The sequence below is a fragment of the Arvicola amphibius genome, chromosome 4 (assembly GCF_903992535.2).
Source record: "Arvicola amphibius chromosome 4, mArvAmp1.2, whole genome shotgun sequence".
Taxonomy (NCBI): domain Eukaryota; kingdom Metazoa; phylum Chordata; class Mammalia; order Rodentia; family Cricetidae; genus Arvicola; species Arvicola amphibius.
Window position 1 is genome coordinate 18,269,467 of NC_052050.1, and position 139,936 is coordinate 18,409,402.

Genomic DNA, 139,936 nt, shown 5'->3' on the forward strand with positions numbered 1-139,936 from the left:
CAGTCTCCACGAACCCCCTCTGTGAAGTAGTCCCTGTCATCCCCAACACCTAGGCTGTATGCCCTACTGTCCAGCCCTCACTCTCTCTGAGGCTGAGCCCTGTAAGCTCACAGGCCAGCCAGAGGCTCTGGTAGGAAACTAGAAAGTGGAAGACAAGGAAAATCTAGGCTTTCTGTCCATCCTGAGTGGGAGCTGTGGAAGAGGGTATGTCTGCCATGTGGTTCTAGCTCTTTCCCAAGGACCCGGCAGCTGACTGCCCTGCCCTGTCTTGCCTTCCCACCAGGGGGCAGGAGTGGATTCCTGGTCACCATCGTCTTCTGTCTGCCTTTGCCATTCTTCCATCTCCTGTGTAACTTATTCCTCCACGAAATACTGTTTGAGTAGAATGGGTCTGCTTGCCTGGCTGGGTCCTGCCTGGTACAGTAGGCTCCATCCCTCCATCATCATCCACCCAATACCCAGGATGACTCAAGTCCTCATCTGAAGTGACTTAGATCAGGGACCAGTCTAGAGGCTCAGTGCCCATTTCCCAGGCTGACCCATGGGTGCTCAGCACACCACACTGTGTGACAGGAATTAGACGAGGACATTGAACAGGAGCTGAGTTAGTGTGTGATCACAGAGAGAAGTGGAAGAGGGCAGAAATCATATTGCAAGGAGAACATACAAATGGAAGATACTGGAAAACAGCGTACAGGAAAGCCAGGGTGGGAAGGTGCTGTTTGGTGTTGGCTGATTATTTTTAGGCCAGGAGCTTGATCGCATTCGTGGGATGAGAGGAGGAGGCTAAAGGAGCAAGCTGTTTTATGCAGGAGATGCTGGGCCTTGGCTGTGGGAAAATATGACCTGAGTGGCCTCACATGAGCATTAAAGCCACCAGAAGGGTCAGAGATGGTATGGATTGTTTTTTGGAGACAGGATCTCACGGAGTCCAGGCTGGCCCGGAACTCCCTACATAGCCAAGGACGACCTTGAACTTGTGATCTTCTTGTCTCTATTTTCTGAGTGCTAGGGTCGCAGGCCATGCCGTCATTCCTGGTTTCTATGGTGCTGGTGCTGAGGGCTGAGCCCAGGGCTTCACGTCTGCCAGGCAAACATTCTAACAGTCAAGCCACACCTTCAGGGGTTGTGGACACTGGAGGGAGGGAGGAGAGTTAGAAGGGGAAAACCAATCAGGAACTGAGAAAATACCAGTCAAGCCAGGGATCCCTTTGATGGGATCAGGGAGGGGGGTCTCAGGCAGGTATGTCCAGGCCAGCTTTTGGTAAGGTTATCTTTGTCCAGTGCCCATCAGAGACCCCCATTTATACAGCCTTGGACAAGACTCAAACCTCTTCTCCCTCTCATCTTAACGCTTCTCTTCCCCACCAGTTCTGTAGTTTATGGCGTGTGTCCCTCCATCGCCCCAGGATGTGATAAAATGGGCCAGCAGGCAGAGGTCAGCAGCAGCAGGTGGCAGTGTGCCGGGAAACATGGAACAACTAGTTTGGATTGAGGGTGTGCTCAGGTTTATGCTATCTTTCAATTTCTGTGGTGTAAACAGTCCCACTGTAAGCTACCAACATGAGGTCACAGTAGGGAGAAGAGGGACTGTAGCTATGTATCTGTTTCTTCCACTGCTTTCCCATCCCCCACCTAGATGTCTGAACTGACGGCAAAGAATGGGGTGGGTCTAGACTAGGGACCAGCAATAACATTATGGCTGCAGTGCAGGCAAGTCCCTAGTGGGAGGAAGAATGCCTTCTCCTCCAGGAATGTCTGTCCCTAGGCCTAGGTCCTCTCTCAAGTCATCCTCACACCAGCCCTCACCTGAACTCGCGTTCACAGGAATGTGTGCCCAAGACCCACGGAAACAGGTGATTTGCCCAGCACCTTCTCACTAGACATGTCTCATATTGTAAATGTGCTAAGGCCAGAAGACAGTTTCCCTTCTCCAAGGCAAACAGGAAAGGAAAATGACCCAAAGACAGTACTGCCTCACCACTACATCGATTCCACAGAACTGATGGGGGTACTTGCTCCTCGAATGCCAAAGTCTCTGGGGAGTCCTGCCTGCAGAGGGTGTGCTGGACTGTGTTGTTTGGATCCTGGGTCTGCTTGTGCAGCAAAGTGACCAGGGGCAAGCCACTTCTTTCCAGACTTCAGTTTGTTCAGCCACGGGATGAGGACAGCAATAACACGACAGGGATTCTCAAGTAGGGACAACTGCAACATCCAGAGCCCTTTCTATTGTCACAGGAGGTGTGGGAGGGGAGCGTGTTTTCCTAACCCAGCAGACTGTCAGGAATGCTCTTAAACATCCTGCAACGACAAGGTGACAGGGCTGCCTGATGGGTGACAGTGAATTGGCCAATACAAAATGTCAAGACTGAGATTATCCGTTGAGGTTTTGCACACCACACACTTAGTGTCCGGTTCACATTCTTTGGTCTGTGGGTTGACTGAAGACAGAGTCTTACGTAGCCCAGGCTGGCCTCAGACACGCTCTGTAGGTGAAGATGGCACTGAACTCCTAATCCTCCTGCCTCCAATCTCAAGTGCTGGAGTTACAGCCATACGCCACTATACACCTAGCTGGAGTTACAGCCATACGCCACTATGCACCTAGCTGGAGTTACAGCCATACACCACTATGCACCTAGCTGGCTTGTGTCCTTAATTTCTTAAAAGCCAGAGGCTGAACAAATGAGAGCCAGGCGTAATGACACGCACATGTAAAAATGCTATGATGCAATCCGTTCCTTTGCATGCTAACTTTAAGAATTACTTTTTAAAAAGAGAAACGTAAACAAACATAAAACAGAGGCGCTGGGACTAGTAGCACATGCTTGTAATCTCAGTCCTAGGGAGGTGTAAGCGTGAGAAGAGTACACACGCCTGTAGTCTCGGTACTGGGGAGGAGAAAGCATGAAGGCTGAGGCCGGCTGGGACTAAATACTGAGTTATCAGCCACAGAGGCCTTACCTAGGGGAAAAGAAAGAAAAAGGACCGGGAATGGAGCTTCATGGTAGAGTACTTGCCTAGGGTATGCAAGGCCCTGGGTTTGGACCCAAACAGATCCATTGTGCTCTCAGTCTGGCATAGTCTTACCCTCGTGTTTCCAAACCTGAACTAGATGGATGTGAAACCCCATGTACTGAGAACCCAGCACTGCCCCAGGTGTGAGTCGCCCTGTAAATGTCAATTATTTTATTTAAAGCCGAGCTGAAGCTGCACAAGTGACTCAGGGCTAGAACCCTGCCCAGGCCACCATCACTTATTAGACCAGGAGGAAGTCCCTTCTGCCCCAAGTATCTCCTAGGGTGCTGGCTATTTCAAGCGAGATTCAGAGACACCCCAGGGGCCACTGGGAGAGGGGAGAGGGGCATTTGCATCTCGCCTCACACACAGGGGGAAAGCAGCTGCAGTGGAGATGCCCTGCTTTTCCCTAGTGCTCTCCTTGCTAGGCTTGTTCTCTCCTGCGCTAGGTGACCTCCTGCTCCGAGTCAAGGGTTTACTTCTCACCACAGGATTAAAGACCCAATCACCTCCATGGAATAGGCGACGCATGGACGGGAACCAGGACCACAGAGGGGTCGAGAAGAACTAGTAAAGCCCAGAAACACTGGCCGTCCTAAGGAGGGAAGGGTGAGAGGGAGATGGCAAAAGTTAGCCAGCCCTGCAGGGAGCGACTGCAGAATCTGGGCCCGCTGCCCACATCTTTCCTGAGAAGTGCTTTGCCCAGAGGCAAGCAGGTGGTGGGAGGGAAAAGACAGACACCCAAGACCCGATACCAACCTGTACATCTGCCCAGCTCTGCCTCTCTTCTGAGTCACTGAAATGCCAAACCCAGGGATGGCAGGAGCTTCTCAGAAGCCCCCCGCCCCCGTCCAGCCGTTTTCTTGCCTTACCATCTCTCTCAGCCGCTCCCTGGCAGAGCCCCGGTATGTCCCAGAGACTATCTTGACTCTGAAGTATAGGCTTTGTGGAAGTCACAGCCGGACATGTTTCTAGGAGCCACACTTGCCATGGTTGAGAATAAGACAGGCTAGGGCTATGAGCAACTGCAGGCCTTGCTCTAATGTATTTTTGGCCAGGGCGGGGGTGGGGGTGGGGGCTCTTGGGTTGTAGACTGTTTGTTTTTGTTTTCAAACCGAAGTCTGGCTATGCAGCCCAGACTGGCCTCAAACCTGCCATCCTCCTGCCTCAGTCTCCGGAATGCAGGCCAGATTGTGGGATTTCCACAAAGTCTAAATGAATGGCCTTTCCAGTGTCCAACAACAGATGTCTGCTTGTACACATCTCCAGAAAGCAGCGAGGTCTGCAAAGTGGTCACAAGCAGACAGTGGCCTGGCCCTGGCTCAAACCTTTCCAGACAAGAGATTCGTTTTTTCCCCAAGGCAGTCTTGGATGGGGCTGCCCACTCCCACCAACAGCCAGTCCCTACATCTGCAGTTAGAACTCCTAGCAGAGACCCTACGGCTGCAACACATCTTTCACTCTAGACACTCAAAAAAAAAAAGTGATTCCTTATTACCGCTAAGTAGAAGCTTGCTGTACAGTAGAAAGTTCATTAGTGAAGCTAGAAAAGAAAAAAAAAATCCATACATTCCCTACACTTTCTCTCGCCCCCATCAAAAGGGCACTGTAGACACCGTTTCAAACACCAGGTCTTTCTGGCTTTGCAGTCTAGGTTGGATCCTGTGCGCAGCATTCACACCACACAGCTTCCCCTGGGGTGGAAAGAGATTGAACCGCACATCTGCACGCTCCTGTGTTTCAACACTAGGCCTTTGGCCCCCCCGCGCTTCTTGAAGGCAGGCATGGTAACTTCATCGTCAGACACCTTACAGCACCAGACACACACTAAGGGTTTCATAAATGTCTTTCTAGCTCCACCAGGATCCCAGGAAGCAAGCACACCGTTAAAGATGAATTCAAGACCTTGGAGGGAGAGCGCCCTGCCATCTCCAAGGTAACCAAAGCCGAAGCCGGGAATGCCCACGCATGCGTACAGTCGCCCTTCCTTCCCGTAACCTCAAAAAGAATGCAACCCGTAAAAAGATTTGCCAGAAGCCGAGAGCGCATGTGTGTTCCACCAACACCCAGGCCTCCTCCGCCTACTGCCCGCCCGTCCACCCAGCCGTCGCCTCTAGAAACCCTGGCCGGAAACAGTGTCCATACTGGGAAAGACCGCGCTGGCCAATCGCTGCTAGGGAGTGGGTTGCAGACCGGCGGGGAGGAGACGCCTTATTGGCTTACATGTGGGTGTGGGCGGGATCAAGGGTCGCGGTACGGCCAAAGAAAGGAGGCGGGAAGCTCGCAAAGTCGCAGCCACGGGGAGAGGCGTGGCCCGGGGCGGGGCTAGATTGGGGGCGTGGCCTGGGAGGGGCGGCTGGGCCCCCGAGCGATCGCTGGTCGGCGAAGCGCCACACTCGCTTGGTTGAGGAGAACGGCGCTCAGCCGGTAGGTGACTGGGCATAGCCCCGAGACCTAAAGCGGGGCGCTGAGGGCTTGAGCGGGCGGGGACGGGACGCTTCTCAGGCCGGGGCCGGGTTGCGGCCTTGCTCTCCGCGAGGGCTGGCTCGGATGGGTGGCCGGGTGTCTGCGGTCTAACCAGCTCGCACGCGCCGCGCCACCAGCGCCACGCTCGCAACGCTGTGCTCGCCCGGAGCTTCCAGGCCGCGCACCCACGGGTCACACGCTCACCCGGATCGCGCGCGGGGACTGCCTTCCTCCCCTTCCCCAACATTCGTGCCATCGAGTTCAGCCGCCCCACTACCAGACCCTGCTCCTAGGTGCCCCTTGAGAGAAGGAGATCGCTCCGCCCTAGCCGTGAAATGCTCTGTCTTTCCCTGTGAAGTGCATGGGGTCACTTGTGCTGGGAGAAGGAGCCGAGAGTGCCCTGGGTACTCAGCGGGGCACTGCTAGTCGCCCACAGTATCGCTCCTCTTCGATGATCCTGACCCATCCGTGTGATTCTGTGTTCTACTCGGGACTTTTGGTGTCTGTTTATATGTACTAGTCCCATCTTGGAAGCTCACCGTAGCTCTGGCAGCTTGCAGCCACCTGTCACCAAGTAAAAAGAAACATTTGTCGGAGGCAGAGATTCCCACCTGCTTAGGAGCCTCTTCCGTGTTTATTAACTTCAGAAAAAGTCTCTCCCTCCCCCCGTGCTCATTAAAAAAAAAAAAAAGGGTTTTTTTCCCCTTAAGTTGGGATTAAAAGATGGCTGTCAGCACCAAAGGATGGATAGTGGTGTCTATGGGTTGTAAAGGAGAGGATGAGTGAAGAAAGGTTTCAAAAATCAGTGTATTAATAACAGGGGTTTTGTTGTTGTTGTTGTTGTTAATTGGAGACAATGAACACTAGTGACTTGATTAACGTCTCTAAAAGCGAAGGAAACTAAGTGATGAGCATGGCACCAAGACAAGTGAACTTTGGAACACTGGCACTGTGGCTAGAAACAGTCTTTCTGAAAGATTGGGGATCCTGACATCAGCCATGCAGGGGTTTGCTGAGTGACTTTCCCCTTACAGTGGTAGGTGTGGTAAGACGGATGGAGTAGTATCCAGTTAAGTGGAGTACCTGAACCAGGTGTGGGTGGTGAAGGCGCATATACCTTGTCTGAGGCCTCAAAGCCATGACTGAGGGTGAGTTCTCAGGTCTCTGAATTCAGACTGCATATGGTAACTAGATAGATGAAGAAGGGGGAGATCTGAGGTAATATTTTTTTCTCTTAACATGAAAGGTTGCTGTGAAGGTTGTTGTCTTGCTTATGATGTATGTGGATTTTCTCTTATATCTGAAGTGATGTCAAAGGCAATTCCTTTGGAACGATGCCAGCTTTCTGAGTTTTTTTTAAATGCCTTTAAGACATCTTGAAAACTAGGCATAATGGCACACATCTGTAATCCCATCACTTGGGAGACTAAGGCAGGAGGATTATTGTGACTTGGGAGGCAGTGAGAGCTTCATAGCAAGATCTTGTCTCAGAACACCGGAAAGAAAAAAAAGAAGACATCCTGATTTATTTGGAAGAGTGTGGTGAATTTCTCAGAAGATCTCATAATAATAGTTAATGTCTGACTTTAGAAATAAGTACCCAACTGTACGTATCCAAAAATATATCCCAGCAGTCTGTGCAATTAAACAGTACCAAGTGGTCATTTTCTAATTGTTCCTGGGTAGAAGGAGCTGTTCTGAGGTGGGGTTTTGTTGGTTTGTTTGTTTGTTGCCTCTGGTAACTGTTAGAGTTTGTGTGATTGGCACCACAGAGACCCTGGCAAATGAACCCTCGTCCATTAAACAAAAACGTCTGGTTTTGTCGTTCAGCCTCGGCAGATAGAGGTTTGGTTCCTCATTTTGGTTCTCCTGACGAACACTGATTCCTTTGTGATCAGCTTAGAGTGTTTGTTTGAGAGAGGACAGGACTCACCCCGACTGGCCCCTACCCCCACCCCGGGCGACTGTTAGGAGGGTTTTCTGTGAGGGAGAGGGTTCATCATTAGCTAGGGGCTGGAAGGAGACTGGAGGGGTGTACCGTAGATAAAAACATAAATCCGGGTTTGTTGGTTTAGGCCATTTTGCCCCTCTTTGGAGTTTTATGTTGTCCTCTTGGCCTCTGAAGTCCCTTTTAGGTTCCCTCTCTCTCTATAAGATAGAGAGAGATGAGAGAGCAGAGAGAGAGAGAGGAGAAGAGAGACTAGAGTATCTCTATATAGCTAGTACTCTCACTCTCTCTCTCTCCTCTCTCTGTCTCTGTCTCTCTCTCTCTGTCTCTCTCTCTCTGTCTCTCTCTCTCTCTCTCTCTCTCTCTCTCTCTCTCTCTCTCTCTCTCTCTCTCAGTGGACAGAACATGGACTTCTCCGAACAGCTGTTTCTGCCCTGGGAAGAGCTCACAGGTTCATCCTGGGTGGCTTGACAGATGTTTTTTTCTGGGAAGAGAGAAGGAATCCGAACCAAATTCAGTCCCAGGGAAAGGTCAGCTTGCTTCCCATACAGGCGCAGACATTTCCACCGATGGCTCCCATCATCTCAATGCTTTTTTTTTTTTCCTGGCAAAAGGTTAAAATGCAACTAAAATTCTGCTTTCATGATTAATAAGTCACTACCGCAGTTGTGTGTGATGCTTCCTGTTTGCCCCATTTTAGTATTTCAGTTAAACTGGAGGCATCTGGGCACTCTGGGCACTTTTGGTGGCACCAGCCTGAAGTGGGTGTGGAGCGGGGCGGTTTGGAGAGTGGATTTGAGGAGCTATAAGGATAAGTCAGCCCTCTGCACACCAGGATCCCGAATAAGGGAAAGGAATGGAGTCGAGTGTCTTCACGGGTCGGGTGAGGGTAGGGTGAGCATTTCAAGCGTGAGCATCCGGGTAGAGTGAGCACTTCAAGTGTGAGCACCCTGCATTCACTTGGGGGCGCCGACTGCAGGACTGACAGCTGTGGGGCAGAGAGGGAAGACTGGGTGGAAGGCAGGCAGCATAGGCAGTTCTGTGCAGGGCATTGAGGTGGGGGCCTGCGTTCTGAGCTTCTCTAAACGGCCTGAGTGACAGGACTAAGGATGTTTTCCTCCAAAGCCTGTGCGTTCTTTTATTCATGCTTAAATTGAGGCTCCCTTCGCCTCTTCTCTTGCTGTCATAGAGTCTTTCATCTTGAACTCCCTAGTAGAAATCCTTTGGAATTGTGTGCATAGGGAATAATTTGGTAGACAGCCTATATATATATTTACAGTATAGGGTAAAGATCTTTAAAATGAGTACTAAGTAAAACAGACACTAATCCTCAGGATTTGGTGTTGTGGCTAGAATCTAAACTGACTTTTCTTGACATACACTTCATCCTTTTAGGATACTCACTTGTATAAATGAGTGATAAGTCACCCTCCTCAGAAAGTCAGTTTTGAACGTAATTAAACCAGGGCTTCAGCCATCATAACGGTTCTTAATTGTTATCGCTATTTACTGACTGTTGATACTGGTCATTATGAAAACTGTACCTATGCTCGTTTTCCAGACATAGAAACTTAGGAAGAAGGCGCAAGCAGTCTGCGCAGTGGGAGAGCATGTCATAGTGCCACCACATCTGTGTAGCAGTTTATGTTGTCAGACAGACCTGAGTCAGGGCCTGGCCTGCCTCTGTCTGTCTATCTGTCTGTCTGTGTACCCTCGAGCGAATGGCTTCACTTCTGTGAGCATGGAGTGCCTCATCTCAGATGGGATCAGAAATGTTCATAGGCTTTGAGCATACAAGAGGAGCGTATGCTGGGCTGAGCACAATGGCTGTCACTGCTGTTGGTCGTTGTCGTGGTCGCTGTGACAGTAGTCGTAGCAGCTGACTGCTAACCTGTGACGAGATCTAACTTCTCTAAGCTGATATGAAGGAAAATGGGGTGTCTGACAGGTCAGTAGTTGTTTTCAGCTAGCCTGGATGGCTTAGCTGTCAAGTTTTCCCACACATTATTGTATATAATCATTGTGTGTGCACACATGTGTATCACAGCACACGTGTGGAGATCAGAGGACAGTATGCAGGAATCACTTCTCTCCTTCCTCCATGTGGCTCCAGAGAGCAAACTCAGGTCTTCAGGCTGGGCTGCAGCGCACTCACTCACTGAGGCATCTCACTAGCCGCTGGCACCCCAGGCTTACTGTACATCCTGCCCTAACTGTACTTCAGAGAAGCCCAAAAAGACTTAGGATCTGTCTGGTCAGAGTTCAAAGTCCAATATAGGGTTACCTGCATGCCTCTCAGGACGCTGGTCCAAACAGAACTGGGCCTGTCCTGGAGCTCCCCGATGTCCTCCCTGTGGTTAAGTGGGTCTCAGCATTAACTTGGGGTGAGAAAGACAGCACTCATAGAATATAAACCACTGTGGGCTTGTTCTTTGGGAGACAAGGAGGCAACATTTGTTTTTGGGGGAGTATGGTTTCCATCAGCACATGGCACCCACCTCTTCTCCCTTAAAACTGTCTGATCTCTATAACCAGGTCTGGGGGCCTTGGAGCTAGAGTCAAGAATGTGCAGGTTTAACTACAGGGAAACCCTGTCTCGAAAAACCAAAGGAAAAAAAAAAGAAAAAAGAATGTGCAGGTTTTGCTTCAGATACCACAGGGTTTTGGGGGGGTAGAGGATTAAGTTCCTTTCTCCCTTTTAATACAAAACAAAAATACTGGCTCCCACCCCACTGACATTCTCTCTAAACTGCATTTGTTTTCTCTTGGGGAAGCTGTCTTGATAGGCGAAGAGTCATTTCTAAAGCGAATCTAGTTTTTAGAAAAAATAAATCACCGGATGTCAAGCCTCGTGAGGAGCTTGCTCAGATGAAAATGAAAGCTGCAGGCCCGGGGTGGCACTTGCCTTCAAGGTTGGAGGTGAAGACAGAGCAAGCATCTGAACCTGCTCAGTCACTGGCCAGCCCCACAGCCTGCATGTGATAGGTGCCTTAGTTTTTCAAGCAGCTTTTTTTTAGGTGAGGGGAGTACTTTCTCTGGAAGGTGAGTCACTTGTGCAGGGGTGTAGGTAACAGGCCTTTTGTTCCCCCTGCCCCTGTTGCAGAGGAAGTCCTGAGCAGGCCTTGTTGAAAAGCCCTCTGCCAAAGATCACCTTCATTCCTGCCCAAGGGCTAGGAGCAGGGAGCGGGAAGCCGGTGGGAGGCTCCTAAAGCTTGCTGACTGACAGCCATGTCCTGGTGGGTCATATGGGCAGGGCACAGAGCCCAGGTCAGCAGTGTCTCCACTCCTGAGCCCAGCCACCTTGAGGGTGGAAAATGGCTCACGTCCAGTGACAGTTCAGCGTGGCAGCAGGAGTGGAGCTTCGGCCCTGGGGAGCTGGGAAATCCCTTGGCAGAGAGTTAGAGAGATACAAATTGTACTTGGAGATGAGATATTTGGGGAGAGCCCTTTTCACCTCTGCCTTCCTTCCAGTCACCTGAGTTGGAGGCTCACGAGAGCTGCAGTGCTTGGGAAGGAAGGCCTGTTGCTCCCTGGGCTTCAGGAAGCTTTGGGTTAGGTAAGCTGATCACCTTAGTCTCCATATACCAGGTCAGTGTGTGGGCCCTGCAAGAAACAGTGGGGGAAGGCCTGAACCATCCTCCCCTCCCATTTTCCAGTGGTCACAGCTTCTGCTGACTCTCATTCCAGAGAGCCATCCATGATCAGAGGGTCTTCAGTGTGTCCTCGACTAGTGCACCCAGTGTTAGTCCGCGTGTCCAGGACCATCCACAAGATGGACTTGACAGTCCAGGGCCTCGGTAACTGATAATCCCTTGCAAGTGTCCCTGTCACAGAGTCCTCCTGAGTTCAGAACTCAGCACCTACCTAAAAAGCCAGATGCACCATTGTGTCCCTGTGATCCCAGTGTTAAGGCTCGAGAGTAAAGACAGGAGGATCCAGGGGCCTCCTGGGAGCTCATGCCAGCCAGGCTAGCCAATCAGTAAGCTCCAGTTTCAGTGAGAGAGGAAAAAAAAAAAGTGGAGAGCCATTGAGGAAAGCCCTGACATGACAGTCACTCTCTGGTGTCCACACATACATACACACATGGGTACACATGGGGGTAGGGGCAGATGTGCATTAGTATTTGTACCCACCTCTGCAAAAGGTTGGCTGAGGCCATCCAGCTACTTGGAGGCAGAGCTTTAGCTCTTTGCACTGTGTCTTGTTGCCGCTGGACCCAGGAGCTACCCCAGCGTAGGACTTGAATTTTGTGAAACAGCTCCCGGTTCCCCACAGGAGCGCCGCCACTCTCAGGCTCCCTGCAAGCTCTTGGGGCCTGGGAAGGATGGGACCTGTGTGGCTTCTGCTCTGCTTCTAAGAAAAAGTAAACAGAAAGCTCTCTGACTCTCTCCACTACCATTAGGTTTGTGTGGTCGAAAGGAGGCCGGGGTTGTTAAGAAAATAAAGTCTAGGCAGGGTTGCCCGGAAGTCTCAAAGGTTGTCTCCACCTTTAAGATACTTTCATATGTCCCCAAGCAGTGTCTTACCTAAACATGGCCTTGAGTGACGACTGATTGATGGTGAGATTCCAAAACACTGGACACTAAGGAGCATTTGTGCCTTTCTGCTCCAAATATGTGGCATGTTGCCCACAGCATACAGGTGGCCAGAAGAGCCTGAGTAGCCGGTGTCACTCCAGCCGGACCTGTCTGGCTTCTCTCCATGAGAGGCCTCTGAGGGCAAAGCATGATGTCATAGCTGGGTAATGGCCCATTGTATGTGCAAAGAGCTGTTCTGGCTGATCCTTCTGGTGACCCTGGCCTTCCCCTTTACTGACTAGACTCTTCCAGTTGGTATTAGGAATAGCTGGGAGGCTTAGAAGGAAAGAGGAGTTTAGCTAACCCCAAATGAGGGGGTGATTGCCAGTTAAGACAATACCAGGAGTGTTCTGCCTGGGGGAGTGAATGTGGGGAACAGCTCCCCGAGCCCATAAGTCGCACCTGTTATGTTCTGTGGTTTGAGTGGCAGGAATAGCTTTGTAGACAGAAATGTAAGAGAGGGGTCTGTGCACCATCCATCCCTGTGTAGGGTGCATGTGCAGGTCAGCCCAGATGGATACTGTTTGGATCGCAGGGCCAGAAGGCTCATCTTCTCAATCAGAAATAAATGGGTCACCAGGTCAGTATTTAGGGAAGAGGTTAAGAGAAGAGGTTCAGCATCTAACTTGCAGGTTTTCCTACAGGGATCAATCAGAATACAGTCATCACCATGCTCCACTTCTGCAGCCACCCCAGGCGCCATGCCTTTGAGCTTACCTTGAGCTTATATGAGTGTGAACACACATATACCAACCCAGGCAGGCTCTCGGAGTCTATGGCCCTCATCTATTTTGTCATTTTTTTTAAATTTTACTTACGTGTGTGTCTGTATGAATAGATGAGGGATGGGGTATGTGTGCCACAGTGCACACACGGAGGTCAGAGGACAACCCTGTGAAGTTGGTTCTGTCCTGCTCCCTTGTTACCTGGATTCTAGGATCAAACTCAGGCCACAGATTTGTGTGACACGTGCCTTTACCTGCTGAACCATCATGCTGGCCCTTTTTGCTTCCTTTTTTGTTTTATAGACAAGGTCTCACTATGCACTCCCGGCGAGCCCATAATTCACTGTATAGACCAGGCTGGCCTTGACTTTGCAGCCACCCTCCTGCCTCTGCCTCTGCCTCTGTCTCTTGGATGCTGGGATTACGGGCATGTGCTGCCACGCCTGTGTCCTTCCACTCGAATGATGTTTGTAAAGAGTGCTAACTGCCAAGCTCAATTAGGTAGAACACATCCATGTCCCACTGATGATGGTCCAGCTTACAGTTTCCTGACCTTATGATGCAGAAGCAATTGGTATCCACTAGAAAATCCTCCAGATTTTTAACTTGATTTCTTTCTGGGCTGGCGTTAAGTAATACAATGCCATGGTGCGGCTGTGCACTGGCTATGGGTCATAGCTCCCTGTCAGCCTCACTGTCATGAGGGAACGTAGCCAATACTGCAAAGTGCTGTGTTGTTCATCTGTGGTGATCAGTAAGCTATGGCATTAGGCACAACCCACGCATTTTACTCGACAGTGTTTGCATCGGATGATGGCTTTGTTGGATCATACAGCATTGAGCATCTGTTGTTAAAAGCAAGTGGAACCAGGGCACTTCCGCCAAAGAACTCACCATAGAGGGAAAGTGGATGCCCAAGGAGACGTGCTGCAGCTTGAGTCAGTGTTGACTGTCCCACAGAGAGCTCCCCTATAGGAGGAGCCCACCCTCCTCAGTCTGCCGGTGTCTAATCTCTCTCCTCCTAGAACACTTTCCTGCTTCTCACCTTGGAAGAGAAGCTTTCTCGCACTCTGGAGTCTTCAGTATACATGTTCAAATGTGATGGCCCTGGTTGTGCAAAGGTGCTCCAACATACTTAAGCTCAGGAGCACACAGTGCTTGGTGCCATGTAGGTCCAAATCATGTGCAGACGGCTCAAGGCCTGGCCCATGTCAAGCCTTCTGATGACCAGGGTCAGTATGCCAAGAAGGTCTGTCAGGGACATGAGCAAGGAAAGCTCTTGTTTGGCTTAATCACCATCATATCTCCACTGGCCAGTCCAGCACTCGGAAAATGGTATCTATCCACTGGGTAGAGTAGATATTTGTCATCAAATGGAAGTGCAGGGTGCAGATCTATACTCCTGTTAGGCCCTGTTGGTCTGAGGAAGAGGAAGAGCCATAGGCTTTCCCCAGTTTCCCTCCCTTTGCCGAAGAACCTCTTGAGAACCTACCTGTCATCTCCCACATCACCCACCACAGGAGAGAGCAAAGACGTGACCCATTAGTGTAAGTGGACATGTCAGATGCATCCCTGGCACCGCTGTCTCCAGCTGATCACCCAGAATAGGTTGTCAAAGATTATGTAGGACAGCATCTAAAACTAGGTCATGGTCAGGGCTCCACAGAACAGACCATGTGTCTCCTTCAACACACCCCCATCCCCCTACATTGGAAGTCTTCTGCAGAAAGCCACGTTGTTTGGGTTTCTTGTTTATTCTGAAGTTCCTCAAATCAGTTCCTCAATTTCAGAACCAGCCACCAGTGACTACAATGAACTCGAAGCCTCCTCCCTTACAGAGACACTGAACCTGGCTTCTTTTATCCACTAAAGCCTGAAACCAGCCCCACCTGTAAAAAAAAAATCATATATATAAACCCAGAAAGGAGGCTAATGGTTATATTTCAGCAGGATTGGCTATGCCTAAGGGACAGCTCCTTGCTATAAATCAGTCCAAAAGGGAGAGAGAGAGAGAGAGAGAGAGAGAGAGAGAGAGGGGTTTCATAGTTTACAACAGAATTGTTACTTATAATGATGACTTCAAGACTTGGCAAGAGCCTGAAATGCATTTAGATTTATCAGAAAAACGGGTTTGACACAGTGTGGTGACTCACACTTGTAATCCCAACACTCAGGACGTTGAGATGGGAAGATTGTGAGTTCAAGGCCAGCCTGGGCTACATACCAAGACCTCATTTCAAAAAAAGCAAAAGAGAACAAGAAAAAGAGGGAGAGACTGTGGGGTGACTTAGGCAGTGGGGTAACACTGTAATCTTTGGGAACTGTTGAATGGTGTATATTTCGATCCCCATTTCACGAGAAATCCTAGTTAAAGGACATGTCCTCATATGCATATTTAAAGGACACTTAAAATGCTTTTACATAACATATATAAAACGTTCTTACTGTTTATTGTATAAAGTGAAGTTCCTGCATTACTAATTCCATAATGGCCTCTTTGGCCCAGAGGTGCCCTCTCTGGCATCTTTTCTATTTGGTGTTGGCTGTTTGTTTGTTCGTTTATTTGTTTGTTTTGATGTGTGTGTGCGTGCATGTGTTTGCACTCATTTTGTGTGTGTGTGTGTGTGTGTGTGTGTGTGTTTTGAGACAGGGTTTCTCTGTGTAGCCTTGACCATCCTGGAACTCACTCTGTAGATCAGGTTGGCCTTGAACTCAGAGATCCACCTGCTTCTGCCCCCCAAGTGCTGGGATTAACATGTGCCATCACCTTTTGGCTAGTGTTGACTTTCTTAGTGCAGAGTTTTTGCAAGTTCCATGTAAAATGGCATTGTAATGCTTTTTTTAAGGCTTATTAAGTGCCCAGTGCCAGGGGTCTAGAGACAAAGTATTGGCCATGTGATGGCGTGGATGCTGGTACTTAAGGCTTTGCTATAAAACAAACAAACCAGTGACCTGGAATCAAGAAGCCCAGAACTAGACTTTATCAAAGAAGTAGCCAATTTGGACTCGGTTATAGACTCATTCCAGGATGAGATTCTCATCCCTTGACCAAGGAACAAAGGCCTGCCACAATTCCACCTTAGAGTTTCTGCTCTCTGCTCCTTTTCTATAAGATAGGCTGTCTGTTCATGATTGGCCATTGAGATGCTTCCTCCCAGGTCAATCCCTGGGTGTGTCACTAACAGATCTGTGGATTGTAGCAGCTTCTGTATTTCAGCCCCACCTTTGAAAGCTCGGATCATTGGGTAAGAGATGCGGTGCCATGGCTGAGTGGACTTCAGCATACAGTCCTTGATGTATATCCTACTGCTGCCCTTTCCCTGCAATGTGACATCAAACAAATGACCTCCAGACCCTCAATTTCGTCCTCTATATAAAGGGCATTGTGTGGCCAGGCATGGTGGCTCATACGTGTAACCCTAGCTCTCAAGAAGCAGAGGCGGAAGAATTGCAAGCTCCAGGCCAACTAGGATACATAGCCAGACCTATCTCAAATAAATATGAAAATAATAAAAATGAAGGATATAATATTAATGTCTTGTATACAGAGTTGTAAGGATTTAAGAAATAATGCATGTGGCGCACGCCTTTAATCCCAGCACTCGGGAGGCAGAGGCAGGCAGATCTCTGCGTTCGAGGCCAGCCTGGTCTACAAGAGCTAGTTCCAGGACAGGCTCTAGAAACTACAGGGAAACCCTGTCTCGAAAAACCAAAAAAAAAAGAAAGAAATAATGCATACACCACACAATACATGACGATCAGTAATAGCTGCCAGTATGAATTTCTGTGTACATGAATCAGAGCGTAATTACATATATGCAGATGACAACAGATGTTGAAAATACCCAAAGATACGGCAAGACAACTAATCCCAGCCCTTTTACTGAGGTCGTCATGTGTCACTAGGTCATTCCTCAGTCCATTCCGTGCTGAGACCTTGCCAGGGGAGACAGAGGCCAGACGGGTTGCAGAGGGCTCTTTGGGGCCATCCTCAGATGTGGTCCTTTATTGATTGATGGGTCTGCCCCTGTGTTCTGCATTCTCTTTTTCCGCCTCCCTTAAGTATCTGTTTGAGATGTTCTGCTGACATTAGTGCTGCTGAGCACAGGCAAAGCCCTTTGGGACAGTGTGCATTTCTAGTCAGGGAGAAGACTTCATCTCATCACATGTTTCATCCATCCTTCTGCAAGCCCCACTCGTGGGATACCAGTCACATGCCAGGCCCTGAATTGTATAAACTAAGCATTGTTCCTTGCAATCAGTCATCCATTAAAACCATGTCTGTGTTGGGCTGGAGAGATGGCTCAGTGGTTAAGAGCATTGCCTGCTCTTCCAAAGGTCCTGAGTTCAATTCCCAGCAACCACATGGTGGCTCACAACCATCTGTAATGGGGTCTGGTGCCCTCTTCTGGCCTGCAAGCAGACACACAAACAGAATATTGTATACATAATAAATAAATAAATAAATAAATAAATAAATAAATAAATAAAGTGGATTAAATTATTTAAAAAAAAAAACATGTCTGTGGTTTGAGAATGTCTCTTTCGCAGGCGAGATACCAGGTCTCTGCTTGAATGCCTTGCCCCTGCCTACAGCTCAAAATGTGAAAGGCCTGTGATTCGCACTCGGCTCTTCCATCCTTGTCTTTGTGTGAATGGCCCTTCTCCAACATTAATTAGTAAGTCATGTGTTGGAATAAATGACTGCCAAAGGCCTTTCTGAATCTAAGATCAATTTAGGACTCATTTATGATTTAAATAAATATAGAATAAATGGCACATAATCCATCTATCCATTTTCTCCCCGGCTGGCTTAGAAATTTCTTGAGGATAAGGGTAATACCTTAAGCAAATAACTAGGATGCGTGAAAACTACCTGTTTCCCTGACACCCTGAACCGGGAGAAAAAGAATGAGCCCACTAACAGAGGGTCATCCAGAAATTCCAGTCCCAGGAATGTGCCACTCAGATATTTCCCAGCTGTACAAAAGAAAATGTGAACAAGGATGGGCTTTTGTGGTACTATTTCTAAGTGAGAATCTGGAAACAGAATTCATCCATAGAAGAGTAGATGGATCGCCTGTAATACTGCAGAAGTCCCGTGTGTGTGTGTGTGTGTGTGTGTGTGTGTGTGTGTGTGTGTGTGTGTGTGTGTGGTATGTGATGGCTATCTCTTTCTTACTTCCTGAGTCACAACTATTAAAACTCACAGTCCCCAGGGAGACTATAAAGAGAGAGAAATAAAAACCAAAACTCAGAGCGAGGCGCTCTCCTCTCCAGCCTTGTTTCTTTGAGTGGCCAGCGGTTTGGTTTGCACCTTTGTGTCTGCATGTTTGGGGTCATCTTAAGTTTACCAGGTACCACTCCCAAACATGCAGACATGCCATGCCTCTGCAATTCTTGTCCCCTACCAAGAGATCCTTTTTGCTTATCGCTTGTCTTCATTATGAAAGTGATATACTGCAGAGGACATCAGTGAGGAATATGAGAGGGATGGGTAAAGACCATCCTCCGAAGGATGCAGAAGAGTGGGGAAGACTTGAACTTCCTATGGTATCTCTCTCTCTCTCTCTCTCTCTCTCTCTCTCTGCCTGTCTCTCTCTCTCTCTCTGTGTGTCTGTCTGTCTGTCTGTGTTTAATCACTTGAAATTGCTGTCTATAAAAATAGAATAACTCACTGAAGAAAATATGAGAAAATTATATAAAAATATTTTAAAATACTAAGACATTAATAAGTCTGACAAAAAGAGAACCTTTTTTTGTCTGCTGGTGTCTGGATTTTTTGTTTGTTTTTGTTTTAAGACAGAGTCTCTATGTCTATGTTTTTATAGATGTTGACCTACTATAGAAGGGACCGGAGAGATGGCTCAGCAGTTAAAAGCACTGGCTACTCTTACAGAGGACCTGGGTTTGGTTCCCAGCACCCACATGGTGACTCGCAATTGTCTGTACTGCCAATTCCAGGGGATCCAACAACCTTTGCAGGCATTTGCGAGTGCCAGGCATGCACAAGAAGGTGAACAGACATACATGCAGACAAAACACCCATACACATAAAGTTAAAAAAGAAAAAAAAAGACAACCACACAAGATAAGTACTATTCAGGGCCAGAGTTTGCATAGACTTCTATATACCTTTTCTTTAACGTTGTCTCCAGTGATATTTGTTCGTATTGTTAATTTTTATAAACATTTTAGTGGATGTGCTGTGATTTAATAATTCCCCATAATCAATTTCATTCTGGGTTTTTGTTGCTATGGAAACACTGAACATCGTCAGTTGTGCATCTCTTTCTGTATTTCTAGTTGTTTCCTATCAAGATTGCATTTCTGTGTGATAGCTGCATAAAAGTGGCTGCCGTCTTTTCTAACACGTTACTGTCCCTGGTACTTTGAGCTGTGTTATTGCATGGATAAGTAAAAGTGAATGAGGGTGTGTTTAAAGGTCAAAGCGAAGAGGAAAGAGACTGGGGTGCTGCGGCTTCCTGGAAGGGGAAGGCCTCAGCTTAATCTGTACAGGACAAGCAGGAAGTGTCAGGTGGCCCACACAGCAAGGCCCACTGGGAGACCTGTAGAGCTCAGTAGCTAGAAGGTTGGGGAGAGACGGCAGCCAGAGCCACACCCTGTGTTTAGGGAAACAGTGGTCAGATAGATTATAGACCACAGGCTGGGGCCTGGACCCATAAGCACTGCAGAGCCGGCCGATGTCTTTCAGCCTGAGGTTGTCTAAAGGACGTGATGTTTTATGATGAGCTCAGCCCAGCGGGGATGGGCCGAGGTCAGGGAGAGGGTGGAAGTGGCTAAGACCTACACTAATAGAATAGATAGGGGTGGTTGCCCTTAGCATCCTGAGGGCCTTTAAGGGCGTTGGTGTTTCCTCGGGCCCCGAGCCAGCCAGGGCTGCCAAACATGTGGTGGGGACTGGAGGACTATAATAAGCTTTATCCACAAGTTTTCTTAGCCTTGCCATTGTCTTTGTGGAATTGGCAGTAAGACTGAGTAGTTGTGTGCATGTGAGATTTCTTTTTTATATTATCGATCTGTAAAATGTTAATGATTAATGAACCTTCACATTTCATATCTTCATTAATGGGAAATGCACAAAAGAAATCTCCCTCCAGAGAGCAGGCTTCAGGCTGGCCAAGGGGGAAGGGGGGGGGTCAAGATCCTTCCAGTTCATTGACGCTCAGAAGTGCCCAAGTACAGTACTTGGCGTGCCGCCTCCCCCTAGCTCGTGGCCACCTGCTCCCATATCCTTTGGGAAAGAATTCAGCAAACCTTTCCAGAGCCCTGTAACTTTTACCAACAATAGTTGCCCAGCAGCTACTGTCTGCTCCCTGCCCCCAGGGTCCTCCTCCTATATCTCTACCCCCACGAATGTGAGGGAATGGGGGGTTATAGCCTCACTCTCCTGGGAATCAGGTCCTGGGGTAGAGGAGGAGCAGCTTCATTTTCATGATCCCTTCCCGACCTTACCAACTGCAGCTGTGGCTTCAGCTTACCCACCAGCTCCTTAAAGCGGTAGTGATGTCTGCAGAGAGACCCCACCTCTGGATTACATCTTCCTGGGCCCTCCTCACTTGGAGTACCGTGTGTGTGTGTGTGTGTGTGTGTGTGTGTGTGTGTGTGTGTGTTTGTGTGTGTGCTTGTCTATGAGGATGCCTGAGTTCTGGTATTGTTCCTCAAGAGTCACCCACACCTATTACTTTTTATTGTATTTTTATTTCCTTAGGCCACAGAGTGGGTGTGATGGTCAGAGGGCAACTCGGAGCCAATTCTCTCCTACTGTCTGGCTCAGTGGCAAGCAGCCCCACCTACTGAGCCGGCTCTCCAGCCCCACCTTAGTGTTTGAGTCTCTCGCTGTGACCTGAGGCTCATACTCAAGTCCTCCGGCACACGGCTGCAAGCGGTTCACCAGCTGGCACCTCCCTAGCCCTTCGCTGGTGTCTTCCCTCCCTTGAGCAGTTCTTGTTCACCCATAGGAAGCCTCTCCTGCTGCAGGTCCTGCTGCAGCGGCTCCGGGTTTCCCTGTGTGCCCGCCCCACTGCATGGCCTCTGTGTCTGTGTCCTAAACCTCCTCTGCTTTACATCCTTCTCTGACCGCTTGTCTGTTACCCCAGTGTACTATGAACCCCTTCAACAACTGTGCCGTTTTCCTCCTTGTCATCCTAGCACCCAGGCCAGGGTACCCAGCAGACCCACTCTGCGTGCCCAGGGCCTTCACAGCACTACAGGAGGACAGGACCTACAGACAGAGACCTTATTCATCAAAAGCCTCCAGTCACTGGCTCTAAGACTCTTCAGTGGGGTCTGTGAGAGACGGTTGTGCCTATGCGCTCTGAGCTCTATATCTGATATGAGAACCACATGATTTGGGTTTTTTTTTTGTTTATTTGGTTGGTTGGTTTTGGTTTGGGGGTTTGTTTTGTTTGGGAGGCTGGTGTTTTTTGTTTTGTTTTGGAGACAGGGTTTCTCTGTAGCTTTGGAGTCTGTCCTGGAACTAGCTCTTGTAGACCAGGCTGGCCTCAAACTCACAGAGATCCGCCTGCGTCTGCCTCCTGAGTGCTGGGATTAAAGGCGTGTACCACCAAGCCCAACTCACATGGTTTAGATTAGCATCTGTTTTCCAAATCTTTTCAGTTCTTCTATAAGATGGTGTCTTGTTTCTTTTGTTAGCATCTCCCTGTGGGTTTTTTTTTCATACATGTATACAATAATAATCTTCTTTAAAATCCTCTGAGCTGAGTGTGGCCTCTTGGCCTCCTGTGTAGACCCAGCACTGAAGAGGTTTAAACAAGATTATATGTTTTTAAAATATTTGTGTGTATTAAAATTAATGATAGATTAACATTTTTATTTCTGCTACTTTAACTTGCATTATTTATATTTTAGTACCCTGGCTTCTTTTTTCTCCATTCCCTTGTTTCCTGTTACAGTGGCAAAGTTTTCTATCTTCTTTACCCTTTGGGTTTGGAAGCTCTGGTGGTATCTCTGTTCTGTTCTGCTTGTTTGTTTGTTTGTTTGTTTGTTTGTTTGTTTGGAGACAGAGTTCCTATGTGTTAGAGCCCTGGCTCTCCTGGAACTTGCTCTGTAGACCAGACTGGCCTAGAACTCAGAGATTCACCAGCCTCCACCGCTCAAGTGCTGGGATTAAAGGTGTGCATCACCACTGCCCCACAGGTATCTCTGTTCTTATGGAAGTTATTCTTAAACTTTAATGTGCATACATAATTGTAATTTTGATGAAATTTATACATTTTCACAAGTAAAATTTCCCCCAAAATACCAGGTTTTATTTTTCTTCCATTTTAGATTTAATATTTTACTTTATATGTTTGAGTGTTTTGCCTTTGTCTGTCTTTGGACGACATATGTGCCTAGTGCCCTCGGAGGTGGGAGGAGTTCAGATCCCTGAACTGAAGTTACAGATGGTTGTAACCACTTTGTGGCTGCTGAGCTGAGTTCAGGCCCTCTGGAAGAGTGGTCAGTGCTCTTAATCACTGAGCATCTCTCCAGCCCCTTGACTGATTTTTTTCAACACACAATTGTTCATTGAGTTGACCAACACATTGCATCGGTTCCTGTGCCTACTGCTACTTCTTACATTCCGTGCCCCTCTTCCATACATCTCTTCTTTCCAAAGCATGCCCTTCAGTGGCTCTTTAAGTAAATATAGTAGTATGTTACCTGCAATTCTTGTTTATGTGCATACATGTTGTGTGTAGATTTTTAAACAAATGACCTATTAAAACTCATCAACTTGGGGCTAGAGAGATGGCTCAGCGGTTAAGAGCATTGCCTGCTCTTCCAAAGGTCCTGAGTTCAATTCCCGGCAACCACTTGGTGGCTCACAACCGTCTGTAATTAGGTCTGGTGCCCTCTTCTGGCCTGCAGGCATACACACAGACAGAATATTGTATACATAATAGATAGATAGATAGATAGATAGATAGATAGATAGATAGATAGATAGATATTTTTAAAAAACTCATCAACTTAAAAATTATAACACCTGGCAGCATGTGGCAGAGCCCTTGGCTTGGAAGCCTGACTTGCTGATTCAGCACTTAGTGACAGACCAGACACCTTCTCCCCCCCAATTCTTCATTCTTGTGTTTTTTGCCTACAGGGGCTGAGCGTACCCCAAATACAAAATAGAAATTGTACTAGCCTTGTAGCCGGTTAATGCCTCTCAGTTCCTGGATTTAACAAGAGCTGATGATCCCTGAGCGCCAGGGAAGTGGGCCACTTCCTGGATAATTGTTTGAGTTCTAAGTCCATGTCAGGTTCTCTAGTTGTCGCTGACTTACCTCAGCCTTAGTTTCCTCATGTGTCAAGTGGGAATAAGAACATCAGCCTTGTAACTGTGAGGTGCATGAACAATGCAGAACGATCACCCAGCATGGTGACCACACTCAGACCCGTGTGAGCCGTGTCAGCTGCTGCATCTCCTTAGCTGAGTGGACACTTGCTGAATAAATGCAGGAGGCCACCGTAACTGGCTTCTCCTGAGGAGAAAAAGATAGGGCAGATCTGGGTAAGTGCCCCACAGAGAGAGGAGCATGGTAAGGAAGGAGGAGAAGCAGACTTGCCCATGGCTGCCCAACTGCTTTGAGCAAAGGGACCATTCTGGCTGGCTAGGTGCCAGGGCAGGCACAGGGAGGCAAACTGGGCAGAAAGGGGAACCAGAATGAAGCAGGTGTGGGGACCTAGGGCACAACTGGTCAAATAGCTGTTTGCAAGGGCAGCTCCCTCCCAGGCACTTGCCCTGGGCGCTCCACAAGCCCTCCTTCTTGTTAGGGTGACGCCTTCTTGGTGTGGCCTGCCAGCTAGGCCAACTACAGGCAGAAAAGAGGAAGCATTAGGGCAGCACTGGTGTCAACCAATGTCTTATTAAGGAAGTTGGGCCACTCCACTTCTGCTGCTTATCCCTCTGGGCATTCAGAAAAGAACACATTCTTACTCCTAGATGAAATTGAGAGAGATTTGCTCGGATCCTTCTGTGAACGTTGTCGGGATGGCCACAACGGTTTTGATTTCCCTCTGGTGAAGTGAATATGGAATTCCTTAGGTGAGACTGTGGACACCTCGTTTATGTGACGTGGAGGCACAGACGTGTCGGTGACTCAGTGGTCACAGCCTAGTAAAGGGCAAAGGGGCGAACATGCACTTGGCATCTCCTGTTGGCCAGACTAGCCGTGGCAGTTCGTGTTCTCTCCCTCTGTCTACTCCGAAGATTCCTGAAAGTCAGGACTCTGACTTCCTGAGAGAAGTCCGAGAAACCGTTCGAGGTCAGTGCACAGGCTTCAGGCGCAGGGACCAAGTCCAGCACACCTTTAGCTGTGCAATCTAGGCATGCGGGAAACTTCTCACTTCCACTGCTGAAAGGAAGGTTAAAGAATGCTAGGTGCTTAGCAAATATTAGCCGCTATTGTTCTGAATTGGAGTCGGCCAGCCCTCCTGACCAGCCTGTTCTGAGAATTAGGAGGAACCTGAGGCCATTGGTGCCAAGTCTCTTCTTAGTGACCTGGGGTTCTACAGAGGTCCTCAGCGGAGGGGAAGAAGGCTGAGTGGGTGGGCCTCTTGCCACCACCATCAGCCTGGGCAGCTGTTTCTGATATGAATGCTTCTAGCTCTTATATGGTGATGAGGTGTGATTTCATTTGACAAAAATGGCCCTAATGCCTTTTTTTTTTTTTTTTTTTTTTTTTTTGGTTTTTCGAGACAGGGTTTCCCTGTAGTTTCTAGAGCCTGTCCTGGATCTAGCTCTTGTAGACCAGGCTGGCCTCGAACTCAGAGATCCGCCTGCCTCTGCCTCCCGAGTGCTGGGATTAAAGGCATGCACCACCACCGCCCGGCCTTTTTTTTTTTTTTTTTAAATAAAGCTAGAAGCCATAACTTCTGTTTCCCAGCCTGGTGTTCTCAGGGTAAATATACTTGCTAAAAGAGGGAAGTGAAATATGATACATTTTAGAAAGGCTATTTACTCTGAAGGCCAACATTTAAAATACTACTATTGTACCCTTTAATGAGTCAAAGACTCATTTGGCCTAAGTCTTATTTCCCTCCCAGAATCCTGGAAACAGATGTGTTTTCCGGCTGAGCTCTGCAGCAGGAGAACCAGTGCACCTGTATTTACAGCTTCTATCATTGTAATTAACTGTAAACAAACACATCTTCCTGGTGGCTGTCTAGATCAGTATGGAGAGGGGTCAAATGGCAGACCTCGTACCCAAAGGCTTATCAGGAGTAGAGAATCAAGGAGACAAGAGAGATGGCTTCGTGATTAAGGCACAGGCTGCTCCTCTGGAGAAGGCAGGTCTAATGCCCAGCACTCAGATGGTGGCTCACAACCGTCTGTAACTCTAGTTCCAGGGACCCGATGCTCTCTTCAGGCCTCCACAGGTACCAGGTGACGCAGTGATGCAGAGACGTGCGTGGAGGCAAGACATCCCTACATATAAAAATAACAGTACAGGTTCTGGGTAGGAGAGACGGTGGCTCAGCAGTGGAGGGCATGGGTTAGGGTCTCCGCTGCCATGTCAGGTGGCACACAGCCACCTCTGACCCCAGCTTCAGCTGATCTGACTGCCCTTCAGACTCTCCTAGCTCCCCCACGTGCATGAAGATAAAGTCAGTTCATTTCTTTTTAAAGGTTCAGACTCTAGCCAGTCATGGTTTGTGCCTGATGACTGCTCAGGAAGCTAAGACAGGAGGACTGCCAATTTCAAGACCCTTGACAGTCTTAAAATAAAAGGATCTCTTTTCTTCTGTTTATATTGTGTGTGTGTGTGTGTGTGTGTGTGTGTGTGTGTGTGTGTGTGTGTGTGTTATGGCGCACAAGTTGAGGTCAGAGGACAACTTGTGGAAGTCGTTTCTCTTTTCTCTACTCTGTGGGTTCCAGGAATCAAACTCAAGTTCTCAGGCGTGGCAGTCCCCAAAAACTGTCTTCTAACAAAGGCCTGGGAGCATCATGTACCTCAGTGACAGAGCACTTGTCTGGCGTGTGCGAGGCCGATTTCGGAGACCAGCACTGCAAGGAAAGCATTTTCTGGGCCCTATGCCACTGGCTCCTCAGCCGATCTAGGATGTGTGCATTTTAAGAAGTCATCTGGCACAGCTCCAGACTTTCTGGTTGGAAACTCCTGCACTGGAGAACTCTATAGAGGGGAGGCCAAAGGCAGAATCAGGCATGCAACCCTAGCCCTGGAAGACAAGAACAACCTCCTGGGCCGTGGTATACCCTTAGGCAAGTGCCATGACCCTGTCCCTGGAAAAATGCAAACTGTGTCTTGCTTCTGTGCCTCCCAGACATCCTTGAGCCCAAACCTAGAAGTGCTCTTACAGACAGAGGCTAGGGTTGATCTGGTAGCACCCTAGCCACTTCTGCCCCTAGATTCCTGCAGCGTGATCGAGGCATGGCAAGAGGAGATCAGGTTGGGTGTATGCACTGGACCTGAAAGAGTGCTGGGTGAACCCTGCCTTTTCTCTGTGCGGGCCCTGGGTGGGACTCTTGCCTTTGCTGTCATCCTTGACTTCCATACAGTGAAGCTAGCAGGCAGCTACATGCATGGAGGCTGAGGTGGAGCTGAGGAGGGGGTTGGGTTGAGAGATGAAGTAGAGCCTTGACCTCATTTAGCCCCCATTTAGGCCAAGGGGTGGGGGTAGGGGTTAGGTGAGCCAGCACCGAAAGCCTAGGGCTGGGAAGAACACCTAGCTACAGTCCTGACATTGATACTGATCTGCATGTTATGGACCAGCCCCACATAGAGGTGGGGGAGGAGAGAGGAAGCAGGCCTGTCCATATTTGTGGGAGAGCTGCCATCAGGCCAGCGAACCTGGAGGCTGTCAGTGAGGGGCTGAGTCATGGTCATGTGGCCCAGGACAGCCAACTGCAGGAGAAGCTCCGCTGCTGTTGCCTTAAACTGTCTGCCGCTGGGAGGGTGGGGGTCAGCCTGTGCTCCCTGTGCCATTCTCAGGGCCAGCTGCCATCTGCTGGGTCAGCTTCTCAATGGCCTCCTTGTCATTCTGCCTGCTAGGCTGGGGATGAGTCACTGGAGAGTACACGGGAGGCCACAACCTCAACTTCTCCCCAGGGAGAGCAGCCTGGCGTTTGCCGTGTGTGCTTGGGGGTGGGGGTGACAGGGCCCCTGGCCTGTTGCCCAGCTACATGAAAGAAAGGTACTGATTGGCTGAGAGCCCCACAGCCTCTGAGAGTGCGAGCTCAAGGTGAGCTTTCAACACCAGGTAGAGGCGGGCTTTCTGAGCAAAGTGCAGCTCAGGGCCCACCCTCTTCCTCGTTCACTGGCCCAGCTCTTCATGGCGCATGCTTGGGACCATCCTGTCTGAAGGTCTGCAAATGTGCCTTCGGCCCTTTGGGTCCCAGTCAGCATGAGTCATCCTGATTTGTGTCTTGTTGTTCTCTGTACTAAGATGCAGCCATGTACAGGGTCCCCCGACTCTTAGGAGCCCTGCGACCACAGAGGACCTTGAGTTTCCCTTCATGTTTGCCTGTGACTTGGGAAACCCGAGGCGCTTACATCCAGCCTGAGGAGCCTGGGGTCCACAGCCTGCCCCCTCTTTGCCACACAAGGGCTGACTTCCTAAACAGAGATCCCCTTGGGTAGGCTTCAGGTTTTCACAAGAAAGTAAGGAGATTGAAACAACCCTGAGAGCCCATTAAGCATACGTCTATTTCTCTTAGATAAGGAGAGTTTCCTAGTTGATTTTTAAATTGCATTTTCCCTGATAAAAAGGCCAAAAAAGGTGGGCTTCATTGTAGGCTTTAAGTCAGTTTTCAGAAGGCCGAGGGATTTGGGGAGGGATATAGGGAAAAAAGTTACAGTACCAGCCTATCTGGAGGTTTTTGCCCAGTTGGAATTCAGAACTCCTCATAGACGTCTTAAAGTGACCAAGTGGTAGATTATCCATTCTAGCCTCCAGAACCAGGCATCCCTGCTGGAGGCTGGAGCTGTTCTGGGTTCAGGGCTAGCCTGCTTTCAAGAGGTAGAGATGCAAGAACAAATGAACAGAACCCAGCCCACCTCCAGGTAGGGCCAACAAGGCTTCCATAGCCAGTGGAACGGAAGGAGGTGAGTGAGGCGGGTCCTGGGAAGAAGCTTGGGCCTGGTATTTCTCAGCTCCCCACTATCTCTCTAACTTCCAGGTGTGACTGGGCAGAAGGCCAAGGGTCTTAGACAGTTGACTTCATTTGGTCTGCACGTCTGCTCTAAGAGCAACTAAGTATGAGCTCAATTTAATGGCGTTATAGCCGGGAAGACCACATCTGTGAGTAACAGCGTTAAGATCAACCTGCCAGCCCAGAACAATTATTAAAGACCTGCCCACGTGTGGTACCTTCTCAGGCTTTGTCTGAAGCAAATCACACCCCGTTCTTTAATAAGTCTCTGTCTCTGGACCAGAGAGATAGCTTAGTATAGTTTAGGGCAGTTGCTGCTCTTCCAGAGGAACAAGGTTTGAATTCCAGCACCCACGTAGTGGCTTCACAACTGTCTGTAAATCCAGTTCCAGGGTATCAGACACCCTTTCTGGCCCCAGGCCACCATACATGTGGTACACATACATCATGCAGGCAAAACACCCACACACATAATTTTGTTTTTTAAGTCCTGTCTTGGCTGAGGTACGTGTAGTGCAGTGATTGAACACACATCTGGCATGCTGAATGTCCTGGGCTCAATCCCCAGCATCACACAAAAACATTCCTGCCTTTAAAAAAGTATTCCAGGGGGCTGGAGAGATGGCTCAGAGCTTAAGAGCACTGACTGCTCTTCCAGAGGTCCTGAGTTCAATTTCCAGCAACCATATAGTGGCTCACAGCCATCTGTAATGGTGCCCTCTTCTGGCCAGCAAGCATAGACAGACAAAGCACTATATACATAATAAATAATAAATCTTTAAAAAAAAGTATTCCAATATTAACTGGGCATGATGGTGCATGCCTTTAATTCCAGTTGGAGGCAGAGGCAGGCAGATCTCTGAGTTCAAGGCCATTCTGGTCTCCAAAGTGAGTTCCCTGACAGCCAGGGCTACACAGAGAAACTGGTCTCAGGAAAAAAGAAAAACAATTATTCTCGTGTTGATGAGCTCAGCCAGCCACTGTTTCTCTCTTAATCACTCTGATGTCTGTGCTGTGGGCATGGGTTGATAGCAGCCCGCTGCTGCCCTCTGTTCAGCTTCCTTGGGAAGGCTCAGGGTAATCCACTTGGTACCCAGAGAGTGGTAGTCTTTCATGCTGTGTGCCCAGATACCGGTTAGTATTAAGGTTTCTAGTATAAATACTACTCTTACCATTACCTAAGGGAAAAATGCTTAGAAGTTTTCTGCAAATGCCACTTTTCAGGACCTTCTAGAGAGTCACAAAGAGTTGCATCATTGGGAAGGAGCCAAGTGTTGAGCCCCATTTTTAGGCTGAATAGTAGACTTTGTAACGTTTATGCACACACATATAAAGCCATGCATTCCATGACAGTGTTTTGACCACAATGGGACTGAGCGTACCTCTGACTCCATAAGACTTTGTCACCCCTGATGATGTCATAATGTGCCCTGTGATATTCACACAATGCTAAAATCTGAAGACACATTTCCCAAAGTGTATTCCCATCATTAAATGGCATGTCACTGTACATTGATGCCTGCTATGAGCAAAACCAAACCTTGATTTTTCTCCATTGGAAAAAAGCCATTCTAATGCCCTCTGAGAAGGCATGGTGTCCCTGGGGTCTGTGAGGTGATGGTTATAGAGGATGAGATTTATCGCCCTGTCCTGAGGAAACAGAGTTTTCCGAACAACACGAAGCGATTTAGTCATTGTAGTGACAAGAAAAGTCTGGTTCTAATTCCAGGTCATAGCTGTCTGCAGAGGAAAGGTGGAATCTTCTTTAAAACATGTTTTTATTTGCTCTTTGATGATTTTTTTACATGTGTATAATGTATTTTGGTAGTATTCACCCATTACCCTCTTTTTAAAAAATTATTTTTAGGCCAATGGTAGTGGTGGTGGTGCACACCTTTAATCCCAGCCCTCAGGAGGCAGAAGCAGGCAGATCTCTGTGAGCTCAAGGCCAACCTGGTCTACAGAGCAAGATCCAGGACAGACAGGGCTACACAGAGAAACCCTGTCTCAAAAAAACCAAAAAATAGTATAGCAATAATAGTAATAATAATTTAAAATTTAAAATTACTTATTTTTGAGTATTGTATGTTAAACCTTTATGTATATGTGTGTGTGTAGCACGTGTGTGCAGTGCCCATGAAGGCCAGAAGAGAGCACGATCCCGGGAACTGTAGTTACAAATGTTTATGAGCTGCCATGTGAGTGCTCCAACTGCTGAGCCGTCTGTTTAGCCCACCCCATTGTCTTATCTCTCTCGCATTTCCCCTCCCACTCGTGTCGTGTGTGTGTGTGTGTGTGTGTGTGTGTGTGCGCGCGCGTGTGTGCGCGCGCACTGCATTGAGATTAACTAGGATCATTTGCATGAGCATAGGTGTGGGGTTATTTATTGGACCATGGACAATTTATCAGTGGCTACACCCTGAAGAGAATGACCCCATCCCTCTGAAGGCCCAGCAGAGGAATCCATTCACAATGCAGTGCCAGTAGACCAGGGGTCCCAAAATGAAATGCTCACGAATATTGTGAGCTTGGATTCCTTACTTCTTGGGGTGTTCAGAGAATGAGTACACTTGGCCTAAAGAGCCAAGAACCTTCCAGTGTGCCCCCACCACCACACACATACACAGATGTGTTTCCCCTCCAATCTGTGCCTAACCACTCCATGGGGGCTGGGATCTGGAGTGACCTGGTCTGTGTTTGGCCCCCTTAGGTGAGCACGAGCCTGGGAGATGGCAGTGATGGAAGCAGCCTGCCCAGGCACTCCTGGCTCAGCGGTTGAACAGAAGGAACTCGTCAAAGCCAAGGAGAAGACACAGTCACTGGGGAAGAAGCCAAGCTGCATCTACAAGCTTGAGGCTGTGGAGAAGAGCCCCGTGTTCTGTGGGAAGTGGGAGATCCTGAACGATGTGATTACCAAAGGCACAGCCAAGGAAGGTTCCGAGGGCAGCCCACCCGCCATCTCCATCATCGCCCAGGCTGAATGTAAGGATCCGGGGCTGCTCTGAGCACGGTGGCGCGTGAATGGATGGGCTGCAGATGGGTGGCTGGCATGAGAGGTGACCTCAGAGTCCCCATGGAAGAGCGAGGTCATAACGGCCACGCTGTAAGAGTCTCACCAGACACATTTGGAGGTCTAGCCCGGGGTATCTAAGTAGGGGCTGTAAGAGGGAAGGGTGAATCGTGGGGACTTGGCAAATAGAGTCTGTGCCGTTGTGACCCGAGCAGGGACGCAACCAAGAGGCAGAAATGTTTAAGGGCTCTGCAGGCTCATCAAGCTGGCCCTTAGCCTTTTGTGCTGGCATCCGGAGGGGCCCAGACAGGAAAAGCCAAGACTCCTAGGAAACCCCTCTGGCCTACATCAATGCCTTCAACCAGAGATGGCTCCACCCACCCTGACCTCTGCCCCCAAATCAGCACCCTGCTCTTGGGCCTGCTGGGCCAGTCTCTGGGCAGCCAGCCTCAGCAGTTGAGGCCAAAGTCTGACCCCTTCCACTTCTACTCCTGTTGGAATCAAGAACTCCTCGTGGGGGGGGGGTCTGGGAAACTCCCCACTGTCCTCAGCACCACCTTCCAGCCCAAGAGGTATCCTGGGCTAGAACCTGGAGAGCGAGATAGCCCATGCGTGGTGGCATTCCTCTCCATGTATCCACCCTCTGCTTCACCTCCCCAAGCCCTCCACTTGACTTTTGAGAAGAAATGAGAAAATGGACATGAAATGAGTGTACACATAAACACACGTGTAAACATAAATACTTGCCAGCTTGTTTATCAGCTGTGCACTGTGGTGTGTGGAATGTTCTAGGAAGCTTCACTGTTAGTGAGGCCAGCAGTCTCCCTATGATCCCATTTTACAGACAGTCTCCTCTTGACTAGTCAGCTGGGGACAGGGTGACCCCCAGTGAGAGATAGGGTGGTGGCCGGAGGTGAGCCACTAGGGCCTGTCTAGAAGGCTCGCCCCTAACTGCTAAACTTGTCTTTGTTTTCTTCTCCCTGCTAATCTGCCCCCTTTTCCTTGACTTAAAGGTGAGAACAGCCAGGAGTTCAGCCCCACCTTTTCGGAGCGCATTTTCATCGCAGGGTCACAGCGGTACAGGTGAGAAAGCAAGCTGCTGGAGCCAGGAGGGAGGGGTCTGACACCAGGCCACCTGCCAGCTGCCTGCCCAAGCCACTCTCACCAGCCTCTGGCTCCCGGCTTCAGCACCTGGGCTCTGCTCCTGGCAGCCGCCCAGCTTTCCTGGCCCAACTACTCTCAGCCAAGTCAGCCTGGCGGAAGCTGCCTCTGGCTCCCGTCAACTTGACATTTTATTTTTGTTCTCCTCCAAGTCCTTGATACACCCCTGCTTTCCCATCAGCAGGGAGGATGCCGGGAACAGCGGCTTTCAATGGTGACTAGCCATGAGCACGGGCCAGAGGGAACACACTCGCCATTCTATAGGTCTTATCTGGCCCTGGCCCTGGATGGGAGCTAGGCCAGGCTCGTCTGTGTCTAGGCTCCCCATTCTCCAAAGATACAGTCTGCCCCAGACGTAGGCCCTTCTTTCCACCAGGACTTAGAGCATTAGCGTTTGGAAACCACTAATGATGGAAAGGGGTCAGGGTGGGAGGCTACTGTCCTCCGTAGGGCTTAGGCATTTCTTTATATTGCCTTAGACACCTTTTGGCCCAAAGAGCAGGGTTTCTGATGAATCCTCTTCTTTTGGCTGCCTAGAGGCTTACAGGCTCCTGTCACTCCAGGGGCCGATTGTGGGGGTAAAGTGATGCAGAGGGGCTGTGGCTGAGACTGTAGCCAGTGCCCCCTGCCCCACTGTTTCACAGCAGCCCTTCTAAACCCTTTCCTCAAACCAGTTCCTTTAACACCTGAAGGGGTAGGAGCCCGGCAGATCCTCGGTGGCTGCACCAGCCAAAAAGGGCGTCCATTTGGCAGCTCCTCGTGTCCCGTGGCAACTAGATATCTCCAAGGACAAAGGGTAGAGATGACAGAAACAAAACCACTCAGATCTGTCAGAGCAAAGGTGCCTGCCCCAAGAATGGCCCTCTCTGGGCCAGTTCACCCATGGAGCAGCCAAAGAGCTGGCACCCAGAGAAGGGCTGAGGGTCCGCCCCAGCGCACAGCAATAAGCTCATGGAGCAGCCTGCTGAGGGGCCAGGTGTTAAGGCTTATAAACTGTTCTCATTTAAACCCTGTCTCCACCCCATGAGGCAGGAACTACTGTGCTCATTTCCTAAGGGAAAAAAACGTGGTATTTCTGGGGCTTAGGAACGTGCTCACACTATGTAAGGACAGAGCTGCCACATCATGGCATTTTGGTCAATAGCGGGCCACGTACATGAGAGTGGTCGCACAGGCCCATAGCACGTCGTAATAAACAGCCGTCCAAGCTTGTGCTGGCATCCGTGAGCCTCACACATACTCACCTAACACCGCGTTCCTCACATGCGTCCCCTGTCATGTCATTAAGCATGCATGACTGGAATGACGGAGCTGGGGTTTGCACTCAGAGTCTCTCTGACTCCACAGACAGTTCCTCAACTGTCCCTCTTCTCGCTTTCCTGCGCTCAAAATGTGGATCTGCCCCCTTTCTAACAGCCAGTCTGAGAGCCTTGACCAAATCCCCAACAATGTGGCCCACGCAACTGAAGGCAAAATGGCCCGTGTGTGCCGGAAGGGAAAGCGTCGCAGCAAAGCCCGGAAAAAACGTAAGAAGAGGCGGTCAAAGTCACAGGTCCAGGCAGGAGTGGCCTTAGCCAAGCCCCTGCCCCGAACTCCTGAGCAAGAGAGCTGTACCATCCCTGTGCAGGTGAGACCCTCCGCCATTGTCCTGGTCCCTGCTTTGGGTGTTTGGACTGGGACTTGTGACCCCTGTATTTTTTCTGCAGGAAGATGAGTCTCCACTAGGCACCCTCTATGCCAGAAATGTCTCCCAGTTCACCAAGCCTCTGAAGGAAGCAGACCTCGGGCACCTGTGCTGTAAGAAGCAGGGTGAAGGCCTGCGACCCGTGCTGCCCCGACCTGAGCTCCACAAACTGATCAGCCCCTTGCAATGTCTAAACCACGTGTGGAAACTTCACCACCCACAGTCCGTAGGCCCCCCACCCCATTCCACTCACCCTTTCCCCTACAACAGACTGCCCCATCCTTTCCCATTTCACCCTCTGGAGCCCTGGAGACCCTATCCGCTGGAATCCCTTTTCCTGGACAAACTAGCCGGTGTAAGTGGCCGGCAGCCTCTGCCCGGCCCACACCTAAGCAAACTGGCCTATGGAGACAGTCAGAAGCCCCTGCCCGGCCCACACCTGGAGTCCAGCTACCCAGCTCGAGGTGCCCAAGAAAAGGTTCCTGTGGAGGAGTACCTGGTCCATGCACTACAAGGCAGTGTGAGCTCAGGCCAGGCCAACAGCCTGGCCAGCCTGGCTAAGACATGGTCATCAGGGAGCTCCAAGCCTCAGAGGCTCAGCCCTGAAACTGAGGACAACGAGGGTGTCCTGCTTACTGAGGTAACTAACCCCCTAAACTCCCATACACAGACCCCCAATAGTCACCTTTCTGACGATAGGGGTGCAGGGTGGAGCTAGCAGTGGAGGCAAAGTGTGCTGTAAGCCAGCAGGCCCTGAGGAAGGGTTCCTTCCTACAAGAGTCACTCATGCCCATGGTAATAAATCAATTTGCTCACTGGAGATTGAATCAGGATTCTGTTACCATGACAAAATGCTAAAACAGTCAACTTCAAAGGTTCATTTGGGCTGAGAGTTTCAGAGGTTTTGGGCTCAGTACATTATGGCTGAGCCCCTGATGGAGATGACTTACTGACATCATCACAACCCAGAAGCCGAGAAAGATGAAGGGTGTGGATCCCGACATTTGAAGGGTGTACCCCCAATGGCCTAACTTCCTCCCATTAGGCCACACCTCTTAAAGGTGCCACCCAACCAAAAGCCACAGAGTGATCTCAGCTTTACCGTATGCATGCAGTCCTAAAGCCATCCACCCACAGCCTCACTTCCCACAGCCTTTCTAGGTGACTCTCTTCAGTCCTTCTGGGTAGTTTTCCTGTTGCTGAATTGTGTGTGTTGGATGAAAACATCCTGGCGAACAGAAGGATGCCACCCGCTCTCTCCCCGTTCCCTCTCTTTCCCTTTAGTTCTCTGTCAAGTAACTTTGCAACTTGAAGCATCTTGTTCAACTTGCTGGGTTTTTTCTAGTCACTTTTAACATTGTCCTTGGCTCATTTCTCTTTCCCCTTCTAGTTACTGAGTTACATTGATCCATTATCAAGGCAATTCTGCTTTTCATCCCAGGGCTCATCGCCCCCACCCCCGGGCAGCCTGTGAAGCTTTAGAACCTTTGCCTTCTAACTCCTCTCTCAACCCCTTTGGTCTGTCTTCCACACAACCCCCCCAGAGCTGGTAGGATCTCTGGGTGTTGCTATTCAGCACCGGTAGCTCTAGTGAGGGATGCTAGCAGGAGAGCCTTCCTCACTGTCCTGGCCATTGGAACTGACCCCCTCCTTTTCAACCCTAGAAACTCAAACCAGTGGATTATGAGTACCGAGAAGAGGTCCACTGGGTGACACACCAGCCCCGTTTGGGCAGAGGCTCCTTTGGTGAGGTTCACAGAATGAAGGACAAGCAGACCGGCTTCCAGTGTGCTGTCAAAAAGGTATGCCAAGTTGATACACTGATGGGCTCACACCCGAACTTCCAGCACTTGGGAGGCTGAGGCAAGGGGATAGCCATGAATTCTAGGCCAGCCTGGACTATGGTATGAGACCCTGCCTAAAATTTTTCTAAAACATACATAGTTAAGTAGAATGCCAGAGAGCTGGAAGGGAAACCCCCGGGGGCTGCCGCATTTGGTCTCAGCAATATTGTCAACAACAGTCGTGGGGTGTCCAGTGCTCTGCCTTGATGGTTGGGTCAGCTGGAGTTGGAAGAGAGCAGTCTGTCACATGACCTGGCCTGCTCACTGCCCGTGGTATGCATATCTGTGAGAGGCAGTGCAGGAGCACGCAGCTTGGGTCTGGATACAGCCCTGGCCGCTGAAGACGCCAGGGCCTGTAGGGGCAAGTCCAGACCTGGAAGATTCTCCAAGTCCAGACAGTGTGTGCTGAACAAAACCCTCATGCCACATAGTGGGGCCTGGCGCAGGTGGTGAGAGTGGTGACCTCCACCTGCTAGGTGTCTCCTGCGAGGAGGCTAGACACTGGACACACCTGCCTCCCGTGGCCAAGTCCTAAGGGACTGGCAGGCCAGCATGTGGAAACGCGCTGGACTGGTGACAAAATCAGGGTACAAATCAGAATGCGTCACAGACTGTAGCTTTGGAGAGAGGAAGGAAAGGAGAATCCTGTCCTAAGGGCAGCAGAAAGCTCAAGTCGCCTCCCGTGTGGCTTGCCCGGGAGCCCTGGAGCTAGGCTTCCCCCACCATGTCGCATTGTCCCAGCTGCGGGTCCACAGAGCTCAGTAGTGTCAGCTCTGCTCCCTCGGCGTCTGGCCTCAACCTGTGCTTTGGAGGTCCCTGCTCTTTTGGAAGCCTGCCTGTCCCTAACCAAAAAGACTAAGAACCTGAATTTATGTGGATCATTTTGGGGAATATCGGTTGAGGGATTTTGTTGTTCTGTGGGGAGTTGACCACTAGGCGAAATAACTGGCTTTATATCAGACACCCTGATTACCCAAGAGAAAAGAGACCAAGAAATCAGACCACCGAGATCCAGCATATTCTGGGTGTCATGCAGAATGAGCCCTGCCACTTCCGTTAAGGCTGCACTTAGCTATGGGGGTGTCTCCAGCTGGAATGTGAATAAACTGACTTCCTGGGTTTATACTTGGGCCAGGCTGTGGCAGGTGTCGAACCTGAACTTAGAGTAGTGGAAGAAGAATCTGTGGTTTTACCTCACATTTCATACAGACTGTGGAGTGATCAAGTGCCATCCTCACCCCTCAGCACAAGCACACACTGAAGTCTTGCCAGCATGGGCTATCTTCCACTTGGATGCCAGGGCCACGTGCCTAACCTCTTTAGCTACAGGTCCCCTCCCCAGTCTACCAGAGAAGGTTCAGCTGTCCCTTCCAAGGGGCAGTGGGAGGTGGGGGAGAGTGGGAAGTGTCCTGGAGATGGGTGCCCAGCGCTGGGAGCTTAGTCACCAGCTTCTCAGCTGTCCCTCTGCTGAGGTCCTCAGTCCCAGGCAACAAGGTAAACAACCTTAATACATTCCTCTTGTCCTGTGTCCAGGGCAGCTGTCAAAGCTCCAGGCAGAAGGCCTGGAATTCCCAGGGCTCTAGCTGTCCACAGTCAGAGCTCCTACCTCCTTCATCCAGCTCGCGGTGGGGCAAACAGCCCATCCTTTCTCTCAAAGGAGAGGCTTAGGGCTTGCAGTTTGTCCTGTACAGTGTTCAGCTCTAAGACCACATGAGGGCTAAGTCCCCTGAGCCGGGAAATATAGATCATCTTGGGGCATTTGCCTAGCAAGTATGAGGCCCTGAGTTCAAATTCCGATACTACATACACAAAAAGTTCCCAGAGTTCCCTGGCAAAGACATGGTGAGTAGGGACAGGAGACATGGTCTGGGAATCAGAGATCAGGCCCATGTCCCTTTAGTGCTCCTGGGAAGGATCCTGGACATGAGAGATTACATAATACCAGCAGCCCCTTGGTCTTCCTTCTAGAACATCCATGAGCTTGGGTCATATGCCTGTTGGCCACAGGTCTAGCCCTTAATGTGAAATTTTGTTTTGTTTTTAATCTTTTATGGTTTTTTAATTAATCATTTTATGACCTATTTCTGTGTGTGTTTGAGGGCACGCATGTCATGGGGTAGATGGGGAAGTCAGAGAACAACCTGGCATAGTCAGTTCTCTCCTTCGACCGTGTAGACTGAACTTGGGGCTGGCAGGAAGCAAGCACCTTACCTGCGGAGCCATCTTTCCCCCTTTCATCTTTAACTGAGAACAAGTGCGGCCTCTCCACAAATGAAGTGACACCAAGCAAAGTTTTTCCCCACTCCTGTCCTCAAACGTGCCACCTGTCATTGTCTTTTTAGACTCTATGTAGAAATTTGGCTGTTTCTTTTATGAAAATGAGATCCAGTCCTAGAGGTTACACACCTCCCCCCGCATCGAATACACCCTAGGCAGGATCTCCTTGTTCACATAGAACGGTCAGGCTTTTTAAGCAACCAATATATAAGTTCTCCCTGCCAGAGGATGGGCTTACAGGATCCTTAAATCCTTGGGACTTGATCCAGAATGTATTAGCAGCATGGGCACAGTTTGATGGCAAAGGGACTGTGTCACTCAGCAGATTCTCAGAGGACAATTGCCATCTGCCCTCAACAGGGCGAGGAGCTGTTTGTCTTAAGACATCTGGCCCAAGCACAGGATTCTGGAAGCCTCCCTTTGGCTCCGTCACCCAGCTGGAGTAGTGCGGCACTGACCAAGCCAACCCAGCTGTCACGGAGCACCTGCTCTGTGCCAGATGCTGTGCAGAGACTAGGGACAGAGCTGTGGACCCAAAGGAACTGGGGTGTTTTGAAGCTTTATGTGTGAGTGTGCTCCAGCGTGTGTGTGTGTGTGTGTGTGTGTGTGTGTGTGTGTGTGTGTGTAGGTTAGAAGACAACTTCTGAGGGTCAGTGCTCTCCTTTCAGTTTAAGGCAGCATGCGCTGTATGAAGGGTGTGTATGTGTGTGGTATTGGTGTGTATATATGTGTGTGTATGTGGTATGGGGGGATGTATGTATTGTGTGTGTATGTATGTGGTATGGGGGGATGTATGTATTGTGTGTGTGTATGTATATGTGGTGTTTGTGTGTGTGTGTGGTGTGTGTATGGGGAGATGTATGTATTGTGTGTGTATGTATATGTGGTGTGTGTGTGTGGTGTGTGTATGTGGTGTGTATATTGTGTGTGTATGTGGTGTAGGGGGATGTATGTATTGTGGTATGTGTATGTATGTGTGTGGGGTGTGGGGAGGTGTTGGTGTGTATATATGTGTGTATGTGGCGTGTATATTGTGTGTGTAAGTGGTGTGGGAGGATGTATGTATTGTGGTATGTGTATGTATGTGTGTGTGCTGTGGTATGCGTGTTGTCAGTATTGAATCAGGGTCTCACACTTGCTAGCCAAGTGCATTCCGGTGAGCTCTGTTCCCAGCCTCCCCAGCTTCCAGCCACTCTCCCTTCACACTGCAAATGCTGGGATCATAGGTGTGCAATGCCACCTTGGCTTTCTGTGTGGCTTCAGAGATCAGATCCAGATCCTCAGGCTTGCTCTGCTGGCACTGTCACCTGCTGAGCCATCTTCCTGGCCAAAGCTAGACTTTGTAGCAAACCCAGGCTTTTGCATGGTGTGCTGTTGAAGCAGCGTCAGCCGTGAGCCCTTGTCTAGGAGCGGTGATCAAAGGGGGCTGTCCGGAAGAGGAAATGGGACTCCTGGTTTCTTAGGCATCTTTGGGTCCCATCCTGAGTTTATATAAACTTTCCCATAGTTTATATTCCTGAGATCTTCAGAACCATGGAGTTCCTTGCACCCCCTTTTTATTGACAGAAAAACAGATTTAGTTTGCTAAAGAAAATGAGTTTCAAGGAGGAAAAAGCCACCAGGTATGGCCTGGGGACTGAAGTGGAGGGAAGGATGTTTGCACTTGGCAGTACATGAGTGCTGTCTGCAGGCCTCCCTGGAGATGCTGCTTCTGAATATATGTAAATATGGCCAGGTGTCAAGGCTGAGCCTGGAAAATTCTTCCAGCGATCAGAGCTGGCAGCTCTAGGGTCAGGCCTTCCATCCACAGTCTTGATTGTGGTACTCTGTTCTCAGTGACTGAGCTCTGTGCTGACGTCAGATTCCCCATCAGTGACCCCTCAGAAACTGTGGAATAAAAACACTTAGTGCTGAGCAGTGCCTGGCGTAGGTTAGTGGACCTTAAATGTTAGTTCCCACTCACAGCCCAGCACTGTCTTTGAGCGGGAGGACGCTGAAGAGTGAAGAGCTGCTTTCTGTGGTTTCTGGCCATGAGGGTAAGAGGCCTTCCCCACCGGACTTTATGGGATGCCTGGCGCTTTTACCTTGCTTCTTCAGGCTCACCCAGACTGTAAAATCACTTTTTTTCTTTTTTTGAGATTTCCTGTCCCACCAGCTTTGGTCTGTGTTGGGAATGATTCAGCATTGCTGGGATGCCAGAGCAATGGTTCTTAACCTGTGGTTCACGGCCCTTTGCGGGCTTGAATGACCCTTGCACAGGGGTCACCTAAGACCATCTGAGTATCAGATATTTACATTGTAATTCATAACAGTAGCAAAATTAGTTATTAGGTAGCAATGAAAAGAATTCTATGGTTGGGGATCAGCATAACATGAGGAGCTGTACTAAGGGGAGTCAGCATTAGGAAGGTTGAGAACCACTGCTCTAGAGAGTGAGTTAGGATCGCTCACCAGCCTGCTTCAGCAACCTTGGCCTCTTAGTGAGATCTTCATGGTACCCAGGCCTCTTCTTCAGTCCTATTCTTGGAGGTACATGAGATGTGACATGTGCCACTTTCTGGTGTTTATTTGGTGTGTTTACATTTATTAAATGGTCAGGTATATCCTAAAACTTATGATCCATTGAAAAACAAGTTATATAAGTTGGAAAAATTTTGTGGGTGTTTTTGGGGGGGGCTGTCAAGACTCAGTACCCAAGTTGACTTAAACCTTAACTACATAGGTGAGATTGGCCTCAAGCTTGTGAGGCTTCCTCTGAGTTACCGTTGGTGCAGTGAGTGGGCCTTCCTGAGCACTCTACAGTTTCTCAAACATCAGAATCAGAGTGGACAGTCCACCTTCATTTCCTTTCCTGCCTTCTATCGTCTCCTAAAGTTCTTTAGGTCACAAGCGCCAAAGGCCTCGCTTTGTGAGGATTTAACAGTGGTCGGTGTGGGACCTGAGCCATCTCAAACAAGGAGCCCCACAGGCACTGAATGTTCCCATTTCCTCTGATGCAGAATCCTGTGGTACCTTCCTAGGCTCTCTGGGGAGCCCTAGGAAGCTTCACATTTTAGGAGTGATTAGCAGAGGGACATTGCAATTGGAAATCATAGGTGAATCGGTTTCAGTCAAGTTCATCAGCCTGTTAGAGGAAACACAGATCAAAAGTCAAAGTTCATGTGGGGTGAATAATAATATACTTTAAGTACCAGAAGAGAGACATTTTCCATTGATAGGCAGAAGTCCAAAAAAACCCACATGGGCAGAGCTCCTGTTTGCCCTGTCAGCAAATCTGGAAACATAAGTTGGGCCAGACTGTCTGTTACTGCTGTCGCCCCCTGGCGGTGCCGTTGCAGAGGCCCCATAGCAGTCAGCAAGTTCAGGATAGGACTTTGTCAGCTCTTTGAGTTGGCCAGAGGAAGTGGGAAGCCAGCTCTGCCCGAGTGTCCTTGTCACCAAGCATGGACAATCAGAGTGGGCAACCCCCATCTCTCTGGATCCTCACACTACCCTGGAGCAGGCAGCCCTGTCCCCACCTTTTTATGAATGGCCTAAACAGAATCTAAGCACGAGCACACACACATAAAATTACCATTTAAAAAAAAATTACTACAAGGGATGCCGAGGATCCAGTGTGGTGGTTCTCAACCTTCCTAACGCTGCAACCCTCTAATACAGTTCTTCATGTTGTGCTGACCCCCAACCATAAAATCATTTTCATTGCTACTTCATAATTGTAATTTTGCTACTGTTATGAATATATAAATATCTGTTATGCAGATGGTCTTAGGAGACCCCTGTGAAAGGGTCACTCAGCCCCAAGGGGTCACAACCCACAGCTTGAGAACCACTGACCTAGCAGTTCCTCACAGAATTGAGCGTGGTGCCATGTCCTTATTATCCTAGTACTTGGTATACTGAGACAGGAGTGCAAGTTCAAGCCAACCTAGGATGCATAATGAGGCCCTGTCAGGACCAGAGGGTGGGGTGTGAGGATTAACCTCATGGCCTAGAGATTTTCCAGACCATTGATCTTGGGGGAATGAATGTGTTTGTCAGATTGAGGGTGAATGGCATTCCAGGAGCCTGGAAGAAGTGTGACTCTTTTTGATAGTAGGCACTGTGGAACTGGAGTCTCACACCAGGGGGTTAGACTTTGGCACACAGCTTGGACCCTGAGGGCCTGGCAGGCCTCCGTGGTCCCGCTGGGCCTGGACATTACTTCCGGGAGTACTACCAGCAGGATGTAGACTCCAGCCTGACCCCCTCACCCTGACTCCAAGTCCTCCGGGTTCTCTCAGGTTCGGCTTGAGGTGTTTCGGGCAGAGGAGCTGATGGCCTGTGCTGGACTGACATCACCCAGAATTGTGCCTCTCTATGGAGCTGTGAGAGAAGGCCCTTGGGTCAACATCTTCATGGAGCTGCTAGAAGGTAAGGAGACCGCTCCTATTTTTTTTTTCCTCTCAAAATTCAAGGCCAAGAGTTAACCCCAACTTTGCCCGTGGTCTCTAGTCAGTCCACATGTACCTCCTAGCCCTGTGACATCCTCTTCTCCCATATCACCTGCCCTTCGCTCTTGCTCTTGGCTTGCACGGAAGCCTGAGAAAGCCCCACATGAAGACTGGCTGTTTATTTCCTAGGTGGCTCGTTAGGCCAGCTCATAAAGCAGAAGGGCTGTCTGCCAGAAGACCGAGCACTATACTACTTGGGCCAGGCCCTGGAAGGGCTGGAATACCTCCATATACGAAGGATCCTGCATGGCGATGTCAAAGGTAAGGCCTTAGTCACCAAGGTCCTGGTCCCAACAGGCTCTTCCTCATGCCTTTCTGTCTTGATTTCCTCCAAGCTAAGGGCCTGAGTCAGCTGGCAGGGCTGTGCGTAGTGGGGAGGGAATGACGTCCTCCGGGCCCTCAGTCTGGCACTGTAGTCTCCATGGCTGTTCACAGAAAATGGAAGACTAAATTCCTGCCTCCTGATGACCTCAGGGGGAGGGCAAGGTGCCAAAGAGACCACTCTCTGGAAGAGTGGTGGTGCCTGTTGCAGTAGGTCCACTCCATGACCACCTCACCCCACCCCCTGCTTTCTGTGACTAACTAGACTAATGGGAAGCAGCAGCTGCCATGGAGGTCTGGCCAGACAGCTGCCTGACAAGAGGCCAGGTCAAGCCAGGCCAGGGCGGGCCGGGGCCTGGAGCCTGAAGTGACTCACCTGTCCCCTTCTTCCCTTTCGCTGGGTGCTGCCTGCAGCTGACAACGTGCTCCTGTCCAGTGACGGGAGCCGAGCTGCCCTCTGCGACTTTGGCCATGCCTTGTGCCTACAACCTGACGGCCTCGGAAAGTCCTTGCTCACGGGTAAGGCCCCGTTCTCTACCTCATGATTTCAATAGCCAGTGGCCACCACTCAATATTAGTCTTATACCCCTGTGCTTTCCCTGTGGGGATAAACGCTGTGACCACGTTATGTCCGTACATAGAATTCACCCCACAATGACCCTCAGTTATTACAGGGTTCTGGTTGTGCATAAATACAGTAATAGATATCAGATGTTCTTGATTGTGTGACCTTACATAGCAAGGCCCAAAAGGCCAAAGACCCTGCGTAGGTCCAGGCTTTGTGGTCCTGGCTGGCCTAGAACTCATGTAGTCTGCATGTGTCTGTCAGCGATATAATTTCTTCCTTCTGGCTCTGTAAAACTGCACTGTGCATATCACTACATATCTGTCCATCCATCAGTTGACAGGTATGTAGGCTGGTCCCATGTCTTGGCTAGTTCTGAATATTGTGAACAGTTCGGTACCTCACACCCCGCTGGCTCTCTAGCTGTAAAAACAATCCCTGCCCATTGGAAAATACTCGCTATAACAGAAAAAAAGGAAGCATTCCTACCTATTCCTCTTCCCCAAAGAGAAAATCATAATTTATACAATTCCATAAGTTTTTTTCATGCCTCCTTAAAACCATTTTAATTCAATTCTGTAACCTGTTTTCTCCACTTAAAAGTATTGAATATAAGGTTCATTTTTTTAAAAAAAAAAATCTGCTTTTTTGGTTTTTTAATGTGTGTGTATGCAAATGTATATGCAGGTGTCCTTGAAGGCCAGAAGAGGGCATCGGCTCCCCTGGAGCTGGAATTCTAGGCGTTGTGAGCCTCCTGATGTGGGTGCTGGGAACAGAACTTGGTCCTTTGGAAGAGCAACCAGAGCTCTTTGCTGAGCCGTCTCTCTAGCCCCCAAATGGTTCTATTTTGACCAAAGGGAAAATAAGCTATTAGAAGTCTGAGCGTCCCTCTCCAGAACTACTCTGAAGCTGCAGCTCTGGGGTGTCTCTCAGACTCCAGCACACTGGCAGTATGTCTGGAGGAGGCCTATAGCCCACAGCATTGTCATACACAGCCTTGGGCCCATCTCCAAGACTGCCAACACACTGTATGTTGGAAACATTCTTAGATTTTCTTTAAAAAAAAGAAAACCAGAATGCTTCTGCCCTCTTGTTTTGGATAAGGACACTCAAAGCCTGTGTCCAGCACAGACAGTGTAATGCTAAAGGCTGTGTGGGCGAGTCTGTTGGTCTAAACTAAGCATATCCCTTAAAACAACTAGCAGTTCTTTTGATATTTCATTGCAAAAATAATATCCTTTCTCCTGTTATTTTTTTAAGAATATTGAACAAAAATGTCTACTTTAAAGCACCAGTATACAAACACTGTTAGGCCAAGCGGTGGTGGTGCACGCCTTTAACCCCAGAACTCAGGAGGCAGAGGCAGGCAGAGCTTGAAGTTCAAAGTCAGCCTGCTGTACAAAATGAGTTCCATGACTACATAGTGAGATCCTATCTAAAATATAAATAATAATAATAATAACAATGTTAGTCAAGCCTGTAATCCCAGCTACTTGGGAGGCTGAGACAGGAGAATTGCAAGTTCAAGTCCAGTTTTAGCAACTTAGTGAGATCCCATCACAAAATAGCGAAGACGGGCTATTGCTCAGTGGTAAAATGCTTGCCAGACATGCATAAGGCCCTAGACTCAATATCAAAAATTGGAAGGAGCCAGGCAGTGGTGGTGCACGCCTTTAATCCCAGCACTCGGGAGGCAGAGACAGGCAGATCTCTGTGAGTTCAAGGCCAGCCTGGTGTACAAGAGCTAGTTCCAGGACAGGCTCCAAAGCTACAGAGAAACCCTGTCTAAAAAAAAAATTGGAAGGAAAAAAAATGTTGACATCCACTTAATTATATATGTTGACTGTTATTTGCCTGTTTAATAATCATATACTTTTGTGCATATGAATTTCCTGGGTTTCATATAGAGCGGGTTGGAGTTTTGTTTATTTACCATGTAATTATATGGAAACAATGCAGCCAAGGTAAACATAAGTGGCTCGTGCCTATAATCCTAACACTTGGGAGGCTGAAGTAGAAGGATTCCTGTGAGTTCAAAACTAGCCTGGATATAGACTGAGATTTTGTTTCAAAAAAAAAAATAGCCAGGCATAGTGGGGCTTTAATCCCAGAACTTGGGAGGCAGAGGCAGGTGGATCTCTGTGAGTTCAAGGCCAGCCTGGTCTACATAGTTCCAGGACTACATAGAGACACCCTGCTTCTAAACAAACAAACAAAACAGCAAAACCATGATTCAGTGAGCTGGCTCAGCAGGTAAAGACTTACTGCAAGTTTGGTGACCTGAGTTTGGTCCCCAGAGCCTAAGTAAAGATGAAGAGAACCAACTCCACAGAGTTATTCTCTGACCTCCACAGGTATGTCATGGCTCATATGCGTGTGCACACATCCACACAGTAAGAATGTAATTACTTTTAACTTAAAGTACGTCACCTGGGGTAACCCAGGAATTAAGTAGTGAGGGCACTGCATTCATAGGTAACAATTCTGTCTCTGGCGCTGCTTTCTCAGGGGACTACATTCCTGGCACAGAGACACACATGGCCCCAGAAGTGGTGATGGGGAAGCCCTGCGACGCCAAGGTGGACATCTGGAGCAGCTGTTGCATGATGCTGCACATGCTCAATGGCCGCCACCCCTGGACTCAGTACTTCCGAGGCCCGCTCTGTCTCAAGGTCAGTGATGGTCCCAGAGCAGCTGTGGGCCCAGGCCGCAGGCTTGTGAGGTTTGTTCTTCCATGGCAGGAGTCTTCTGCCTGACCGCTGGGCTACTTCACCAGCTTCCTTTAGACTAGGCCTGGGAGACATGGTGTCTTGTTGCCAGACTCTGTCCTGCCCTATTTGGATCCATATTTCCCTTTTTAAAGAGACTCTCCCCACTAACTGTGCCTCAGCCCTCCCCCTTCTTGGAGTAGATCCCCAGACTAGCATAGAATTGCGGAGAGTAGCAAACAAGGCTGCTAGCCGGAATAGGGAAACAGGTCTTGATGTTGTGTTTTGGTCTCTAGATTGCCAGCGAGCCTCCACCTCTGAGAGAGATTCCACCCTCCTGTGCACCCCTCACAGCCCAGGCCATCGAAGAGGGGCTGAAGAAAGAGCCTGTCCACCGAGCGTCTGCCGTGGAGCTTCGGGGGAAGGTGGGCCAGGCATTACAGCAAGGTAAGAGCCTTGTTGGCTTTGGCTGACAGCAAGCCATGGGCAGAGAGGAGGTCAGAGCTGGAGATAGTCAAAACTGAGAGCCTCGGTTTCCCATCTTCCCTCCAGTGCTGGGAAGATTGAGGCAGTAACTTAGGGCTGATGCAAGACTTGAGAGATGGAGGAGGCGGGCCTATGACATGGACTCAGAGTGCAAATTAAAACCACACCCATAGTCACTCAACTATAAAGGACCAGAAAGTTGATAGCACCGAGTGCTGGGGGCTGTGGGGCAGCAGGACTCCTGGGCACTGGAGGGCATAGACAGGAGGCTCCAGCCATGCTGGAGGGAACCTGTCAGCACTCAGGCAGACCTTCGTACACCCGGGACCCAACCCCTCCACTCCTGGTGTGCTGCAGCCCTGTTGTTAGAGGGAGTCGAGCGTGATTAAGAGTCCCTCACGGGAGAGTGGAGAGGCGGGTGACTGGGGAATGGGACATGGCCCAGCACTTGCAATCACTCAGTACTCACAGAGTATCAGGAGAGCTCTGAAAGCTGCAGGCAGTGAGTGCTAAGTGAAGAGAACCCCTAAGAGGAGGCCTGGCACACAAGAGCGCTATTGCAAGTTAAAAATCAATAACGAAAGCAACACACATTTTAAACTGGGAGTGACGACTCATGCCAGGAATCCTAGCACCTAGGAAGCAGAGGCAAAAAGGATTGCTGGACTTCGAGACCTGAGATATAGAGTGAGACGTTGTTTAAAAAAAAATCGCACACGCACACAATAAAAATAAATAAAAAGGACTGCTAAATGTGACAGCACACACCTTTGTTCCCAGCACAGCCTGGGCTACTGAGGAAGGCCCTGTCTCAAATGGGGGGGTCAAGTATGGAACATAATAGAATGTAGTCCAGCAGATGGGAAGGAGACCAGCAGTAGTTGAAGGAATAAATGGTGGGACTGGAAAGATGGCTCCACAGTTAAGTGTACATACTGCTCTTCCAGAAGACCTGAGTTCAGTTCCCAGTACCTGTGTCCAGTGGCTGACAACCACCTGTGGCTGCAACTGATGCCCTCTTCTGGCCTTTTGTGGGCACTGCACACATATAACCAACACATACATGCACACATAGTTTAATTCTTTTTCGTTGATGGGCCATCCTTGCCTGGGCTGGTGTCTGCATGCTTGCATGTTTCCCGCTCACCTTGGGTGCCTTCTCTCTTACAGTGGGAGGTCTGAAAAGCCCTTGGAAAGGGGAATATAAGGAACCAAGACCTCCACCTCCAGACCAAGCCACCTGTCACCAGAGCCTACACACGCCACCGAGGGAGAGCCCACCAGCCAAGGCCAGCACAGACGGGGCCTCTGAGCCTCTGCCTCCAGAACCACCAGAACAGAGCAGAGCTCCAGCCCTGAACCTCAGCAAGGAGGAGACTGGCACATGGGAACCCTTGCCTCTGTCCTCCCTGGACCCAGCCCCTGCCAAAGGGCCCAGCTTCCCAGACCGGAGGGCAACCTTCCCAGAGCTGGAGCTGCAACAGCTGGAGATGGGTAATGACACTTGGCTGTGGCTGTGCACGGGTGTGCTCACACAGAAACACATGCACGCGCGCACACGTGCACACATACACACACACACACACAAAACAGTTGTAGATGGGTAATGACACTTGGCTGTGGCTGTGCATGGGTGTGCTCGTGCGGGAACACACACACAACAGCTGGAGACAGGTAATGGCACTTGGCTGTGGCTGTGCATGGGTGTGCTCGTGCGGGAACACACACACAACAGCTGGAGACAGGTAATGGCACTTGGCTGTGGCTGTGCATGGGTGTGCTCACGTGGGAACACACACGTGCACGTGCATGCGCACGCACACACACACACACAGGATTTTTGTTGTTGTTGTTCCCAGCCTCTTCTTTCTTCCACCCCATTCCTGGCAGGCCAGCTCCTGCAGGTTGTGCAGGAGGAACCCTGGGAACCTAGCGACTTCTCCACCCCTCAAGGCCGTCTTCCTCTTTTCCCCCCTGCAGAACTGTTTCTCAACAGCCTGTCGCAGCCCTTCTCTCTGGAGGAGCAGGAACAGATTCTCTCTTGCCTCAGCATCGACAGCCTCTCGCTGTCGGAAGAGAGTGAAAAGGTGAGCTACTCAGCAGCTGGGCCTAGGCTCGTGAGGGGCGCGGTGAGGTCACAGACTGAGACAGTATGCCTTCAGCACACCTAGGAGTCAGGAAAGGCTTTACATAAGAGGAAAGTGGGGAGGGTAGCTTTGGTACTACACAGAAATGCACCTTCCCCATCTGCCTAGGACAGGCAGGTCCTGACCTAGGAGAGGCCCAGGACCTCGTGTCCCAACCAAGGGCAGAGCCAGTTCCCTGCGCGCAGGACTGAGTGTGTGCCTGCTCTTCTTGTGTTCAGAACCCGTCAAAGGCCTCTCAGAGCTCACGTGACACCCTCAGTTCCGGCGTGCATTCATGGAACAGTCAGGCAGAGGCAGGAAGTTCCAGCTGCAACATGGTGCTGGCCCGGGGGCGGCCCACGGACACCCCAAGCTACTTCAACGGTATGGTCTGCTTATCCCCTCTTGCCAGCCCCCTCCTGCCAAAGACCAGGGAGGAGTGGAGAGAGAGCTCACTGGCCTCTCTCCATCACAGAGGGATCAGGAAGGAGGGGTCTGCCGCCCAGAACCTCACATCTTTGGGTTTAGACCAAATGCCCCAACCGCTCACAAGGCTTTCCAGACAAGGAGTGGAGAACAGTTGTACCCCCTCTGGCTACCAGTAGAGCTGCAGAAGGCTGACAATATGGGGAGGAAAGTGACCAGAAGCTGAGTGGGAAGGAAGGAGCATACCAGGAGCGTTTGATCAGGAAGTCAGCAGTGAGGGGTCATCTCCTAAGACCTGAAGTTAGACAGTGAGAAGACACACAAATGCCCATTCTCAAGCTTGGTTACACAGCTAGGTTAGAGGTGCGCCTTGTCAGTTCATAGGTACCAGCCCTCCTCAGGGTCCCTCTGACTCACGTCAGGCCCCATAGCCATAGCAAAGGCACTTGAGCTCGGAGACCCTTTACGTTGCCTACCGTCTAATTTAAGAGTGTGGAGAATGGAAGCATGACAAACTCGCTTCCTGTCTGGACTAAAATTGGGATGGTATGACTCAAAGGAGCTAATGCTCAAAATTCATCAGAGATGGCATAGTGTAAGCTTTAGGGGTGGCAGTATTTAAATAAAACGTTCACTGAGTCAAGATGGGTAGCCCAATTTGTCTCTTACAGCTCTAGATTTTTCTCTCTCTTTATTAGAAACAACAACAAAAAAAAAAAAAAACAAGTCTGTTGAGTCTTGACTTTTCTGGAATTGGCATGTTAGTTAAAAATATTTGCTGGGCATGGTGATAGCACACACCTTTAATCCCAGCACTCAGAAGGAAGAGGCAGGTGGATTCTGTGAATTAGAGGCCAGCCTGGTCTACAAAGTGAGGTCCAGGAAGGACAGCCAGGACTGTTACACAAAGAAACTGTCTCAAAGAAGAAAAATAAATAAACATAAAATTATTTAATTGTGCCCGAAGTTTTCAGAAGGGACTCACAGGGGCTTGGAGGATACTCAGTGGTAGGGTGGCTGCCTGACGTCCTTGACACTCTGCCAGAGAAGCATCAGGGATTGGGGTCTTTTAACTCATCTGTACCCCTTTCCTCAGAGGGTTTAAAATGGATTCCAGGAAACTAAAATTGCACACAGTTCATTATATTATTTATCCATTTTAACAGAAAAATGTGGAGTAGTCAGGAGTATATTAACTGAAAAGGACTTTGAAATGACAAAGTCACTTGCCACCCCTCATCAAATAGAGAGTTTTACCGAGAGGTTCAGTTAATGCCACTGTTAGGAAGACTAACCCCTCATGGTTTTTGCTGTCGCTGAGGACTGAACCCAGGGCTTTTGTGCGTGCTGGCCAACTGCTCCACCACTGAGTAGACCCCACCCTGGCTGTGTTAAAAGAGGAAGTTAGTCTATGCTAATTGGGTTTGTAGAAGACTTTAAAATGGCCACATGTTATCACATCTGCCTCAGTTGACTGAACTCTAAAAACAAAAAACAAAAAATGAGGAGGAAGAAAATAGCTGGGCAGTGGTGGCACAGGCCTTAACCCCAAGCAGAGGCAGGCGGAGCTCTGTGAGTTCGAGGCCAGCCTGGTCTACAGAGCGAGTTCCAGGACAGCCAGAGCTACACAGAGAAACCCTATCTTGAAAAACTAAACAAAAGGGAGGGTCTAGATGTAGGAATTATGGAGAGTAAACAGACAGACAGACATGGTGATAAACCAAAAACTTAGAGGGAGGGGACCCTTGTCTTCAGTGCCTTTTTGCTGTCCATCCAGAGGATAGCATTACTTACCCCTGGAAGCTGACCTCAGCTTCTTAGCAAGGTGCAGGCCAAACTCCAGGCGTTGCTGGCTGGGAAAAGCTGTGTATTATTAGGGCCCCTTAACCTAAATTTCCCCTCTGCTGCTTCAACCCAGCTGGACTGTTTCACTCTATGAAAACAGAGTTGTGCCTCCAGAGAGGTTGCCCCTGCCCGTCCCAGGTCCCTGCTCTCTGGGTGACCAGCCACTGCTCTGCCCTCACTGTCAGCCTTGCCTTCTAGGTGTCAAGGTTCAAATACAGTCTTTCAATGGCGAACACCTGCACATCCGAGAATTCCACCGGGTCAAGGTGGGAGACATTGCAACTGGTATCAGCAGCCAGGTACGGATACAAGTCACACTTAGGGACGGAGTTCTCCAGGAGGAAGCCTTTCAAATAAATAGAAATGGCACCCTGGAAGATAGTGGCCCATACCTTAGCTGTCCTCCAGGTCCCAGGGCAAGACAGGCAGGGGCTGTTGAGGGTTTCTGAGCCTACACTTGGGCTAGGAAGGACTCTTCAAGTCCTCCACAGTGAAGGACAGGCAGTGTCTGGCCAGTGAAGGACAGGCCACCTGTCTGGCTGCAGGTGCCAAGCATGTCTAGGACCATCCATTTTCCCACTGCTTTGCTCTCCCCACAGATCCCAGCCACAGCCTTCAGCTTGGTGACCAAAGATGGACAGCCTGTTCACTATGACATGGAGGTGCCTGACTCAGGCATCGACTTGCAGTGCACCCTGGCCCCTGACAGCAGCTTTGCCTGGAGCTGGAGGGTCAAGCACGGCCAGCTGGAGAATCAGCCATAGCCCTGTCTTCCACCACCAGCTCCGTTCTGCCCACAGCAGGCTTCCTTTCAATCTCAGTACTCACTTCTCTGAGATGATGGTTGAGTCTGCTCAGGGAGATCTGCCAGCCCCTGGGTTAGCTGTGAGACCAGGGCTTGCAGCAGCAACGGGAGCAGGTAAAGCGCCTCCCAGGATTTGCCTCCTGAGTGCTGCTGGCCTCTGGCAGGAGAAACCCTTCACTCATGAGGAGACAAGGAGGAAGACGGGTCTCATCCCCCAGGAAGAGAGCCAGTGCTCTCTGTGATGCTCCAAAGGAGACCCTCACGGATCAGTCAGCAGCTGCCAGCAGTTGGGGTGCAGCTTCTAGCCTGCTCAGGAAGAACAAGTGCCTAGGAAGGTGGAAGATCTGGGCTCCCGCCTGCCTCATGTAGGGCAAGGCCGCAGATGTACCTGCCCAGGGGCTCGTGGAGCTTTCTAGCCCTTGTCTGGCCTCCCTGGCCATTCACTAGTGTGAGACAGAGCAGGCAGGAAGGATGCTAGCACCTTGGTAGAATGTACCACACCTTCGGGTTATTGCAGCCTAGGTCCTGTGTTGAGCTCCTTGTTAACCAAGGACCATAGAAGGTATCAAATAGAAGCGAGTCTCAGGCCTCGGGTTTGTGGCTGCTGGACACCACTCCTCCTCGGAGCATCAAGCCTCACTGAGGCCTGCCCTTTGGCTAGCTGGCGCCCTAGACCCTCATCTGTGGAACTGAAGGATGGCGTGAGACCTGACAGGAATGGTCTTCAAATGACAGATGCTAAAGAAAGCCACAGATGCAGGACTTGCCATCCGCCAAGGCACATAGATAATACCCGGCACGCCAGCTTCATGGTGACAAGACACTGTCAGCAGCACTTTGCACTCTGATGACCTCAAAGCACTTTTCTGGCTGCCTTCCAGCAGAGCAGTGGCTCTGCATGGGCACAGCAGGCCAGGGGATGGGGAAGGGACTGTCTTGCCCCATCATCCACACAGGCTTGACTGCCTCAAGCCTCCTTCAGATTTAAGATGAGCATCCTAGCCCCATTGCCCTAGCCAGGCTTTTCCTGATCACCTGGTCAAGCTTGGACTCATGTAGCATTAAGTTAACTGTGAATCATTGTGGGGAGGGGCACAGAGACCCCCCTCCTCTGGAGAAGCTCATCCCCCCACCCCCAGCCAGCCAAGATAGATTCAGTCCAGCAATTCGCAAGGCGCTCAGCTGCTCCTGGCTTCAGCCCGTGAAGAACTGCAGCCATGGTGCTGCATTTGGGGTGTGCCTGAGTTCTGTAAAGCAATAAAATTTGGGGTGATGATTGTTTGTAGGCTGTGGTATCTCTTTTGCCTGTCTGCTTGCTGTACTCCATAATCCTGACAGCTGTTGGGGTAAATTCCATCAAGTCTCCCCATTGTTGGAAGCAAGGACTGGCATCAGCCCTTGAGGTGGTCTGCTCTGCCTACCATTCCCTGGGCTGCTCTGCCTACCATTCCCTAGGCTGCCCCATCTCTCACAGCCAAACTGGACAGAGGGGAGGGAACCTCTAAAAGGCCAGGCAGCACATCAGCACCAGAGGGGAGGGGCTTGCATGCCCCAGCACTACCTCCCACGTCTCCTGTCCCTGAGGCCTGACAGCCAGAGGACTTACCTGGTATCAGTTTGAGCATTGGCATGGGATGGTGAGGACTTTCCCAGCATGAGATCCTCGGTCATGGAGCAGTGTCTGATCTGACTCCGGTCCCTAGAAAGAGCTGACCTGCCGGTGTACACCTGTAATCCAGCCTGGGCTACAGGAAGAATTGGAGGCCAGCCTGGGCTACAGGAAGAATTGGAGGCCAGCCTGGGCTACAGGAAGAATTGGAGGCCAGCCTGGGCTACATTGGACTTTGTCTCAAGATGAAAACAGTTTTCTTAATAGATTTGAGACATGGTCTCACTGTGTAGCTCTGACTGTCCTGGAACTCACTGTGTGGACCAGGCTGACCTCAAACTCACAGAGATACCCCTGCTTCCACCTCCCCAGTGCTGGGATTAAGTAAAGGTTTATGTTACTGTGTCTAGGTAGGGGGAAAAAAAGGAAAAAAAAGCTAGCTGAAGTGATTCTAGGTAAATAGGCTTAAGAGCAAACCTGACAATCTGAATTTGATCCCCAGGAATTGCATGGTGGAAGATGACAACCAATTCCCAAAAGTTGTCCTCTGACCTCCACACATTGGCCATGGTATGCAAGTGTTCACACACACAAATAATAAATGTAATGATAAAAAAAAATTGTAAGATCACCCTGGAAAGCATCACATGGATGTGTGTGCTGCACATACCTACAGTTTAGATAGAGATTCGGCTGTCCTTGGAGGAATCCCAGACCCTCAAAAATACAGAGGCTTTGTGGCCAGCTGATGTTCCAAGCCTTGTCCTTACTCAGGTGTGCTGTCCACATACCTGGTCTGCTTCGGAGTGGCCAGCTGCCCCAGGTTTGAATCTCGGTGCCCTGGCTGTTCCACCTCCAAACCTTTAAAGATCCTCGGCTGCTCCCACCCATATCCTTGGCATGAATCTTCAAGTTTCCTGCCTGTCAGATCCCTGGCCAAACGTCACAGAAGCCGCAGCATCACAGGCGCCAGCGCCCCCATCATCTCCAGCGCCTCTCCACCTGGCTAACCAAAGCGCGCACTGGAGGCGGAGGGGCAGCAGCCACCAGCCCGCTCCCCGCCTCCCGGACAGAGCCTCCGTCAGCATGGGGGTGACAGGTGGGAACAGGCGGCCGAGTGGTGGGCGGCGCCAGAAATGGCGGGGGTGGAGGTGGAGAAAGGGAAACCGAGTAAAGCCGCAGAGTTGGCGGGGAGTGGAAAGGAAAGCTGACCCCAGCCAAGCCCCTCTGGGTGCCTTTGATTACTGCTGCAGCCCCGCGCTGTGCAGAAAAAATGGGGGCTGGATCGGTCCGGGGTCTTAATGAATTTTGTCAAACGGGATCACATTCGCAGGTACAAATGCACACATTTGGCAAAAGCTAAGGGTTGGGAATTTAAGACCTTTGCAAAGGCGGTCGCCGAATCCACCTTGCATGAGGCACTTCGGAGGACCAGAGAGACCCAAAGCGAGTAATGCCGCCACCCGCAGAGGGCCGGGGCGAGTCCGCAGGAACCACGTGCTCCGAACGGTGGGCCTGGAGCTACCGGAAGAGCAGTGAGGTCTAGAAAGCCTCTCAAGAATTGTTGAGGTCTTACGTCATCGCAGTGGGAAGCCGAGAGCTCTGACGAGTGCGGGTACGTGCTGTTTTAAAGACTGAGATTTAGGGTCTCTTCCAGGAAAAACATGGTCACAAGCTTAAAAGCACTGTGGCGTAGAGACAACGCCTTGTCCATCTCTATCCTCAGCCCCCAATACAGTGGCCAACAACTGAGATTCAGCCCTTCCTTATCAGCTTTATCAAAGAAATAAATACCCCTGACTCAAGAGCACTGGAGAATTTATTCGCTGATTTAAAAAAAAAAAATTAAAAAGTCAGTGGTCCCCAGGCATGTCTCAGAGCAGCTGCAGGCCTACCATTTTAACTTTTCTCAACCACAAAAATTCTAGGTAAAAAATTAATCAGAATTTTAAAGTCAACCATTATTAGTAACTCTGCTGCCTGTATGAGTTTCTTCCTCTTAAAAATTGCTGAGGTTTCCCTTTTAAAAGTTTGTGAGCCAGGAGGTGGTGGTGCATGCCTTTAATCCCAGGGAGACAGAGACAGGAAAGTTCTCTGTGAGTTCAAGGCCAGCCTGGGCGTGGTCTACAGAGTGAGTTCCAGGATAGCCAAGGCTACAAAGAGAAACCCTGTCTCAAAACAACAACAACAATAATGATAATAATAATAAAGTATTTGTGGGACAGGGAGCTAGTATGGTAGTGTATCTGTGGGACATAGAGCTAGCTTGGTGGTGTATCTGTGGGGCACGGAGCTAGCTTGGTGTGTATCTGTGGGGCACAGAGCTGACATGGTGATGTTTCTGTGGGACATAGAGCTAGCATGGTGGTGTATCTGTGGGACAGGAAGCTAGCATGGTGTTGTATCTATGGGACATGGAGCTAGCTGGGTGGTGTATCTGTGGGACAGGGAGCTAGCTTGGTGGTGTATCTGTGGACAAAGAGCTAGCGTGATGTTGTATTTGTGGGACAGGGAGCTAGCTGGTTAAAGCACCCACTGTGCAAGTATGAGGTCCAGGGTTCAGATACCTGGAACCCACATAAGTGCCAAGTGGGTGAGAGGTTCAGCCTGTAATCCCAGCCTCCAAAGGTGGAGACAGGAGATGTCCAAAGCAAAGCTGGCCAACTAATCACATCTGTGAGCTCTGAGTTCACAGAGTGACCTTGCCTCTATGAATGAGGTGGGAGAGCACCGAGGATGATTCCTAAAGTCAGCCTCCAGCTTCCACATGCCCAGCACCCACACACATGCAAACATGCATACACAACACCCACCCACACATAAACATGCACACACCAAGCTCCATCTTCCACAAGGACAGCACCCACACATGCGGAAACATGCATACACACACAAACATGCTCAAACACACACACAAACATGTTCATACCAAGCTCCAGATTTCACAAACACAGCACTCACACGTGCAAACATGCATACATACAGACACATATAAACACATGCAAAGATGCATACACAACACCCACACATACAAAAACACGCATATACACACATGTGTGCAAACATGCAAACACATGCTCACACACATAAACATGCACACGCCAACCTACAGCTTCCACATGCACAGCACCCATGCACACACGTGTGCACATGCATACACATATGCACACACAAATGAAAAATGAATTTGTGAATCAGTTGTACCTGATGTAAGTATTGGACACAGCAAGGATCACTTCGAGGCTGGATCTGCCCAATATTCATAAGACTTTTCCAAACCAGTGGGACCCTTCATTGAAGGGGAATTTTTAACTTTTTTCTTCTCCAACTTCTTTGTTCTCTCTGGGCCTCCCTTCTCGATTTCATAAACAGATCTGGGTGGAGAAGATAGCTGTCAGTATCTTGCAAGCATGAGGATGTGGGTTCAATCCCCAGAACCCATGGAAAACAGACATGGTGGTAGTGCCTATAACCTCAATGCTGAGAAGGCAGACAGGAGGATCCTTGAGACCCCTGGATGGCCTTATAGCCAGTGAGAGAGCCTGTCCCAAACAGCAATATAGACGGCTCCAGAGGAAGGACACATGCACACATGCATGCACACGCATGCACACATTTGAAAAGAAGCAGACTCCGTATTGATTCTCTTCTCTCATTATAGCTTGGTATTTGGAGTTTGCTTTCTGGAAATACTATTGTTTTCCAGTGCTATTTCCCAGAAAATTTTCTCCTTCAATTCTTTTTAATAGCATCCTGTTATTTTTTTATATGATACATGTTTAGTGTTGTCCTTGAATCTCTGAAAATGATCAGCTTCTCTTCTAAGTACTCTTATGTTTCTCAGATTATCTTTGGTGTCCTGGGATTGCCTTTTCATCTGCTTATTGACAGATTTGTTAAATATTTGGTAGCCCTAGGTTGCCCCTATTCAAGAATGAAACCATTTAAGAAGCTCACTGGGACCCCTTCAACTGTAGGTTTTACTGCCTGGCCATTGTCACAGTCACACCTGTGGGAATTTCAGCATCTTCTGATGCCTTACCCTTAAACCCTGGGCTCCCTTCCTTCATCCCTCCAATCTCTAAAATGCTGAGAGAAAGAGAGAGAGAGAGAGAGAGAGAGATTATGTATGCAACTTTCTGTCTCCAAGTATGCCTGCATGCCAGAAGAGACCTCATTATGAGATGACTCTGAGCCATCATGTGGTTGCTGGGAATTGAACTCAGGACAGTTCAGTTCCAGTTCGATTCAGAGCCAGGGCTCTTAACCTTTGAACCGTCTCTCCAGCCCCCTGAACTGCCCTTTCTTGTGATCTTTGATTTTCCTCCTCAGTTTCTGCATGCATTCCATCAGGTCGCATTTCTAGTCCTCTGCCTGCCACACTCTAGAAGCAAAAAGAACTCTCTGGTGTGCTGTTCATGGGCTCAGTTAACCATTACAAGTTCATATTCATATTCTCCCTCTCTCTCTCAAACATGGAGTCTCCCAAGTGCCCATCAGATGCTGTCCCTCGGAGCAGTATCTCAGCCCTCTCTCATCTTCTCGTTTCTTACGTGCCGTTCTGAGTACCCAGTCATGAGGAGGAAACAACATTATACTGTTTGGGATTCTCTCTAACTGACATATTGGCATATTATCACCACCTGAAGGCAGACTTGTGATAAGTTAAAGATGCATAGTCTAAGTCTTAAAGCAATCAAACTAACAAGACAGAGTCATAGCTTTGAAAATACAATAGAATCATACAGATACGTAATCTAAGGGGGACATTTAAAAAAGCAGAGTGACACATGGAAAACAACAAACAATCCGTTCAGACACAAAAGGCAGATGTCACATAGCTTCCGTATGTATGTATGTATGTATGTATGTATGTATGTATGTATGTATGTATGTATTTAATTTATTTTTGATTTTTCAAGTCAGCATTCCTCTGTGAAACCTGGCTATCCTGGAACTAGCTCTTGTAGATCAGGCTGGCCTCGAACTCACTAAGACCCGCCTGCCTCTGCCTCCCAATTTCTGGGATTAAAGGCATGCGCCACCATCGCCCAGCTCACATAACTCCCTTCTAAAGCAAGTGCTTAGCAGGGACAAGAGTTTAACCTGGGTTCAGTCCCCCCCCACACACACACACATGCACACGCACACACACGCACGCACGCACGCACACACACACACACACGCACAAAGTCACTTCTAAACAGAAAAAGATTACCTAAGTAGACAGAAAATGTGATATTTGGTCTGGAGATACAGCTGTATTGAGGGAGAGCTTGCTGGAATGCACACTCTGGACTAAATCCACAGTATCAGGGAAAAAGAGAAGAAAAACGCAAGACTCAACTAAACGCTGCCTTCTTAAAGTTCACTTTAAACAGAAAAATACAGAGCTTCAAAGTGAAGCGATAGCTCACGCTAAGGCTAATCCCCAGTAGCACGAAAGTGAGACTAAAGCCGAAAAGCTGTATCAGTGTCAAAACAGGTTTCAAACCAAAGAATAGCAGAGATAAAGGAGATCATTCACAGTGATAAAGAGGTTCCTTACCAAGAGTTAGGAAAAGCAGTCAGTAAAGGTGCTTGACACCAAGCCTGACAACCTGAGTTCAATCCCTGGGACCACAAACCAGAAGAAAAGTGACTCTTGTGAATGCCCTATGACTTCTATATGTGCCCAAGCACATGGGCATACACACACGCACATAAACACACACAGCATAGTAATCAACAAATGTTAATTCTCTAATTATAAAAGGAAATACTATTTATTCATTTATGTAGTTATTTATTTTGGTTTTTTGAGACAGGCTTTTTCTGTGTAGCTTTTTTTTGGAGCCTGTACTTGACCTCCCTCTGTAGACCAGGCTGGCTTTGCCTCTCAACTGCTGGGATTAAAGACCTGTGCACCACCACCTCCCAGCAGGAAATATTTTTTTTAGAGGCTAGGGAAAGTAAAGCCAGGCATGGTTGTGTATATCCACAATCCCTGCAGTCACAAGGCAGAGACGGGAGGACTGCAAGTTTGAGGACAGCCTGGGCAACATGGTAATTTCCAGGCTAGCCTAAGCTACATAGAAAGACCGTGTCTCGAGAAACTATACTACTAGGGGATGGAGTGTAGCCCAGCAGTTGGGTGCTTGCCTGGCATTCACAAAAGCTCGGATCTGAGTTCCAGACCTAAGTCAGGTATGGTAGCCCCTGCCTGCCATCCCAGCAACTTGTTAGAAGCAGGGACCAGAAATTTCAGGTCATCCTCAAGTACACAGCCAGAGGAGCATTAAACTCTGTCTCAATAACAAACAAACAATAAACAAATTATATGTGTATATATAGGAAACCAAAATAGTAGCAATACTATTATCATTTTAAAAGGAATATCTAGGACTAGAAAGTGAAATTTTTGCCTAGTATATGCAAGAGTCTGAGTTCCATCCCCAGGGCTGCAAAACAAAAGAACGAAAAACTATCCTAAAGAATTGTGTTCCCTTTCAGCACTTCAAAATACATGAAGGAAAACTAGTATAATGTCCAGGTGTGGCCTACAGTCCCAGTACTCAGGGACAGAGAAACAAGAGGATCAAGAGTTCAAGGACAGCTTTAGTCATGTAGGGAGTTTGAACCCACTTGGGCTACATTAGATGCTGTCAGAGGCAGGAAAGAGAAGGAGGGAGAGACCGCTCTGCTTTGTGGAAGACCCAAGTTCACATCCCAGCATCTAGTCAGGAAGCTCACAACCGTGTACAACTCCAGCTCCAAAGGAATCCCGTGTGCCCTCTTCTGGTTTCCACTGGCATCTGCAGTTACATGCACATACCTGTGCATAACCATACATGCATATACAAAATTAAAAAATAATTTTAAAAATAAATATTTAGCCAGATATTGGTGGTGCACACCTTTAATCCCAGCATCCGGGAGGCAGAGGCAGGCGATCTTTGAGTTCAAGGCATGCCTGGTCTATAGAGCTAGTTCCAAAATAGTAGGGCTACATGGAGAAACCCTGTCTCAGAAAGATCTACAAAAAATATCATGCTCTTGACAAAAAGTCTTGATAAATCAAGCATGGCAGCACATGTCTTTAATGCCGGCACTTGCGGGGCAGAGGCAGGTGGATCTATGAGTTCAAGGCCAACTTGATCTCCATAGTTCCAGGTCAGTCAAGGCTACATAGAGAGACCCTGTCTGAAGTAACAGCTGGAGGTTGGAGAGATGGCTCTTCAGTTAAGAGCACATACTGGTGTCTTGCAGAAGACCCAAGTTCGATTCTCAGCACCCACTCTGGGCCACTTACAACTGTATCTGACTCCATTTCCAAGCGGATCTGATGGCTGGAGTTGGAGATTACTCAGTGGTCAAGAGCACACAACGCCCTTATAGAGAATCCTGGTTCAACTTCCAGCACCCACATCTGTTGACTGACAATCTCCTGTATATAAATGCATCTCCCAGGGATCGTACACTTCTGACCTCTAAGTGAATCTGCTCTCAAGTGGCATACACACACATAATTATTAAAATAAGATATTATAAAAGTCTTTTTTAAAAATAGAAGTGCTGGAGAGATAGCTCAGCAATTAAGCACACTAGCTGCTCTTCCAGAGGACCTGGGTTCAATTCCCAGCACCCATATAACAGCTCACAATTGTCTGTAACTCCAGTTCCTGGGGATCTGACACCTTCACACCAATGCACGTAAAATAAAGTTAAAATTATAAAAAAAAAAATTGACCAGGCTTATATACTTATAATCCCAAAATCAGGAGGCAGAGATAGGCTGATCTCTGAGTTTGAGGCCAGGCTGGTCTACAGAGTGAGACACTGTCTCAAAATGATAGAGGAGGAGGAGGAAGAAGATGATGATAGGAAGCCGGGTGTAGTGATGAATGCCTTTAATCCCAGCATTCAGGAGGCAGAGGAAAGCAAATCGTTGTGAGTTCAAGGCCAGCCTGGTCTTAAATGGTGAGACCCTGTCTTAAATGATAACAGCAATCATAATAATAATAACTATTTCTAAAAATCAGCTGAACAAAGGAGGAAAGAAAACTTCAATGTGATAAAAGGCATCTGTGAAGAAAACCACCACCAGCATCGTAAAGATGGAGCACCGAGTGTTCCCCACGGGTACACGGGAATGAAGCAAGGCTGTCTGCCCTCGTTCCACAATTGTATAGTGGTCATTCCCACTATATAATTATATAAAGGGGAAGAAAGGACATGGAAGGAAGAGACAGAGTGGTCTTGATTCACACACATTCGCTTTGATGTACAAAGTCCATGAGCTCTCTAAAAAAAGCTGTCAGAACGGATGGCTTTTCAGTGCACCCTTAGGATCTGAGACAGTATTTCTAGAATATTAGCAACAACTGGGCATGGGAAACACCTCATATACCACAGATTGTCACTTGGCTTTTCTAACAGAACGCTCTTAAATCAGGCACAGAAGTCCCAAACTGAATCAACGTCAAACTTTGGCTGCCAGACCCCGTGCCACTGTGAGTCTTAAGAAGTTGTAATTCGCCAGGCAGTTGTGGTGCATGCCTTTAATCCCACCAGCTTTCGGGAGGCAGAGGCAGGCAGATCCCTGGGAGTTTGAGGCCATCCTGGTCTTAAAGAGCCAGTTCCAGGAAGACTCCAAAGCCACAGCGAAACACTGTCTCAAAAAACCAAAAGAAAAAAAAAAGAAAGAAATTGTAATTCTTCTGTCCATACCCAGCTGCAGTTTATGGAAGGATTGAAATTGTGTGATGATCAGATATCCAGAAAAAAATTGCAAAGTGACCAAGGGAGGCTCTGTGGTTGGGCAGGAAAGAGTCCTGCTCATGGCCAGATGGAGCTGGAGCTGAAGGTGTGCAAAGGAAGCCAGATGGACACGTTGGGTCAAGGAGGCAGAGCTGGCCTTCAAGTTCCTGTCTATGGTGCTTCTCTGAAAGTCTCCCCACACAGCTGACCTATGATCTCCATGTGAATCCTAATGCCTAGGACCAGTCACGCAAGGGCCACGGCTTCCATCCCTAGGAGGAAGCCACAGCTCATTCTCATGGTTCTGACACAATCCTGGGAGCAACACTTATCCAAAAAGTAAAGAAAACATTCCCTGCTCCACCCTAGGCTCATGGGAACCCACTTTGCATAATGCACAGAAGCCATAATCCCCCCAACCAATGCTTATCACTGCCAGGGGAGCAGAGGCTGAGACAGCCTGGTGCCCCACTTCTAGGGAACGAGGGGTGGCTTCTGTATTAGATAGCTTCTAGCTATCTCCTGACTCCAAGACGCCCCCAGAGACTCAGCTTCCTAGGACTTCCAAGGAGTGAGTCAAGCTCACCACACAGCAGTGCAGAGCTAGCATGACCTCGGATCAAGTACTCTGAGTGGAGGCCTTGGCCTGGATCAGTGACGGGGGACCAAAGAGAACTTGGGAAGCAGCAGAGAGGAAGAAGGGAGCGGGGTGGGAGAGTTCCTCACGGTTGTGATGGGTTCCTGTGGAGGACGGCAGAGCAGAAAACAGAGCTAATCCTTAAGCCTGAATTCAAGTCCTTGATTCAACAACCACCAGCTATGGGAAGCCTGGACAGGGAGCGCCCGCGGATGCTTTCTGTGAGCCAATGAGATGGAGTGCTATCAGCACCCGTGCTCGTTGAGGCAGGGGATAGATCCCAGAGCTGGGACAAGGCCAAGATGGCAAGTGGAGGGTAGCAGACACAGAAGACGGGGTGCTGAGGGAAAGTGTAAGATGGGAGCGATAATGTCGGGTGGGCTGGAGGGGAGGCAGGAGCACTTGGCACCAGCTCGGGGATTGTCCCCCACCCTGATGCTCCCTGTCCTTTGCTTTTCTTCTGGGCCAGGTGTCAATGCATTTCCCTGCTGTGGCAAGAGTGCTGTGGACATTGTGGAGAGAACGTGAGGACTGTCCCTACCAGCACGGGGCCTTCCCCTAAAACCCCAGGCTCCCGGACCTTTCCCCAACACCACACACTCCCACCCAACTAGCATCTCCCTTTGTAGCTCCTTTCCAAATCTCCTCAGCAGCACAGCCCAGGCCCAAGGCTGGGGTTGCCTGTGATCCCATCTCTGTCTTCAGCCTCCAAACCTGGCAGAGGGCTAGGATGGAGGACTTAGAGGCAAGGCTGCCTTGGTGGGGGCAGACAGAGCTGTCCAAGGTAGGAAAAGATAGGTGCCTGAGGAGGGAACAGGAGTTTAAGGGTGGAGCAGCTAGGAAGGAGTAGGGGGCTGAGAAGAAGTGAAGGGGCCCTGCACTTGCCCCAGTCTCCATGGTTTCTCAAATCTACCCACTGGGAGTGGGGCAGGTGAGTAGGGGGTCTTTCCCTGTGTAGGGAGCCGTTTTCAGAGCACCCTGTCTCACCCAGAGCACTTAACTAAAATGAAGATTCCCAGCAGGGCGGTGGTGGCGCACACCTTCAATCCCGGCATTCAGATTCAATCCCACAGGTAGATCTCTGTGAGTTCGAGGCCAACCTGGTCTACACAGTGAGTTCCAGAGACAGAGAAACCCACCCGTCTCCAGACCACCTCCACCAAAAAAGAATAAAGATTCCCAGGCCCCCCTCCAACCAGATGGAGTAGGAGAGTGGTATCAGCAAGCTCTCCAGAGCTTCTGAAGTTTGGAAAGTCTTAAGAGTGCCACCATGTTAGGGGGTAAAGTGTCCAGGGCCCGAGTTCAGATATCCCACAGTCAGGGGGAAAGCTGAACATGCGAACACTGTAACCCCAGAGCTGGGAGATGGAAGCAGGAAGATCCCAGGAATTCACTGGCCAGCCCTTCTAGTAAATCAGTGAGCGTTCAGAGAGAGATCGTGTCTCCAAAAAAATAAGGTGGAGAATAGCTAAGGTAGACACGCGAGATCAACCTCTAGCCTCCACATTTGTATGTGTGCGTGCATACATCACACACACACGCACACTCACGCACGCACAAAGAATATGACACTCCAGAGCTCCTAATGGAGCAGGGACAGTGGGGAGTAGCACAGGGGTCTTCTTGCCCACCCCTGTACAAAGCCAGAGCTTTGAGGGCCCTAGAGCTCCCAAACACTGAGGATCCCCTGGATCTCTGTCACCCATTTGGATCCCTTATGCTTCAGGAATGACTATCACCACCAGCCCCACATCCATAAAGAAGAGGAGGACGAAGAAACAGAGGTAAGAGTACCACACACTTTATGCAGAGGTCGCAGGCAGGACAGCAGGGTCTTGATGCTTGTCCCTTCTGGGACTGTAGTACTGGGCCCCACACATGCCTTCACCACGTCTTCTCTGCGCTTGCTTCTCTAGCCCAGGCAGGTCTCTGAGAAGCAAGTGGATGTAAGGGGTTAGTAGTGTGTCACACAGGATCAGGACAGGGGCTTGGTGTGGGAGTGGGAGGAGCCCTGGGGAGAGGGGTGTCCAGCTCCTGTTGCCTAAACTTCTGTTTGAAACCTTTCAACAGAAAGCAGAACTGCCCAAGAAGGAGACACTATTCAAAGTTCATCCAGACCCGGGCCCAGTGCCACAGCTGGAGGAGATGGTGCCAGTGGTACCCTCTAAGCCCACACCTGAAGCTGAAGGGGACTATTTCATTGAAAGCCCGGAGCAGGAGGGCTCCAGGATCGAATCCCTCAAACCCTTTGAGGAAGAGCTGTCATCCAGGCCCTGGAGCTTCATCGCAAACTCGAGCAAGAGGGAGGATGAGCAGACGTGCTCCACCCAGTTCCGCTCCATCCGCGTGCAGACCTCCCAACACCTCTTCTGGGCGAACAAGCTCATCCAGGCTTCAGAGCACAGTCTCCAGCGGGCCTTGGAGAAGCACCGCAAGAGCCCGCGGGAAAAGAAATCTGTCTGCATTCCCCAGGTTCTCACAGACTGTGCCCCGCTGCCGTCAAGTCCCCGGGTATCCTGCACTACCCTGCCCACAGCCATTGGCCTGGCAGATCTGATCAACTTTGCATCCTCCCTTGCCGTAGCCTCCTCCAGCAGCACAGACTTGCCTAATCTAGAAAATATGATCAAAGGTACATCAGAGAAGTCCCAAGAGACGTCTATGGAGCTTTGCCAGCCGGTCCAGTCCATCCAGTATGCCCAGGCTACACAGATTACCCAGATATCCTCGGAGAGCCAAGAGAAATCATCCAAAGAGGTGATGACTCAGGAATCTTGGACTCAAGAAACCAGAAGCGTAGCTTGCTCTTACATAGATTTTAGCAAGACAGGGTTCAAGAAGGCCACCATCGAAGGGGAAGTGAAGTTTGTCCAGGCACCGCCCTCATCTCCCCAGCTTCTGGAAGCCAATGAAGAGTGAGTAACGCTGCCCTGCAGTCCTTCCACAGGGCCAGCATGTGGGTGGGGATGGGCTCGGGTCTCACATAGCCAGGTGGAGTGTGCAAGTGGAATGGAGGGGAGGGGCTGAGGGAGGGGACAGGGGCAAACTCAATGACCTCACAAAGGCTGCTAGGAATAGGGTTCCGGTGACCTGAGGTGTGGTAGCAAAGCCAGGGCCGGAGGAGGCCTGGGGACCATGGAGGGTGAGCTCTCCAGGGCTAGGACAGAAACCTGGGTTTAAAATGGGCAGGGCCACGTTGCCTTAGGAAACAGGTGTGTTTCGTGTCGTCTGTCTCCTGAGAGCACAATGGTCGCATCTCTAGGGCGCAGGACACTTCTGTGGGTGAGCGTAAGGGAGCTGGGCTTCAGAGCCCTTGACCTCTGATGACATGTAGACATAGAACAGAGCCCCAGCTGCCCCACTGGCGCAGCGGGGGACCCCCGGACCCTAAGGCCCTAGTGACACTGTCTCTTTTGTGTTGCAGCTCAGTGCCGGGAACCAAGAAAGGGAATCCATTATTGCTGAAAATCCATTTTAAGTTGTCGTCCCCTTCACCCCAGAGAAATTAGACAAAAGCATTAAAGCCTCCAGTGCTGGCCCTGCTGAAGACTCTTTTTTTAAGGGGCTGGGACCAAACCCAGGGCCCTGAGCATACTTAGGCCAACATCTTACTCCTGGGCTATATCCTCATCCCTTGGACTCTGGAAACAGTGTCTCATTCTATAGCCCAGACTGGCCTCAAACCCTTGGCCTGCCTACTGCAGACTCTCAAGTGATGACATTGCAAGGACATGCCATTCTGCCTGGGCTCTGGCTCAGGCTTGGGAGGACCAGCTCCTCCTAACCACTGAGCACAGCTGGCTGCTATATTCTGGAAGCAATTTTTTTAGGGATGGCACCTCCACTTTTTAGTTTCCCGTGAGCCCGCCCATTCCCTGAGAGTTCTGGCCAGCCATCTAGACTTTGCTTCCTCCCTGAAGTGTTCCTGCTTTTCTTCCACCTACCGTACCACTAGGCCACCTCAAAACTCCATCCCTGGCTTCAGTATCTTAGGCCTAAATCCAGGGACGTGGGGGCTGAAGGTGTGGAGGGAGGGGCCTCCCTGGAGGTGGGGCTAACCAGAATGAGAGAGTAAATCCAAGGAGAAGTCTTCCTGTAGCCAGTAAGGAGACCTGGGGAGGACGTTGTTTGGCTTGAAGGAGGGAAAAGCTGAGGTTGATAGACTGATCTTTTAGAAGGCCACAGCCTCAAGCCAGAGGTAACTCCAGATGTAAGGAGATCCCATGTGTGATGACATACCCAACATGGCAACCCAGAGAAGTTCCCACACACCACCAGCCTGACACTTGCATAAGACACCATGCCCCTGGACAAAGGCCCAGAAGAAAGGCAATATGAGGGAGTTTCCACTTTTGGTAAAGGTCAGAAGGCTGTGAAGTGGGGAAGGGAATTTGGGCCTAGAAAAAGAGAAGGGTCCAGCTTGGTTCACAGACAGCTGTGTGTATGAGATAGAGAGGTATGGTGGCTGGCATCTCATTCTGTGCAGCCCAAGCTAGCTTCAAACCTGTAGCCATTCTCCACCTTGGCCTCTTGAGTGCTGGGATTGCAGCCAGTCACGTCACACCTCGTTTCTGTGTCTTGTACGTCGGAGTTTACATTGCCCTAGCTGGACTGCCTCAGATCCATGGCAAGCCTCTTGCTGTACCTCCTGAGTGCTGGGATTACTGGCCGAGGCTTACACTGCCATGGCAGCTTTTGTCCTTGTCATTGTTGAGACGGTCTCATTCTGTAGCTCTGACAGGCTTCTGGGTACTAGGATGAAAGGCAGGAACCACCACGCAGACTCTTTTTTCTTTTGAGACAGGGTACTGCTGTGTAACTCAGGCTGGCTTTGAACTAGCAAAACCACCTGCCTTAGCCTTCAGAGTGCTAGGGTTATAAGAGAAGCATGCTACCATTCCCAGCCCTAGTCAGGCTTCCTGACAAGGAGAAGCCCATCAGGAGCCTAGGAGGAGGCTGAGGCATAGCTAGGGATGGGGCCGTGGGATTAGGCAGCAGGAAAGCAGGCCAGAAGGGAAAGGGGCCGGAATTTAGGATGGGGACAAAGAGAACTGGAAGATTTCTGGCTAGAGTGTCATTAAGCCCTCAGGATTTGCCTTTAGTTTATCGTTTGGGTGGGGTTTTTAAATGTAAATTCTATTTTTTAACCAGAGGTGGTGGCAATCCACCTCTCATCCCAGCACTTAGGAGGCAGAGGCAGGAGGATCTGTGTGAGTTCAAGGCCAGCCTGGTCTACAGAGCAAGTTCCAAACCAGTCAGGGATATATCATGACACTCTGTCTAAATAGCAAGCTCAAGGCCAGCCTGGGCTATGGGGTAAGCACAGACAGTTCCTGTGTGTTCCTCCTCTGCCCCAGCCCCTCAGCCTGGAGCACAGGAACATCCTGAAGCAGAGACACATGGTTACACAGACCCACACCGGCTCAGCATCACCCAAAGCCCAGAGAGCCATTAGGCTTCATTTCCTCTTGGAGTACTTTCTGTGACGAATATATGGCATGTGTCTCACTGCAGTGTCATAAAAATAGTTTGCCGGTCCTGAATACCCTCTGCGCTCCGCCCACTCATCCTCTCCTCCACTCCAACCACCCACCGATTTGTCACCAGTCCCTTTTGCTTTTGCCAGCATGAACCGGAACTTCACGCAGCCTTTTCAAGCAGGCTTCTTTCCCTTCGTAAGCAAGCAGCTAACTCCCCTCGCGGCTTGACAGCTCATTTCCCTCTAGAACTCCATAACATTCCATCATCTAGACGGACCCGTTTGTTCTCCCAGCCACCTACCGAAACACATCTCGGTGGATTCCACGTTTAGGCATTTAGGAAGTTGCCATAAGGATCGCGGTGAGGATTTTGTGTTTTAAAATCCTCTGGATAAATGCCAAGGACCATGACTGTAAAGTGACTTCCAGGGTAACTCACCGCTTTGCAGCCCCAGCATGATGCTCCTCATCGGCATCATTTGGTGGCATTGGTGCTCCAAATCCAGGTGGCATCTCACTTTACGGTTCAGTTCTCTGAAGATCTTATATCCTTGCATGTGTACATCTTTGATTTGTTAAAGTGTGTACTCACATCGTTTGCCCATTTTCATAGTGATTAATTTTTCTCTTCGTGGAGTTTTAAAGGTTGTGTGTTTATTTGGTGCTAACGGTCCTTTTAAATGTGTGTCTCCAAGTCTATAATTGGCTTCTAATTTTCTTCACGCTGTTGGCAATTCATCGTTGATTGATTTTTGTTTAATTTTGAGATAGGGTTTCTCTGTGTAGCCCTGGCTGCCTTGGAACTTGCTATGTAGACCAGGTGGGCCCCGAACTCACAGAGCTCTACCTGCCTCTGCCTCGAGAGGACTGAGATTAAAGGCATCACCACACTATGCTTAATTTAAATATTACATTTATCGTGTGTGGTATTGTACAATTCTTTTTATATATTGTTGACTTCACCTTGCTTATATTTCGTCAAAGATTTTCGCATCTGTGCTGGAGATGGCTCAGTAGTTAGCACTTCCTGCTCTCCCAGAGGACCTGAGTTCAGTTCCCAGCACTCACATTGGACAGTTCACAACCACCTGCATCTCCAAATCCAGGGGATCAGATGTCATCTTCTGGTATTCAAAAACACATACATATCACACACACACACACACACAAGCCTTAAAGACAATTTTTTAAAAGTTTGTTTGTTTATTTATTTGTTTGTTTGTTTATTATGTATACAGTGTTTTGAGGCACCACAACTCATTGCAGATGGGTATGTCTTTGCTGGGAACTGAACTCAGGACCTCTGGAAGAGCAGTCAGTGCTCTTAATCTCTGAGCCATCTCTCCAGCCCCTGAAGACAATTTTTTAAAGATGGGGTCGCACTATGTAGCCCTGCTGGCCTGGAACTCTCAGTGATCTGCCTGCCTACACTTCCCAAATGCTGGGATTAAAAATCATGTGTCATCACACCTGGCCAAAATTTTTGTTATTGTTTGTTTTAGTTTTTTTTTCCTTTGAGACGGGGTTTTACTGTATAGCCCTAGCTGTCCTGAAACTCACTTTGTAGACCAGTCTGGGCTGGAATTCACAGAGATCCACCTGCCTCTGCCTCCTGAGTGCTGGGATTAAAGGTGTATACCACTATGCCTGGTGGCTAAAATAATGTTTAAAAATGAGATTTTTCTATGTATGTTCTCAAGGAATATTGTAGTTTTCTGAAAAACTCTCTTTTTTTTTTTTTTTTTTTTTTTGGTTTTTTTGAGACAGGGTTTCTCTGCAGTTTTTTAGAGCCTGTCCTAGAACTAGCTCTTGTAGATCAGGCTGGTCTCGAACTCACAGAGATCCGCCTGCCTCTGCCTCCCGAGTGCTGGGATTAAAGGCGTGCGCCACCACCGCCCGGCTTGGAAAAGTCTTTTTCTATTTGGAGTGCAGGGTAACAGCCTCACAGGGTGAGTTAAGATACCATAGAAAAGGGATGGTCCTTCGATAAATGTTTTATTTTAAAAAATCATTAGAGAATTTATATGGGCCCTTCTCTTCTGTGGAAGGCTGCCGGTTATTGGTTTGATTTCTTTAGTAGATAGAGGTCTGTTCAGATTATTTCTTCACCTGTAACTTTTGGCAGCTTCTGCTTTTCAAGAAATTGGTCCTACTTCATTAAGGTTATCAAACTTATAGGCAGAGTCATTTATACTATTCCTTTATTATGCTTCGAATATCCATGAGATCATTAGTGATGGCCCTTTCACAAAGCTATTAATCTTGGCCTCCCACCTTTTTAGTTATGTAGTGATGTGTGTGTGTGTGTGTGTGTGTGTGTGTGTGTGTGTGTCTGTGTGTCTCTGTGTCTCTCTCTGTGTGTGTGTCAGGACAGTTTGAAGGTGTCAGTTTTCTTCCACGTGGGTCCTGGGGACCTTTGACCTTTGAACTGAGGTCATCAAACTTGTCAGCAGGCTCCTTTACTCACTGAACCATCTTGCCAGCCCTGCTCTACCTTATTACTCTTTCAAAGGACAAGACTTTGGCATTTATTATTTTCACTATTGACTTTTCTGCTTTCAATCTTAACTTTGGTTCACATTTTTATTACCTTAATTCTACCTGTGATGTGAGATGGACTTCTTTTTCTCGTTTCTTGGAGTAGAAACTCTAATTATTGGTTTTAGATAACTCCTTTTCTAAAACATGCAACTAACACCACAAACGTCTCAAAAGAAGTTTTTGCTGCATCCCGCTATTTCAAATAAGTTGTATTTTTTTATTTTTGCTTAGTTTGAGGTTTCTTCTTTTGTCCATGCTTGTTTGCTTGTTTGTTGAGACAGGTTCTCATACTGCCCAGGCTGGTTTCAAACTCACTATAGAGCTGAGGATGGCCTCGAACCCCTGATCCTTCTGCTTTTGCTTCCCACGTGCTGGAATTATTGACATGCACCACCATGCCTGGCCTGGCATTGTCTTGCTTTAATAATGTGCTTTCTCTTCTCCTCTTGACAAGGTCTTAATATATAGGTCAAGGTAACCTTAAACTCTCAATCCTCTTGCCCAGCCTCCAGAGTTCTGGAATAATGAGTGTACATCACTATACCTGGCCCCATAAATTGTTTAGAACTGAATTATTTAATCTCCAAGTATTTAGAGATCTTCCGGCTCTCTGCTGCTGGCTTCTAGTTCCATTCACTAGTGACCTGAGAGTAAGCATTGTTTGATTTCTATCGTTTTTAAATATTAAGGTTTCATGGAATGACTTAAAATGTGGCTAATGGGTTTACACTAGACAGGAGCCCATGGCCCCTGTACCTGGCTTTGGGATTCTGTGGCCTGCTTTTCATGGTGCGCCTCTGCCATCTTGATTCAGATTCAGAGCGTAATCACAAATTCAGGTGCCTGGAGGGAGGTAGAGACTAGGGGAGACTAAAGGAACATTCCAGAAGGAAGTCAGCCTGTGAAAGAGGGTTGACAGCCCTCAAAAGACAAAAGCCAACACAGAGGCAACCTCTGGGCAGCCTCAGAGCCTGTGACTCTGCCTTTCAGGCAGCAGAGGCCAGAAGACCAGGAGACCCCCATCGACACTGAGAAGGTACAGGCCACTGGGCTGGAGCAGGGTACTGAGCTGGGGGTTCACATCCTGTGCCTGACAGAAAGCCCCTCCCCTATAGAGCTGTGGATTCAGCCTGGCCTGAGGACCCTGTGGGGAGGAGGTGGGCCTGCTCACCCACAGCCCTTGTCCTCTAGGTCCCCTGGAGTCTATGCCCCCCAGTTGATCGGGCTGTCCTGCCTTCTCCCTGTCTCCAAGGTCTCCACAGAAGCCTCGGAGTCTCCTCACACGAGATACACGAGAGGAGCAGGCAGGCAGGGTGCAGAAAGGGCGGCTGCAGCTGCAGACAAGCCAGCCGCTCCAGTCAGAGCTAGCAGCAGCAATGGCCACAAAGGAGGACCAGACCGTACCAAGGGCAAGAGAATTTAAGGACCCCGAAGCTAGCAATACCTACTGGTCAGACCCGGATACCAGTTCTCAGAGGTGAGGGTAGGAAGTGGAGGCCAGGCTTGGGGTGCTGGTTTGGGGGCAAGGCCTGCTTGGCCCTGGAATCTCTTCGAAACAGGTATTACATGTCCAACTCCTTTAACTGGCGCAGTTCCAGCGATGACAGCATGATACCCCTGACACCCCGGGAGCTGGCAGGTAAGGGACCGTAGGTCCAGAAGTAGAGAGGAAACTATGGAGGGATGCTCAGGACAGAATTACAAGGAGTTACCTGCCCTGAGGTTAGCATATTTATGACCCTTGCAACCCTTCCTCCATGCCAATCTATTTTTTTCTTCTCTATAGCCCAAGGCCTCACTGATGTGCCCCAAAAGTGTGTGTGTCTCTGTCTGCATCTGTGCCTCCGTGTGTCTGTGTCTCTGATTATCTTTGTGTCTGTGTCTGTGAAGAAAATAAGGAAAATAAAACTAAATGTATTTTAGGTAATTGGAGAGACGTAACTGAATGGATGGGAGGGTTTTAAAAAAGGAATGGAAGCCAGGCGGTGGTAGCGCACGCCTTTAATCCCAGGCTCTAGAAACTACAGGGAAACCCTGTCTCGAAAAAAAAAAAAAAAAAAAAAAAAAAAAGGAAAGGAAAGGGGAAAAAAAAACGCAGGGGCTGTCCTGAGAGGCGGGTCGTAGGATAGAAGGTGTTCCTCAAATGTCACACCTGATGTTGACAAGGACCCATCAAAGAAGAATCATTTTCTACAGTGGTAATCTGAGTGCCTGCTTATATGCCAAACTCCAGTGGGGCTCCCAAGCTGCCACAGAGCCAGACTCCAGCATGTAACCTTGGATGCAAATTTAAAAAAAAAGATTTTTAATTTTAGTTGTGAGGGGTGTGCAGTGTTCACAGAAGCTAAGGGGCTCCAGATTCCCCCGGGCTGGACTTACAGGCAGCTGTAAGCCACCCAACAAGTAACTCAGGCTCTCTGTAAGAGCAGTATGTGCTCTTTTAACCACTTTGCCAAATCTCTAGTCCCACGTGAGTTTTTAAAATATTTTTCTACTTGGGTGTGTGTGCACACGTGCACTCGTGTGCTTGCGTCGTGACACTCATGTGGAGGACAGAGGACAACTTACGGCAACCAGGTCTCTTTATCACGTGTGTCCTGGGGATCAAACTCAGGCCGTCACGTTGGACAGCGAGCACCCTTACTTGCGGAGCCCTCTCTCTGGCCTCCAGACATGAGTCGTAAATGCTTTTTTGTAAGAAAATGCCCAAATAGAAGATTTGGACCTAAGGCTAGAACATCTTAAGAGCCATCCTGCAGCAGGCCACCAAGTCGCTGCTGTCCGTTGTAGTGATGTTCTAATCATGAGTGTGTTAAAACCCCAGTCCCACCCAGCAGAGTGGCAGGGCCACCACACAGAGGCCTCACCTGGGTGACAGTCCCCTCTCTCCACCCTCAGCCTTCCAGGACATCTTCAAACTGTTCAGCTGCAGCCCAATGGGCACCGTAGACATGCACAGCATGAAAGTGGCCCTGCGCAATGTGGGCATCCAGCTGGGCCCGCAGCAAATGTGTGAGGCCCTTCGGCTGGCCGACTTAGATGGTAGGTGTCTCGTCTCTGCCTCCGTGCTCTCCCGCCTCTGGGCAGCTGCCTAATGAGTGTTACCCAGAGCTACGAAATCCTTGTCCCAGTCCAGTTCTTTTTTAAGGTTCCCTTCTCCGGGAAGCACCCCTATCTCCCAGCCTTTGTACATGGCTACTGAGTCAATCCTCATCTCCCGGGGCAAGAGCGGTTTCTCTCCACACTTGCTAGAACTCTTTGGCTTCTACAGAAGTATGCTAATAAGTGATACTAGTACTTTATTAAAACCTATTTTAAAGAGATACATGGTTTAGGGGAGGGTTGTGATCATTCTGAACGTATATTTAAACTATTAACATATCTACAGGACAAACTTCCCAAAAGAGCAAGAACCCACAGCACCCTCTTGTCTCCCCAGGTGATGGAATCGTAAGCTTCAAGGATTTCCTGGGTGTCCTCACTGACAACAACCGCCTGGCTCAGTACATGGGTGAGGGGTGAGGTGATTGGCAGTGTGTGTGGGGGGGGGTTGTCTTGAATGAGGACAGCCCTCCTCATCTCTGCCTGTATTTGCTGTACTCAGGTCAAATGAAGAGCAATCGGGTCTGTGAGCCTCCGGGCCTGCAGACCCTGTTCCTCGAGGTGCTGTTCAAGCTGCTGAAGGAGGGCTTTGTGCCGTCCAAATCAGGGCAGGAGGTGACCAGGTGGGCACAGCCACCCCTAGCTCCCAGACTCAACATTCTGAGAACTGAACCCAGCCTTGCAGGGAGTCCCCTGATATTCCTGCCCCCCAGAGAATGCCCTGAGTTCTGGATCCATTTCCTGGGCCCCAGGTCATCCTTAGCCAAAGACAAGTAGCTTCCGGTCCTTCTTGCTTTCTCCACATGTAAGATGGAAGAGATCGGGAGGTGGTGTCTGAGCCCGCTGTCCCACTTTTCTCCTCCAAGCTACTATTTAAAGAAGCAGCGGGCTCTGCGGCTGAGCACGTGCAGTAAGAGCCGGGCGCGCGGCCAGGGTCGGCCTGCGCGTGCACACACGGGTCTCACCTTCTTCTGCCAGGCGGCGCGCCTCAGCGGCCTCTCCAGTACCCAGCTGGCGCGCTCCCTGCACACACTGTACAGAGCGGGTGCGCCCCAAGCCGGCCGCGGGCGGGGGGGATGGGGGGTTCGAGGAACAGAGGAGGGACCCCGCGGAAGGTGGAAAGGATGCTCCAGGTCATCCGCAGCCTAGCTCCACCAGCTCCCGCAGGGGGCCCTCCCAGTACTGTCCCCGCCTCTTCCTCCTCTGGATCCCCCTCCCCAGGTGGGCGCAGCCCCTACGCTCAGATTCCCAACCTGACCGGGCGCCCGCGACCAGAACGCAGGATCTCGAACCGAGCCCCAGGCCCCGACGTTCGCTTCCCCAAGCCCCATCAGCCAAGCCGCCCCAAGCTCCCTCCCAACCTGGGACCACTCAGCAAAGGTGAGACTCAAGCGCGGACCAGATCGTCCGAGGAGACTCTAAGGACAGGGCAGATGGGGCGGAGGCGGGGCAGCAGATGGGGCGTGATTGGCAGGCAGCAGAGGCTGGCATAGAATGGGAACTGAACCAAAAGAAATGAGGGCTGCAGGTGCAGCAGGAGATGCACCCAGTTGTTGCTGAGCGCGCGCTGGATATCTATCGAGTTGCACTCTCTATCCTGCGCAGGTCCCCTCCGTCCTCCCGCCGGGCTAGCGAGCCAGCCGCTGGAGCAAATGCGCCCCTCGAAGCTGGCTCCCTCTCCGCCAACTCTAGTGCAGAAGCACCCCTCCTCCCCTTCGCCAGCCTGTTTCCAGAGATGTGCTATGAAGAGCTTGTACAAGTAAAGCGTTTGCTGAGCGAAACTGGCTGCGCCTTCTGGGGTCAGGCACCGAGTCGACGCGCATCTTTTGCAAACATCTTTATTAATCTTGTATAAAAATAAGGTTCAAGGAGAGGCCTCCGCGCTAGGGCAGCGGCGAGGTGCACTTTATAAGTTACAGACCAGGCTTGCGCTCAGGCTAAGTATGGCTATTGGAGGGAGAGGGTGCTGCAAGCAGCCTGTTTTTTCTTTTTCTTTTTTCTTTTCTTTTTTTGTGGGGTGAGGGGCTTCAAGTCAGCCAGAGGAGCAGATGCTCGACCCAGCCGAGCTAAGAGTCACCTTCCTTGAGTTCCAGTCTGCCTACAGCCCTACAGAATCCACCAACGGAAACAGTGGCTACAGCGAGAGGTCAGCAGTGACCTGAAGTGGGGGTCCTGGGGGTCGCCGGCGAGCACTTCGGCGTCCTGTGTCTGCCCGGATGTAGGGCTGGTTCCGAAGATCTGGAAGCCAGAAGAGACACATCAGCACAGGCTCATTCTTCTAAGGATCTGATTTTGCTCATGTGGAAGGGGACACTAATTTACCTCAGTCAAAAACACCACCCCCTAAAACATCTCAGCCATGCAGGGCCAGCACTGGAATCAGGCTATCTAGGTACCTGGAAACTAGAGGGGCATCTCCTCTCCCAGGCTGGCCTCACAGAGGAGCCGGGATGTCCGCTTGCCGGTGCGGGCGGTGAAGGGCACTGTCTTGAGCACTGAGATTTTGGGGATAGAAAGTAGAGAGAGAGAGAGAGAGAAAAAAGAAAAACAGAAAAGGTAGCAAGAGGCATGGAGGACAGGCATGGTGGCCCATGAGGAAGAGGCAGGAGGACCTCTGTGAGTTTGAGGCTAGCCTGGTCTACACAGCAAGGAAAACCTGGGCTATACATCAAGACTCTGGAGTTGAAGGGAGGTGGTGTGGTGGGGAGAAACAGAAACAGAATGACGTAATACAGACTGAAGGCAGGACAGAGATCTGGCTTCCCTCACCTGTGATGATGTCTTCAATGGCCCCGTCTCGGTCACTCTCATAGATGAGTGGCTCTTTCTGCTGCTTCCGTTTCAGCTCAGAGATGAGGTCCATCTGTTGTCGCCTGGCCTTGGGCGGAGACTGAGGAGACAAAGAGCTCTAACTTTAGGATGCTTCTCACCCCACCTACTCCAGAACATCTGTGCAGTTCCTCAGCAAGGACAGGCAGCTAAAGCAGAAGGAACCTGAACCCTCTGCTTCCCCTGGCTTCTAGGGCACTCTTCTTATCATTGGGCGGGATCTATCTCAACACAAGGGTGAAAGGAATGCTACACATCCCTGTACCCCAGTACTGGGCTGGGGGACAGCTGCCTACCTTGGGTGCTGGAGGCTCTTCCCTGCCTGAGGTATCCGCAGCCGCTTCCTTCTTCCACTGCTCCACCTCTTGTTCTGCTTTCTGAGGGCACAGGGCAGGTCTTAGTGAGGACGGTCCTTTTTCCCTGCCCCACCTGGAACAGAAGCAGTCCCCACTCCTCCCTCCGCTCTGAGGGAGTGGCTGCAGGACCTACACCCCATGCATCAGATGCGCCCTGCCCGTCAGACACTTGTACCTTATAGGCCTTGGTGAAACGGCTGAAGAGGGAAAAAAACATGGAAGGGGACGTGGTCTTGGGGTTTTCTCCAAAGTACTCCACTACCGACTCGTAGGCCTCCTGCAAGAACAGCCCATCAGCCCCACTAGCCTGGGCCCCTTGGAGCGTGACCGTGCTCCATGCCCCTCTTCCTGCCTGAGGGATCCACAACCGCTTCCATCCACTGTTGCATCTCTTGCTATCTCATCTTCCACATAGGTGGTGGTCCCTTACCCTTCCTCCATCCTCCCAGGGGTCTGCCTGTAGCCACACCCCTCCAGGCCTTGGCTCCACAACCCCACCCTAAGGTTTCAGTGCTCCTGTGTCCCCCCACCTGAGCTGTCTTGCTGTCTGCTAGCAGCTTGTCCATGGTGGGGGAGTTGGTCCTCAGGAACTCCTTGAGCACCAGACAGTCATCCTGCCGCACAAACTCTCGCTGTGTCAACTCCAGGCCTCGCTGCAGGGAGCGCACATCCCCCAGGACACTGTCCAAGGACACTGGGATGGACAGGATGGAGTCAGGGGACCAGGCAGCATGCACACAGTTATACCTTAGAGTGTCCCTTCATAACCCACATGAGTGCCCCAAGACCCCAACGCTCTATACCTGAGCCTGCCTTATCCAAGAAGTGCAGGTCGCTGTGAAAGCCCGTGAGTTGTGGGTACTTCTCAGCAATGACCTTCACCAAGTAGTGCAGCAATGTCTGTTTCCGGTCCGTCGACTTCATCTCCAACAACTGGACAAGGTTCTGGTATAAGCCATGGGCCACCAACCAGAGAGCAGACCCCACACCCCACACCAGGAGCCCCCGCTCACCGCATCCAGACTCTGAAGTCGGAAACCATAGGCTGCTCCCCGCTTACTGCTGTTCATGTAGTTGCCAAAAGCCAGGACAATCTGCGAAAGGCAGAGAAAGACTCAATGAGATACAGGCTGGGAAAATCCCTGGAAGAATATATACTTCTCAGAAAGGATGAAAGGTGGCAAGAAGTCAGTCCTCACGCTCATGCCCTCCTGAATGGACCCTTCAGTTCCACGACACATGCAACCTGTATACACATCTCATTTGTAGACTCTCAACACCATGAGGACACGCTAACATCATCCTTCATTAACCCACCCCAAAACTGGCTGACCAACATCTCCTTCCTCCATCCCTAGACAGCCATGTATTCTGGTCTTCAGACACAGCACTGAGCAGGTGCAGTTACCATTTCTCTCACAAAGCAATCCCTAGAGGGACTTAGCCCTGGAGCAGGAGCTCAGGCGCAGTCTGCAGGCATGGCTGAGGTTACAACTGCCGACCCCCACTTCCCACCTTAGCTTGTCTGTCGGAGCACGTATGTGAGAAACGGGAACACGCTCTCTGCTGTATCCCAGGCGGAGAGGGCCTGAGTCTCCCTCCAGATGCTACTTAGACTAGGCAAGGGTAGGCCCTGCTCCCCAGTCCCTTGCCCTGGGCTCTCACCTCCAAGATCTGGCGAAGCTTGTCAGAGGACTTGATGGATATTGAAGCTGCAATGATGGCATTCAGTTGCTAAGGGTGGGATGAAGATGAGGTAAGCTGGAGCCACACTGCCTCCCTCCCTCCCCCCAGCCCAGGCTCCACCACACCGCCCTGCCCGTCCTGCCCACACCGGCATGAGCAGCTGGGCCGTGTCTGGAAAGTTGCCCAGGAAGGTGAGCGTGTTCATGCGCTCTGGCAGTCTCTGGATGCGGCTGAAGCGCAGCATGAAGCGGTCCTCTTCTGACAACTCCTCCATCGGCCGCTGCTCCTTCTCAAACTTGGCTATAAGGCTACGCTCGTATTCCGTGGGCAGGAAGCGGGTCAACAGCTCCAGGAAATCCAGGCTGAGAGTCTGTAGGTCATACCTGCGTGAGGAAGCAGAGGGGAGAGTGGGTGTCATCCCATACAAGTCCCAGAGAAAAGGATGGAACAAACAAGCTTCAACATTTAGTATCTACGTCAAGGAACAAGAGATAGGAGTCAAGGGAAACTGGGAGCTGGCAAGCCCCGGACCTATCATACAGCACTGGCAGATGCTATATATAAATCCTTTGGCCCGGTTGCCCATGCTGGGCAGAAGCAGGAAGTGAGTGGAGAGGTCTCAATCTGGGCATGTACAGTCTTAGCTTTCTTGGCAAGAAAATGAGGACAGTGTTCCCTGGGGTAAAGTTTGGTGGGTTCCATCGCACTGCTCCGGTTCTTTGTGTGTTTGTTTGGTTGGTTGGTTGGTTTTTTTCAAGACAGGGTTTCTCTATGTAACAGCCCAAGCTATCCTGGAACTCACCTTGTAGACCAGGCTGGACTTGAACTCACAGAGTTCTGTCTGCCTCTGCTATTGCTGGGGTTCTTACTAATCTCTGCCTGATGATCCTAGCATAGAGAGGGGACTGGGCCACACCCAAGCGCAGGTACTCACGTCTCAATGGCCTGGCAGATTCTGTCTGCCCCTAGGTTGCCCTTGCGTAGGGTGATGGCCAAATTCTTGGCCCGGTTGGCCTCAATGAGTGTTGCCTTGGTGGGAGCTTTGTGGGCTGCTTTCCCCTTCAGGGTGCTGAGGTCCAGGCTGGGGCCTTGAGATCTGGTCTTGAACTGCTCCTCAAAGTCGTTCATGTCTAGCTCCTAAGGATGCAAGGACAAGAAGGCTAGGCTAAGTAGGCCGAGATCTGCCCACACTCCTGGCTCAACACTGTGTCCAGAGCTAAGGCTGTAAGTATAGCCTGACGGAACGCCACCGGACAGAATAACCAGTGAGCTGGCTTGACCACAGCCTTGACAGGAGATAACAGGGGAGACAGAGACAAACACCACACAGAGGACCCAGATTCCCAGCCATTATCGCTGAGAGAGGGGCTAAGCAGCTGGCAGTAAGAAAGATTATTCTGGGCAGTGAAATCAATGTAAGCAACGGTTCAAAGAACAGGAAACCCATTCCAAGGTGAAAACGGAATCAGAAGGGCCCGGGCTTTAGTTATCTATGGGAAATGGGCAGAAAGGAGAGGCCATACTTAGGGAAGAGGAAAGGCCACAGAGGTCAGGATACTGCTTTCTGGGCTTCCCCATCCTGAAGGAGATGACCACCCCTATGCCCAACATGAGATTGCAACCCTCTGGTGCCCACTCACTTGTAACACTTTCTCATCATTGAGCTCAGTGAAGACAGTGCCTGTGATCTGATTGGGTTTCAGCGCCACCCAGTTTAGCAATGGCATCCGGAATTTGGTCTGGATGGGTTTCTTGGCCTTCACCCCTGGGAGCAGAAAGGAGTGGTGAGTAGTGCAGACACTGGAGGGAACTAACCCAGTCAGGCCTAACAAGACAGGCAGGAGGCAGGAGGCAGGAGGAGACTCCTGGTGGAGAGCGGGCCGTGGGGACCCTGTTCCTCACCAGCCCTAGAAGATCTGAGATGGTCCATTCCACTTACCTGGGCCTATCTCTGGGTCTTGTCCTCCAAGGGTATCAGGGGGCCCTCCCGGAGGTGGTGGGGGTGGAGGTGGCACTGGTCCATCAGTACCAAGTGGGGGTGGAGGGGGTGGGGGCGGCAGGTCTCCAGGCAACGGTGGTGCAGGTGGAGGCTCTGCGCAGCCTGGGAGGGGCGGGGCCGGCGGGGGTGCAGAGGGAAGCACTTCCTGCTGGGACTGGAGGTTAGGTAGTGGCGGTGGCGGTGGCGGTGGCGGTGGTGATGTTGCTCCGGGAACCGACTCTGCTTCAGGTGGGAGATGTGAGCCCAGAGAGGGCGTGGAAGGAACCCGTCAACTTAACGGCTTGGGGAAGGGGTTCCTTGCCACCTCCCTGCCCGATGCATGCATCCAGAACCCACTTCAACCCACCCGCGTGTACCTATGCCACCCTTACAATCCAAATCTCCTTATCTTTCAGAGCCAGGTATATCCCTAGGACACCCTTCCCTGCCCTGGTCTCTCTCCCCCAGCATGAAGCAACTGTGCACCTGGGCTAGGAGAGTCAGCGGGCACCCCCTGAGTTGGTGCATTGTCACCGCTTGGTGTCGCCACCGCTCCTGGGAGGATCTCGATGGAGACGACATCCCCGGGCCCCCGCAGGATTCGGATTAACCCCTTTTCCTCAAGCTCTTCCACTTTTAGTTCTAGAGCTGAGGGTCGTCGCACCATAGTGGGGGCAGGCACTTTCTCAGGCTCAGGGATACGTCTGGCAGTGCCCATGGGGGTCGATTCGCTGAACCGCTCCTGCAAGCCCCAGGAGAAGGATTAGTGCCCACCCGCAAGCTCTCTGGCATAGAGCAACCCCGCCCCAATCCTCTTCTGGGATAGACTGAGATGTCAAGCGGAGAGGACTCCTTGGGAAGCCTGGCCCGGCTCACACCCCAGCCTGGACCCAGCCCACACCCACAGCTCACCCTCAGGGTCTCCAATTCCTTGCGGGCCTGGCTTAGCTGCTTCTCCAGTTCAGCGATTTTGGCCATGGAGTCGTTCTCTGCGTCCCGAAGCCGCTCTGTCAGCTGTGGCACCAGCACATGGTGAGCTACCACCCGCGGCCAGGCACTGGCACCGCCGGTGAGGGGGCGGCATCAGGCAAGCCTGCCTGGAGGGCTGGGGGTGGCACCCACATCCGCTTGCCCCAGCGTGCCAAGGGTGGGCCAAGCCCGTTACTTGAACCCAAATAAATGAAGAGGGGAAACCAAGACACCAGTGCGAAGAAAGCTGGTAGGGGACAAGACTGTGCTGAGAGGGACCCCAGGATCTACTTCACTCTGGAGTCGGGTTTGGAATCTGCGCAGGGAAGAGGCGCCTGCCTTGCGCACAAGTCCCACACAGCGTGGGCGCTCCCTGAAGACTCATTGAGAAAGACACCAAAAGGACTCCGGAATTGGATCGAGGGCAAACGCAGCGCCCAGGCAGACTGCCGCCTCCAATCTACACCCAGAACTATGTCTTCCGTTCAGTACTCGCTACACGAGAGGAGCCCCGGGCCAGCCTTCCTGTGGGCCTACTGAGTGACAGACTAGGTTGGGAGCAGCTCTCACCGTTGCCACCTGCTCCTGCAGCTCCTCCATGTGCTCCAGGACTGCGTTCTTGGTCTCTGTGTCCTCCAACAGTGTGCCCACATCGAAAACGTTATCCAGGTATGCCTGGATCTGCACCTGCAGCTTGTCACTCTCGGTGAGCCGCAGCCTCTGTCCCCAGACAGCAGGAGCATGGTGAGGTCCGAGGTGGTAGGGGGGTGTCTAGCCAACCACCACCACTACTTGGACTCTAGTTTGCTTGTTATTTTTATTGACATGATCCACATATCACACAATTCACTATTTTAAGATGTGTTACCTCTTTTCTAAAAGCTCAGTACTCCAGACAGAAACCCTATACCAGCTAAGGTTTCTTTCCCATTATCTCTTCTCCAGCCCCTGGCCGCCATGAGTCTACTTTCTGCCACAATGGATTTAGCCATTCTGGACATTTCTTATTTTCAAAAGTCATATATAATATTCAGCTTTTTTGTGTATGTGTGTCCGTTTGAGAATTTATGGGCACCACATGAGTCCAGGCCTTCTCAGAGACCAGAGAGCACATCTGATCCCCTGGGACTGGAGTTACAGGAGTCTGTGAGTCACCTGCCATGGGGGCTGCGAACCACAGAGGGTCCTGGGTCCCCTGCAGGAGTAGTAAGTGCTCTTAATCATTAAACCATCTTTCTAGTCCTTTCTTCAGCCTTTTGAATCTGGCTTCTCTCTTCTTTCACGGCTCAGCCATGCGGAAGCTTGTGTCAGGCTACGCTCTTTATTCCAGATGAATCTTATTCTGTGTGGCTAGACCAGCCTTGCCTCCTCTTGCCATTTGCCAGTCCTGGCTTCAGGAAATCAGACCCCAAAGGCCCCACCCCTCTAGAAAGCCTCCCAAAGGAACCAGGCCAGAAGCTTTGGCCTCTCTGCTCACCCAAGATCCAGACTCAGCCTGAGACAGCCCCCCTCTGTGCCCAGCATCTCTGGGCTCCCCATCGTGTCCTGGAGTCAGGGCACCTGACTGAGCTGATGCTCCTGGGTCACACCCAGAGCCCCCTGAGCCTGTTCCCGGACCTCGGTGACAGATGTCGTACTAGGTATCCATCTTGTAACAGGGGCTCCTCTACACACTTAGAGTCTTTATCACCCCTGTGATTGACAGGCTCAGAAAGATCAACAGATGTGTGCAAGGTCACACAGCTAGCAAGGGGCAGAGGTAGGATTCTATTTATTTGTGGGCTTTTATTATTGGGGGAGGGGACATGAAACCCAGACTAAACTTGAACTTGAGACTCTCCTGCTTTGGCCTCCCAAGTGATGTGATTGCTGGCACATATCACCAAACCCAACTCTCAGAGCCAGGATTTGAACTCAAGACCTGCTAATTACATTAACTGTGTACTCTACAGTGGGTGGGTAGTTCCATCAGGGGTCAGGGGTGGAGAGCAGGGCTCACCTCCAAGTACAGGTCCAGACCCAGGTGAGTGAATTCATATTGCAAGAAGACACGGAAGTTCATGTTCTCCACCGAGTGGACCACAATGTTGATGAACTGCATGCAAGCCACCTGGGGGCCAGGAACACCAGCGCGCTCTCTTCCACTTCCTGTTTGTCTCCAACCCTCCCTCCTCCTTTACAGTTTGTGGTCCACTAACCCAGCCTTGTAACCTTCCCCTTGGTCAGGTCCTTACTCCCCTGACACCCACCCTTTCCCTCTGACAAACTCAATCCTTACACTTTGCTGGAGCAAAGCCCTGAGCCCGGCCACCCAGGTCCCAGCAGGGCTCAGCCAGTCCTCAACCCCAGAGCTCTGAGCTCACCAGAAAGTCGATGTTGCTGTCTTCATTTCGGAAATATTCCATCAGCTTCTCGAAGCGGTGCTGCTCTCCGCACACCTGGAGAGGGAGAATGGCGGTCACTAAATAATGGGTCACACCTCCAGTGCCATCTGTTGGTTGCTGCCCTTGTGCTCCTATAGCTTCCTCTCTGATTGCATCTAAACGTGGCCATTTCACTACCACTCCCTCTCCATCTCACACACCCTACTTCTCTGGCACACTAGCATCTGGGTGCACGTCCCCTGTTCTAACCACCTGGTGGGCTGACAAAGAGAACCACCACACCCAATTCCCCGGCTTTTTCAAAGCTTTGACCAGTCAAGTTTCAGCGTCTCAGTGAGGCCTCCCCTACAACCAGTTCTGTCTTCTGTGGCAACCCTTTTCCCCATAATATGGAGCATTTTCTAACACTACATTAGTTACTCCTTGAGAAGCTGTTTCCTGACTTTCATTATAACATGTGCATACGTTTATATGTGTGTGCATATGTGTGCATGTGTGTAGAAGCCAAAGATCAACCTCAGGAATCAAACCAAGGTCTTCAGAAGCAATTTTTTGTTTTAAGATAGGGTTTCTCTATGTAGCTTTGGCTGTCCTGGAACTTACTCTGTAGACCAGGATAGCCTCAAACTCAGAGATCCTCCTGCCTCTGCCTCCCAAGAGCTAGAATCAAAGACATATGCCACCACTGCCTGGCAAATTCATGGGTTTTTTGTTTTGTTTTGTTTTTTTAAGATTTATTTATTTTGTTTACAGTGTTCTGTCTGCAGGCCAGAAGAGGGCACCAGATCTCATTACAGATGGTTGTGAGACATCATATGGTTGCTGGGAATTGAACTCAGGACCTCTGGAAGAACAATCAGTGCTCTTAACCTCTGAGCCATCTGTCCAGCCCCCCCAAACCCATGTTTTTAAAGAATATATATTATATGTGTCCCTGTGTGGATGTGTGTATAAAATGCACATGTGGGTGCTTGCGGAGGCCACAGAGAGCACCGGATACCCTGGAACTGGTGTTGCAAGTGGCTGTGAGCCTCCTGATACAGGTGCTGGAATCCAAACCCAGGTCCGCTGAGTCATCTCTCCAGCCTCACACCGTGTTTTCAGAGGCAGAGTATCTCAGAGGCCTGGCGCTCACAGAGTGGGCTAGGCTGGCTACCACTCAGCTCCAGAGAACTGCCCATCGCATGCCACTAAAGTTGGCTCTATTCTTTTTTTAAGTTTTATTTGTTTTATTTTAGGTATGTGAGTCTTTGCTTGCATGTATATGCAAGCATGCCTGGTGTCTACAGAGGTCAGAAAAGGGTATCACATCCCCTGGAACTGGAGTTGTGGACAGTTGTGGGTTGCCATTTGATTCCTAGATGGGACTTTCTGTTTTTGGGACATAGTCTCACTATGTAGCCATGGATGGTCTGGTTCCCATAAAAATCCACGTGCCTCTGCCTCTGGAGTGCTAGGGTTGAGAGTGTGCTACCATGCCTGACAAACCTGGCTTTTCTATGTGGGCTCAGAGATTCGGGTCCTTGTGTTTACATAGTAGGTACTATATTGAATGTGTACTATTACCCCAGCCCTCTCATTTCTTTTGCTTGCCAAATGTATCCTAAGGGCCTAGTTCTGTGCCTGGTACAGAAATAAACACTCATGAACGAATGAATGAACATATCAACCAACCTTTTTGTTGTTGTTGTTCTTTTTTTGAGACAGGGTCTATGTTGGTTTGGTTTTCATTTTGGCATAACTTTGGGGTGTTTGGTTTTGGAGCCTAGAGGCTGGCCTTGAACTCACTGTGTAGCCAATGATAATCTTGAAGTCCTAATTCTCCCGGCTCTGGGATTACAGCCTGCACTAGCATGCTTCACTCATATTCAGCTGTAGAGATTGGTTTACTGGCTGGGCATGGTGGTATACACCTTTCATCCCAGCACTCAGATGCCCTATCTAGAGGCCACAGTTTCTGGCAACCAGACTCCAAGCATTACCAGTAGGGCAAGTAGGTTTGGGATGGTGGATCCGGTACCTCCTTGAAGTTGTCAAAGGCTGCAAGAATGATGTCGTGTCCTCCCCGCACCAGGCACACGGCTGCCAGCAGCTCCAGCACCAGAGCCTTGGTTCTGGAAGAGAAGGGGCAGGCTAGTCCCTGTAGCATAGTGGAATAGTCTGGCTAGAGGACAGGGAAGCGGGGGTGGGGTGGCCTGGGCAGCAAACCTGAGGATGGGGGATGAGTCTGCAGGTTTGGAAGCAAGAAACCAGTTAGGGTACGGAGCTCACCTGGGGTTCTTGTTATTAAGGCTTAGAGCGATCTCATTGACACAGGCTGGGTGGTTCATAACAAGGCTGAAGCCAGACTGTGGAGAGAGGAGAGGTCAGCACCTCCAGACAAGTCCCCAAGATTGCCAACGCCCCCAGCATAGTCTGGGCCATGCTGCTCTAGCCTCTCATGCACAAGTTCTCCACATCCAGGCAAAAAACCTTCTTTAAGAAGCCGGCCCTTGCCGGGCGGTGGTGGCACACGCCTTTAATCCCAGCACTTGGGATGCAGAGGCAGATGGATCTCTATGAGTTCAAGGCCAGCCTGGGCTACAAGAGCTAGTTCCAGGACAGGCTCCAAAGCCACAGAGAAACTCTGTCTCGAAAAACCAAAAAAAAAAAAAAAAAAAAAAAAAAGAAGCCGGCCCTTTTTTTTCTTCAAGACAGGATTTCTCTGTGTAGCTCAAACTGTCCTGGAACTTGCGCTGTAGACCAGGCTGGCCTCGAACTCACAGAGATCCGTCTGCCTCTGCATCCCGAGTGCTGGGATTAAAGGCGTGCGCCACTGTTGTTTATCTTTTCAAGTCACTGTCAAACACCCTGGATATAACGAGGTCTTGCAGGCGTGTTCTTTTGACGTACGGACATATATGCAAAGCTGTCATCTAAGATGCTGGACAAACATGAAAAAGAGTGACTTTTTAAAAAATCACACATACGGCCGACCAATGGTGGCGCACGCCTTTAATCCCAGCGCTCGGGAAGCAGAGGCAGGCGGATCTCTGTGAGTTCAAGGCCAGCCTGGTCTACAGAGCGAGTTCCAGGACAGGCTCCAAAGCTACACAGAAAAGCCCTGTCTAAACACAAACAAGCAAAAATGACACACACACACATAAAAGTCTCACAGTGTTTTAAGAAAGTTTACGGCTTTGTGGTGGACTGCAGGCACAGCCATCCTCAGCTGCATGTGGCCCCAGGCTACAGGCTGGGCACAGCTGCAGGCTGACGAAGCCAAGACACTGTGGAGCCGCACCAACTGCACCAACCTCCCAATGTCGTACCTCAGCCTATTCTCCCACAGACTCCACTACCTAACCCTCCTTGATCTCCACCCGAAGCCCATACTTTCCCCAACCACACCCAGGGCCACTTCAGCCAACCAGCTATGAGGTTATAAAACCCGGGGCTTCCCCTCAAAACTTATCAGCCTCAGGACCCCAGGCTTCCCAGGTAGGGTTCCAGAGGAGAGTGACCATGGGGACAAGCCAGTCCCCTGAGGCCCCAACCCCATGCCACCGGCTGACCTGATAGTTCATGATAGCTCTCAGACACATGATGCACACGTGGACGTCGTCCTTTTGGCTGACAATTCGGGAATTCCTCAGGGCCTTCCTACTGTGGGCCGTCGTCAGCCTGGTGCATGTGGAAGAGGCAGTAGGGTCAGAGCCCCAGTCCCTAGCTTCTCGCTCCCCACACCAGTAAAATGTCCTTTGGAGTGAGGAGGACATATCTTGAAACCCCAAGCCTCTGTTCACTGTCTTCCCAACCCAACAGGCCAGCTGAAGGTAGGCAACCTTCCTCAGGAGCTGGCATGCTGAGGGGAGGTAGTAAGGTCGGGAAAGGATGCAAAGGCCCTTACAAAGACTTGGTTTTTAAAAGGGTTACTGTTGACAGGCATGGCGGCACGTGCCTGTAATTCCAGTGTTTGGGAAGGGACGGCAAGAGGATTGGAGTCCAAGACCAGCCTTGGCTACATAGCAGGGAGTTTAAGGCCAGTCTACATTATATGAGAGCCTATCTCAAAAAAGAAAGAAAGAAGGGAGGAGGAGGGAAGGATTAGAGTTGATTTGTGAATGGAAGGGCTCAAGGACAAAGCTTGGAAATAGCGTAACACCAGAAATGTCTCCACCAGGTGGCGCTTACATCCACTTGGCCTCATCTTCCATCTTGAGAGGCAGAGTAAACTCAAAGTGCTAGATTCAAGAACATTCCAGCTCACTACTTAATAGAGAAGTATTTAATCTCCCTACACCTCACTTTCCTCATCTTTAAAAGGAATGGCGACATTAGTCCCATACTGGGGGAGGTAGAGGGGAGATGAGACAAGGTCTCATATAGACCAGGCTGGCCTCCTTCACAGGTTTATACCGCCACACCCAGCAATAGTAGATATCTTCCTTGTATGTACACACGTGTGCATTTCATGTGTGTGCAAGCGTGTGTGTGTGTGCACGTGTGTGTAGACCAGTCAAGCTTGAGTATCATCCTTCAGAAGTTTTTCACCTTGTTTGTTGTTGGGTGTGTGTGATGTGTGCATGCATGTGTGCCTATGTGTGTATACGCTTCAGTGCGCATGTGAAGGCCAGAGGTTGATTCCTTTACCAGTCTTGACTTGTTTTTGAGACAGGGTCACTTATTAAACCCAGACGCTCTATGTCCACTAAGCTTGGCAGGCCAACAAGCTCCAGAGGTCCTTTCGGTGGCCCCAGCACTGAGAACACAGGTGCGTGCAGCTGTGCCCGATTTTTATATGGGTGCCAGAGATCCTAACTCCAGTCCATGTTCTTGTACAGAAGCACTCTACCCGCCAAGTCACCTCACTGGGGACCTGGCGCTCACCAATTAGCTAGGCTGTCTGGCCACTGAGCCCCAGGGACCATCCTGTCTCTGCCTCTCCAGGGCTGGGATTACAAGCGCATAGCACTGTGCCCAGCTGCTTTCAGGGGTGCCAGGGACTCAACTCAGGCCTTCGTGTTTCCAAGGCAAGCATTTTACCCACTGAGCCAGCCCCTCGGCCTCAATAACACCTTCCTCACAGGCTTGTTGGGATTATGTAATAAGCTGCAGCCTGGCACCTAGCAAGTGCGCTCTCTATTATTTTTGGCCAAAAGAAAAAAGAGCGAGGTTTTCATTTTCCAGCCCCACCTCTCCAGCTGAGTCCTCCCCACTGCTGTTTCCCACATCAGCCTTCCTATCATTGCTCGAAGATGTCCCAGTCTTTGTTTCCCCTTCCCCATCGCTTGCCAGACATTGGTCCAGCGTCACCTCTTCTGGAAATCTTCCTAGTACCCGCAAGCCATGGGCACCTCCCGTCTCAGAGATCTAGGTCACATCTCTGTGATGATGTGCCACGCTAAATTGTCCTTCCACTAGACTGTGGTCCCGGAAAGCAGAATGAACTGTCTTGTTGGCACTTACCACTAATACGGGCTATATAGGAAGGGTATTTAGTAAGTGTCTAAAAAAAAAAAAAAAACTGTTTGTTAAGTGAATGAATGAAGAGGGAAAGAAACATATTGTGAGATCTTGGGGCTTAATATACAGTTGGTCCAGAATGGTGGTACTTGCTTCACATACCTGAAGTCCTGAATTCAAGTCCCAATGCCTATATGTGTGTATACATATAGACACATATATACGTGTGTGTGTGTGTGTATTTTGTGGAGCTGCAGAAATGGCTAGTTGGTAAGAGCACTTGCCTACCAAGAAGACGCAAGAAGGCCTAAGCTTAAATCCCCAGCACCCATATAAAAGCCAAGCTTAGCTGGGTCAGCGATTGGCATACACACAAATACTGACCCACACATACACACACACAAATAAATAAGTAAACACATATTTGGTCCCTCAGACCTAACACAGGAAGCTAATGCTCCAGGGTCATCACCTTCCCCCTCCCTGTATCCCAACAAGATGGCAGAATGTCCCGTGTCAGGATGAGGAAACCAATCCACAGCAGCTGTCTTCCAACCCACCACCCCACAGAGTCGGGCCCCATGCACCTGTCCCCCGGGTGACTACGTACCGGGGAGAAGGGGGGCACCTGGAGGCCGCATAGGAAGAAACAAGGGGTTAGATGAGTACAGAGAGATCCTACCAACCCCAAAACCCCCTCCTTATTCCAGGCCCCCTCAGATACTAGTCTCTAGATGCCACCACCTGAAGACTTAATACTCTGGTGTCCAGAAGCCAAGACTCTGAGCCCCATGCTGGACCACACCTCCCACCAAGCCCAGGGTTCTGGTTAGATGTAGCAGGTTAGATGCGCCTCACTCCCATCATCCCATCTGGGGCCCTACATACTTGATGGTCAGGCGATTTTTGGGCACAGATGGGGGTGGTGCCTTGGTGAGGTCTTCCACGGACTGGTCCAGAGGCTTGCTCTTCTCTGCAGTAGAGGCCACAGTATCTGTACTCTCCATGTCGTACCTGGAGGTGCAATGGAAGGAACTTGGGGGATCTTACCACAAGGACACCTTTTGGGTTTTTTTGTTTTGTTTTGTTTTGTTTTGTTTTAGTTTGGTTTGGTTTTTCAAGACAGGGTTTCTCCATAGCTTTGAAGCCTGTCCTGGAACTCGCTCTGTAGACCAGGCTGGCCTCGAACTCACAGAGATCCACCCGCCTCTGCTGGTGAATCCTAAGTGCTGGGATTAAAGGCGTGCACCACCACCGCTGGCTCACAAGGGACACTTAAATAGGGGGCAGAGGGACATGCCAGGCAAGGCAGATTTGCAAGAGAGGCTAGGGCAGGAGGAGGAGGCTATGTTCATTCACGGCTCTCATTTTTGTTTGTTTTGGGTTTTATTTTATTTTTTGATTTTTCGAGACAGAGTTTCTCGGAAGCTTTAGAGCCTGTCCTGGAACTAGCTCTTGTAGACCAGCTGGCCTCAAACTCAAAGAGATCTGCCTGCCTCTGCCTCCCAAGTGTTGGGATTAAAGGCGTGAGCCACTACCACCCAGCTTGGGTTTTAATTTTTAAGACAGCTTCTCACTCCGTAGACCAGGCTGGCCAGAACTCACTGTCTCTGACTGTCAGAACTGTCAGAACTGACTGTCTCTGGCTCTCAAGTGCTGGGATTACAGATCTGAGCCACCACAGCCTGGTTCATCTATGGCTCTTTGCTGAGCACGGTGAAGGCAGAAGGAATGTCCCTCCTGGGCAAGGCCAGGCCATCTGAAGAACCATCGCCCAGGGCCAAGTCCAATTTTCCTGGGACAGGGCGAGAGATCAGTTCCTGTTCAGAGGGGTAGCTGAGGCCCAGGAATGTGTGATCAGGACTCTGAGGGGCAGCCTAAGGGCTGGGAACGGTCACTTACGTGACAGAGCATTGGGCGAAGGCCAGGTACTCAAGCAGGACATCCAAACCACGGTTTTCTTCATTGAGAAACTCCTGTACCCACCTGCAGAGGACAAGATTCAATGAGTTACAGCCAGAAAGAGTTCTGTCCAACTGAGCAGCAAGCAAAGCAAAGCCCTTGACCCTTGGGTGCCACTGTCCCAGAGCATCACACCATCCCCTGCCCTCAAGAGGATACCAGGAGATGCTGAGGGCCCGAGCGGGACCCACGGCCCAGCTGTGTGTGCACAACTAGCACAAGAAGCAGGGGAGAATGAAATGGACCACAGGCTTAGCCCATGATGGAGGGGCTGGAAAGCCCCAGAGGCTTCCCGGAGGCAGAGCTTTCCTAAACTCACCCAATGTGGTTTGTCCTCAAGGATGTCTCCAGCTCCCGCAGCACCTGTGTAGACTCCTGAACTCGCCTCTTAAACTGGGGGCAGAAAACAACAAGTCTGTGGGTGGACTCCCACAGTCCTGAGGCAGCAGCCAGAAGTATGCACCCCCACCATGCGATCAGACTCCCACAGTCCTGAGGCAGCAGCCAGAAGCATCCACCCCCACTATGCATGCAAGGCCTTTCACGTTTAGCCTTCCCCCACCACCTCCACACACCTGCCCAGCAGAATGAACAGTCATGGACTGCATGCCCCCACCTCCAACGTGGAGGGTACAGCCACACATGTTTGAAGATGCAGAGTGCCTAGACATACTCCACACAGAGATAGAGCATACATACACACATGTACATCTCTATGCAAACATACTGGACATAGAAAATTCAAACATAAGCATGCACATGCACCCAGGAGACCCTGGACATGTACACATGCCTACCCATTTTCTTATATATGGGTACGTGCATATTTGTTCATTTTTCTTCCTCTCTGTCTTTCTCCCGTACACGGACTCAGGGATACACATGACAACAAACATACCTACAAGCCTCAAAGTAAACACATCTAAAACACACATAATCTATGCATGAATATACAGGGTGCACATATGTACACACACAATACAAATACACACAGGAATGCCCATGTAAGCACCTGTAGGATACACACACACATATATATATACATATACATATACATATATATATGAGTCTATGGGAGAGCCTGCCTGGGGTACTCAGTCCCTGATAATTAAATCACACATGCATACTTATACATGAACTCACACAAGGCCACAAAAAAGATATATGCAGCTGATCCAGCTGTTTAGAGGGTACAGGATGGAAAGGGACAGAACAGAAAGGGAGATATATACCCCCAGATTGGACATCCAATCAGCTGCTACCTTTCGGCTGACCCCACCAGTATCCAGGTAGCTCTTCAGCTTCTGAATGTAGGCTGCGGGGGGATTCTTGACTTGAAACCGCTCCTGGGGAGATAGATGGAATACACAGAGAGTCAGCCATAGCAGTCCAAAGACCACTGTTGTCTAAATCGCTTCTGGAATACCCAAGGTACAAACTTTGGACACATAGAACACTTTAGCCTCAGGCCTGGTGTGTGCCTCTCCTGGGGCCAGTGGACTAGAGGCCAGTCCTGCCACAGGCTTGCCTGGGGTTATTCATTCAGGCCTGTCTTGCCCTTCCTGGACTGGAGTGGAAAGTTCAGGTAGGAGCCAGCTCCCTGGCAGGTAGAGAACCCATCCCGAGGACACATGTCCTGCCCCTCCGCATAGATAGATAGGTACCTGTGTGTGTTCTTTTCCTATACTCCACTGCCCCAGTCCCTCGCACAGAGGCAGGGACCACAGCAGAGACACACCCCCGCCCCAAGGCTCCTATCCTTCCCAGCCCAGAACCCCTCTTCTGCCTTCTACTCTGCAGTCTTTGAGCCTAACCTCAATGGTCGCCACTTGCTCAGCACGCATGAGGCCCTAGGTTCAGTCCCCAGCAGAGCAGAGCCGCGAGGACAGCCACGGCTAGTTCTCTAGGACACGCCCTGCTGATGACCCCTGAGGTTTCTGATCCGATCTTCCAAGGGAGGACAGGATCCTACAAGGTCCCCTAGCCACCAGGGTAGACATTATCCCCTGGGCAGCATGGCGGAACCCCTCTCCTGCCAGCTCCTGCATCCTTAGGGCAGGCACTTCTGGGTCACCCACCTACCTGGTCACAGATAAGCTCCCACTTCTTCTCATTATCATACTGGCTCAGCAGCTGGACCTTGTCTGGAGGCAGGTTCATACAGTTCTGGGGAGGCAGAAGACAAAGACCCCTGAGTCCAGGACTCCCCCATCTTCAGAGAACCCACAAAGCTCCCCCAAAGACGCACATCCTCTTATCCTAACAGGTAATCAGCATTGTCCAGTAAGGAAACCGAAGCCCCTAGAGGTAGCCCACCTTCCCCAAGGCCCCAGGCCCGAGCTGGAAAGGGATGGGGGTGGGGTGGGGAGGTGCTTCTGAATCCAAATCTGACTGGGCCCTCCCACCATCCATATCACCTTCCTGGCACACCTGGCATGAGGCAACAGTGTGCATTCCTCAAGGACCTCCACACCTCTAGGCTCCATTTTCTTCACTGGAGCTAAGGAGATATGATCTCTGCCCCCATCCGAGTGAGGAGCCAACAGGGAAGCCATCTCCAGACAGGCCCAGCTGGGACCTGCCAGCAGGGTCCTATTCCCCCAGGTCACCAGAAGGTGGAAGGGACTTAAGGCAGTGTGTCAGTCACCAGGGAGTTCCAGAAAGATGTGTCACAGCAGCAGAGGTGGGGGGATTTGAGGGATGGAAGTCATCCCGCTGCAGAATAGGCAGAACGCTGGGCCTGCGGTTCTGGTGGCCCAGGCTGGGACTCTCCCACACCCCGCAGGATCTGAGCTACATCAGACGTACTCTCCCCAGGTCCTCTTCCCCTAGCTACACACTCTTGTCACCACAGCTCAGATGAGATGTGCAGTTCAGCCAGGACTCTGGGTTTAAGTAGGTGTTGCCAAAAGTAGGGCCCCCCGTGGACCTAAGGGCAAGCCCAACAGACCTAGAAAACAAGGCCAGTTCACCCCAATACCGGAAAACTCAAGTTTAATGAGAACCTAACTATATGTCAGTCCCCCAATGCCAGTTCTTGCCCTCATGGAGACCCCAGTTTAGCCTAGATCTCCACTGGGGATATGGGAACCCCCAAAGAGCCCAAACCAAAGTCTGGGGGTTGTCTGCCACCCCCTCTGGTAGTTCAGGCTATATACTCTCTGACCCTTGGCTCTGAGAAGAGGCCATTGCTGGAGCAGAAAGAGAACCACACCCACTCCACACTCCTCAGCTAGCTTCCTCTCTTGGGTGGCAGGCAGGGTTAGGTCTGGGGCTCTGGCCAGACCTTACCCCAAAATCACTGCCTTGACTCATCCTCGGGGAACAGGAAGCTGGGTATTATCAGCCCCCATTGCCTAAGCTTTCCGGCTGGGGCCCTATTTGGGAGGTGAAACTGCCCACCCACCACACGCCAAGGTCAGCCAGGGACTGAGGTCATCCCTGTCCCCATTGCGAAAGTGAGCCTGGACCAAAGAAACTGCACCAGACCAGCTCCTGCTGCATGACAGAGTCTTTCCAAAAGGGGTCTGATGGTGGTGGGGTGGGGCCCACTCTACCTCAGGGGCCTAGGAAGCCACTTCTCCCTCTGTCTGATTTATCCCCCACCCAACAGAGACAGAGCTGGGGGGACTGAGGTACAGCAAGGCTGGGGAAAGAGGAAGTGGGACCCAGCCCTGCCAGAACCCAGGGCCCTAAAGCTGGGGTCAGGGCAGAGGAGGGAGATGAGGAGAAGCTGAGCTCAGGTTTCTGAGCCTTAGAGGGACAGCCTCTCTGATGTGAGAAGTCTGAGGTCTCACTTACCTTGGAGACCCACTAGGCTCTGGAATGACCCAGTAGTATTTCTTGTTTGTTTGTTTGTTTGTTTTTCAAGATAGGGTTTAACTACGTCCTGGAACTCACTCTGTAAACCAGGCTGGCTTTGAACTCACAGAGATCTGCCTGCCTCTGCCTCTTGAGTGCTGGGATTAAAAGACTGTGCCACTACCATCCAGTGGTAATTCTAATTTCAATAACAACCCCAACAGTCAGGCTAAACAAGTAACCTCACCTAAATGCATTTCCTGGCAAATACTGACCTCCTCTTGTCCTGACCACCCACTCTGGCACTGTTAATATGCTCATCTCACAGAGTGGGCACAGATTAGCTCAACAACCCGCCCAAGGTTACCTTACGAAACCAGTAAGAGTGGGGGCTGACTGGCTTTGAGTCACAGCCCTAGTTCATACCCTCAGGGCCACTCCAGGGATAGTGTTAGGGACAGACAACCTCTGCATGGGGCCGCCTGATGTACCTGTCTCAACAATGGCCGAAGGCAGGGTGCCCCTTTGCCCCTTCCCTACCTGGGACTCTTCAGGCCCCGGGGCCCACGTGCCAGCCTGCCAGACACTCTAAATTTAGGCTCAGAAATCAGAAATAGCTCTGACAGCACGGAGTACTCATTAGCAGCTGCTCCCCGGCTGTGGCTGTGCCCACCATGGAACTGGGGAACTAGGGAGCAGGAGACGGGCCAGCAAATGCCACGAACACAGGGTGAGGTAGGGCCATGCCAGGCCCTTCAGCAAGGGCACAGTCCGGTTAGCAGGTGCTGGGGGATAAACAAAAGACTGGCTGGCTTGTTCAAACAGGACGAGAAGGGATAGGTAGTCCATGTGTATGAGTGGCAGACTGGCCTCCTGAAGGGATGGAGGAGGGGAGCTGGGATGCAGAGGTCCTGGGACTGAGTTCAAAGGACCCACCTAGGTGGACTCTGGGCCCTCCTAGTCTGACAGTTTATTGGCCCGTCAGCCTCTGTTTCCTCCTCCATAGAATGGGCACAGGCTGGTTCCTCTCATATTCCCAGAGTGCCTGACAACATTCAGAAGCTATGTTTTGATATAATATTATTCTCTGGTGACCCACCACCAGCTAGGGGCATCTCATCAATGTGGGGCACAGGAAATAGGAGGGGTTTACAGAAGACTTCAAGGTTGGGGGGACGGTAAGTGAGCAGGGATGTGAAAACATCTGGATTGCCCGAAGCTGGCTCCAAAGTTTGACCAAATCTGTGCTGGCCCTTTTCCTACAGTCCTATTGCTTCAGGCCAAGTGAGGAAGCAGATGGGTTAATTGGATGGGGTGTGGCCAAGCAAAGGAACTGATACCTGACATCTGGCATAGGCCTATTATAATCCCAACACTGTGTTAGCTCCAAGTTTGAGGGCAGACCGGACTACATAGTGAGACAATGTATAAAAAATAAACAAATAAGAGCAGGGTGGTGGTGGCGCCCACCTTTAATCCCAGCACTTGGGAGGCAGAGGCAGGCAGATCTCCTGGTTTGAGACCAGCCTGGTCTACAGAGCAAGTTCTGAGACAGCAGCCAGGGCTGCACAGAGAAACCCTGTCTTGGAAAACAAAAATAATATTAAATATAAAAATAATAACAATAAATAAAAGGAGCTGATATCATTCGCATTCCTATTAGGCTGTTTGGAGACGGCCTTCTCTCTCTGCCCTGACCTCTGGAGACTCCAGAGGCTGAGCCCAGCTTCAGTTCATCCCCACCCAGCCCTGCAGGCTCTTCCTCTGAGCCTCCACTCCTGGCACCGCCTGCTTTGTTGACTTCTGAGACGCTGTCCCAGGAGACTGAGGACTCTGGCCACATCTGGACGCTGCCACACCCGACGATTTCACTTTCAATTTGCACAAAATCTAGGCACAGAATCCATCCCACCACCCCACCCCTTCCTCACAGCCCAGCCCCTTGACGTCCAGGAAGCTCCTGAAAGTGGATCCCAATTCCAGTGTCTGGTAACCCCCCAGCTCAGCATGACAGGTCCAAACGCCAAGTCTACCTCCAGGCCTGTCTGTGTAGCTGCCTGCCCCTGTCTCAACCTTGGCCTTCAAGCTGTCAGCACACATGCAGAAGCAATCAGTGGCACCCATCACTTAAAATCCCAGATACAGGCTTGCAGGAGCTCTTACAAGCAGTCCCAGGCTTAGAGGAAACCTTGCTGTCACCCACCCTGCATCAGGAGCTAAGAACCCCCAAAGTCACCATTTTCTCCAAGGACAAAGGTGAGTGAGAGAGCTGGGACACCAGACCTTGCCACCCATATAATCCAGGCTAACAAGAGAATAACGATAACAATAATAAATTATTCCCTAAACACTTCTCAGGCCTCAGTTCCCTTCCAAGTATTGTAGATCTATCATCAACTCATTTAAACATCAACAAGCAAACCAGTTACTACCATAACCCCATTTTCCAGATGGGAAATGGAAGCCCAGAGATATTAAGTCACTTGCACAAGGAGACCTAGCTGACAATGTGGTTTAAAAAACTCAAGGTTTGTCCATTCTTTCCCCTGGCCACTGTCACGCCTCTGCCCGAAGTAATGGGTTTCTGGGGTCCTGGCTGCAGACATCAGCCCCAGTCCCCCATCTGAGGAACCAGGAACAGCCACAGTAGCTTCCTGCCACCCAGCACCCTACACTTCCTGTTGTTGCCCACACTGGGTTCTTACTCACTGGGGGAACCCCCCCCCCCAGCTCACTATCCGTGTAGGGAAGTAGAGGCCTCCCACCCCCTTCTCGTGTGCACACCACTGCCGGTGGCTACCACCGTTAGCATCATGCTACCCCACCCTGCAGGAGAGCTGGGCCCTCCCTCTCGTGGTTTCCGGCCACCAGGCAGTTTTCGGTCTAGGCCTCATTGCTTCTAACCTGTGCAATGGCTGAAGCTACTCTGAGTCTGAGATAACTGAAGACCTGGGGGTGACTCAATAATGCATGGCAACCTGGGATGTTCCTGGTGGGGGAGGAGCAAAGGGCCACAGGAGGGAGAAGCCCAGGACAGCTCCCCTCATTTCCAGTAGAGAGTATTTACTGACATTTATGCCTTTGCTAAGCTCTGTACTGAGTCCTCTACTTAATCTTTTACCTCAGCCATCCTATGAGGTCGCCATATGCCTATTATCTTCTCTTACATGTAAGGAAAACTGGAGCTCAAAGAGGCGAACTTGCCCAAGGTCACACATGAAATAAAGCAACGAGGATGGACCTTGTCCGCCAAACTGCAGGATCCCCAACCCCAACCCCTTCAAAGGCGGGGAGAACCAAGCCACCTTCCAGAATTTTGTATTCCCAAGAAAGATGCAGAGGTGGCCCCAAGGGCAAACCCACATGCTCCTGCTCAGCTCATCCAGCTGGCCCTGGATGCCATTGTGAATCATGCCCACTACATCCCTGCATTTGAGGTCAGCATGTGCTAGCCCTGCCTGCTGGAAATGTCAGCTATGGCCTTTGCCCAGCCCAGCATCTAGCCACAAGGCCACACCCCAATGAGATCTGAGAAGACAGTCCAGAGGCAGGAGGCACGGGGACCAAGTGATGACACCTCTGTCACTAACCAACAAAGCAGAGATATCCAACCTGTTCATCACCAACAGCCCCAGAAGTGGGAGGCAGAGCACCAAGGACCTATAGTCGTCTTGGAGCTGTCCCGACTGTCCCAAACTGCCTGATAAAGTACCCGTGTCCTGGATTCAAGAGCCCCTCAGGGAGCTAGACTCCTGCCTAGCAAACCCCTCTCCACATAGTACAGCCCTGCCTGGATAAGGTATCACTCAGCTTCACACAGACATCCCAGGTATTCCTTTACCCCAGGTCCACAGGCAGATCACAGGAGCCCTGTAGCCAGTAGATACATAGCACTCCAAGCAGACCGAGACAGGGTGGCTTGCCATGCCAACCCCTCACCCTGCATGACTCTCAGAGAAGACAGGGAAATGCTGGAAGACACCCAGCCTTGGGCATGGGCGTAGGAGAGGCGAGAGCTCAGAGCCTGGCTGGCTGGTGTTCCCACCACCATAGGCCTATGTAGTGGGGCAACCATCGCTCCTCCGCGGTTGCTAAGGCAGCAGCCAAAAACCCTGGCTCAACCTGCTCTTTCTTCCCAACCCCATTTCAGGCAGGGCACCCCCCTCTGACAGCCTTCTTGAGAAAGTAGTACCCCATTATCCTTAGTGGGAAAATATCTCTTTACTCCCCTTGCCTGGCTGGTGGAAACACTCTCAGACCCATAAAAAGAGAGCCATGGCTAAGAGAAGAAGGGGACTGGAGAGATGGCTCAGTGGTGAAGAGCACAGACTGTTCTTCCAGAGGACCTGGGTTCAATTCCCAGCACCCTCATGAAAACTCACAACTGTCCCCCAGTTCCAGGGGATCTTACACCTTCACGCCAATGCACATAAAATAAATTTAGAGGAGCTGGAGAGATGCTCAGAGGTTAAGAGCACTGGCTGCTCTTTCAGAGGTCCTGAGTTCAATTCCCAGCAACCATATGGTGGCTCACAACCATCTGTAATTCAATCAGGTTCCCTCTTCTGGCCTGCAGACAGAACACTGCATGCAAAATAAATACATAAATTTAAAAAATAAATCGAGAGAGAGAGAGTGCACGCACATATAGGGAGTTGGGAATCCTACTCCCTTCCAGGGATGAAGGGGCTAAGCTGAAATGACAGGTTCCCTGGAGCCATGTGACCGGAGAATTCTGTCCCCCTATCAACGCTGGGCTCCCACAACAACTTCTGGTTCTTTTCTTAGACATCACCTACATCACCTAAAGGCTGAGCACCAGCTCCACCCTAGCCGTCAGATGGAGCCACACCCACTGTAAAACTCCTGTGTTCACCAAATCTTTAGCCTTGGGTCGCCTCAAGCAGAAGGCAAGGCTGTTAATCCAGGTAGAGCTCATGACCCTGATGATGAGGTAACTAGAAAAGCCAGTTCTAAACCACCCTGTGAGCTGAGGATGGATTTACCCACCCAAGGAGGAGAAGGGACACGTTGAGTTCCAGGGAACCTGAAAGGCATGGGTACCCCTGTGGAGGTTGCTGCCCTAGACTTCCACTACGCCACCAAGACACTCTGGAAGATCCATCTCCTGATCTTCCCTCCACATTCCGGCCCTCAGAGGGGTCCAGCTGCATTTCAAGACGAACTCATCACTTCAACCACAAGTCCAGCCAGGGCAATCAAGCCCCACCCTTGCTTCAGAACATCTCCACTTGACTTTTGGAATTTCCACTGGTCTGAATTATTCAGAAGGCTCCTCCCCGCTAGTGTACATGACTGAACAGATTGGCGCTTACCCCTATCCATAGACACACACATAAAGGGAAAGATGACCCAGGGTACTGCTGTGAGGCTGAACTCATCACTAACTCAGGCTCCTTAGAGGGCCCCTCCCCCACTCGCTCAGCTCTGCTGAACTTGGTCAAGGTCTGGATTTGGGGAAGATTGAGTTAGAGGCAGGTGGAGAGATAGGGAAGTCCAAGGCTGGCTAGCCTGGTCTGAAATATCCCTCAGAGCCCCTGCCTTCACAAGAACAGGCCCCACCCCATCTTACAGACCCCCCCCCCCCCAGGCTCCTCTTGTCCTTCTTTTGGAGAGGAAGGGAGCCAAGATTCTCAGGAACTGTTGGGAGGTGCCCCTTTGGGACCATGCAAGGGATCTGGCAAGTCAGGCTGAAGGACTGGCTAGCCAGAGAGGGGAAATGCCGTCTAGGAGGCGTAGGGAACAGGGTGCCAGAACTTCTGTTTCCAGAGTGAACCTCTCCTGGGCTCCCCACCCTCAGATCTGCAAAAGCAGCCTACTGACACTGCCAAGTGCCTCCAGGAAACAGTCCAGCCTTACTCCCTGTCACCCAGAGTCCAGCAAGGGATTGCTAACGGTAGACTGGCCACTGGGCAGCCACCTACAAAAGAGCAGGAAAGAGTGCTGGGCTAAAGAGGGGGAAGTGAAAACCATTGGCCTTTCCCCTTTCCTACCCTTCCTCTGCCTCGAACCCGTCTTAGGGACCTCTGACTGCACTGGGGTGCCCACCCTACAAGAAATACTGCAACTGCTTCAGGCTATGCCTGAGTTGCTGCGGACTCCCTCCCCCAGGGACCTAGACTCCAGCTCCTCTCCATCCCATCCCACCCTCCCCTGCCCCAATTTCCCAAGCTGGTGACAGCCAAGGGGGAGGGGAGCCTTCCAGACTTTTGTTCCACCCCAAACCAGAGTGCCCAATCCACCCTGACCCGCCCTTGTTACTGTTATTCCTTTCAGTGGTTAGGAGGGGGTGACCGTGATGGATGCAACCCAATTCTGGGGCATAGGGGGTGGGTAAGAAACACGAACGGAGGACTTGAATCCAACTCCTAGGCCAGAACAACTAGGACCAAAGACTCCGCTAGGGCTATGGCTTCCAGGAGGTTAAATTATAACCCCTTTCATCTTTGACCCTGAGACGCTGAAGGGCGGGCGCTCAAGACCCGCACCCAGCAGCTGGGCCTGCGTGCAGTGGAAAAGGGGGCGCCAACCTCCCCCGACCCTGCGCGCGTTCTGAACCCAACCTCACAAGGCATTTTTGACACCTTAGACCTAGGAGCATGGGGTGGAGGGGTCCCTTAAGAAGGCTTACTGGAGGTGGCTAAAGAAAGTTTTTGTGGGGAGAGTGATAAGTCACTCTGAAAGATGACTCTGTCACTCCCACCCCCTGGAGGGGCAGCAGGTGGGCTAGGGATCTCCAAGCGGCATCGGAGTCCCAAGAGGCGGGGACTCATACGGAGCCCCCGTCATCCCAGGCTCCTGGTGCGCACCAGGTCACACTCACCAAGACCCGCGTGAACCTCTCCTCCAGCTCCCCGGCCGCCGGCATCGGTTGTTTGGGGGCGGCTGGCTGCTTCGGGGGCGATGCGGTGGGGCCCGCGGGCTGCTCGGCGCTGCCGGCCGCGTTGCCCATGGTGGTCCCCACCCAGCCAGCCAGGCGCCTCCAGCCTCGGAGATCCAGTTTTCCCAAGGGGTCGAGGACTAGGCTCCCGGAGCCGGGGGCGAAAGGCAGTAGCGGGTGGCGGGGCTGGGCTCGGCTTCTCGCGGCTCAGCAGCGCGCAGGGGCCGAGGTGCGGCGTCCCATCGCGGCGGCCCCGTCCGAGGGAGCGGGCGGCAAGCGAGGCTCGGGGAGGAAGTCGGGCTGCAGGCGGCCGGGGCCAGAGGGTTGGGCCGGGGGCAGGAAGCTGCGGCACGGGCTCCCCCCTCGGCGATTTTCGAACTTCTGCTGCCGCTCCCGGTGCGCGCAAACCGCAGTTCTCCGCCGCGCACCCGGCCCCAGGGGGGCGGGCTGCAGGGAGGGGGCAGGCGCGGGCGCTGGCCGGGGGTCCTCCGCAGCCATGGCACGCCGGCCGGGGGCTGCCGAGAGCTGCACCTGCGGCGGAGGGGGCGGCCGCCGATGCACCTGCCCGAAGCCGAGCCGACCGAGGCGAGGCCGGGAATACAGCGGCGTGCTCGCCAGGCGCCTCCGGGTCCTAGAACCGCAGCTCTCCGCCCGCCTAGGGCCGGGCCGTGGGGGTCTCTGGGCCTGGGCCTGGAGGAGGCAGATTCCCAAGCGGAAGATTGTCCAACCAATGCATGCGCGCCTTAGAGACCTACGGTGGCTCTGCGGTGGTAGGGCATAAGGGCTGCGGGGGTCCCCCTCTGGGGTCCCCGACTAAGGAGGTGGAAACCCCCTTCCAGGTCCCCCACCTCTGTGTCTTCTGTTGAGCCCAGAGATGAGCTGAGGACCAGAGGGAACCATCTGCAAACAGGTTGGAGGACACAGACCTAGGTCAATAGAGACCTGACCAGCTGTGCTTATGCCAACCATCCTCCGTGGCTTTAGACTGGGGGCATCCATGGGAAAAGAAAGGTTGGAGAACCTGGGGACCACTGTGCCAAGGAGAAGCAGGGCATTAAGAAGGATTAAAGCCAGCTGCTAGGCTGGGAGAGAAACATGCACCGCAGAGGGGAGGAAAATCTTGACACCTAAGAGGGACCTAAGCCGGCCTCTCTTCCTAAAGAGTAAGAATCCTGGATATCTGACAATTACAGAAAGATATCTGTGACAATGACCAGCAAAGGTAGGTATGGATGTCTTCATTTCAGTTATGGGGAAATGAAAAACAGAGAAGTCAAGGGACTTGTCCAAGGCCACACAGCTAATAAGAGCAGAAACAGGCTTCTTCTGCCTCATGTCCAAAATCTACACTGCCGTGGTCTCTCACTCTCTTATCTCGGACGGAAGAGTAGAGAGGGGGTAGACCTTCAGGGCTGGGGCTCAAACTGCAGCCTGAAGTAGCTCCTCTAATTCCCCACTTAATTTGTGGGGCTCTCAAGTGGGCCCCTCCCTGTACTGCCAGGCCATGGAATGGGGTGCTCACACTGAATGAGCTCTGCTGGCCTTTTTCTGTACCAGATCAGGAAACCTAAGTAGTTCATTCCCAGCTCTCATCCTCAGAGCCAAAGGGTTTCAGCAGGAACTGGGAAATTAATGATCTGATCATGAGGGGAAACAGACACAAACCAGTCCCTTCCCCCAGACGGACCTGATTGAAGCCTCTTCTGCCAAGGTCACCAGCATCGCTGGTATAGAGGAATAAAGTTCCTATTTCCTGGCCTGACCAAGGACATCCAGGGTAGGTGGAAACAGGGTCTCCTTGGGCCTGCTGGGAAGGTGACCTGTTCTGTGTCCACTGCCATCTTCCTTAGCCTTGCCCTTGGGCCTTGCTTGCAATAAGTGGTTGGGAGATCTTTTTGTTTATTTGTTAAAGGCTTTGCTTTCTGATTCTTCCATAGCTGTCTCTTTCAATTCATCAACAAATGTTTCCTTCACTCCAGCTGTGTGCCCAGCTGTCTGCTTAGCGCTGGGGTTTCTGGGACCGTTAAGGAGTCCTTACCCTGGGACAACTCGTGGCCTGTGAGAAACAGATCACCTAGGAGAGTAGCTGCATTGAAGGGCCTGTGGGACCCGCGCCCATGCTTCCTCTTGCCCATCACTACTACTTTAAGGGGCACTGAAAACTGGGCCTCTAATGCAGTAATTGCCAGCCTGTGTCCTCATTGCCAACCACCTCCCACCCAAAACCTGGTGGAAATAAAGCCAAACTAAAAAGGGCCTATTGTGTGGAAAATTACATGAGCAAGCCTACATTAGTGCTCCTGTTGACGGGGAATGTGAGCTACCAAAGAGATTAATCAATTGTTACCTATTACATTCAGTTGGCTTGACAGGAAGCATCTTCCCAAATCATGGACCACAATGGGGAAAATTCTACCAGACAGGCTTGGTTGTAAAGTTTGAGGACGACGTTTCAGTAAGTCTGTGTTGCCCCCTACTGTGAGCAGGTGGTATGACAGTCAAGACAGAGTGAAGGTGTGGGGTGGGATGGTCACAGCCGCATGGCATTTCCGGACTGTTGTCACATTGTGGTCTCTAATGGAAGAAATATGGGGCCACTGGGGACATTCGAAACTCAGGTGACTGAGCCTGTTTCCACAAATAGTGAGTAGGTGTCTCTTTAAAGAAAAGGGTAGGCTATGGGTGTGGCTCTGTGGTAGAGTGCAAAGTGGTAGCATACCCAGAGCCCTGGGTTCAAGCCTCACTACTGGAAGAGAAGAGAGGAAAAGGAGAGACTGGTGAGCAAGCATGGCGAAGCATGCCTATAGTCCCAGCATTCTGGATGCTGAGGCAGGAGGATAGTGGGTTCAATTAAGAAAATTGAGACTATCTAGCAAACCCCTATCTCATTAACGAAAAGGGGAGCCAGACATAATGGTGCATGCTTTAAATCTTAGCACTTGGAAGGCAGTGGCAGGTAGGTCTCTATGAGTTCAAGGTCAGCCTGGTCCACATAGTGACCTCCAGACCAGCCAAGGCTACATGATGAGATACTGTCTCAACACTACCATCGCCGCTCTCCCCGCAAAAAGAGAGCTGATTGCTCTCCCAAAGGACCTGGGTTCAATTGCCAACACCCACATGGTAACTAACAAACATTTGTAACTCCAGTTCCGGGAATTCTGAGGCCCTCTTCTGGCCTCCACCAGCACCACAGGTACGCAGTGCACAAAAATTCATGTAGGCAAAACACACACACACATAATTTTTAAAAAAAATAATAAAGTGGAGGCTCAGAAAGATGGCTTAGCAGATAAAGATACTTGCTACATAAGTCTGACCTGAGTTTGACCTCTGGGACTTACATAAAAGCGTAAAAGAATAGGTTCCACATAGTTGTCCTCTGACCACCATACATGCTATGGCACACGTACAATAATGATTAATAGCCAGGCATGGTGGCGCACACCTTTAATCCCAGCACTCGGGAGGCAAGGGAGAGGCTAATCTCTGTGAGTTCAAGGCAGCCTGGTCTACAGAGCGAGTTCCAGGACATCCAGGGCTATTACAAAGAGAAACCCTGTCTTGAAAAAAAAAGCCAAAATAATAATAATGGTAATAATAAATTATTATGGCTGGGCAGTGGTGGCGCACACCTTTAATCCCAGCACTCGGGAGGCAGAGGCAGGCAGATCTCTGTGAGTTTGAGGCCAGCCTGGTCTACAAGAGCCAGTTCCAGGACAGGCACCAAAGCTACAGAGAAACCTTGCCTCAAAAAAACCAAAAATAAATAAATTATTAATAAAATAACTTTTAAAATAAGGCGGGAAAGGTCGAGGAAGATGTTGTACATTGACCTCTGACCTCCTCCTATACACACATGCGTATGTACACTTGAGCACACACAGCTTAGTGTAATAACGCAAACCTATAATACCAGCACAAGGAAGTGGGAGGTATGGAAGATCTGGTCTTCAGATTCAACATCAACTGCCTGCTGAGTTGGATGCTACATGAAGAAACCCTAACTTAACGTGAAGAAAGAAAAAGAACAGTGTTAATGAATGTATCCTTGCAGAGAGATTTGTTTCTGAACAGTGTGTATCGAATGCGTGTGTTTGACATCCTACAGTGTCCAACACCTTATTTCTACTTTCTACATCTGCTTGTGCAACTCATTCCATTATACCTCTCCTTATGAATATTCAGATTATAGAAATCCTTTCTGTTATTATAAACATTCAGCTCTCTGTCCCTCCCTCTCCTCTTTCTCACTCCCCCCCCCCTTTTCCCTTCCTCCTCCTCTCCCTCCAGGACTGCCCTTGGATGCTCCATTCTCCATCAGCCTCCCAAGTGCTAGGATTACAGACCTATGCCACCATGTCCCACTGGGCTTTAAAGTTTGTAATAAATATTTACTGAACTGCACCAAAAACGTTTGACCAAGTTGCAGCAATAACAATGGATGAGTGTGGTACCTTGAATGAGAACAGCCCCACAAGCTGATATGTTTGGATACCTTGTCCTCAGTTGCTAGAACTGTTTGGGAAAGATTAGGCGTATTGCTCTGATAGAGGAGGTATGTCACTTTGGGTGGGGCTTTGAGGTTTCAAAAGCCTCCAGCCATCCCCAGAGTGTTCTCTGCTTCCTGTCTATGGACCTGGATGTGAGTTCAGCAGCCGCTCCAGTACAGGGTTTTATCACAACAATAAAAAAGAAACTGAAAAGAGAATGCCCATTTCCTCATATCCTCACAAACACGATCTAGTGGCAAGCCTTCTGACTTTAGGTGAGGTCTCTCTGGAAGTCACGGGATCTACTTCTTTCTTTGGACTGCAGATTTCTCCAAGGCAGGGACTGTATCTTTTCTATCCCTGAGTGTTAGTTTTCTGTTGCTCTGACACAAGTTAGAGTCGTTTGAGAAGAGAAATCTTAGCTAAGAATATGCCTCCATCAGATTGGCCAGCAGGCAAGTCTGTGAAGCATTTTCTTGATCAATGACTTATGTGAGAGGGCCCAGCCTCAAAAAAGGAGGAGGAGGAGGAAGAGGAGAAGGAGAAATAAAAGTATTTATGCTATATCATCTTTCATCTAAGAAGTGAGGTATGGGGGGCTGGAGAGATGGCTCAGTGGTTAAGAGCACTGGCTGCTCTTCCAGAGGTCCTGAGTTCAATTCCCAGCAACCACATGGTGGCTCACAACCATTTATAAGATCCGGTGCCCTCTTCTGTTGTGCAGGCAGACATGCAAGCAGAACACTGTATATATAATAAATAAATGAATAAATCTTTTTTAAAAAAAGAAAGAGAAGTGAGGTATGAGTGAGGGTAAATATTTACATTTATTTGAATTTGCATAGAGGAAATACTAACGGTGGCCTGTGGGTGCTGAGGAAACCAGGAGGCAAATCAAGGTGGGAGTAAAACTTATCAATGAATTTCTTTTTTTAATTTTATGTGCATTAGTGTTTTGCCATGGATTTTGGGTCCTCCGGAAATGGGGTTACAGACAGGTTTGAGCTGCCACGTGGGTGCTGGGAATTGAACCTCGGTCTCTGGAAAAGCAATCAGTTCTCTTAACTGAGGAGCCATCTCTCCAACCCCAGAATTTCTCACTACATAATTTTAGTTGTCAAATCCTATATATTTACTGCCTATTCAAAAGCTAAATCAAAAGCAAATTGTAGGGGCTGATGGTTCAGAGGTAAAGAGGCACTGACTGTTCTTTCAGAGGACTGGGGTTCAATTCCCAGCACCCACAAGGCAGCTCACAGCTATGGGTAACTCCAAGGCCAGGGCATCCAGCTAGAGCCACCTTCCAGCCTCTGAGAGCACTGAATGCACATGCAGGTAAAACACCCATACATCTAACATGTAAAACATAAATCTTCAAAAAATAAAAGCAAGCTGTAGTCTAGGGAGTTGGCTCAGAAGCTAAGAGCGCTTGCTGCATAAACATGAGCACTTACTTGAGTTTGCAACTCAGTGCCAAAGGGGAAAAAGCTGGGTGTAGGTATACAAACCTAAGTTTCAGTGCTGAGACAGACAGGAGACAAGGGGGGGGGGGGGGCGGTCTAGCGGCCTGCTAGCCAGTCTAGCAAAAAAAAAAAAAAAAAAAACTTGCAAGATCCATGTTCAGAGAGACCTGTCTCAAGGAACTAAGGTAGAAAATGATAGATCCAGACACCTGACTGCCTCTGGCCTAGACATGGACACAGAGAGAAGCACCCACACACAGGCACACACACACACAAAGCAATTGGTACCAAGCATTCTAGCACATGTCTGTAATCTCAGTATTTGGGAGGCTGACATGGAAGGATTGTGAGGTTAAGGTCAGTCTGGGTCACATGGTGGACTTGAGGCCAGTCAGGGCTACAAAGCAAGAGTCTATCTCAAAGAAGGGGGAAAAAAAAAGAAAGAAATACAAGCCAGAGCTGGTGGTCTACACCTGTAATCCCAGTTATTCAAGATGATGGAAAAGTTCAGGGCTTTGAGGGGTACTCCCCATGTCCCCCCTCAACTGAGAAGCTATTGGCAGTTGATGGCTACTGAGAGAGGAAGATTCACTTTTGGAGGCTCATGTGACCTCTTTTTTTTTTTTTTACTAGCTCTTGTAGACCAGGCTGGTCTCGAACTCACAGAGATCCACCTGCCTCTGCCTCCCAAGTGCTGGGATTAAAGGCGTGCACCACCACTGCCCCGCACATGACCTCTTTTTTTAAAAGATTTATTTATTTATTATGTATACAACATTCTGCCTCCATGTATGCCTGCAGGCCAGAAGAGGACACCAGATCTCATTACAGATGGTTGTGAGCCACCATGTGGTTGCTGGGAATTGAACTCAGGACCTCTGGAAGAGCAGCCACTGCTCTTAACCACTGAGCCATCTCTCCAGCCTCCATGATCTCTTTTTTTTAAATTAATTATGTATACAGTGATCTGGGCACCATCTCTTTATAGATAGGTGTGAGACATTATATGGTTGCTGGGAATTGAACTCAGGACCTCCGGAACAGCAATCAGTTCTCTTAACCTCTGAGCCATCTCTCCAGCCCTCATGTGACCTCTTGTAGGTTGCTCCAGACCCCAAGTGAATGACTCTACACCCATGTGATTAGGTCAGCACTAATTGGACTTGGGGGACTAAATAATAATAATAATTAATAATAAAGAACATGATGTTGGGACAGAGATACCCAGCTTGCCTGCCTCAGTCTATATCAAAAAGAATGTGGCCGGGCGGTGGTGGCGCACGCCTTTAATCCCAGCACTCGGGAGGCAGAGGCAGGCGGATCTCTGTGAGTTTGAGACCAGCCTGGTCTACAAGAGCTAGTTCCAGGACAGGCTCCAAAGCCACAGAGAAACCCTGTCTCGAAAAACCAAAAAAAAAAAAGAATGTGGGACAGGGCCAAATATCATATCATGGCGCATGCCTTTAATCCCAGCACTCCAAAAATAAAATGATAAAAAGATGACGGTTGAGGATGGAGCCCAATAGTACAGCACTTGCTTAGCATGCACAAGAGCTTCCGCCCAACAACACAGAAGAGATTTAAACCACCTCCTCTGAACTGATTGATCAAGCAGAAAAAAAAAAAAAAACAAGCTTCCCCAGAAATGAACCTTTTCTTGGTTTGTTTGTTTGAATTTTTACTTTTTGTGTATGAATGTTTCGCCTGCTTGTGTGTGTATGAACCACACCCCTATCTGGTGTCTGCAGAGATCAGAAGGTGTTAGGATCTCCTGGAACTGAAGGTGGGGGTGGTTTGAGCTACTATGTGGGTGCTGGGAATCGAACCCTGGGCCCCTTGCAAGAGCGGACAGTGCTTTAACCACTGAGCTATCTGTCACCCACTCACTCGTTCCCTCCCTCCTTCCTTCCTTTTTTTAAAAATATTTATTTATTTATTTATTTATTTATTTATTTATTATGTATACAATATTCTGTCTGTGTGTACATCTGCAGGCCAGAAGAGGGCACCAGACCCCATTACAGATGGTTGTGAGCCACCATGTGGTTGCTGGGAATTGAACTCAGGACCTTTGGAAGAGCAGGCAGTGCTCTTAACCTCTGAGCCATCTCTCCAGCCCCCCCCCCCTTCCTTCCTTTTTTAAGCAGGGTCTCACTGCCTCATGCAGACTGTCCTCAAATTTTCCATCCTTCAGCCTTAGCCTTCCAAGTGGGGGTTATCTGTGGAAGCCGCCACCACACCCCATTTAACCCCCAATCCTAACCTTAAATGAAATGTCGTAATCTCTGAAACTGTCACCCTCGGAGGCAGGTGGCACATCTTTCTCAGTGACACATCTCACACTTGCCATCCTCCTGTCTCAGCCTCCGAGTGCAGAGATTACAGGTGTGTGCCATCTGTCTTAACCAGCTCTGCCACTGCAGTCAGAACAGGAAAATGGGGCTAATCCATCCAGAACCCCGAATCTCACAGAAACTAGTGCAGAAAGACTGTGCCTCATAGCCTGCCACGCGCTCAGCTGCTGGGCTGCGTGGAGAAGGAGGGCTGAGGGTCACGTGTAGTGGACTCGGCATACACTGGAGGGTTAATAAGCGCTGAATGAACCTTTATGGAAGACCTGTTGCACACAGACGTTATGGAAGCATCTCATTAAGGAAGTCCTCAGAGTAAGGGGCAAAGACTGCTACTATTAACACTCTCTCTGGTTTGAGTGAGTCCCCCGAAGGTCATGTGCTGGAAACCTGATCTTCAGCACGACTTTGGGAAGTGGAACTGTAAGGGGTGGTTAAAACCAACTCCTCATGGACAAAGCAAAGACGTCATCACAGTAGCAGATTCCTGTTAAGGGGCGGCCGTAGCACCCTGTGGATGATTTTGCCACGTCATGGCTTCCCCCACGTTGTAAGAAGGCCTTACTAGTGGCAGCCCTCACTGTTGGAGCACTGATCTCCAAATCAATAATAAACAGCCTTGGGTATTCTGTTATAGCAGCCCAAAACAAATAAGGCAGTCCCATTGTTCACAGATGGAAAACCTTGGGCCCAGGGAGACTGGATAACTAGTTCAAGGTCAAGAAGATGGAATATCAGAGACAGGAATCGGGGAGATAGGGAAGAAATAGACTCAGGGTCGGGCATGGTGGTATGTCTTTAATCCCAGCACTCAGGAAGCAAATGGTCTGTGTGAGTTCAAGGTCAGCCTGGTCTACACAGAGAGAGACTGTCTCAAAAAAAAAAAAAAAAAAAGAAAAACCCAGGCCTCTCTGTGAAGGGCACCCTGCCTTATGAGGAGATGTCTGTGTGAACACAGGATAACTTGAGACCCACTCCTCACCTGTGTGTAGGACCAGGTGCCTAGGATAACCTACTCCTCTGCTATCCAATATGGTAGTCACTAACTCTTGCATCCTTTGCCCAGCTCCAGGGACAGACCTGACAAGGTAGTGAGGGAGTGAGGAAACACAGACACACAGAAAAGCTGAGGTCGAGAGAACTGGGCTCTCTGATGCAGAAACTGCAGCACCTTGAGTTGAACAGAGAGGCGGGGTTATTGCATCTGGTAAACGAGGTGGAGTTTATGGTCAACAGCTGGATCAAGGACACAAGTTTAGCTACTCTCAGTAGGAGCAGCCCTTAGGGGGACCAGCTCTGGAGGGGAGCAGCCCATGGGGGGAGAGCAGCCTCTGGAGGGGAGCAGCTCTGGAGGGGAGCAGCTCTGGAGGGGAGCAGCCTCAGGCTGTCATTTTGGGGATGATAATAGAGGACAGTTCTATCCTAGCACACGCTGTCAACATCCACAAGGGAAGGGTCTCAGGAGCGCGTCCTTAACATGGCTGTGCCCAAGTCAACAACACACATTCACTCAGGACTTAACATGGTCAGGGCTTCCTTCATTCCCCACAACTAGACACATGTGATTGAAATTTTTTAAAGATTATTTATTTTGTGAATATGAGCATTTTACCTAAATGTATGAGTATATACCATATGTGTGTCTAGAGCTCAGAGAGACCAGAAGAGGGTTTTGGATTCCTTGGAACTGGAGTTCCAGATGGTCCTGAACCACCATTTGGGTGCAGGGAGCTGAACCCAGGTCTTCAACAACAGTGAGTGCTCGTAATCATTGAGCCATCTCTCTAGCCCCTGGCTATTGAAATATGAATGATTCAAATGAAATAAAATTTAAAATTCAGGGTTTTTGGCCACAGTATGTCATATTTCAAGTGCTCAACAGCCCCTGTGAGCTGTGGTAACATACTGTACTTGGCAGATAGAAACCATCCCATTGCCAGGCAGTGGTGGTGCATGCCTTTAATCCCAGCACTCGGGAGGCAGAGGCAGGTGGATCTCTGTGAGTTCAAGGCCAGCCTGGTCTACAGAGTGAGTTCCAGGACAGGTTCCAAAGCTACAGAGAAACCCTATCTCGAAAAACAAAAAGAAAAAAAAGAGAAAAGAATAAAAAGAAAGAAAGAAAGAAAGAAAGAAAGAAAGAAAGAAAGAAAGGAACTTCTGTTGGAGCCCCAAGGAATAGATCTGGGGTTTATTATTCCAGGGGTTAATTCCAGGCATAGGCCTGGAATCCTGGCTCTTGAGAGGTGGAGACAGGAGGATAAAGAGTCAAGTTCGTCTTCGGCTACACAGTGAATTTAAAGCCAGCCTGACCTATAATAACATGGGATCCAGTCCTCTTCCCCACCCTCCTCCCAAAAACGAGTAAATTGTGTTGGACACTGGTGGTCTCGCAGAAGCAGGATGCCCAAGGGACTACTTACTTATGGGGAAGGATAAAGTTGGGAGCACCGAGAGTGGTACCTTTTCCGCCTTGCTGTAAGGGCAGAGTCTACCTAGGAGGTTGGGAGGACTTCACAGTTAAGAATGACATTTGGTGGAGTAACTGATAGGAAAGAGAAAGGCGATTCCGGGGAAGACAGCACAATGGCAGTGGCCCACTGGGAGAAGCACCACGTTTGATGTGACCCCAATGGGGGGTGGGGGCTAAAGAGGGATCGTGGGAATCTGAGTCTGGAAGGATCCGGAAGGCCTAAGGAAACATACTAAGGATACAAAATGGCCCTGGCGACCGATGGGGACAGGAGCGGCAGGAAAGGCATGATCAGCCACATCATCAGAGCCTCACGTTAGGAGCAAGGGCAAGAACTGGAAGGAAGCTGGGTGTGGAAGTGCACGTCTTTAATCCCAGCACTCGGGAAGCAGAGGCAGGAGGATTTCTGTGAGTTCGAAGCCAGCCTGGTCTACAGAGTGAGTCCCAGGACAGCCAGAACTGTTACACGGAAAAACCCTATCTGGGAAAAAAAACAAGAACAAACAAACACAAAAAAAAACTGGAAGGAAGAGGCTTGGCAAGATGGCTTAGCAGGTAAGGTCGTTGTCATTGTCTGATGACCTGAGTACAATCCTTGTGACCTACATGGTGAAAGGGGAGAACTTGCTCTGACAGTTGTCTTCTGACCTCCACGTGTGCTCTGTGGTATGTACATCCCCCCTACACACACACACACACAGGCCACAGGTGTGCACACACACAGGCATTCACACACACATACGTGTGCGCACACGGGCATGCACACGCACGTGCACTGTACAGGTAGGGAATTCAGAGGACAACTAGCAGGAAGTCTGTACTCTCCCTCCACCACCTGGTACATCGCAGTACCTGGGATGTAACTCAGGTTGACAGGTTTGGTGGCAAGTGCCTTTGCCTGATGTTGCAGGTCTCAGCACTCAGGAGGTAGAGGCAGGTGAATCTCTTGAGAGTTTAAGGCCAGCCTGATCTACAATGTAAGCTCCAGGACAACCAAGCTAAAGCGACTATGAACATACTCAGCGGCAAAGCACTGGCTAGCATGCGCGAAGTCCTGAGTTCAATACACTCCAGCCCCAAGTTCTGCAGACAAAAAGGTAAAACGGCTATCCAAGCCAAGAATCTTACAAAGTTAGAGATTTTATTCTGTTTTTTCCCAGTCAGAGCTAGCTAGAACCAGCAGTGTCCCCGGAGCACAGGGTAGAATGAGGGGCACAGGTGGCCGGAAAGGCAGAGTCCCCACCGCTTCAGAACATTCCTTCCTAGGCTGCCGACATTTTCTAATCCGACAGCTGGAGTGGCCAGGGACCCAAGCCAGCAGTGACTCACCCACGGGTCCCAGCGCTGTGGGGGAGGCCTGTCCTGCAGTGAGGGCCCGGTCGGCAGGTGGCACTGTTGAGTCGGCACTGGAAGAACCTGACTGAGCTTCACCGGGACCGGGAGGGGGTCAACCCTTGGATTTTTCTTCCAGAACCCAGAGCCCCGGAGCTGTGAGTAGCCTCACTCATTCTCACCTGGACCTGGCTTCTGGCCCTCAGCTTTTCTAAGCCTTCGCTCCCTACCGTGGATGCCCCAAGGCCACCAACCCCTCACATGATCCCAAAGGAGGACAGGAGGTGTCGTGGGCAGGCTTCATTCAATTGGGGCCCTAGAGCCTTAGTAACAAATTAATCTTCCCTTTCCCTCCGCTCGAGCCTCCCACTCCCTCCTCCACTCCCTCTTCCCTCCTTCTTCCTCCCTTCCCTCCTCCTGGGCGGCTCTATCTAGTCGTTCAAAACAATGTTTTCAGCCCATCCCACGCCTGCCCTGCTGGGGCCTATTCAGAGTTTTAAGCCCTGGACTCCAGTTCCTTCTGCGGGATCCAGGGGGCAGGGTAGAGATGCGGAAAGGTTGGCAGGCAGGTCTAGGTGCTGGGGTGGAGGAGGGACTGGCAATGCCCTCAGCCTTCAAAGCAGTCTCCAGAGCAGGGACTTTTCGGTTCAGGGACTAAGTCCACCCACCCCTAGCCTCCAGGAAGGACTGGCCGTTCAGCGCCTTCCACACCCCTCCGGGTTTCCCTCTGGACATTTACCCTAGGCAAACAAGCCCCACAGATCTTGACCGGGACCATCAGAGGCGCCCTTATCATAAGGTGACTTGTCCAAAGGTCCAACTCCTGTCTGTGCTTTTCAGCAGCACCCCAACATAGCGGGGCTCTTCGGTCCTCTTTGTACACCTGGAATAAAGTTCCTTTTACTGAGTTTGTCTCACCAGTTCCAGTGTTTGTCTTCCTGGGACCTCACTTCTACCAGACCTGGGGACAGAAGGCCAGGGCCCAGGGCCCTGCAGTAGTCTCACAGCTTGTTCTTAAATTCTTTTTTTGTTGTCTTGTTTTGCTTTTTTGAGACAGAGTTTTGTTGTGTAGCCCTGGCTGTCCTGAAACTCACTCTGTAGACCAGGCTGTAGAGATCCCCCTGCCTCTGCCACTGCCTCTGGGATTAAATGTATGCACCACCATTGCCTGGCTCTTAAAGAAATTCTTTAGGTGGCAGACTCCGTCCTCAGCATCTAAGAGGCTCCTGAGCAGAGGAGGGAGAGGGGAGGGAAGGAAAATGGAGAGAGGTGGTAAGAGGGAAGGAGAAAGATATTATTTTGACTTCTTCAGAGTCAATTTCTCATGTACAAAACACATTTAACATAAACACACTGGGGCGGGCATGGTAGCTGTGGTCGTGTGAGTCTTTAATCTCAGCACCGAGGAGGCAGAGACAGGTAGATCTTTGTGAGTTCAAGGCCAGCCAGGTCTAGTGAATTCTAGGCCAGTCAGAGTGAGACTCTGATAAAAACAAACAAGGAAAACCTGGGTAACAGCAGCCCCTTCCTAAGGGAGCTGACATGAGAGTAGAATAAAAGATGTATGATCTTGGCTGGGAGGTGGTGGCGCACGGCTTTAATCCCAGCACTTGGGAGGTAGAGGCAGGCGAATCTCTGTGAGTTCCAGGACAGCCAGGGCTACACAGAGAAAGCCTGTTTCCTGTATTGAAAACCCTAACAATAAAAAAAAAATTTTTTTAATTAAAAAAAAAAAAAGATGCATCACAAGCATTTAGACAATACTTTTCACTTGTTTTTGCTTGTTTGATTTTGGATTTTTTGTTTGTTTGGGTTTTGGTTGCTTTGAGACAAGGTCTCACCTGGTCTAAGCTATCTTCAAACTACTATGTAGTTGAGGCTGGCCTCCCACTTCCGATTCTCCTGCCTCACTCGCCTAGGAAGTGCTGGGATAATGGGCGTGCGACATTACGCCTGGCTTCCCAACAAATTTAACTTTTAAAAGGTAAGGAAAAGAAGTAACCAGGTGAGGTGTGGGCAGCATGTGCCTGTAATCTCAACATTTAGGCAAGAAGATAGAGAGTTCAAAGCCAGCCTGAACCACATAGCAAAATAAAATCTTGTGGATTTTGTTGTTTGCATTTTTGTTGTTTGAGACAGGATCTCACTCTAGTCCTGGCTGGCCTGAAACTACCATGTAGACCAGGCTGGCCTCAGAGATCTGCCTACATTAGCTTCCCACGTGCTGGGAATAAAGGTGTGAACAACTACGCCTGAATTTCTAATGCTTGATTTATTATGTCTGTGGATGTACGTGGTACACATGTGAACGCGTAAATACACGCCATGCCCGTGTGTAGAGGCCAGAGGACAGTTTTGTGGGTTCACGTCTCTCCTTCCATTCAAGCCGGAAAGCAGGGCCAGCACCTTATCTCATGAGTCATCTCTCTGGCCCCATTGCTGTGGTTTGAGGGTGGCATGTCCACACAGGCGCACGTGTGGAAGACCTGCTTTCCCACTGGTGGGTGCTTCTGGAATTGGAAGCAGCTTTAGGAGGTGAATTCTAGCTATGGCAAGCCGGTTACTAGGTGTCTGTTTTGAAGATTATGCCTGAGCCCTGTTTCTAGCTTGCTTTCTGATTCCTGTCCTACTTCAGGTAAGCAGCCTCCTCCTCCTCTTCCACCACCACCCAGCACCTCAATGTTCTGCTACCCCTTGGCCCAGAATCAACAGAGCCAAGAATAATGGACTGAGATCTCTGGAACCATGAGCCAAAATAAAGAATTCTGCCCTTTAAGTTGTTTTTCCTGGGTATTTGTCACAGAGCCAAAATAACGAGCACAGGAGGAAACAATGACAACCAAATAGAAGTGTCTAGACCTAGAGATGTAACTCAGTGGCAGAGTGCTTGCCTAGCGTGCGTAACCTTGGGCTCAAGTCCTACCGCTGCATAAACTAGGTATGGTAGCACATAGTAGTGTGTTATGGTAGATCGCATGCCTGTTATCCCGGCATGTGGAAGGCAGAAGAAGGAAGATCAAAAATTTCAAGTCTTCCTTAGCTACATAGGAAGTTTCAGGCCAGCCTGAGATACAAGAGATAGTGTCTCATTCATTCATTAATTAAATGTTGGGTAGGTGCGGTAGCCCATGCCTTTAGGCCCAGCACTCAAAAGGCAGAGGCTAGAGGATCTCTGAGTGGCAGGCCAGCCAGGGCTGCAGAGTGAAGGGGGAGGTGTGGGGCAGGGGGGTCTGGAGAGATGACTCAGCAATTAAGAGCACTTTGCTGTTCTTAGAATTTGGATCCCAGCACCCACATCTGGCAGCTCACAACTGCCTGTAACTCCAAGGGATCTAACACTCTCTGACACCTGAAAGTACCTGCACGTACATGCTACACACAAACTCATGAAGACACATAAATAAAAATATTTTTTTAAGTCTGGCATACAGAGATCTGAGTTTGAGCTTTAGGAGAGCTTGAAAAATGGACGGTAGGGGGTAGAGAAAAGAAAAAGGATAAAAAAAGAAAGTCAATCCCCATAAGAATAGCTAAATTTCCGGGTGATGGTGGTGCACACCTTTAATCCCAGCACTCAGGGAGGCCGAGGCAAGTGGATCTCTGTGAATTCAAGACCAGCCTGGTCTACAGAGGAGTTCCAAGACAGGCTCCAAAGCTACAGAGAAACCCTGTCTTGGGGGGGGGGGGGAGAAGGAGAGCCAATACCCCTCTTCTAACTTCCATGGGCATGTGGTACAAGCATACATACATGCAAACAAAACATTCATACACATAAAATATCTTTTTTTAAAAAGAAAGAAAAAAGCAGACAGCACCAAGTTTTGTTTAGGATGAGAAGCAAAGAGTTCTCATATTCATCCAGGCAGTGATGCACGCCTTCGATCCCAGCACTCCGGAGGCAGAGGCAGGGGGATCTCTGTGAGTTCAAGGCCAGCCTAGTCTACAAAGCAAGTTCCAGAGCAACCAGAGTTGCTCTGTAGATAGACAAGTATCAAGATAGATAGATAGAGGGGCTGGAGAGATGGCTCAGTGGTTAAGAGCATTGCCTGCTCTTCCAAAGGTCCTGAGTTCAATTCCCAGCAACCACATGGTGGCTTACAACTATCTGTAATGAGGTCTGGCACCCTCTCCTGGCCTTCAGAATATTGTATACATAATAAATAAATAAATATTTTAAAAAAAGATAGATAGCCAGTAAAAAGACTATGTCAAAAAATAAGGTAGAGGGGGCTGGAGAGATGGCTCATCAGAGGGAACACTGACTGCTCTCCCAGAAGACCTGGGTTTGGTTCCCAGCACTCACAGCTCACTGCTGTCTTTAACTCCAGGTACGAGGATCTGATATCCTCCTTTGGCTTTTCCAGCACCAGGTACTCACATGGTGCACAACATACACACAGGCAAATTACTCATACATATAAAGTTAAAATAATTTAAAATAAAAATTAAAAGGTAATGAGGTAGAGAGCAACTTGGGAAGACAACTAATATTACCCTGTGACGTCATGCGCACTCACACCCAAACCCACGTCCCCACACTCAGAGTTTGTATCATAGAGCAATGTCTAGGCTACACCAGGCCCTAGGTTTAACCCCCGGCGTGAAAAAGGAGGAGGCAGGATTGTTTGCACAACCAACAGAGCCAGGTATGGTGGCACTTGCTTGTAATCCTAACACTAGGGAAAGGGAGACAAGAACATCTGGGGATTAAAGCCACCTCAGTCACAGGAAGTCTGAGAGTGGTCTAGGTTACCTGAGACCCTGTTTCAAAAACCACTGGTAGCATTTCAGACCAGCACCCAAGACCCTCAGTCTGAGGGCAGCCTGGTCTATATAGGGAGTTCCAGGACAGCCAGGGCTACATATAGAGACACTGTCTCAAAAAATGAGAGACAGAGAAAGAGAGAGGTGAGAGAGAGGTGGGAAGGGTAGACATGGTAGCTCGAGACTATAATTCTGGTCTAGGAATGCTGAAGGAGGAGGACGCTCAAAGTTTGAGACCAGTTTAGGCTACAAAATGGGATCCTTGCTTTGCTTTACAAAAAAAAAAAAAAAAAGTAAGATTTAATCCTGTCTCATTAATGAAGACTGCCTTCAGAAGTACTCTGTATGCGTGTGCGTTTGCATACATACGTGTGAATGCATGTACAACCGGAGACTGACATCAAGTGTCGATCTCTCTCCACCTTGGTTTTGGAGATAGGGTCTCTCATGGAACCTGGCGCTCACCACTTCGGCGGCACTGGCTGTCTAGATGCCCCTAGGATCCTTCTGTCCTTGCTTCTCCAGCTTGCAAGCATATGCTGCCAAGTCCGTCCCTTTACTGGGGTGCTGGGGGTGCAAGCTCAGGTCTCCATGCTTGTATGACAAGCATGTCACCTCCTGACCCATCTCCTCATCCCCCACAATGCATCTGAAGAAGGTGTGCCGGACATACTCATAATCCCAGCCCTCAAGAGGCTAAATCAGGATTGCTTCAAACTCCAAGCTCTGTCTCAAAACAGAGGCTGGGAACGTAGCTTAGTCAGTCAAGTCCTCACCGTGCACACCTGAGTTTGATCCCCAACACCCTACCCTAGCAGGCTGTGGTGGTGTGCGTTTGTAATCCCAGTTCTGGGAAGACAGAGGCAGGTGGGCTCTGGAGCTTGCTGGCTAGCCAGCCAAGCCTACTTGGAGAACTCAGGCCAACGTGAGAGACCCTGTCTCAGAAAGCAAGGTATGGGCAAGAGATGGTGGCTCAGCGGTTGAAAGAGTGTACCATGCTTGCAGAGGGCCAGGGTTTGGCTTCTAGCATCCACACTGGGCAGCTCATTAACTGCCCTTAAATACCTGCAGGCGATCGAATGCCTCTTACTTCTGCAGGCACCTGTATACACACTCACACCCAAAAAGAAATAAAATCTTAAAACCCCAAAACCGAAAGTGAATAGTCTGGAATGACACCTGAAGTTGACGTCTAGTCTCTAAATACATGTGTGTATGCACACAAACATATTTAAAAATAAAGCAAGAAAACCATTTGAAATTTCCTTGTGCATATTTTAGCACCTTCTTTCCTATTAAAATAAAACCCATTCTATACTTGGAATTTTGTGCGCACATGGTACATCATTCGTATATTCACGTTTGTCTTTTTTTTTTTTCTTCCAGTTTTTCGAGACAGGGTTTCTTTGTAGATTTGGAGCCTGTCCTGCAACTGGCTCTTGTAGACCAGGCTGGCCTCGAACTCAAGATCTGCCTGCCCCTGCCTCCCGAGTGCTGGGCTTAAAGGCATGCGCCACCACCCGGCTACTTTTGTCTTCTCAACCATAGTCCACCTTCTATATTGAGGTAGGGTTTCTCTCTGAACTTGGAGCTTGCTGTTTCAGCTAGCCTGGCTAGCCAGCTACCTTCTACAAGATGGGATTACAGGTAAAATACCATACCCACCAAGCTTTTTTGAATGTGGGTTCTGGGGATTGTGAGCTGCAGTCTTATACTTATCATGGGAAATGCTTGACCCACTGAGCCATCTCCCAAGGCACACGCACGCGCACACACACCCACACACCCTTTCTTTGATTGAAGCCATGAATTAAGGATCCTTCTGCCTCAGTTTCCTAAATAACTGAGATTAAAGGTCTATAATAGCATGCCTAGCTAAATTTCTTTAATTATGAAATATATTAATCAGACAAATATCAAGTATTCAGAAAAACAAGATGAGCACAATGGTAAGAACCATTTAGCACCAAGAGATAAAGCTACTAAAGCTAGAGTGTCTAGATCCCAGCACCCACACAGGGGAATCATGAGTTCAAGGACAGCCTGGGGCTGCTTAATGGGGTCCAGTCTCAAAACACTAGGTGTGGTGGCACATACCATCAGTCCTAGTACTGGAGAGTCCTATGAGTTCGAGGCTGGTCTGATCTATATAGGGAGTTCCAGCCCAGATGAAGACCCTGTTCAAAAAACAAAGCAAAACTCTAGTAACAAAAAACAAACAAACAAACAAATAAAAACCCTCATCAAAGCTCCCCTCCCCCTCACAAGATGTATATCTATATGATACATGTAACCTGATTCCTTATGTGTGCTGTGTATATATGGTGAGGTGTCTGCGCAAGTGTGTACAAATGCATGTTGAGGCCAGAGGTCAATCTCAGATGCTATTCCCATGGTGTTACCTACCTTATTTTTTAAGGCAGGGTCTTGGAACTGGCCTGGGACTCGCTAGAAGGTTAGGCTGGCTAACCAGAGAGTCCCAGGGATCCATGCCTGGCTTTAACTTATGTATTTATTATTATTAGTGTGTGTTCTGTATGGATGTGCATATAAACCCACAAAGGACAACTTTTCACTGTGAACACCTTGTTGACTAAACTGTCTTCCCAGTTCCAGCTCCCCTGCTTTATTATTTGAGACCCTGCCTCAGGTGTCTCAGGCTGCCCTGGAACTCTCTAAGAAGCTGAGGATGGTCTTGAACTCCTGATCATCTTCAGCCTCCTGAGTGAGGGGTTCATAGGTATCTGTCACCAAGCCAGGTAGTAACTAGGTTCTTTTGTCTCTTTGTGGGACAGAAATAGAAGCTCTCTGAAACACAAGTTCATGAAAATGGGGCATTGCATAGATTTGAATGCTGCAAGAGATAGATGCACGGAGCAGGCTTCAGCACACCAAAGAAGCCACTAATTACAAGCACATTTTGTCTGCTCTTGGGCCCCAAGTGGGATGCAGCCTCTGAGAAAAGCACTCCCCAGCACTCAGAACCCAGCGAAGCATGGCCAGCTCTGAGAGCAGCTTCCAGGAACGCAAATGGCAGCTGCCTAAACTGCAGTCAGCGAGGGAGCTGCCTGCGAGGCATGCTGCAGCTTCATGCGCTTTGCGGGTCTTGCTTCTGGGGAGGAGAAGAGAATTGGGCCTTACTTCTGGAGCAACGGATGATTTGCTGAGCCGCAGAGCGAGCCCTTGGAGGGCGGCGAACAAGCGCCTCTGCCAGCGGAAGGTGCGGGAAGGCCACCGTGGTACAGTGGTCTGCAGAGTGGATCTTTTGCCTTCACTGACAGGCATGAAGGTGAGGTCACTGGGTAACCCGAGGAAGGCAGAGGTTTAAGTTCTGAGCGCTGATAAAATTACAATGAGCTGGAGCACCCAAGCTGACCTTCAATAATCCCTTCCTCTTGCCACCAGCAACCTCCCTACCAGGCAGGCTGAAATCAAGGGAAGGGTTCCTCGTTCACTTGTTTATCAATCTAATATTTAAAATAAGCCTATTTGTAGCCGTGCACGGGTAGTCCATGCCTGGTGGTCCAGTTCATGCAGAGTGGAGGCAAGATGATCAGGAGTTTGAGGTCATCTTTTGACACACAGCAAATTTGAGACCAGCCTGGGATACCAGAGAACCTGTCTCAAAAGTCTATTTGTGGAGGGGGGAGGAGGAGGGAAGGAGATGGAAATTTTTAAATATAAAAAAAAAAAAAAAACCATGAAAAAAAAAAAAGTCTATTTGTGGGGCACTGGTGGTGCAAGCCTTTAATCCCAGCACTCTGGAGGCAGAAGCAAGTGAATCTCTGAGTTTGAGGGCAGCCTGGTCTGCAGAGAGAGAGTTCCAGGACAGCCAGGACTATACAGAGAAACCTTTTCTCAGCCGCCTCATACCCCCACAAAAAATGTTAACAAAAACAAAATAAAGTCTATTTGTGGGCCAATGAGAACAGTGGGAAAAGGGGCTTGTTGCCAAGGCTGACCAAGTCAGACTCTCAGTACTCACATAGTAGCGGTGACCCCAGGCTTGTCCTCTGACCTCATGTGCATGCAGCGACACAAGTAAGTAAATTAAAACTTGTAAAGATTTATTATTTTATTGTGTGTATGGGGGTGTGGCCACAGGAGCCAGAGAAGGATGTTGGATCCCCTGGGGTTGGAGTTACAGATAACTTTGAATGACCCAATGTGGGGGGCTGGAACCCGAATTTGGGCCATCTGCAAGAGAAGCTAGTATTCTTTTTTTTTTTTTTTCTTTTTTTTTGGTTTTTTGAGACAGGGTTTCTCTGCAGCTTTTTTAGAGCCTGTCCTGGAACTAGCTCTTGTAGACCAGGCTGGCCTCGAACTCACAGAGATCCGCCTGCCTCTGCCTCCCGAGTACTGGGATTAAAGGCGTGCGCCACCACCGCCCGGCAGAGAAGCTAGTATTCTTAAGCACTGAGCCATCTTGAAAAAAATTTTGGGGCGGTGGTGGTGCACGCCTTTAATCTCAGCACTCGGGAGGCAGAGGCAGGTGGATCTCTGCGAGTTCAAGGCCAGTCTGGTCTACAAGAGCTAATTCCAGTACAGGCTCCAAAGCTACAGAGAAACTGAAACCGAGAAACCCTGTCTCAAAAAAACAAAACAAAACAAAACAAAACAAAAACAAAACAAAACAAACTATATATATGTTAGAAGAAAGAACAACAACAAAAACTCTTTCTGTATCAGTCCCTGTGTAAGACACTGGAACAAAAAGCACTGAGGGAGGGATTTTATACTCAGGATCCCAATCAGGAGGACAGATCATTAAGATTCAAGTTATCCTGGCAACAATGAAGGGAAATACCAGCCAGGCCCCTGAGGAGGGTAGGTTGATGCTTCCATATCATAGTCCATTTGGTCCCATGACAAAACGCCACAGACTAATTCACAAAACACGAACAGATGTAGCCAGACATGGTGGCACACACCTATAAACCCAGCACTTGGAAACGGAGGCAGGAAAATGGAGAGTTGTTTTTTTTTTTTTTTTTTTTTTTTTTGGTTTTTTGAGACAAGGTTTCTCTGTGGCTTTGGAGCCTGTCCTGGAACTAGTTCTTGTAGACCAGGCTGGTCTCGAAGTCACAGAGATCCGCCTGCCTCTGCCTCCCGAGTTGGAGAGTTGTTTTTAATCTCAGCCCCATCCCGTCACCAGTCCCATTCAGACAGATGGGTTAAGAGAGCCCTTCAGTCTGCGCCCCTGTGATGTAAGCCTCTTTCACTGGGTCCCAGTGGCGTGAGAGTCCAGTACATAGCAGGGCCTGGCTGGAGTCTGTGATCTCAGCACTCAGAACGATAAGGCCTGGAGTTATAGGCCAGGGCTACAGAAACGGCTCAGTGGGTAAGAGTGCACATGGCTCCCATACAGGACCTGAGGGCTTAGCGCCACATAAGGCCTTGGGGGACAGCCCCCCACACCAAACCAGAAGCAGACGTGGCCCTCTGCGGGAATCATGCCCAGGCTTGACTGGCTGTTGCAAAGCAGAGGGACTGGAGAGAGACACACCGGGTGTGCGTCACTAGGTGAGCTGTAGAGTGAAGAGCTGGCCGCTCAGCCTAGTGAGCCTAGACTCTTATGAGTCTCTTATGAGCCACTTGGCCTTGGACTACTCCTCTTCAACTCCTTCCTCTTTTAGTTTCATAGGCCAGGTTGATTCAGTGAAGGTGAGGCCTGCACTGGGTAACCTAAGAAACGTAGAGCTGTAACCGTCCTGAGCGCTGATAAAATTTATTGGTTCAATTCACAACAGAGGCAGTAACTAAGGGTGACCTTGATTTCTTTATCCTCACGACTCTACTTCCAAAGTGCTGAGATTACAGGCAGAGCCAACATGATGCCTTCAATACTTACAGTCTGTCTGTGGGGATCAAATGGCAAGATGAAAACCCAGCTTATCCTGGCTGGCATCTAGCAAGGGCTGGATATTGCAACTTGTTGCCTGAAGTACAACTTATTCCTCATGGGTCCTTACGCGAGTCCATCCAGTTCTCTGAAAGGCAGTATCCCCGTTTGTGAAGTGGGGACCTGGCAATCAGGCCCAAAGAAACACGGACGAATAAAAACATCATGGACTCCTCTCCAGAATGCTTCATAAATGAAGGGTGGTATTTAAAAGAAGGCTACAAAGCTGAGAGGTGGTGGAGCAGACCTTTAATCCCAGCACTTGGGAGGCAGAGGCAGGCAGATCTCTGTGAGTTCAAGGCCAGCCTGGTCTACAAAGCAAGTTCCAGGACAGTCAAAGCTATTAAACAGAAAAACCCTGTCTTGAAAACTGCCCCCCAAAAAATTAATAAATAAAATTTTAAATAATCAGAAAGTAAGGCTACAACTAAAAAAGGCTATTGAAGTGGCTGGGAACATAACTTAGTTAAACACTTGCTGCAAAGGCATGAGGACCCGACTTCGGGTCCTGGCACTCATATAAACAGTTTAACAGTGGCTGGGACCTATAATCTCAGAACTGCAACTCTCTAGCCAGTCAGCCTAGAGAGGTCCCAATTCAGGGTGAGACCCTGTCTCCGAAGAGAAGGCGTCTTAGTTGGCTTTCCCCTGCGGTGTAAACACCATGACCAAAAGCAGCTTGAGGAGAAAGGGGTTTATTCAGTCACTGAGGGAAGTTAGGGGCTGGAACTCAAGCAGGAGCCCAGTTAGGAACCACAGAGGAAAGCTGCATGCTCCCTAAGGCTTGTTCCGCTTGGCTTTTTTTTTTTTTTTTTTTTTTGGTTTTTCGAGACAGGGTTTCTCTGTGGCTTTGGTGCCTGTCCTGGAACTAGCTCTTGTAGACCAGGCTGGCCTCGAACTCACAGAGATCCGCCTGCCTCTGCCTCCCGAGTGCTGGGATTAAAGGCGTGCGCCACCACCGCCCGGCCCCCGCTTGGCTTTTTATACAACTCAGGACCACCTGCCCAGAGGTTGAGCCACTGAAGGTGGGCTGGGTCCTCCCACATCAATCATCAGTCATCAAGAAGATGTTCCCAGACACACACACCCAAAGGCTAGTCTGGTGGCAATTCCCCAGTTGAGGTTCCATCTTCCCAGAAGACTCTAGTTTGTGTCAAATAGACAAAAATAAAAACCAAAAAAACAAAAACAAACAAACAAACAAAAAACCAGGACAGCAACTGAAGACACCGCATTGACCTCTGGCCTCCACGTGCATATATGTGCACATGCATCACCCCCACACATACGCCACAGAGACAGAGAGATAGAAGAACAGACACACACAGAGAGAAAGCAATGTCCTGGTTAATTTTATGTCACAAGATAAAGTCATCTGAGCAGAGGGAACTTCAACTGGAAAAAAATCTCTGCATAAAATCAGGCTGTAGACAAGCCTACAGGGCATTTTCTTAGATTGATGGGGGGGAGGCCCAGCCCACTGTGAGTGAGGCCACCACTGGCCTTGTGGTCCTAGGTTCTATAAAAGAGCAGGCTGAGCAAGCCAGTAAGCATTAACCCTTCCATGACCTCTGCATCAGCTCCTGCCCTTTGGAGTTCCTATCCCAACTCCCTTTGATGGTGAACTTGTGGTATGGAAAAGTAAGCAAAATAAGCTCTTTCCTCTCCAAGTTGGTAATGGTGTTTCCTCACAGCAACAGACTAAAACAGGAAGGGGGAGAAAGGGAAGGAATGAGGGACAGAAATCCATGTGTGGATAGCCTAGGCCTAGCCTTTCATACAGAAGGAGAAATGGGAGTTCAGGCCACCCTCAGCTACGCAGAGTTCAAAGCCAGCCTGGGCTACATGAGACCCTGTCAGAAACGAATAAATAAGTGAATATCAAACCTAAGGGTGAGGAGATGGCTTAAGGATTGAAAGCACTGGCTGCTCTTCCAGAGGACCCGGGTTCAATCCCTAGCTCCCACATGGCGGCTCACAACTGTCTGTAACTCCAGTTCCAGAGGTCTGACACCTTCACATAGACATACACACAGGCAAAATACCAGTGCACATAGAAAAATAAATAATAACAAAACAAATAAACAAAAAATATCAAACTTCCAATCTAGAACTATAAACTCCATGTGACTGTGTCCCCAGAGCTCACTGTGTTGTGTGTCCAGCACAACACAGCTACCATGTTATGGATTAAGTCATTCCCTTTCCACCAGTGCCTTAGAATGGAGCCTCATTTGGAAAACAGGTCTTTGCTGGGGTAATCAAGTTAAAGCAAGGCTATTAGGGAGGGCTCTCAGGCAACAGGACCAGTATCCTAAAAAGAGAGGATCTGAACTCAGAGACAGATGCACACAGAGGAACGAGAACCTGTGAAGACAGAAAAACAGGAGGCCTGGGGATTAGATCAGTAGAGTGTTTGCCTAGCACGGGTGAAACCCTGGGTTCCATTATTAGCACTGGGGGGTGGAGTGCGGTTGGAAGGGGCTGGAGCAGTACAATTTACAAGATAAGGAAGATCAAAAGCTGGGGGCTGGAGAGATGGCTCCGCAGTTAAGAGCACTGGTTGCTCTTCCAAAGGATCCTGTTTAATTCCTTAGCACTCACGTGGCAGCTCACAACTGTTTGTAACTCCTGTCCCAAGGGACTGGACAGTCTCACACAGAAATACATGCAGGCAAAACACCAATGCACATAAAATAAAAATAAATTAATGAAAGAAAAAGATCAAAAGTTGCTAAGAAGCTGACAGAAGCTAAAGAGGAGGCTAGGAAGGGCCCTTCTTGTACAGGTTTCACAAGAAGCAGTTCAGACCCCTGGCCTTAGAATTCTGAAACAATTCATTCTCTTCTGCTGCTCCAAGCCAGTGGCGGGTCCCTCGTCACAGCCACCTAGAGACGCACACACATCCAGTGCATTTGCTCTTGAGTAAATACACGGTGCTACTTATATTCCTGACGACACATGGCATCTTCTCACTGGCAGGCCTTGTGTCCAGCCAGGAACATGAGAATGTGTCCTTTGGGTTCATCTGTGCCCTTAACCACTACACTTTAAATCCCTGGAGAGCTCCTTCCTCCTGGCTCCCCAGAGATATCCATGCCCTGGCCTCCAGGGAGGTGGAGACTGTGGAAGACACTAACCAAGGAAGCAAGGATGGCATCGATTCTGGAAGTTCCAGTGGGCTCAGGCACAGCACTTGTTCCCTGGATGCCATTTGCAGAAGGCCTGGGGAAATGCCCAGACCAGAGGCCTCTGACCACAAGAGGCAGAAGTCACCATGGTGGCACATGCCTTTAATCCCAGCACTCAGGAGGCAGAGGCAAGTGGATCTCTGATGTTTAAAGCCGGCCTGGTCTACAGAGCAAGTTCCAGGACAGTCAGGGCTCCACAGAGAAACCCTGTCTCGAGAAACCAAAAAAAGGAAAAAAAGTTCATGAGAAACAGGGAATTTCGCCGGGTGGTGGTGGCGCACGCCTTTAATCCCAGCACTTGGGAGGCAGAGGCAGGCGGATCTCTGTGAGTTCGAGACCAGGACAGGTTCTAAAGCTGCAGAGAAACCCTGTCTCGAAAAACCAAAAAAAAAAAAGAAAGAAAAAGAAAAAGAAACAGGGAATTTCAAACAACAGCGAACCAAAAAAAGGAAAAAAAGTTCATGAGAAACAGGGAATTTCAAACAACAGCGAATGGAGTTTTTAACAGTGTTAGGGCCCCAGCTGGATGAGCAGTTGGAAAAATAAAAGTATTTGTGCAGATGTCATTCTGAATCTGAAATCCTGAACTGGAAGCCCTGCCCCACAGGCCAAGGCAGCTGAGGTGTTTAGGGAAAGCCCACGGGAGGGGTGTGGGTGAGCCTGGGCTAGAGACGCACGCAGTCTGTGTGATTGTCTGTCAAGTAAGGGTAGCTGGGCCAGGGACCCAGAGAAAGAGAGACCCCTTTCTCAGGCGAGAAGTGGAGGACAAGAGCCATGGAGAACTGGGGGACAACAACATCTGCTTGGGAGGACTCTGCTTCCTAGTCACCTGCCCTAAGGCATGTGGCTCCAAAGGGCAATAGGGTCTGGGGCCTGAGGGATCCTCTGCCTGGGAGCTGGCCAGCCCAACCACACAACTACAGGGCTAGGCTCCAGATACAACCTGAGGGAACCTGTCTGGATCCACCCACTGAGGCCAAGGAGTCACAGAGGTTGAGAAAGACAGGACTAGGGAGGGAGGCCGGAAAGAGAAGGCGCCATTGGAAATTACACAGAGATTCCTTTCCCTCCTTCTGTGAAAGCTGGGGCTGTGACAGAGGCAGGCTGAAGACCTGGCAAGTCTGTGTCCTCCCCACACCTAATCTCTGTAGTAATGTCATCCTGGAGCCACAGGGGCTAGAAGGGAGTGGTGGATGGACCCCATCTTCCTTATCTAAGGCAAACGCCTTGAGGGCTGACCTGGGGTGTCCCAGCTTGGGTGAGTTCCAGAGATGGTCCCAGAGGCAAGTGGTCTCTGGAATGTTCATGACCACAGGCAGCTGGGATTTAGTAGCCAACTGGGGACCAGCTGCTCAGCTTGTCCCCTACCAGGCAAGTCTGGGCAGATCCCAAGATTGACAAGGAACTCTCTGTTTGGGGAAAGGGGATGGACTTTGGGCCATGGAGACACTGGAGGGAGGACAAACTATCCCCTGAGCTTCCTACCCCGACCTGCAGGAAGGCCTGGCAGCCCCTCCCAGCTCCTCAGAGGCCAGTATTTCGAGCAAAGGGGAAACCTAGAGGAGATAAGGGGCTGAGGGAGTGAGAAGAACTCCCAAGAACCACTTTGGAATGGAGTTATTTATGATGACGCAATGCCCAACACGTGGTAAAGTGTATGGGCTCTTCTATTAAAACACTGCCCACACAGCTGGCACTGGGCTAAGCCCTCAACTTGCTTTCTCTTTAAAGGGGAACCCAGTGGTCAAGACCTCAAGCTATAACCAGAAAAAACTGCCTGCTACCCCCTTCCCCTCCAGAGCCAGGGGCGTGGCCTTGGGCAGCTTTCTCAACCTCTCTGGGCTAAGGCGGCCCCACTGGGCCACATCTCAAGTGACTGACCCCAAACCTTAGATATGAGTCACACTGTCCCTGAGGCCATACTCACTGCCTGGACTTGCAGTGGAGACCCAAGAGGATAAAGATGGGGCATACAATTTTCAAATCAGGCAGCAGAGCCTTGCCCAGAGAGCCCAGGATCTCAGCCTGGGCTGCAACCTGCACCTCACAAATGAGAAGCACAGTCCCTGAGACTGAAGAGGAATCTCCTGAGGACTGAGGACCCCTGGCCCAGAGCTCCTCTCTCTGTAGCACTCTCAGGGAGACTATACTTTGGATATGGGCATCCAGTCTCCTGCCTAGGAGTACTGGGGAAGGGACTGGCATGTTCAGGGTGGTGTGGCTATGGGTATTGGAGATCTGTCTTGGCTGAGGAAACGCTCAGGCACCAAAAGCAGGTGTATGGCTTTCAGGGCTAAGAAAATGGGGACTGGGGCAGAGAAGAACAGGGCTTCAGGTTAACTTTATGGAATCGGTAGTGGGGTGCTGGGATGCACACATTATGAATGGAAAAGTCACCGAATTGCTCATTTGAATAGTACATTTCATGTTATATAAATTTACCAAGCATTTTTGCTCTGCATGTGTGTATGTGAGAGAGAGAGAGAGAGAGAGAGAGAGAGAGAGAGAGAGAGAGAGAGAGAGAGAGAGAGAGAGGAGACCACATTTGTGCAGGTACCCACAGGGGCCAGAAGAGGGTGTCAGATCACTCTCCCAGAGCTGAAGTATAGACAGCTATGACCCACTCAACATGGGTGCCGGGATCTGAATTTGGTCCTCTGGAAGAGCACTAAGCCCTCTTAAGCACTGAGCCATCTCTCTGGCCCCCCATTTTTTTTTCTTCTTGGGGACAAAGTTTTACATTGAGATGGATGACATTGACCTTCTAATTCTTACAAGTATCAGCCACTATACCAGGTTCCTGAGCTGCTGCTGAGAGTCTAACCTGGGGCTTCCCGCACACTAAGCCTTCTACCAGCTGAGCTACAGCCCTGCTTCCCCCTTGTATTTAACAAAAGATAATGGTACCTAAAGTTCAAAGACTAGGGGAAAGAGCAGGGATAGCAACTGCACAGGAGGAACCGAGTTCTGAGGATATGACAGAAACACGTTCGAGGTTGTGGGGAGGCTGGGGACATATTTCTCCACGGCAGGGCAGGGGAGGACGCCGGAGGCTGCAGGTACAGGAAGCTGAGTTTCATCCCCGTGGGCCAGGCTAGGCAGAGCCCCAGGTGTCTGCTTCCCCTCCCTGACTGGAAGCTCCTGGTGGGTGGGGGCAGGGACCTTTTCTCTGTTGTTTCATTTCCAGAGCAACATCACAGAGTTCTCCTAAAAATCTGGCACTGATGGAATGAAATCGAACACGTTAAGCAGCAGAAGGTTGGTCACTGCCCACACCAGAGAAGCCAGGCTGGCTGGCACTCACCCACCTCCAGGCACTGGGGAGACTTCCCAAGACCAGAGGGGCCTGCCCAGAACCCTTGGTAGCTCTAGAGACCCAAAGGGGTAGCGCCCCCTAGTTTGGGGTGGGGGAAGGGACTGAGGAAGGACCATGGGTTCCTTTGTCAGACCCAGGAAGGAGAGTGGGGGCAGCTACAGGAAGTAGGGGGTGGGAAGCTCCCTCCGGAATCTATCCCCCCCCCCACCTCCTCCCCTCCTCACTTGCATAGATCTTGCACATGCTCAGTGTGCCCATGAATTGGGTTGGCTGGGGGGAGGGCACTGGCTGGCACCCCCACTTAAAGGGCCAGTGCCAACCTTGCTGTTCTCAAGAGGGACAACAGAACCAGCTACTCTCCCATTCCGAGTTACTCCCTAACATTGGCGATGCTTCCTCGAGAAGCACCCCCTTACCTCTGTCCATTTTTCTACCCTTCGTAATTGAGCCCACTGCAGGGAGGATCTGCCAATGGGTACTGGGATTGCCACCTGGGATCAGAAAGTCCCAGAGAGAGACAGAGAGAGAACCAGCCAGGCAGGCAAGCAGGCATGGTGGGATGCTTGAACCATCAGCTCCACTAAAGAATTGCTGTCTGGGCCTCTCCTGGCCCAGAAACCGAGAAGTCAGAGGGAAGTGAGTCTCTGAGCTTTGCTCTGGAAGCCAGTTTTCCCCAGCTGTGGGGGTGAGGAAGTAGCCTCTGTTGTACACTGGGATATACAGGCCTTCCTACAGACCTGGCTGCCAAAGAGAACAGCAGAAAGGAAAGGGGAGGTCACATGAAAGGGGCTCACACCTGGCCTCCAGCTCTCCCCAGCATCAAGTTCTCAAGATGGCTTCCTCTCCTGGTACTGCCAAACCTGAGACTGGGGTCCCAGCTGAAGGCCAGAGCCTACAGGACTTTCTTCAGGCCTGACCCTTTCTCAGATCACACCCACCCTTTGCTTTGTTTTCTCCTTGCTCCACCCTGTCCATTGTCATCCCCCCCCCCCCCACACACACACCCCATCCCCCCCCCCCCAGCCTTGGGGAAATTAATTCACCTCTGTGGTATCCCGGCCAAGAGCCCTTCAGCCATTTTGTGTGTATGTAAGGGGCGGGGGTGGCTGGCAGCTTCCTTCCCTCACACTCCTCAGCTCTTCGGCTCTCAGACCAAGAGGGGCCCAGCCCCCTCACCTGCCCTTTGCCCAGCAACTTGCAATCGTGTCGCACATGGACCACTCCACACCCTGCCCCCCACATCAGCAGCCTTTGGAATCTTTTCTTCCTGGCCTTGTTTCACACACAGACACACACACAGACACACACACACTTTGCCTCTGGGTAAACAACCTTGTCCTGGTCCCCTCCCTCAGTTCCCGGCTCTGTTCTGAGGAAGCAGCAGCTGGGAGGCTGCAGCAAGCCTTGGGTCCCAGGCTAGTATACTGCAGGCCCCTGGCAGGCTATCCTGGAATCTGGACAGTCACTTCCTCTCTGGACCTTGGGTTTCCCATGACAGTTGACGGTCGGGAATGCAAGAGAAAGGTGCAGGACCCTTGGCCAGGATTCTGGAGACAGATCTCTTAGCCCCAGGCTTTGCTTTCCCTGGAAACCAATCCCTCCTTCCAGCCTGCTGTAGAAGGTGCTGGCCAGGCCTGGGTGGGGCAGGACAGAAATAAAAGTTGTCCTGGCAATACACAGGGTTTGTCAACATTTCCAACCCTAACAGTTCCCAGCCCTGAGCCCTTCTTTTGCCCGGTGTGGTTGTTCCAAGCCTCTGGAAGGGAAAGTTGGCTAAATCCTCAAGGACTCTACTCCTCCCTGTGCAGGGGCCAGAGACAGGGGCTCACTGGTGAGCTAAACTGCCCTGTCACCACTGAAGTTATCCTTGGTACCAGTCAGAGATGACCCAGGGATGGTATCTGCTGGGGTGAGGGCGGGCACATGGCATCTCTGCCTTCTCTATCCTGGCTGCCCTAGCCCACTGCATCGTGCAGTTGGTTCGTACTTCACAGTGAATTGATCACACACTTAATTAGGCCGACAGAAGGAGGATGCCAAGGGAGGCAGCAGGAAAGTTCTACAGAAAAGCTCTGCTAAGGATCCACTGGCTGCCCCCTCTGCCTTATGGCTTTCTCAGGCTGGCCAGGCAGGGAATCTTGAGTGTTTACTTCTAAGTGCCCCTCCTGGAGGTAAGGGGGATGAACCAGCTTAGGTTGGAAGCTAGGGTGGGAGGCTCTCAAGATAAGGAGGCTCAGCCCTCTGAACTGTGCTGGGGGATCCTGGGAACAAGGTCCGAACAAACTCCAGGCTGGAGCCTGTTCCTCCAGGAGGGTCTCATTCTGTAGCACAGTCCAGCTTCAAATCTGTGATCCTCCTGCCTGAAGATTGGAATTGCAGGCATTGCTCGCAGCCCCACTATAACAAGGCAACTGGAATATCAGGTTCTTGCTGAACCTGGGGGCTCCTGACTGAGTTCTCTATCCCACATCTGACTGACTCCCTCAGGATGATTGCTCCAAGACTCATGAGTGTGGTCCGGGTATCCTGGAGAAGCAATGGGAACCCGTCTAGAAGTTGGCTGTCTCCTCAGGCTTGGTGCAAGGGGAAACTGAGACCTCTCTAGGACAAGGGGCTTACTCCATGCTTCTAGAATGCTGGGCAAATGTACTGCTGCCACTACCGTATGTCCCTAGCCTATAAGGTTTTCAATTGTTTGTTTTTTGTTGGTTTTTTTAAATTAGGATTTTGTATTAATGTGTTTGTTAATATGCATGTACATGTGTACATGTGTGCGTGTGTGTGTGTGAGAGAGAGAGACACAGAGGTCAAAATACCCATACATATAAAATTAAGTTTTTAAAAAATAAAAAAGATGGGCTGGAGAGATGGCTTAGTGGTTAAGAGCACATACTGCTCTTCCTGAGGATCTGAGTTCAATTCCCAGCACCCACATCAGCAGCTTACAATTGCCTGTTGTAGTGATATTTCATTTGTATTTTAACAAATAAAGGTTGCCTGATGATCAGAGAGTAAAACAGCCACCCTGGTCAGCTTTACAGAGCAGGCAGTGGTGACACACACCTTTAATCCCAATAACCACATTAGTTTGCCGTAGAAACCGGGCAGTAGTGGTGCATGCCTTTACTCCTAACACTAGAGAGGAATATAAGACCGGAGGAGACAGCTCCCACACAGTCTCATTCTGAGGATTCCTGAGCAGGATCGCCATTTCGAACTGAAGTAGAGGTAAGAGCCAGTGGTTGGCTCTTCTGCTTTTCTGACCTTCAGGCTGAACCCCAATATCTGTCTCTGGGTTTTCAGTAATCATGCTACAGTCTGTGACCCCAGCTTCAGGGGCACCTGACACCTTAGACATCTGTGCACACTTGCACATGTACCATGTGTTTGTATATATATCCACACAGACACATACATACACATAATTAAAATAATAAAAATAAATCTTAAAAATAAGATAAAAAGGAATTTGGAGTCTAAAGCAGGGCCCTAGTGAAATCAATTCTAGCCACTCCCAGTGCTTATCACATGGCCATTTAATTCCTCTTAAAAAGTAAGATGACATCAAAGACCCAACTGTGGAAATGACAAGGAAAACTGACCTTGCCTTAGCAGTTCTCAAAGGAGGGAGGGATGCAGGGAGTAGCTTTCATCTGTCACCTGCCTCCTTGTGACCCAGCTGGCCCACGTGGGTATGAAACAGGGCCTCATCCTGGGGACCGGTGGTCCCTTCTGTGGCTGGCTTCTCCTGGTCACAGCAGCTGCCATCTCGGCTCCACATCTCGTTCTCCCGCCGAAGCCTCTGGTTTTCAGTCCGGAGTCTCTCCACCTCGGCAGCCAGCTCTTCCACCTGTTGACAGGGCTGCCTGCTAGGGCGCCCCTGCAGCTGCTGGAGCCTCCGAGTTTCCTGCTCAGCCTGCGATAGCCGCCTCTCTAAATCCAGGTAGTCTCGAACCAGCTCCTGCTTGCTGAGGCGCTGAAGGCTCTCAGTGTGGTAACGCTCGTAGGCCTCAGAGAAGTCCCTCTGCTGGAATTCCCCGTGAGCTCGGCCCTGCCCATCACTGTCCCCTGCTTCATTCTCCCCACTGGAGGAGCCTGGGTGGGACAGCCCGTGGAGCACATCCAAGTTAGGCTCCTCCAGGTCACGGTCATTCATGAGGAACTGGGTAGTGTTGTAGGGTGCCAGGGGCTGGCCTTTGGCGAACATCTCCTCGCGGACCCGGGAGGCCCTCTGGCTCTGCCTCTCATCTCGCTGCTGCTTCTCAGCCCAGCTAAGTTCTAAGTACGGGCGCCAGTGCCTCTTGCGCTTTGATGGCCGCCTACGGTGCTTCTTTCGGGCCAGTACCGCCTCCACTGAGCATCGCCGTGGGCTCTGGGTCCGAGAACCCCTACTGTTACAGCCTGAGCCAGCCCCAGCTGGAGCAAAACCTTCATCCTCTGAGTGTAGCTCCTTTCCCGATGGCAGAAGCAAGGAACCGTCAAAGTCACGAGGCTCATGGGCTATCTGGGGGCTTGGCAGACCAGCAGAAGTCTAGAGAGAGAAGCAGGGGAAGTCACAGGCAGCCTTTCCCTGGGAGTAGAATCCTTCCCAGCACACCCAGCCCGGCCTCACTCACGTGCTCAGGATTTACTTAGCTAACCAGTCTTCCAGTAGGGAGAACAGACTCCCAGTGACATCTCACTGTCGCTGGCTATTTCTTTTTTCTTTTTGACAATAGCATCTTCAAAGACCAGGTTGGCTTTTGAACTCATTTGGGCAACCAAAGACGACCTTGAACTTCTGATCTTCCTGCCTCTACCCCCAGAATGCTGGATTATGGACATATGCCACCAAACCTGGTTTATGCAGTGCTGGGGATCAAGCCCAGGGTTTCATGCATGCTGGGTAGCCATAATTGAGCTATCCTCTTTACCACAGCCCATTTCAATGTCCAGAACCAGACCTAAAACAGGCATTCCACAAATGAAAGCTAGGGAAGCTACATGTGGTAGCCTATACCTGTAAATCCCGGCATTAGGGTAGCTAGGGCAGGAGGATCAGAACTTCAAGCCAGGCTCAAGGATAGCCTGGGCAACCTGAACACCTTCACAGGTACCCACATTAAGAAAGAATTTAAACTTGGGTTTAATGCTCTGTTATGCTTGAAATTGAGGTCTTCCTATTGTAACCCAGGCTAGCCTCCAACTCACTATTCTCCTGCCTCAGCCTCACAAGTAGCTGGGATTAATAACAGATAAAGGACACTAAAACTAGCTCTGAAGTCAATAACTTTATTGAAGCCAGAGTCACACACACGCTCAGCAGACACAGTGTTACTCAGCTGTATTCCTAGCCCTTGAACTTTTGTTCTGAAATAAGAGTCTCAGTAAGTTTTCCAGGCTGAACTTGAACTCGCTCTGTACCCTGGCAAGTCCTGAATTTATAATCCATCTGCCTCAGCCTCCAGAGTAGCTAGGATTAGAGACCTGTGTTACCAGGCCAGGGGTTGAGTTTACTAGCTTTTGAACAGGGATTCCCTGCCCCACCCCCCTGAAAATTATATAACTAAACCTTTCCTGCTCCCCAAGCTTCAGTGCTAATGCTGTCTGTCAAGTGATGCTGCCCATAAAGACCCCCTGAAAGCGGCTCTCCTCCCTCCCCTCCCAGCCACTGTCATGTCCCAAAGGTAATGTCACAGCTAGCACCTAGCACATTACTAATTACCATCTGTCTTCGTTCCCTGAGAAGGTGCCATCTTACCCCAATGCTCAGTAAATACAAGTTTGTTTCTCTCTTTATGTGAGAACCAGCAAGAGGCCCTAACCAAGGAGAGGCTACAGGGAGATTTTGGAACTTTGAAGCAGAGAAAGACTCTATCAGGCCCAGCACTACGGGACAGAAGCAAGTGGATTTCTCCATCTGAGGCCAGTCTATCAAGTTCCAGGCCAGCCAGGGCTACACAAGGAGACCTTGGGAGAAGGGAGAGGAAGGAGCAAGAGTGTCTGCAAAGGGCATCTGCTTATCTGTGTGGTGAGGGTGGGAGCCCTGGGTGTGGGGGATAGGGGACAAATTGCTCCAAGTTTGTGGTTTGGGAGCTTTCTAATAATAACCACTGTCATTCACGTGTTGTTTTATACAACACAAATGGTATCTGAGCATGGGTTCCTTTCTAAAGTTTTATTCCATTCACTTATTATGTGTGCGTGCAGACGAACCCTAATGACGTGTGTGTGTGTAGGTCAGAAGATAGCCGTGGGAGTTGATTTTTCCTTTCTACCATGTAGATCCTGGGGGTTGCACTCAGACTGTCAGGCTGGTTACAAGCATTTTACCTGCTAAGCCATCTTGCTGGCCTCTGAGCAGGGGATTTTAGGGTTTAATTGGGGAGATAAAATATTTGCAGCCTTTTAAGAGCAGGGGTATGTACAGGTGTTGCTGGATTGTTTTGGGGGGGAGGGTCGTTTGGGGAGCAGTCTCACTTGGTACCCCAGCATAGTCTGGAACTCATTCTGTAGACCACCCTGGTCTCCAATCCTCAGTGGTCCTGCCTCAACCTCCTAGGTGCTGGAATTATGTATCTGAAGCATCATGCTGCCTGTCTTATGAAGTGTTTCAGAGACAGAGCCTAATGGAAAGTCTAGGGGTAGAGATAGGTTGTGAGCTGTTTGTTCTGCCCCTTCGCCTGCAGGAAGACCACCGATCATAGTGACCAGCCTCATCTCATCACTAAGATGGATCTGTTGTCCATCCTAGCGAGACAAAGGGCTGGGCATAGAAACCCAGGATGGCTTATTTCTATGTTTATTGTCATTTACCTGTCCCCAGCCTTCAATCCCCTAGTGATTCTTGCCCCAAACCAGCTGTCTCTCAGCTTACCTGCTGTCCCCATGCTGTCCCTCTACCGCCATTTTCACTGTGAGAAATAAGCTCTGTAACCTGCACGAGTCACTCGTCCTTTCTGAATGTTCTAGCCTTAACGTGCCATTAGTTTCAACGCCTAAGAAACCCTGGAAACAGCTAGGTAAGAGGGGCCCAAAGCCACTCTGAGCCTGGCATTGTGACAGGCACATATGTGCCGGCACGGGGAAGGTGGATCTCTGTGAGTTCAAGGTCAGCCTGGTCTACAGAGCAAGTCCCAGGATAGCCAGGGCTACGTGGAGAACTCCAGCTCACAACCTATCTCCACCCCCTAGAGTTCCCTTAGGCTCCATCTCTGAAACAAAACAAACAAAAAAAGAGCAAATGGATAAAGTGCTTTTCCAGCATTCGGGAGGCCCTGGGTTCAAGCCCAGCACCGCGAAGTCCGCAACAATTCTCTGGCTCTTGCCTTTTTGATATTTTGGAAGTGTTGGTAAGGAGAGAATGGGCCAAGGGGGCCAATGAGAGCCAGCATGAGCTGAGGCACTATGGGCTCCTGTTCAGCCCATAAGGTTTCATTTACTGGGAGCTTTAGAATCTTTCTCTCTTCTGAGCCCCCCCTAACCCCGTTTTGGGTTTTTTTTTTTTTGTTGTTGTTGTTGTTGTTTTGTTTTGTTTTGTTTAGATCAAAACTCTTTTCCTGTTTCATTCTTGGTTCTCGGCCGGGGTGGGGGGGTAAAAAAAAAGTGCAAATATCCAACCAAGTTATTTGACCTTGAAGTTCCTTGTTGTTAAGTGAGTGAGAGGCAAGGTCCCTCTGTGTTTAAAGTGGGATTTTGTTGCTTGTAGGCTGCATGATTCTGGAAAAGGCATCGCAGCTCTCAGAACTTTAGCTCCTGTCAACTGGAAATAATTCCTCCCTTGAAGGGTTTTTAGGAATTCATGAGATACCACTGAGTCACAGTCTGGCCTACTTCCCAGAGCACGGTACAAGCCTCACTGAAAACGATGGCTTTCTAACTGGGTGTGGTGATGCAAGCTGTAATTTTAGCACCTGTTAGGCTGAAACAAGACCCTGGTTGCAAGTTCAAGGCCAGCTGGGGACTTGTTGAAAGACCTCCCCCCTCCTCCCCCATCACAAACAACAAAAGCAAAACAAGATACTGGTTTTCTAAATCTGCCAGCACATTTGAAACAACAACAACAACAAAGGATTTCAGCTGTTTGAGCCCATATTCAGGGTTTTCAGGTGGCCGGGAGGGGTGGGTACTTACCTTCGCCTCCTCCAGGGCTGCTGGTGACTCTGAATTACAGTTGCTATGGTTCAGAGTGGCCATCTTCTCCTGTCTCAGCAGATGAGCTGCACTAGTGTTACCTGCTTGTGAACAACAACAGAAACCTAAGTCCTCAGGCAGAATCTGGTTGGTCAGGCCCTGTCTGCCTCAGCAGCAGCAGCCATTTTGTGGCCCCAGAGCTGCTTGCCTTCACTTTCAAATGAAGGCTCCGAAAGCTGCGCCCATACCCTAGTTTTCAGACCTCTGGACAGCAAGGGACCAGATGGGACCGAGAGACCATCTTTCCAGTCCTATTCCGTAGGCCCCAGGCCTCTACTCTCCTAGCAAGTGAAGACCAGGCTGGCAGTTAGGAAGGTAGGCCTAAGTTTTGTCCCCTGGACAGGGAGGTAGGAAGGAAACTGCTTGGGGAAGCTCGGGGTGGGGTGGATCTGTGACTCCTGGAAGGCCCCCATCTTGACTGCCTTCAACCTCTCCAGGC

General features: G+C 50.1%; 5 protein-coding genes across 12 annotated transcripts in view; 3 read left to right on the forward strand and 2 right to left on the reverse strand.

Moving 5' to 3' along the window:
* The first annotated feature begins 5,373 nt into the window (after positions 1 to 5,373).
* Positions 5,374 to 52,909, forward strand: Map3k14 (mitogen-activated protein kinase kinase kinase 14). Its single transcript, XM_038328975.1, has 16 exons — positions 5,374 to 5,445; positions 30,584 to 30,855; positions 31,897 to 31,966; positions 33,461 to 33,671; positions 33,751 to 34,368; positions 35,393 to 35,530; positions 42,133 to 42,262; positions 42,472 to 42,603; positions 43,078 to 43,182; positions 45,737 to 45,900; positions 46,233 to 46,383; positions 47,593 to 47,916; positions 48,403 to 48,509; positions 48,788 to 48,932; positions 51,018 to 51,118; positions 51,419 to 52,909. Exons 2-16 carry the CDS (start codon positions 30,603 to 30,605, stop codon positions 51,581 to 51,583), a joined length of 2,814 nt encoding a protein of 937 aa, XP_038184903.1. The 5' UTR covers positions 5,374 to 5,445; positions 30,584 to 30,602; the 3' UTR covers positions 51,584 to 52,909.
* Positions 52,910 to 62,978: 10,069 nt separating this feature from the next.
* Positions 62,979 to 65,472, forward strand: Spata32 (spermatogenesis associated 32). Its single transcript, XM_042054861.1, has 4 exons — positions 62,979 to 63,133; positions 64,336 to 64,393; positions 64,680 to 65,366; positions 65,425 to 65,472. The coding sequence occupies exons 1-4, from the start codon at positions 62,979 to 62,981 to the stop codon at positions 65,470 to 65,472; spliced, it is 948 nt and encodes a 315-aa protein (XP_041910795.1).
* On the forward strand, positions 65,392 to 75,495 carry LOC119813706 (spermatogenesis-associated protein 21-like). The gene is made up of 10 exons (XM_038329116.1): positions 65,392 to 65,524; positions 71,621 to 71,666; positions 71,883 to 72,107; positions 72,223 to 72,269; positions 73,529 to 73,672; positions 74,070 to 74,141; positions 74,235 to 74,355; positions 74,599 to 74,777; positions 74,954 to 75,112; positions 75,338 to 75,495. Exons 1-10 carry the CDS (start codon positions 65,518 to 65,520, stop codon positions 75,493 to 75,495), a joined length of 1,158 nt encoding a protein of 385 aa, XP_038185044.1. The 5' UTR covers positions 65,392 to 65,517.
* Positions 75,496 to 75,554: 59 nt separating this feature from the next.
* Fmnl1 (formin like 1) lies at positions 75,555 to 102,314 on the reverse strand. Of its 4 annotated transcripts, none has more exons than XM_038326158.1 (26): positions 101,987 to 102,314; positions 93,424 to 93,507; positions 92,604 to 92,687; positions 91,661 to 91,734; positions 91,282 to 91,365; positions 90,268 to 90,393; positions 87,489 to 87,597; positions 86,206 to 86,282; positions 85,955 to 86,048; positions 83,914 to 83,988; positions 83,550 to 83,660; positions 82,121 to 82,270; positions 81,494 to 81,595; positions 81,068 to 81,323; positions 80,543 to 80,824; positions 80,244 to 80,368; positions 79,538 to 79,740; positions 78,752 to 78,986; positions 78,583 to 78,651; positions 77,931 to 78,011; positions 77,721 to 77,850; positions 77,448 to 77,611; positions 77,093 to 77,194; positions 76,858 to 76,938; positions 76,502 to 76,622; positions 75,555 to 75,970 (listed from the first exon to the last, which is right to left on the reverse strand). In XM_038326158.1, the coding sequence occupies exons 1-26, from the start codon at positions 102,113 to 102,115 to the stop codon at positions 75,867 to 75,869; spliced, it is 3,252 nt and encodes a 1,083-aa protein (XP_038182086.1). In that variant the 5' UTR covers positions 102,116 to 102,314; the 3' UTR covers positions 75,555 to 75,866. The 4 variants fall into 4 exon arrangements, with proteins under 4 accessions (XP_038182086.1, XP_038182085.1, XP_038182084.1 ...); XM_038326157.2 differs by having other exon boundaries at positions 80,543 to 80,821; positions 92,574 to 92,687; XM_038326156.1 differs by having other exon boundaries at positions 92,574 to 92,687.
* Positions 102,315 to 134,842: 32,528 nt separating this feature from the next.
* The window catches only part of Hexim2 (HEXIM P-TEFb complex subunit 2), a 6,572-nt gene continuing 1,478 nt past the window's right edge, over positions 134,843 to 139,936 (reverse strand). For 3 of the 5 annotated variants that reach the window (XM_038327100.1, XM_038327097.1, XM_038327096.1), the window contains exons 2-3: positions 139,438 to 139,538; positions 134,843 to 135,856 (exon numbers count right to left, since the gene is read on the reverse strand). In XM_038327100.1, coding sequence (XP_038183028.1) covers positions 134,975 to 135,856; positions 139,438 to 139,500 — 945 coding nt within the window. In that variant the 5' untranslated portion in view covers positions 139,501 to 139,538 and the 3' untranslated portion in view covers positions 134,843 to 134,974. Of the gene's footprint in view, positions 135,857 to 139,437; positions 139,542 to 139,936 lie in introns of all 5 variants that reach the window. The other 2 variants (XM_038327098.1, XM_038327099.1) reach the window with 1 other exon arrangement.

Bases quoted from the DNA above. Each gene is read 5' to 3' on its own strand.
- Map3k14 (XM_038328975.1), top strand. From the start codon at position 30,603: ATGGCAGTGATGGAAGCAGCCTGCCCAGGCACTCCTGGCTCAGCGGTT. The intron at 45,901-46,232 runs GTCAGTGATGGT...TTTGGTCTCTAG, and splicing joins GAGGCCCGCTCTGTCTCAAG to ATTGCCAGCGAGCCTCCACC. The intron at 46,384-47,592 runs GTAAGAGCCTTG...TCTCTCTTACAG, and splicing joins GGGCCAGGCATTACAGCAAG to TGGGAGGTCTGAAAAGCCCT.
- Spata32 (XM_042054861.1), top strand. From the start codon at position 62,979: ATGTCGGGTGGGCTGGAGGGGAGGCAGGAGCACTTGGCACCAGCTCGG. The intron at 64,394-64,679 runs GTAAGAGTACCA...ACCTTTCAACAG, and splicing joins AGGAGGACGAAGAAACAGAG to AAAGCAGAACTGCCCAAGAA. The intron at 65,367-65,424 runs GTGATGACTCAG...GCTCTTACATAG, and splicing joins AAGAGAAATCATCCAAAGAG to ATTTTAGCAAGACAGGGTTC.
- LOC119813706 (XM_038329116.1), top strand. The intron at 74,778-74,953 runs GTGCGCCCCAAG...CCCCCTCCCCAG, and splicing joins GCACACACTGTACAGAGCGG to GTGGGCGCAGCCCCTACGCT. The intron at 75,113-75,337 runs GTGAGACTCAAG...TATCCTGCGCAG, and splicing joins CCTGGGACCACTCAGCAAAG to GTCCCCTCCGTCCTCCCGCC.
- Fmnl1 (XM_038326156.1), bottom strand. From the start codon at position 102,115: ATGGGCAACGCGGCCGGCAGCGCCGAGCAGCCCGCGGGCCCCACCGCA. The intron at 86,049-86,205 runs GTGAGCTCCGTA...CTTCTCTTCCAG, and splicing joins CTTAATAACAAGAACCCCAG to AACCAAGGCTCTGGTGCTGG. The intron at 81,324-81,493 runs GTGAGCTGTGGG...TGGGGCTTGCAG, and splicing joins AGGAATTGGAGACCCTGAGG to GAGCGGTTCAGCGAATCGAC.